Below are 118369 nucleotides of genomic sequence, written 5' to 3' on the forward strand. Positions count from 1 at the left end.
CACAGAAGCATACACATACACACTCACAAGAAGAGACAAAGTGAAATATATTTTATATATATATATATATATATATATATATATATATATATATGAAAAAGTCTCTTGCCTCTTCGGCTGCTCCAGACCTTTTCCCAGACTCCCTCCTGGCTAGCTGTGGAACTCTATCCCGCTTCAGGCTGTGTTCACACAGCTAACCCTATACTCTCCCTGGGATCTGACCTCCGAAGCCTGAGCCTCAGCTCCCAGCTCCTGCCTGTCCAGGTGGGTGAGCAGACAAGCGTCTCGGGCTGGTGAGTGCTGGTCGGCACCAATCTTCTGTGCGGGAGTCTCTCCACTTTGCCCTCTGCACCCCTGTTGTTGCACTCTCCTCCATGGCTATGAAGCTCCCGCCCTCCGCCACCCACAGTCTCCGCATGGGACGGGGCTTCCTAGTGCGTGGAAACCTTTCCTCTTTCACAGCTCCCTCCCACTGGTACAGGTCCCATCCCTCTTCTTTGGTCTCTGTTTTTCCTTTTATCTTTTGCCCTACTTAGGTATGTGGGGAGTTTCCTTCCTTTTGGGAAGTCTGAGTTCTTCTGCCAGCGTTCAGTAGGTGTTCTGTAGGAGTTGTTCCACATGTAGATGTATTTCTGATGTATTTGTGGAGAGGAAGATGATCTCTGCATCTTACCCTTCCGCCATCTTGAAGATCCGTTTGTAGATTTTTTGATGATGGCCATTCTGACTGGTGTGAGGTGATACCTCATAGCAGTTTTAATTTGTATTTCTGTAAAATTAGTGATACTGATCATCTTTTCATGTGCTTCTTGGCCATATGTATGCCTTCTTTGGAGAAATGTCTATTTAGGTCTTCCACACATTTTTTGATTGGGTTGTTTGTTTTTTGGATATTGACCTATATGAGCTGTTTGTATATTTTGAAGTTTAATACTTTGTCAGTTGCTTCATTTGCAAATATTTTCTCCCATTCTAAGGGTTGTCTTTTCATCTTATTTATGGTTTCCTTTGCTGTGCAAAAGCTTTGAAGTTTCCTTAGGTCCCATTTGTTTATTTTTGTTTTAATTTTTGTTACTCTAGGAGGTGGGTCAAAAACATGTTGCTGTGATTTATGTCATAGAGTGATCTGCCTATGTTTTCCTTTAAGAGTTTTATAGTGTCTGGCCTTATATTGGGGTCTTTAACCCATTTTGAGTTTTTTTGTGTATGGTGTTAGGGAGTGTTCTAATTTCCTTCTTTTACATGTAGCTGTCCAGTTTTCCCAGCACCGCTTATTGAAGAGACTGCCTTTTCTCCATTGTATATTCTTGCCTCCTTTATCAAAGATAAGGTGACCATACGTGTGTGGGTTTATCTCTGGGATTTCTATCCTTTTGCATTGATCTACATTTCTGTTTTTGTGCCAATACCATGTGGTCTTAATTACTGTAGCTTTCTAGTATAGTCTGAAGTCAGGTAGCCTGGTCCCTTCAGCTCCGTTTTTCTTTCTCAAGATTGCTTTGGCTATTCGGGGTCTTTTGTGTTTCCATACAAATTGCAAAAAATTTTTTCTAGTTCTGTGAAAAGTGCCACTGGAAACTTGATAGGAATGACATTGAATGTGTAGATTGCTTTGGGTAGTAGAGTCATTTTTACAGTATTGATTCTTTCCAGTCCAAGAACATGGTATACCTCTCCATCTGATTATGTCATCTTTGATTTCTTTCATCAGTGTTTTATAGTTTTCTGGGTACAGGTCTTTTGCCTGCTTAGGTAGCTTTATTCCTAAGTATTTTATTCTTTTGCTTGCAATGGTAAGTGGGACTGTTTCCTTAATTTTTCTTTCTGACATTTCATTGTTAGCATATAGGAATGCAAGAGATTTCCAGGCATTAATTTTGTATCCTGCAACATTACCAAATTAACTGATTAGCTCTAGTACTTTTCTGCTGGCATCTTTAGGATTTTCTATATATAGTATCATGTCATCTGCAAACAGTGACAGATTTACTTCGTCTTTTCCAAATTGGATTATTTTACTTTTTTTTTCTTCTCTGATTGACATGGCTAGGATGTCCAAAACTATGTTAAATAATAGTGGTGATACTGGACCTCCTTGTTCTTTTCCTGATCTTAGAGGAAATACTTTCAATTTTTCACCATTGAGAATAATGTTTCTTGTGGGTTTGTCATACATGACCTTTTTTATGTTGAGATAGATTGCCTCTATGCCCACTTTCTGGAGAATTTTTATCATAAATGGTGTTGAATTTTGTCATAAATTCTTTCTGCACTTATATGGTGTATCACATTGATTGATTTGAATATATTGAAGAATCCTTGCATCCCTGGGATAAATCCCACTTGATCATGGTGTATCATCCTTTTAATGTGTGCTAGTATTCTGTTGAGGATTTTTACATCTATGTCCATCAGTGATAATGGCCTGTAGTTTTCTTCTTCTGTCATATCTTTGCCTGATTTGGTATCAGGGTGATGGTAACCTCCTATAATGAGTTTGGGAGTGTTCCTTCGTCTGCAATTTTTTGGAAGAGTTTGAGAAATATAGTTGTTAGCTCTTCTCTAAATCTTTGATAGAATTCACCTGTGAAGCCATCTGGTCCTGGACTTTTGTTTGTTGGAAGATTTTAAATCACAGTTTCAATTTCATTACTTGTGATTGATCTGTTCATATTTTCTATTTCTTCTTGGTTCAGTCTTGGAGGGTTGTAGTTTTCTAATAATTTGTCCATTTCATCCTGGTTGCCCATTTTATTGGCCTATGGTTGCTTGTAGTACTCTCTTATGATCCTTTGTATTTTTATGGTGTCAGTTGTAACTTCTCCTTTTTCATTTCTAATTTTACTGCTTTGAGTCCTCTCCTTTTTTTTTCTTGATGAGTCTAGCTAGAGGTATATGAATATTGTTTACCTTCTCAATGAACAAACTTTTAGGTTTATTGATCTTTGCTATCATTTTCTGTTTCAATTATTTCTGCTCTGATCTTTATGATTTCTTTCCTTCTACTAATAAATTAGTGAAGTTACAACACACCCTCACACTATGCACAAAAATAAACTCAAAACGGCTTAGGCAAAACATTCTCTGACATAAATTGTAGCACTGTTTTCTTCAGTCTCCCAAGACAATAGAAATAAAAACAAAGATAAACAAATGGGACCTAATCAAACTTAAGAGCTTTTACACAGCAAAGGAAATCATTAAAAAAAATAGAAGACAAGAGACCTTCAAGATGGCAGAGGAGCAAGATGTGGATATCACCTTTCTCCCCCCAAATACATCAAGAATACATCTATATGTGGAACAACTCTTACAGAACACCTCTGGAAAGCTGGCAAGAGACCTCAGACTTCCCTAAACGCAAGACAATTGCCAGGTAACTGAGTAGGGTAAAAGAAAAGAGAAAAAGAAAGAGACAAAGGAATTGGGACAGACCTGCCCCTCTCAGAGGGAGCTGTGAAAGTGGAAAAGTTTTCACACATTAGGAAGCCCACTCACTGGTGGGGATGTGGGGGCAGTTTCAGAGTCTTCAAGGAGAGGGCAGCAACAGGGGGTGCAGAGGACACAATGGAGAGATTCTGGCATGAAGGACCAGTGCTGAACAACACTCACTAGCCTGAGAAACTTGTCTGCTCGCCTGCTGGGGAAGGTGGGTGCTGAGCGCTGAAGCTCAGGCTTCAGAAGTCAGACCCCAGGGAGATGGCTGGGGTTGGTTCCATAAGGACAGCCTGGAGGGAGCTAGTATGCCAAAGCTAGCCAGGAGGGAGTCCAGGAAAAATCCTGGGCATCCCAGAGAGGCGGGAGCCTTTTGTTGCAGGGTTAAAGAAGAGAGGGGCAGCCTACCATAGGAACTTCCTACTCCATGGGCTCACCGATGCCAGGGAACCATCTATGTGAGCGTGAGAATGAGCTGTTATCTCAGACGCCAGAGGCTGCTGCCACTGCCACCAAGGGTCTTGTGTGCAAGTGCAGGTCAGTACCCACACCTTCCCGGGAGCTTGTGCAGCCTGCCTCTGCTGAGGGTCCTGTGATCCAGAACCAACTTCTCAAAGGTAATGCACATTGCACCTCAGGCTCCTTCAACTTCAGGCTGGCCTCTGCCATCACAGGTACTCCCTGCACAACCCAAGTGTAACTAACATATCCCTCCCTCTCTCTGGCCTGAGTGAGTGAGCCCTAATCAGCCGATTTTTTAGCCCCCTCTTGCCTGGAGGGGTGGGGAACAAACACCTGAGGGTGGCCCACAGAAGCAGGGCCAAAACCAAAGCTAAAACCCAGGAGCTGTGCAACCAAAGAAAACAAATGGCAATATCCCCATGCAGCTGCAGGAGAAGTGGATTAAAACTTGAAATCCACTGGGTAAACCCTGAATCTATGGAATATCTAAATAGATAATGATTGTTCCCACAATTGAGGCTGTGGACTTTGGGGGCATCTGTGGACTTTGCAGGAGTACACATAGGGGTAAAGCCAGATCAGAGCCTGAGCAGGCCCCACAGTGCCCACAGCAAGTCCAGAGATCTAGCAACAAGTATTGGAGGACTTCCTGGGTAGGCAGGGATTAGCTGTGGATCACTGTTGGGACAAACACACTGACAGCTAATGTCCCAGGAAAATATTATTACTAATTTTTTTATTTTTTTCTTTTGTTCTGTTATTCTTGTTTTATTATTATTTTAATTTTAATTTTTCATTTACTTTTTCTTTTCTTTTGTTTTTTCATGTATCTATTTTTAATATATTTTTATTTCATTTACATTTTTTTCTATTTCTACTGTAATTTTTCATTATATTGTTATATCCTTGTTTTTGTTTTTTTCTTTGTTTTGCTTTGTTTTTACTTTATTATTATTATTATTTATTATTTTTTTGTGTGTGTGGTACACATGCCTCTCACTGCTGTGGCCTCTCCCACTGTGGAGCACAGGCTCTGGACGTGCAGGCTCAGCAGCCATGACTCATGGGCACAGTCGCTCCATGGTATGTGGGATCTTCCCGGATCAGGGTACAAACCCATGTCCCCTGCATCGGCAGGCAGACTCTCAAACACTGCACCACCAGGGAAGCCCTTGCCTTATTTTTAAATACATTTTATATATTTTTTTCTATTATTTCTTCACTTCTTTGTGTTTTGTATTTTTTCCTTTTGTTTTCATCTTTCTTTTCTATTTACATTTTTTATCGTTTTTGTGTGTTTCTTTTATGCTTTGCCTTTTTTAAGTTTGCTTTCTGCATTTGATTTGTTTTTTGATTTAATTTTTCTTAGTTTAGTTTTTAGTGTTTAATTTCATTTTTGGGTTTCTTTGTTGGTTTGGTTGCCCTCTTCTTTTTAGTTTTCTCTTTTTTTTCTTTTTCTTCTTTTTTTTCTTTTCTTTTCTTTTAGTGAGTGTATGTGTGTATGTTTCTTTTGTAATTTTGTCCGTTTAGGCTCCCCCACCAGGAAGCCTACAAAAAGCCAGTGGACCAACCTCAACCACTGGAGGCAGACACCAGAAATAAGAGGAACTATGACCCTGCAGCTTGTGGAAAGGAGACCCCCAAAACATTTTGTTTGTAAGTTTACAAACACATTTTGTTTGTAAGTTAAACAAAATGAGAAGACAGAGAAATATGTTGCAGATGAAGGAACAAGATGAAAACCGACAAGACCAAATAAATGAAGAGGAAATAGGCAGTCTGCCTGAAAAAGAATTCAGAAAAATGATAGTAAAGATAATCCAAAATCTCAGAAATAGAATGGAGAAAATACAAGAAACATTTAACAAAGACTTAGAAGAAACAAAGAGCAAACAGTGATGAATAACAAAATAACTGAAATTAAAAATACCCTAGAAGGAATCAATAGCAGAATAACTGAGGTAGAAAGACAGATAAGTGAGCTGGAAGATAGAATGGTCGAGTAGTAACTCCACAGAAGTAATTGCCACAGAGCAGAATAAAGGAAAAAGAATGAAAAGAATTGAGGACAGTTTCAGGGACCTCTGGGATGGCATTAAACACACAAACATTTGAATTATAAGGGTCCCAGAAGAAGAGAAAAAGAAAGTGTCTGAGAATATTTGAAGAGATTATAGTTGAAAACTTCCCTAACATGGGAAAGGAACACAGTCAGTCAAGTCCAGGAAGTGCAGAGAGTCCCATACAGGATAAACCCAAGGAGAAGCATGCTGACACAAATATTAATCAAACTATCAAAAACTTAATACAAAGAAAAAATATTAAAAGCAGCAAGAGAAAAGCAACATATAATATACAAGGGAATCCCCATAAGGTTATCAGCTGAATTTTCATCAGAAACTGTGCAAGCCAGAAGGGAGTGTCAGGGTATATGTTAAATGATGAAAGGAAAAAAAAAAACTACAACCAAGATTACTCTACCCAGCAAGGACCTCATTCAGATTTGACAGAGGAATCAAAAGCTTTACAGAGAAGCAAAAGGAAGATAATACAGCACCACCAAATCAGCCCTACAACAAATGCTTAAGGAACTTCTCTACGTAGGAAACAAAAGAAAAAAAAAAGGACCTACAAAAACAAATTGAAAACAATTAACAAAGTGGTAATAGAAACATACATATCAATAATTGCCTTAAATGAGAATGGAATAGATGCTCCAACCAAAAGACACAGATTGGCTAAATGGATACAGAAACAAGACCTGTACATATGCTGTCTACAAGAGACCCACTTCAAACTGACATACAGACTGAAAGTGAAAAGATGGAAAAAGCTAGTCTGTGCAAAATGGAAATCAAAAGAAAGCTGGAGTATCAATACTCATATAAGATAAAACACACTTTAAAATAAAGAATGTTACAAGAGACAAGGCAGGACACTACATAATGGGCAAGGGATTGGTCCAAGAACAAAATATAACAATTATAAATATATATGAACCCAAAATAGGAGCACCTCAATACATAATGCAAATGTTAACAGCTATAAAAGAGGAAATCGATAGTAACACAATAATAGTGGGGGACCTTAACACTCCACTTGCACCAATGGACAGATCATCCTGACAGAAAATTAATAAGGAAATACAAGCTTTAAATGACACAATAAGCTAGACAGATTTAATTGATATTTATAGGACATTGAATCCAAAACAGCGGAGTACACTTTCTTCTCAAGTGGTCACAGAACATTCTCCAGCAGAGATCATATCTTGGATCAGCAATGAAGCCTCAGTAAATTTAGGAAAATTGAAATCATATCAGCATCTTTCCTAACCACAACACTATGAGATTAGAAATCAATTACATGAAAAAAACTGTAAAAAAACACACACGAACACATGGAAGGTAAACAGTATGCTACTAATTAACCAAGAGATCACTGAAGAAATCAAAGAGGAAATCAAAAAATACCTAGAGACAAACAGCAACAAAAACACAATGACCCAAAACCTGTGGGATGCAGCAAAAGCAGTTCTAAGAGGGAAATTTAAGCAATACAATCCTACCTCAAGAAACAAGAAAAATCTCAAATAAACAATCTAACTTTACACCTAAAGACACTAAAGAAAGAAAAACAGAAAAGAAAAAAACACCCAAATTGGTAGAAGGAAAGAAACCATAAAAATCAGAGCAGAAATAAATGAAGTAGAAAAAAAGAAAATGATAGCAAAGATCAATAAAACTAAAAGCTGGTTCTTTGAGAAGATAAACAAAATAAGCAAACCTCTAGCCAGACTCATCAAGAAAAGAGGTAGAGGACTCAAATCGGTAAAATTAGAAATGAAAAAGGAGAAGTTACAACTGACACCATAGAAATACAAAGGATCATAAGAGAGTACTATGAGCAACTACATGTGAATAAAATGGACAACCTGGATGAAATTGATAAATTCTTAGAAAGGTAAAACCTTCCAAGACTGAACCAGGAAGAAATAGAAAATATGAACAGACCAATCAAAAGTACTGAAATTGAAACTGTGCTTTTATATTTTCCAACAAACAGAAGTCCAGGACCAGATGGCTTCACAGGTGAATTCTATCAAACATTTGGAGAAGAGCTAACACCTATACTTCTCAAACTCTTCCAAAAATTGCAGAGGAAGAAACTCTTCCAAACTCACTCTAGGAGGCCATCACCTCCCTATTCCAAAACCAGACAAAGATAACGAAAAAAGGAAATTACAGACCAATATCACTGATGCATATAGATGCAAAACTTCTCAACAAAGTACTAGCAAACAGAATCCAACAAAACATTAAAAGAATCCTACAACATAATGAAGTGGGATTTATTCCAGGGATGCAAGGATTCTTCAATATATGCAAATCAATAAATGTGATACACCATATTCACAAATTGAAGAATAAAAACCATATGATCATTTCAATAGATGCAGAAAAAGATTTTGACAAAATTCAACACCCATTCATGATAAAAATTTTCCAGAAATGGGCCTAGAGGAAACTACCTCAACATAACAAAGGCCATATATGACAAACCCACAGCAAACATCATTTTCTATTGTGAAAAACTAAAAGAATTTCCTCAAGATCAGGAACATGACAAGGATGTCCACTCTTGCCACTACTATTCAACATAGATTTGGAAGTCCTAGCCATGGCAATCAGAGAAGAAAAAGAAAAAAAAGAATACAAATTGGGCTTCCCTGGTAGTGCAGTGGTTGAGAGTCCACCTGCCGATGCAGGGGCCACGGGTTCGTGCCCCAGTACAGGAAGATCCCACATGCTGCAGAGCTACAGGGCCCATGAGCCATGGCCGCTGAGCCTGCACGTCCAGAGCCTGTGCTCCGCAACAGGAGAGGCCACAACAGTGAGAGACCCTTGTACCGCAAAAAACGACAACAAAAAAAAAGAATACAAATTGGAAAAGAAGAAGTAAAATTGTCATGTTTACAGATGACATGATACTTTATGTAGAAGATCCTAAAGATGCCAGCAGAAAACTACTAGAACTAATCAATGAATTTGGCAATGTTGCAGGATACAAAATTTATGCACAGAAATCTCTTGCATTCCTATACACTAACAATAAAAGATCAGAAAGAGAAATTAAGGAAACAATGCCATTCACTTCTGCAACCAAAAGCATAAAATACCTAGGAATAAACCTACATAAGAAGAGAAAAGACCTGTACTCAGAAAACTATAAGACACTGATGAAAGAAATCAATGATGACATAAACAGATGGAGAGATATACCATGTTCTTGGATTGGAAGAATCAATCTTGTCAAAATGACTATACTACCCAAAGCAATCTACAGATTTAGTGCCATCCCTATCAAGTTACCAATGGCATTTTTCACAGAAATAGAACAAAAATCTTAAAATTTTTATAGAGAGACAAAAGAGCCCAAATTGCCAAAGCAATCTTGAAAAAAAACAAAAAATGGAGCTGGAGGAATCAGACTCCCTGACTTCAGACTATACTATAAAGCTACAGTAATCAAGACAATATTGTACTAGCACAATATCAGAAATATAGATCAATGGAACAGGATAGAAAACCCAGAGATAGACGCACACACCTATAGTCAACTAAACTATGACAAAGGAGGCAAGGATATAGAGTGGAGAAAAAACAGTCTCTTCAATAAATGGTGCTGGGCAACCTGGACAGCTACATGTAAAAGAATGAAATCAGAACACTTCCTAACACCATACACAAAAATAAGCTCAAAATGGACTAAAGACCTAAATGTAAAGCAGGACACTGTAATACTCTTAAAGGAAAACATAGGAAGAACACTCTTTGACATAAATCACAGCAAGATCTTTTTTGACCCACCTCCTAGAGTAATGGAAATAAAGACAAAAATAAACAAATGGGACCTAATGAAACTTCAAAGCTTTTGCAGAACAAAGAAACAATAAGCAAGATGAAAAGATGACCCTCAGAATGGGAGAAATATTTGCAAACTAAGCAATAGATAAAAGCTTAATCTCCAAAATATATAAACAGCTCATGCAGCTCAATATCAAAAAACAAAAACCCAATAAAAAAATGGGCAGAAGACTTAAATAGATATTTCTCCAAAGAAGATATACAGATGGCCAAGAGGCACATGAAAAGCTGCTCAACACCACTAATTATTAGAGAAATGCAAATCAAAACTACAATGAGGTATCACCTCACACTGGTTAGAATGTCCATCATCAAAAAATCTACAAACAATAAATGCTGGAGAGGGTGTGGAGAAAAGGGAGCCCTCTTGCACTTTTGGTGGGAACATAAATTGATACGTTCACTATGGAGAACAGTAAGGAGGTTCTTCAAAAAACTAAAAATAAAATTACAGTATAACCCAGAAATCCCACTCCTGGACATATACTCAGAGAAAACCATAATTTAAAAAGACACATGCACACCAATGTTCATAGCAGCACTATTTACAATAGCCAGGTCACAGAAGCAACCTAAGTATCCATTGACAGATGAATGGATAAAGAAGATGTTGTACATACATATAATGGAATATGGCTCAGCCATAAAAAGGAATGAAATTGGGTTATTTTTAGAGACCAGGATGGACCTAGAGACTGTCATACAGAGTGAAGTAAGTCAGAAAGAGAAAAACAAATATATATCAATGCATATATGTGGAATCTAGAAAAATATTACAGGTTAACTGGTTTGCAAGGCAGAAATAAAGACACAGATATAGAGAACAAACGTGTGGACACCAAAATGGGGAAGGGGAGGTGGGATGAAATGGGAGATTGGAATTGACATATATACACTAATAAGTATAAAATAGATAACTAATTAGAACCTGCTATATAACACAGGGAACTCCACTTTGCTGTACAGTAGGAACTAACACAACATTGTAAAACAACTATACCTCAATTTAAAAATTTTTTTAATTAAAAAATAAATAAATAAATAAATTGAGGACAGGGTAAGTGGAGTGTTCATGTTTAAGAGGTACAGAATTTCAGTTTGGGAAGAAGAAAAATGTTTAGAGGTGAATCATGGTAATAGTTGTATAACAACAATATTAATATATTTAATACCACAGAACTGTACACTTAAAGTGATTGAAATGGTAAGCTTTGTGGTATGTACAATTTACCAAAATAAAAATAATAATAACAATTAAATACCTTAAAAAAATTGAAAAGACAACCTATGAAATGGGAGAAAATATTTTCAAATGATGCAACAGACAAAGGCTTAATCTCCAAAATATACAAATAGCTCTACAGCTCAAAACAAAAAAAACAAACAATCCAATCCAAAAATGGGCACATGACCTTAATAGATATTTCTCCAAAGAAGAAATACAGATGGCCAGTAGGCACATTAAAAGGTGCTCAAGTCACTAATTATTAGAGAAATACAAATCAAAACTACTATGTGGTACCACCTCACACCAGTTTACAATGGCCATCATTAAAAAGTCTACAAATAACAAATGCTGGATAGTGTGTGAGGAAAAGGGAACATTCCTACATGTTGGTGGGAATGTAAGTTGGTATGGCCATCATGGAAAACAGTATAGAGGTTCCTCAGAAAACTAAAATAGAATTACCATATGACCCTACAATTTCATTCCTGCAAATGTACCCAGGCAAAACTATAACTCAAAAAGATACATGCACCCCTATGTTCATAGAAGCACTATTCACAATAGCCAAAACTTGGAAACAACCTAAACAAGCAACAAACAATCCATTGACAGATGAATGGATAAAGAAGATGTGGTACATATATACAATGGCATACTACTCAGCCATTAAAAAAAATGAAATAATGCCATTTGCAGCAACGTGGATGCAACTAGAGACTATAACACTAAGTGAATTAAGTCAGAAAAAGAAAGACAAATACCACATGATATTACTCATAGTGGAATGTAAAATATGGAAAAAATGAACCTATCTACAAAAGAGAAACAGACTCATAGGCATAGAGAACAGACTTGTGGTTGCCAAGGGGGAGGGGGGCAGAGAGAAGCATAGACTGGGAGTTTGGGGTTTGTAGATGCAAACCATTACATTTAGAATGGATAAACAACAAGCTTCTACCGTGTAGTACAGGGAACTATAATCAGTAACCTGTGATAAACCATAATGGAAAAGAAAAAATAAATAAACTAGAATTTGTTTTTGAACTTCAAAAAAAAGGAAAGAAAGAAATTGACAATAATATAATAATAGTAGGGGACTTTAACACCCCATTTACATCAACAGGGAAATCATCCAGGCAGAAAATCAATAAGGAAACAGTACTCTTAAGTGAAATATTAAACCAGTTGAACTTAATAGATAATTACAGTACATTCCATCCAAAAAAATAGAACACACATTCTTTTCATGTGATGGAACATTCTCCAGCATAGACCACAGCACTAGTGTCATCAAGTTTAAGAGGCTAGAAATTATACCAAGCATTTTTTTTTTTTCAGTACGCAGGCCTCTCCCTGTTGTGGCCTCTCCCGTTGCAGAGCACAGGCTCTGGACGTGCAGGCTCAGCGGCCATGGCTCACGGGCCCAGCCGCTCCACGGCATGTGGGATCTTCCTGGACCGGGGCACAAACCCACGTCCCCTGCATCGGCAGGCGGACTCTCAACCACTGCGCCACCAGGGAAGCCCCGAGCATTTTTTTCTGACCACAATGATGTGAAACTAGAAATCATTTACAGGAAGAAAAATGGAAAAACACAAGCACATGGAGACTAAACAACATGCTGCTAAAAAAGCAATTAGTTAATTAAGAAATCAAAGTGGAAATCAGAAAATACTTTGAGACAAATGAAACAAAACTTTCCAAAGTCTAGGGGACACAGCAAAAGAAGTTCTAGGAGGGAAGATTTTAGAGATACAAGCCTACTTCAAGAAACAAGAAAAATCTCAAATAAACAGCCTAACATACCATCTAACAGAATTAGAAAAAGTCCAAACAGAGCCCAAAGTCAGAAGAAGGAAGGAAGTAATAAAAACCAAGGAGGAAATAAAATAGAGACTAAAAAAGAATAGAAGAGATCAATCACAAAGACCAACTAAAAAAAAAGTTTTAAAAATTGATAAGCCTTTAACCAGGCTCATTAATAAAAAAGAGAGAAGACCAAAATAAACAAAGTAAGAAATGAAGAAGAGAAATTAAAACCAATATCACAGAGATACTAAAAATCATAAGAGAATACTACTTATAGCTATATGTCAACAAATTAGGTGACCTAGAAGAAATGGATAAATTTCTAGAAACGTACTATCCTCTAAGACTGAATCAGGAAGAAAACAATCTGAACAGACCAATCACTAATTATGAAATTGAATTAGTAATCAAAAAACTCACAGCAAACAAATTCCAAGACTGGAAGGCTTCACAGGGGAATTCTACCAAATGTATGAGGAAGATTTAATGCCAATCTTTCCCAAACTATTCTCAAAGAATTGAAGAGGAGGGAACACTCCCAAATTCATTATACAAGGCCACATTACCCTGATACTAAAACCAGACAAAGACACTACAAAGAAAAGAAAATTGCAGGTAAATATCTCTGATGAATACAGGTACAAAAAAATATGTTCTGCCTATACCAACTTTTTTTTTTTTTTTTTTTTTTTTTTGCGGTATGTGGGCCTCTCACTGTTGTGGCTTCTCCCATTGCGGAGCACAGGCTCCAGACGTGCAGGCTCAGCAGCCATGGCCCACGGGCCCAGCCGCTCCGTGGCATACGGGATCCTCCTGGACTGGGGCACGAACCCGTGTGCCCTGCATCGGCAGGTGGACTCTCAACCACTGCGCCACCAGGGAAACCCTGCCTATACCAACTTTGATAAGAGTTTTAATCATGAATGGATGTTGATTTTTTTTGCATCTGTTGAGTTGGTCATGTGATTTTTATCCTTTGTTTTGTTAACACGGTGTATCACATTGATTGCTTTGCAGATACTGAAACATCTTTGCATCCCTGGTATAAATCCCTCTTGATCATGGTGTATGATCTAAATATATTGCTGAATTCAGTTTGCTAATATTTTATTGAGCATTTCATGACATTAGTATTTTTTTATTGTCCCTTAATTTGAATTTCTCTGAAGTTTCTTTGTGGTTAAATTCAGTTCATGCATTTTGGCAGGAATAACAACTAGTTGCCCATTGTTCCATTACTGGTTAGGTTAGCTTTGAAAACTTGGCTAAGATGGAATTCTTCCATTTTCTCCAATGTGGCTACTATTTTTTCCTTTGATATTAGTAGATAATTTCTAGGAAAAACTATTTAAATATTTTATCAAATTTTCACTCAAATTTTAACAGGCATTGAGCATTCTTGTATGAATCAATTATGATGATTGCAGCAAAATGATTTTTTAACTTCATTATTTCTTCTGGTTTTACTAATTGACATTCTACTGTGCAGAGTTTTAAAATCTCTAGCACAGTACTGCATCCTCACCATCAAACCTCTCTCTGAAATATGAAAGAAAACAAAAATATGTCATTATGTGACCTGAAATCTGATTTTTATGGTATTTTCTTTTAAAATATAAAAAGTTCTTCCAATGTAAGGGTAAAGTCTGCTAAGCATAATGTTGGTAAAGTATAAATCCAATATGTGTTTAATGTTAAACATTAAATACCAGCATGGTCCATTTTTTTTTTTTTTTTTGCTGTACGCGGGCCTCTCACTGCTGTGGCCTCTCCCGTTGCGGAGCACAGGCTCCGGACACACAGGCTCCGCGGCCATGGCTCGCGGGCCCAGCCGCTCCGCGGCATGTGGGATCTTCCGGGATCGGGGCACGAACCCGTGTCCCCTGCATCGGCAGGCGGACTCTCAACCACTGCGCCACCAGGGAAGCCCAGCATGGTCCATTTTTAACTCAGTTGTATTTCTTGTGCTCACTGATTAACATGACCTACAATTTTTAAAACACGATAATCACAGTATTTCTGAAAAACAGAAAAACCTGAGTAAAATTATATTCTGTAAGATGAGTGCTTGTTAAAGCCCAGAGGGACTTACAGCTGTCTAATTCCCACATTTTACAGTTGAGGAAACAAAATCCCCAAGTGGACAAGTTATTTATACAAGATCACATCAATAATTAATTTTTTTAAAAAAGGCCCAGAGCAGAGATCTCCTGTTTTTTATATGTTACATTATCTAAAAGGCATGTTAATTAAAAAAATAAAATTTTATAACACAAAATGGTTAAAAAACCACTTATTTCTCTTCAGATAGTTATGTTAAATCTTTTGAGAGTCAAAGAGGAAAAATTATCATGACTAATGACTTTTTGAAAACTGTTAAAATTGCAAAAAGGAAAACACCAAGCTCCCAAAAGCAATGGGTTTTTTTCCCAGGAAGAAAGGCTTTCAGAAAAATAGGTGTGGGGACTTTCCTGTCTCCCAAAGAGGTACTGAAATACTCCTCATTCAGCAAGAGAATCATCCCTGCTGTTGGGGCTGTGTGTTCAGTGGTGTCTATGCCATGTGCTCTTAGTCATGTAGAGACAAGAATAGCTTTCCTGGAAGTGGAGCACAGTACTTTGTTCTCTATCTTCTGATCCACCTACTGTCTCAGCAGCATGAGATGCCTGAAGAACTTTACTGCCAGCAGAGTTTATAACCCAGCCTTTCTATCCCTAGTATTCTAAAGTAGACCTCCTAAGAAAGGATTTTGTTTGATGATTTTGCAGTCTTGAGAAATTTTGATTTTTTGAGGTTTCAGGACATGGTTTCAGTGTATATTAGAATAACAGTCATTCACTTTATTTCCTTAACTGGAATTGTGCTTAGTTACAGGAAGAAAGGGGTTTGGAGCAGACTTGTGAATACTCTCAGTGATAGCCTTCTGGAGACACTGATGAAGAAAATTGAAGAAGGCACAAGTAAATGGAAATATATTCCATGTTCATGGCTTGGAAAAATTAATATTGTTAAAATGTCCATTCTACCCAAAACAATCTACAGATTCAATGCAATCCCTATCAAAATTCCAATGGCATTTCACAGAAATAGAACAAACTCCTAAAATTTGCATGGAACCACAAAAGACCCTGAATAGCCAAAGCAATCTTGAGAAAGAAAAACAAAGCTGGAGTCATCATGCTTCCTGTGCAGTATCATATTGGCATAAAAACAGACATATAGATCAATGGAACAGAATAGAGAGTTCAGAAGTAAACCCACACATATATGGAGAATTAATTTATATATTAAGATATCATTCAGCCATAAAAAAGCATGAAATATTCCCATTTGCCATGACATGGATGGACCTTGAGGACATAATGCTAAGTGAAATGTCAGACAGAGAAAGACAAATACCATATGGTGTCACTTATATGTGGAATCTAAAACTGAATAAACAAACTCATAAATACAGAGATCAAATTGGCGGTTGCCAGAGAATAGATTGGTGGGAGCTGAGTGAAATAGATGAAGGTGGTCAAAAGGTACAAACTTCCACCTATAAGTAAGTCATGGGGACAGACTGTAGTTAACAACAATGTATTGTATATTTGAACGTTGCTAAGAGAATAGATCTCAAAAGTTCTCATCACAAGAAAAATATTGGTAACTATGTGTGGTGATGGATGTGAACTAGACTTACTGTGGTGATCATTTCACAACAAAATTGCCATACACCTGAAACTGATATAATGTTGTGTTTCAATTACATGTCAATTAAAAGAAGAAGAACAGAAAGCTTTGGCATATTTTTTACTGGTTACTTTTCCCCTCCCCCTGCTGGAAGCATAAGGGGATTTTTCTTTGATACTCATTGTGGGGACCTAGTAAAGTTCTTGAAAGTAAAACTCACAAAAATGCGATGGCCCTCCTATGACTGGACTCCCTGAATTTTCTCTCTCAAACTTGTCCACATGAAACTTATAGCAATTTGTCGACTACATTTTAGGTTTTCCTACCCTAATACTGGTCCTTGCAGAGGTTTCTGCTGGTGAATTTCTGCTCATGTAATTTGTGATTCTCTGTATCTTCCCGTCTCTCATATTTTGGGCTCAACAGTTTTCCCGGTGACCTCACTTCTCTGAGAGATCTAAAAAGAGTTGTTAATTTTTCAGTTTGTTCTGTTGTAAAGAGCTATTGTTAGGACAAACCGAAGACTTCTGTGCTCTTTAGATGCCACACTAGAAACCAGAGCTCTTGAGGTAATATTTTAATTACCTTCCTGAGCTCCTTCGTCTGGGTGTTAATTTATAGTCCAGAGTCTCTTTCTGCTCTATTGAACTGTTCAAATAGCTCAAGATCACCATCCTCTGTCTCCTGCTAGCAGCAATGATTTACATAGATTTCCTGTACAAATCTATTCCCTGACAGGATAAGGGCACATAGGAACCTTCAGCCCAAGCTCACTGCTTCCCTTTTGCCCCCAAATCTTCCAAGCCCTGAGACCAGAATGTATATCATCCAGATCCTAATAAACTGGATAGTATGCTTCCTGGCTCTCCTAAGAGACCCACACATATCCTTGTCCAGACTCCTCTATTCTCTATTTTTTAATTACCATATCTGGTTTTGGTACCAACAATTCAGAGAAAATAGAAAAAGGGTCCACATTTCACTCCCACCCCCATCTCCAGCCATAGATGCTTTCACATGCAACTTTTATTATGAAAACAAAATGATTTAGAAAAAGGAGAAGGATAGGGTCTGTGTAACTCTAAAATTTGTTCTATTTCTACCATCCCATGCTTTAGGAAGGAAATATATCGACAGACCAGACCAAGAATAAGGGCCTCAAAACACATGCCTTCCAAAAGTTCAGTATGTATTCCTCATCTGACTATGAAATAACATTAACAGAATTTACTTTTGTGTCATCAACTGTGCCATCCTCTTTCTCACAGATGGGATATAGGTACTGGCACAAAAGCCACAGACATAGGCACTCTGTTAGAACAGTGTGCATTTTTTCTGCATGAACTGATCCCAAATGAGGATAAAAATTTCCTGACCGGGCTTCCCTGGCGGCGCAGTGGTTGAGAGTCCGCCTGCCAATGCAGGGGACACGGGTTCGTGCCCCAGTCCGGGAGGATACCACTTGCTGCGGAGCGGCTAGGCCCGTGAGCCATGGACACTGAGCCTGCACTTCCGGAGTCTGTGCTCAGCAACGGGAGAGGTCACAACAGTGAGAGGCCTGCGCACTGCAAAAGAAAAAGAAAATTTCCTGACCATCTTCCCCAATCTCAAGCCATGGATTTTAAACAATGCCAAAAGAATTGAAGTTCTACTGTGTCTAGAATCTTTGTCTATTTTGTATACTGATATGTACAGAGCACCTAAAACAGTGTACATTTTAAGCACTTCACAAATATTTGTAGAATGGCAGAGAAGGCATTGGTTTAATATACCAAAACTTGGAGGCAGGGTTCTGGAGCTATAGCTCAAAGAAGCACTCTAATAATGTAAAAAATCCATATTAATAAAAAGTCTGATTCCATTTTGATGTTTGACTGTTGACAGCTTTTAAGTCCCACTACTCCCCTTTCCTTTTCTGCCCTACATCTGGACAAGCTGATAAGAAAGCCTGCTGTTTCCTCCATTGGCACCAATAGGAACTTAAAATCACACGAGCGCCATCCCATTCAAATGGGAACTCTCACCTCAGCCGTACTTCCTCACCACCATAGAACACCAAGCTAGTAGCTCCTGTCTGCCCTTTCAAAACATTTTTGGACCTGCTTGGGATCCTACCCTGCCTCCTCATGAGAGTCTCATTATGAGAATAATGAAACCTTCCATATCTTCTTAGTGCATGTATGTCATCATTAGTTTTGATATCTGAACCAAATCTTGGATGGCAGGGGTAGTGTGTGCATCCCATCTCAGTGGGGTAACTACATCTTTTAAGATTAGTTTTTTATCTTAAAAAAGCATGTTAATTTTATATTCTATTCCATAATATTTGCATGTTTAAAATAAATGCTTCAAAATAAATTTTGAATGTTTAAATAAATGCTTCAAAAGTTTTCCCCAAAAAAAGTACTTTGAGTGAAATTGACACCTCACGGAGATGAATAATATTTATCCCATTGCTTCACCTATTCCCTGGCATACAGTTATTTGAGCAATGGGTATTTCAGTTGGAGAGGTATAGATACAGTCCTATTCCATTAATTTATAAATGACAGAAAATAATTCCAAGAAAACAAAAGAAATTTCTAAGGTTACGCAGTCAGCCTGAACAAAGATCTTTTGACTCCTATATGTCAAATATTTCCAAAATCTAGTTTATTGTTTTATTTTGTTTTTATTTTATATCTAACATTCACCTAATGCAATCAGAGACTTTGTATAAGTTATTCAGAAGCACAGTCAAGCATAAACACCGATTACAAATTACTACTTTAGGAGTTAAAAGTATCCAGACAAAGGGTGAGTTACAAGTAAATGGCTACAAAAAAGCAATCACCATCTTTTCATATACTTGTTAGCCATTTGTATGACTTCACTGGGAAAATGTTTATTCAAGTTGTCTGCCCATTTTCAATTGGATTCTTTGATTTTTTGCTATTGAGTTGTATGAGTTCCTTATATATTTTGGATATTAACCCTTATTAGATAGATGGTTTGCAAATATTTTCTCCCATTCCATAAATTGCCTTCTCATTTTGCTAGGTGTTTCTCTTGCTGTGCAGAAAGTTTTTAGTATGATGTAGTCCCACTTGTTTATTTTTTTTTAACATGTGAAGAATATTTATTTCTCTTCCACTTATTCTTGTTTTAATTGATACATTTCATGGTAAACCATACATAACATAAAATTTACCGTCTTAGCCATAGTCAAGTGTACTGTTCAGTAGTGTTAAATACATTTACATTTTGGGGCATACAATCTCCAAAACTTGTTTCACCTTGAAAAACTGAAACTGCAAACCCATGAAAGAGCAACTAACTCCCCATTCCTCCCTCCCTCAGCCCCAGGGAACCACCATTCTACCTTCTGTCTCTATGAAGTTGGCTACCCTGGGTTCCTGACATCATACAGTATTATTAATTTTTGTGACTGGGCTTATTTAACTTAGCACAGTGTCCTCAAGTTTCTTCTATTTATTTTTTATAAGTTCTCTCAAGTTAGGTACTTTTATAATTTGGATTGTAGCTTTGCAGACTTTTAATGCATGCTCAGTCATTATATCTATCTATATCTATCCATCTATCTTCCTATCTACATAATATATATGCTGCTCTGTAATTTGCTCTTTGAAACAACATACTTTCAAATAAAACAGTCATACATTCCATAAGAAAATTGAGGATTACACAGACTGACAATCACTTGTTTATTTTTGCTTTTGTTCCTTGCCCTTTTGGTTTGAGAGCCAAAAAATCATTGGTAAGACCAATTCAAAGAGTTATTTTCTGTTTTCTTTTAGTTTTACAATATCAGGTCTTATGTTTAAGTCTTTGATCCCTTTTCAAGTTAATTTTTGTGAGTGGTGTAAGATAGGGGTCTAATTTTGCATGTGAATATCCTATTTTTCCCAGCACCATTTATTGAAGAGACTGTCCTTTCCCCATTGAGTATTCTTGGCTTCTTTGTCAAATGCTAGCTGGCTGTACATGCATGCATTTATTTCTGAGCTCTCAATTCTTTTCCATTGGTCTATGTGTCAGTTTTTACACTAGAAAAAGAAGTACAGACTATTCCCAAAGAGTTTTGCTCTGTAGTAATATGTCTAGAGATCTTCAGAATACTGTTCTCACAGCCAAGACTTGAATTAAAGTCTGTTTATTGAGTTGCAATAACCTGTGCTCACAGGCCATTGTTATTGTGCCACTTGTGAGAGAGAGGAGAGTGAAGCTAATGCCACACTCATGGCTGTGAGTCAGACTTGAGTACTCCATCAGTCCTAATCCTGTCCCTGCACAAGGGGAGGCATCGCTGAGATTGGATAAACACAAGACCCATGAAAAAGTCACCAAGAAAAAAACAAGCCAATTCTTATGGTCTATATTGTTGTTTCTTGGTTTCTTGTGGATTATGGATTTATTTATTTGTAAGTAAAATCATAAATATATATAAAAACATATATGTAAAATACATTAAAATTAGTTAATTTAAGTGAATAGCTGGGTGAACTTGACAAATTAATTTCTTCTTTCTTAATTTCCTCATCTATTGGTACTGTATCACAGGTGGTTGATTTGATTTAAAGAGTTAATATAGGGCTTCCATGGTGGCGCAGTGGTTGAGAGTCCGCCTGCCGATGCAGGGGACACGGGTTCGTGCCCCGATCCCGGAAGATCCCACATGCCGCGGAGCGGCTGGGCCCGCGAGCCATGGCCGCGGAGCCTGTGTGTCCGGAGCCTGTGCTCCGCAACGGGAGAGGCCACAGCAGTGAGAGGCCCGCGTACAGCAAAAAAAAATAAATAAATAAATAAAAATAAATAAAAATAAAGAGTTAATATAAGTGTTAAACACAGTTCCCAGCACATAGTAGGTGCCATGTAAATATTAGCTATTATTAGTATTGCCATGTTGAAGCTCATAACCAGTATATAAAAAGTCTTGGTTTATATACGTCTTCTTCTCTAAACAGGAGTTCCTGGAGGATAAAGATCATTAATTCAACAGATTTACTGAGACATACTGTGTTGCCCCAAGCTGGACCAGATGCCAGGGTAAAATGGTGAACAATATGCAGACCTTGTCTTAGTCATTCCTGCACATGCACTGATTCACACTGTACCAGGCAAAAAGCAGATGCTCAAAAGAGTGTGCCCTAAGTCAATAAGTAGCTGAAAATATAGAAAAAAATAAAGAATTCTGAAAAGATGAATCATGCCCCTACTAGATAATTAACCAGGGAAATGTAAAACCCTACATATATGTACTAACTGACCTGTTTGTCAAAAACTGAGTCTAATTTGCAACTAATTACAAAATGTTTTTAAAGGACCTTAGAGAAGCTGAAGCACTCTGTATATAATGCAGATAGTGAAAATTAAAATAACCAAATTATGAAACTAACATTTATGAATCCCTAAGGTATGTCAGGTATACTACCAGGAGTTTTGTATTAGTATTTGCTTCATCAATAAATTACCTTATTTAATTCTATTAAAGAAAAAAGGATTATCAGTCCCATTTTTCAAAATAACAAAATCGAAAGTCATTGAGTGACATAGATGTGCTAGTAAGTGGCAGATGTGTGTGTGATTCAAACCAAGATCTGCTAACAAGTGGCAAACATGTGATTCAAACCTTGGATTTTTTGTCATTCTTTAACTTCCTTATGGTACAAACTTTAAAAATTACTTGTTTAAGGATCAAAATTAATGAGATTACATATCCATAGAAGAAACCTGACTTGGAATTTTTCATCTCATTCCCAATTAGCTGTGTCTAAAATCTTTAATTGTGCATAACTTTTTAAATGCTTAACGCGTAAAACATAACTCTAATATTATCTCAGACAGTTTAGTTCAATTTACTCACAAGTTAATTTTTTTATTATGTTAAGGGCTGTGAGAAAATCTATTTGAGTAAGAGAGGAAGAGGAAAGTAAAGCACTTAGCTATAAGAAGATTGGCTGAAGCCTTTCACAAGTATGCACAGGGTAAAAACTGTGAATTTATGTTAGCTTTTAAATTTAAGTTTCAGACTTAAGAAAACGAAGATGGGAGAAAGTACTCAGTTTCAACGGGTGATAAGGTATTTCCATGGAAAGATTTTTTTTTTCCGTATCATAATGGGTGCAGGAAGATCTGTTGCTCCTAAAGGGGTGTTAACATACTCTTCACTCAATGCGGGCGTCTCGCTAATTATTTGGGCTGCTTGCGCCATAGTGTCTATGATGGCTGCCCTTAATCACGCAGAGCTGGGGACCACATTCCCTAGAAGTGGAGCACAGTATTATTTCCTCAAGAGATCTCTTGGACCCTTTATTGCTTTCTTCTCTCTCTGGATCAGTCTATTTAGTACCCTAGCAGGAACCACTGCACGTGGCTTTTTACTAGCAGGGTATATAATGCAGCCTTTCTATCCTGGATGTTTTGTTCCTGAGATGCCAAAGAAATGTTTAGCATTGGCCATTTTATGGTGCTTGGGAATTCTGAATGATCGAGGAGTGAAGGAGATGACTTGGTTTCAGACTGTCAGTACGGTTGTGAAAATGACAGTACTCTGCTTCATATCTCTAACTGGAATCGTGTTATTGGTGAGAGGAAGAAAAGAGAACCTAGCCAGGTTTGAGAAAGCTTTCGATTCTGAAGTTTCAGATGCCTCACAGATTGCTGAAGCGTTCTTACAAGGATTATATGCATATTATGGCTGGGGAGTCCTTGTTCGAATAGCAGGTAAAGTCATTATTTTTAAATTATAAAAAACACCACCACGCTATAAACATACAGTGGTTAATCAGCTTAATTCTAAGAAAGAAATATTACATTGCTTTAATATAATGTGTTTTTCTCTTGCTTTTATCAAGTGGGTGGGTGGAAATGCATTAAACTCTCTACAAATGTGTCTTTCCAGCTTTGGAAAGTGAAATATTTTCCAGGTGTTTACAAATGTAAACATAGAAGTGACACAGCTTAAGGACTCCAAGACAATTGCATTTTTTTACTGAACAAATATTTTAATAGTCTACACTTCGTAGTTATAACAACCCTCATCAGAGAAAAATTTTAAATACAGAAGATATAAATTAAAATAAAGATTACCTGTAACCAATTATCTTGTATTTACACACATGTGGGGGTCACACTTCACATATACCCTTATAACTTTATTTTACCTAAAGCACATAGTGAGAATTCAAAATATTATTAAATATAAATGCTTTCAAACGAATACACAGTATTCTATAATATGTAATTTGACCATTTTTCAAACTTTTTCCCATTGTTGGATCCCAGAGTTGTTTCTAGTTTTTCACTTTAAAATTTTATACTTATTGTTCCAATCAGCATCCTTTTATGTAAATCTTTGTGGGTTTCTCATTGCTTTATTAGAAAAAATCTTGAAGTAAAATTACTAAGTGAAACCTACAAATATTTAGAAATGTCTTGAGAAATATTGCCAAATTACCTTCCAGAAAGGCTTTACAAATATATCTATTAGTTGAATTAAAATGACTAGACTTGGCTTTATCAAACCTTGTTCATTCTTTAGTCACCTAAAGTTGTGAAAATCAAATTTCAGTGTTATAACTCATTTTTCTTCAATTTCTAATGGGTGGGAAGAGTTTTGCAAATGTTCATGACCAGTTATGTTTCTTCCTTGTAAGACAGGTAAATGGTTTTCCCAGTTTCTTTGTTTTTTATTTTGTTCATAAGATTTTAAAAATTTCAGTTTTAAAGACTAGAATTTATTTATGTTTATTTAGTTATTTATATAATACTTATGAGTATCAAACTATCCATCTTTTAATTTTTCATTGTTTTCATACTTGAAAAGTCATTCCCCATCTCAAGGTTTAGATAAATATGTATCTGCGCTTCTTTCTCTAAATCTTTATGGTCTTATTTTGCATTTTACCTTTTAATACATATGAATTATTTTGAGGGAGTTGCATACTGTGAGTTAATAATATAATTTTGTATTTTCCAAGTAAATATATATGTCAATTTTGGTGTTGGCAATATACACTCAAGTTTAATTTAAGGTTTAACTAGTCTAGAATCTTAATCCAAGGAGTAAAAAGAGCAGGAGAGTCTACCCTAAAGTCCTAGAATATTGTGACCAGATTAACAGATGAGCTATTCCAGCCCTTCATTAACACGTACTTGTAGTTCTATTGAATACAATGATGGCCGTAAGGTAAGGGAAGATTTGCTCCAGTCCTCCTGGCCTAGAATCCAGGTTTTCGGAGTTATTTTCTTGTCCAAAAATGCTCATGTTGGGCTTCCCTGGTGGCCCAGTGGTTGAGAGTCCGCCTGCCGATGCAGGGGACACGGGTTTGTGCCCCAGTCTGGGAAGATCCCAGATGCCGTGGAGCGGCTGGGCCCGTGAGCCATGGCTGCTGAACCTGCGCGTCCGGAGCCTGTGCCCCGCAACGGGAGAGACCACAACAGTGAGAGACCTGCGTACCGCAAAAAAAAAAAAAAAAAAAAATTATTAAGTAAAAGCCCTCAGTTCTGCTATTTCATACGCCAAGGAGATTCTCAGCAGATTATTTTCTCTTATATAAAAAGGAGGAAGACCTGGTAATTTTTTTTTATCAATAAAACCAACTTCCTCAGTAACAAACAAATGTCTGTGGATAAAATGTTTTATGTTATTATTTGTAATAACCTCCGAGGCCACTCTAATACAAATTTATGTTTGTTCTCAGGTATGTTTGCCATTTGTATTTGGAACCATGGCCATGTCTTTGTTCTTGGTTTTGACACCCATTATCAAGTCTCCTAAGATGCACCATATCTATGTTCTTCTTTTTATCCTCAGCGGACTTTTGCCTTTTGTTCACTTTTTGCCTATTTGCCTTTTGTTCACTTTAATTTGGGTTCTACATGTTTCAACAAGGTAACTTGCTTTTTACAGTTACTATTAAACGTTTTGCCTGCTGATGACGTTGATGAATATATTTCAACAGAAGGAAATTTACAGAAAAATCCACCTACAACTGCAACCAAAAAAGAATAAATTATGCATATCTGACAAATGATTGATTTATTAAAAGCATCTTTCTCTTTCTTCTTTTTATGTATCAATTTCATACAATTTATTTTTCTGTCTTTTACACAAAATCTTTTAATTATGTGTTATCATCAAGATTTTGATTAAAATTGTGTTCTATGACAGTCATGATCTAAAGGATTACAAAGATAAAATAAAATTATATTTGATCATACAAAATGAAATCGATGTCAAAAATGGGAATATTTGCTTCCCAACAAATCCTTCCCTAAAATGGACCTCTAGAGTGACAGGGCCTATGGACCGTGAACATCATGACATACACAGGCTGGATATTGTACTGTTGCCTTTCCACCCAGGCTGTCTGAGGCCCTCCAGAACCCAATGATGTGGACTGGAGACTTCCCTACTTAGTTTACATCAGCTGTCTTTGAAATGTTTCTCACCAGCCCAAGAAAAGCAGGAAATCAGTTTAGCAGAGGGAAATAAACAGATGGACAGAGACATTTATTTTGAGGGGAACTCTGTGCTGTTTGAATTAAAATAATGAGCACTTTATGATGCAGTGAAGCTGTTTTTGCATTTCATTTGAGTAATTCAAGATGTGAACAGAGCCCCATGGCAGATGAGCAGTACCAAACTTCCTCAGCTTCTGGATATTCTAATAAAAGATTAGGGAAGGGAACATCCTCCCTCTTACAGAAGTTAATAAAATAATAGTAGTAATGATGGTGATGCTCTCAATAATAGCATCTTCTTATCAAGCATTATTATGTACAGGCCCCATGTAAGATACTTCTGTATACGGTATCTTTAATCCTCATCATACCTCTGCATGTTCCTACTTAAAGATGACAAAACTGAGTCCCAGAAACTGGGAACTTTGTTATGTTTCAGAGCTGGTAAGCAGGGGAGCTAGGATCTGAACCCACTTCCCTATTATTCTAAAACTCTTAACTCTTTCTGCTGCACCACAGACTGAGGAGGTTCTTCTGTCACCCATTCCTCCACTTTAGCATGTTTGCTTTGTTTTTATTTGAACTTAATTGGAAAGCATTTTTCTCTTTCAACCGGAATAATACTCCTTATGTATATGTATGTACATGGTACATATGTAAAACACAACCAGCACAAGATACCTAATGCCCAGAACTTTCATGCTTTAACTCTCCTTATCTGTAACTAAAGCCTTACTTCCCCAATAATGCATGCAGATCTCAGTCTCCCAAGACTGAAGTAGATGTCCCTCTTTGTGCACTGATGCTTCTGAGCTTATTATGTCATAGTCCACACTCTCTTTTAATTGTCTACCTACTTTTTTCCCTAAAGACAGTGAGCTCCTCTAAGGGAGGGATTGTTCCTTAGTCTTTTTTCTTTATTTCATTCATTTATTTAAATTTGTATGCTCACCCCCTCAGACAGTGTGTGGATAAGAATAGACATCTTATAAAATAAGTGTCTGAATGCACAGACAAATGAGTGAATAAGTGAATGGACTGTAGGTGTACATCCCTATAGGGGGCATCTCCCCTGATATTCTGCTTCAGCTTGGGTTCTTGGCAATACCTCAGAAGTATTCCATTATTGATTTTAGCTCTACTTTTTTGCGTGACTGAGGCTGGAATGCCATATAGAGATAGTACCAGAGAAGAGTCTACACTAGTTCTTACCAAATATTTATTTTCTTTCACCCCTTGACTGACTTCTCTGAAACTGCTTTTGTCAATATGACCCTACCAGTGTCAACATAAATGTTCCCATTTGTATTTATCACGATGCTCACTGGTGACCTGACACCACTATTCTAAACATAATTGCAAACCACTTTTAGTGATCACATTGAAATGATTAATACAAAATGAAAATTAAATCCTAGAGAAGGCAAATAGGTATCAGAGAACCTAGGTTGAGGAAAAAAATGGGCAGTTAAGGATAAAATTGGATCTAGCATATATACTTGGACTAGCTTACTACAGGAATAATACATGGAGAGTCTTGTGATGACCTAGTGAATGATTAATAAATCACAGCCCAACTCTTCTTTTCAAATTTTGTCTCAGTGAGGTTTTCGATAAAATGTGTCTGGCAAAGAAATTCACAAATAGCAGGTGTCTGAAGGGCATGTAGTCTATATTCTGTTTGAAAGTTGATTCAAATACTCTAGGATACAGGTCTCTGAGTTTAAAAGTTGATGTTTTATAATGATAACAAAGGAGTCTGGTCTGTAAAACACAATTCAAAGGAAAACACCACATATGACACTTTCTGCACACTCTAAATAGTTTACAGGCACAAGGCTGGTAGACTACAGGTCGTCTTTCAGATTCTGGACAGCCCAGGAAGGTATGTTTGGCTATGCAGAGGACAAGTGGGCTGGTGCACCAAGGGTGCCACTCTAGGAGAGAGACCTGATGGCCTGCCACCTCACATTTCTACAGAGAGGTTGGAAAAGGGTAGAGATCATTCAACTGTGTAGAAAGACTCTGAGCTTGGCAGTTAAGGTGTCAATCCAGCAGACATGAACAAATACAAATTAGTCCCAGGACTTCCCTGGTGGCGCAGTGGTTAAGAATCTGCCTGCCAATGCAGGTGACACGGGTCCGAGCCCTGGTCTGGGAAGATCCCACATGCCGTGGAGCAGCTGAGCCCCTGCGCCACAACTACTGAGCCCGTGTTCTAGAGCCCATGAGCCACAACTACTGAGCCTGTGTTCCACAACTACTGAGCCTGTGCTCTAGAGCCCACAAGCCACAACTACTGAAGCCCACGCGTCTGGAGCCCGTGCTCTGCAACAAGAGAAGTCACCACAACGAGAAGCCCACATACCACAGCGAAGAGCAGCCCCCACTCACCACAACTAGAGAAAGCCGGCGTGCGACAACAAAGACCCAATGCAGCCAAAAGTAAAATATAAATAAGTAAATAAATTTATTTAAAAAACTTAGTCCCAAATACAGCTAGTTTATTGCTCCTCACCCCCATATCTCATTTTTTATTAAAAAGAAAAAGATGTTTAGGGTTGATATAGAATTAAATGTTCAAAAAAAAAGGATTTTCCCTTTAAATTTTCCTTTAAACTGCCTTTAAGGAGGCACTTCCCAATTTTGTGAAATGTCCTTCTCTGATCAAAATCTTTCATCCCACCTGCTAAGAGCCAGCCCATCCATTCCATAGAGTAGTATCCACAGTCATCTTCAATCAGGGCAAGTTAAAGCCCCCAGCCAAAGGGTAGGTATGAAAACAATGCGAAAACAGTAATCATGACCTCAATCTCCCATTCATAAGTAACATTTGTAGTCCCACAGCACAAATGAGGAATTCACTTACTGTGGTCTTTCTAGAATTTCTGGATATCTATTTCTAGGTATAATAGTCACTAAGGATTCCATCCTCACTAACATTTATTATTTCTTGTCTTTTTGATCATAGCCATTCTGATAGGTGTGAGGTGATACCTCATTGTGGTTTTGATTTTAAAACAAACCATTTTTGAGTGCAGGAGCCCAGCAGTAATGAACTGCTCTGGATGCTCCACATACTACAAGCAGCCTCATAATTCCCAGGTTTCCATTGCATGGAAGACTTGCTGTTCCAGAGCTTCAGTTCTAAAGTTCTAAAACCACCATGTAACTGGCCAACCTTATTTGTCAAGTGTCCTGTCCTGGACTCCAAAAGGAATGCCTCTCAAACCCTGTATATCACATTTGGCCATTTTACCGGGAAAATTGGTCCACATTTATGCACCTCAAGGTGCACAAGTCAAAGCTACTAATAACACAAGCTACAGTGCAGGGTCAAAGGAGTTTACAGATACAGTGCTGTGGGTACACGAGGGTCCCCAGACTCTTACATCCTATGAATAGATGTCCTTATACCAGATATGGTACCAGGATTCTAATCCAGAGAAGGGCCCTCAATACTCTGAATACGTATACATTTATAGAAGAAAAAGTGGGAGCAGGGACCAGATAAATAAGTCCAAAGCCTCTGAGGATTCTAGTATTCCCTTCACAATCATCCATATTGAAGCAAATACAAAATATGTTCAGCAGAAATTTAAAGCCAGTCCCTTTATCTCTACTTCCAACCAACAATCAAGGCACAGACAAACAAAAGGAATGAGTACTACTGCCACTTTTAGCGTTCAATCACCTCAAGTTATTATGCTATGTAACTATTATGCTGATTATTAACCAGAGACTCTCAAGATGAAATCAGGCATCTAAAAAGTCTATGTAAAACTTAGTAAGGACATTATAAACATGAACACTTAGAAGGTTAATTTTTCTGAAATACTAAATAAAGATCAAGAGAAAAAATGTTCTATATACAGGAGAGATGATTCAAAAATTATCCATCTGGCTTTAGCTGAGATGTCTATGACCATTTGACCCATATTTCTAACATGTAGGGAGAAAATAAAGTAGCCTAATGGTTTGGACAGAACGGAAATCATTTTGCAAAAATTCATTTGTACACAAAATAATTTTAAAATATGAAAGAAAATCAGGTAAAATGATGTATATTAACTTTTCATCTTGCCACTTCCAGGGAAAAGGTATTTAGTTACTATGGGAATGCAGTGAAGAGCAGTGGTTTAGAGCATGAAATTTAGAATCAAAAGACCTAGTTTCAAATCTTGACTCTAACTTGGCATGTGGATATTTGACAAGTTATTAAAGTTCTCTGAGCCTATTTACTCATCTCTACAATGAGGATAGGGAACTCCCTGGTGGTCCAGTGGTTAGGACTCCATGCTTCCACTGCAGGGGACACTGGTTCAATCCCTGTTGTGGAACTAAGATCCCACAAGCCATAGGGTGTAGCCAAAAAAAATAAATAGATAAAATAAGGATAACCATAGATCAATTTGAGTACAGATTAAATGAAATAATTCCTGGAAACTTCTTAGCATAGAGACGCATGAAATATTAATATATGCCTTAATTTCTTTTTGGAGAATCCACAGAATAAGGAAAAATGCATGGAGATTAGTATTATATTAATTCTGTAACTTCAAGTGGACACGAACACCAGAGTTGGACAAAACTAATTTACTTGAGCATAATACAGCATGGCCCATCATTTCCCTGGTCAGGTTCCAAGCATAGTCATCTTAAGTTAAAAGAGGCTTGACAGGGAGTCACTAACTGCTGAGAATGACAACACTTTGTCCTGCCCAGTTCCTGAGGCATTAGAAATAAGAAGAGGAATGTGTTCACTAGTATCTTCAATTCACCAGCTAGGAGGAACTAAACTAAATCCTCCTGTTGAGTCCAGAGATACTTCCTGGACACCAATGAGATCTCTAATTTATGCCTTCCCTTACCCACTACTACATTGCACTCACCAGATCCCATCCCCTTTGCACTGGCTTTATTGAGGTTGCTAGTGTAACAATGCTAGGTATATTACTTATTTATTACTGTATAATAAACTACCCTCAAAATTTAGTGATTTAAAATTTAGTGATTAAAAGCAAGGCTTTATTATCTCATATTTTCTGTCAGCTAGAAATTTGAAAGAGCATTAGCTGGGAGAGTCTGAATCTGAATATATCATGATTTCAATCAATATATGGACCAGGAGGACTACAACCATCTGAAGCTTGACTGAGGCTGAAAGATCCTCTTCCAAGATGGCTCACTCACACGCTTTTGATGAGAGGCTTCAGTTCCTCACCAGGTGGGTCTCCCCATAAATTCCTCTCATGACATGGCCAATGGCCTTCCCCAGAGCAAGTAATCTGAGAGAGAGAGAGAGAGAGAGAGAGAGAGAGAGAGAGAGAGGTTGAGAGAAGGAGAGGGGAGGGGGAACAGAATTTCACTGCCTTTTGTAACATAATCTTATAATTGACATACCATCTCTTCTGTATTCTATTGTCACACAGACCACAAGTAGTGGTAGCACAGTATGGGAGGGAAATACACAAGAGTGTATGGATCATCTCAGATGTTGGCTACCCCAAAGAAGACCTACCTGAGTTACAGTACAAATACAACACCCATTATTACACAACTTTGTAAGGTAAAAACTAAAAGACCCTCCTTGATCATTCTTCGGTCACTTGCCCCTTCACTCACTATACTCCAGACACAATACCTATCTTTCAACTCCTGAGTAAATCAAGTTGCTTTTCACCTACGAGGCTTTGCATATCTCTTCCTTCTTCCTGAAATTCTCCTCCCTCCCAGTCTCTGCATCTTAAGTTCTCAGTTTAAATACTGCTTCCCCTGAGAGGTCTTTCATGATCAAATTATGTCATCAGTGACGTTAATACTAACAATGATAATTGTTAATATTTACTGCATGTTTACTATATGCCAGGTACCATTCCAAGAACTTTTTATGTTCTAACACATTTAATTCTCACAATAACCCAATGAATTATGTACTTTTATTATCCACATTTTACAAATGAGCAAACAGACCCAAAGAAGGAGCTTTCTTAAGGCAAGAAAACTAGGAACTGGTGAAGGATTTGAGGAATAGTGTGACTCACGTGTCCTGAACAAGAAGAGAGGGGAATGAGAGGAGATTGGAAAAAATAGTCAGGAAACTGATCTTGTAGAGCCTCATAGACCATATTATGTTGATATTTTATTCTAAGGGCAATAGTAAGCCATTGGAGAGTTGTAAGCAGTACATATAATCTGATAAAGTAATACTTAGACACTTTTTTTAAATATAAAGAATAATAAACACTCAACCTAAGAAATGAAACACTACAAATATTGTTAAAGAGTGCTAGGCAACTCTCCTTTCCCCACTTACCCTTAGAAGTAGCCCCTATCTTGGGACTCCCCTGGCAGTCCAGTGGTTAAGACTCCACACTTCCACTGCAGGGGGCACAGGTTCGATCCCTGCTGGGGGAGCTCAGATCCCACATGCTGCGTGACGTGGCCAAAGAGAAAAAAAAGAAGTAGCCCCTATCTTGAATACCATTATATTTTTATCACATGTGTATGTATCATAAATAATAGATGACATTCTTTTTTAATATTAACACTATATAGCCACATACTATGTATATTATATATATATATACAGTGCAACTTGCTCTTTTGTTCAATTTTGTGCTTTTAAATATATATACATTAACACTATTATCTTTAGTTCATTCATATTGACAGCTTTGTGATATTGCATTGCGTAAGTGTAGTAAAATATATATTTTCATTCTCCCGTTTGACAGACATTTATATGGCTTTAAAATTTTTACAAAGAGAAACAATACTGCTGTGATCATTCTTGTATGTTTATCTCTCTAAAGTATGTCCTAGATATCAAAAGATTTTAAAACAATAGAAAGGAAAACAAAAAGGAAAAAACACCAAAACTGTCATTATCTACAGACTAAATGATTATCAATATATTAGAATTAATAAGAAAATAATTATTAAGCAATTAATCTGAGTCTAAGGTCAATTATGAATTACACACCAGCATCAAATAGTATGAAAATGTTCAAAAGATAGAATTTACAAGTGAAAATAAACACAATGTACCTAATTCTAAATTTAATCAAAAAATGAAAGAACATTAAATTTACTTTTAGAGTAGTCTATCTTTTTCTATGGAGAATGAATTGGAAAAGACAGGAGCTAAAGCAGAAAGATGAGTTCAGAGTTTTTCACCATTACCTAAAAGAAAAACGATAGTGACTAAGATCAAGTTATTTGTAGTAGAATTGGAGACACATGGTCAAATAAAGATATGATTTGGAAATAGAACCAAGAGGACTTGGTAATGGATTGGATGTGGGGGATGAAGGAAAGTATCAAAGATATTTAAATATAGTTTTGATCAATTGAGTGGTAATGAAATCTACTGAGGCTTGAGACAAATTAGAATGTTAACAAGAGTTCCAACTTAACATATCAGTATTGAAGTTGCCTGTTATGTACAAGTAGATATAAGTAGAGGTTTCTGTTTCCAAGTGAGTGAACTAGCTTATACCAAAACAACCCTTCCACCAAAAATAATTAAAAATGTATAAAATATTAAAATGTCTATTTGAAAAAATAAGAAATATAGCAAAGCAGTAAGAGTTTAAGCAGTCAAAATCCTGAAGAAAAAAGAAAACTGGAGAAGTGAGCCTGACATTCAGCATCACTTCTCCCCTAGAAGCATTTGACAATATGTAACTGGTGAATCAGAAGGTACATCAAAATAAAATACCTAGACAGAAACATGGAGAAAGAAGTAAAAGATGGAAATACAGAAAGCAGAGTAAACATGTATAATATGGGCACAAGTCTAATATACTTCTGGGATATATTTTCACATCCATCCGATCAGCAAAAACTTTAAGTCTGACAATACTAAATGTTGACAAAGCTGTGAAATTTGGAATCATCTAATAAAACAGCAGAACCCTGTGAACTAACCATTCCATTTCTATGAATATCCTAAACTCAAATATGGATTAAAGAAGAAATTGTAAAGAATATTCATGCAACATTGAATTTAATAGTGAAAAAAGGTCATCAAAAGGCAGATAGATACATTCATAAATAGAAACTGTAAAGACACCTTCATTCTTCCAGTTGCCAGGCCCACATACCTTGGTCAATCTTATTCCTTTCAATCTCTCATAACCCCACATCTAAATCATCAGCAAATTCTATAGGGTCTACTTTAAAAATATATCAAGAGTCCAATCACTTCAAACCTCCAATGGCAGCATTCTTGTCCCTAAGCTTAAATACTTGCTAGTTCTATGTACTTGGAGTGGTCCATCCCCAGCTCCTTCCTTTTTTTTTTTTTTTCTTTTTTCTTTTTTCCCCAGCTCCTTTTCTTGTGTGCAGCTCTAATTCCAGAACTACAAGTAATACCATAAATAATCCAGACCGCCATCTACTGCATGCTTAGGAACATCCTTGGATCAGGAATCAGTAAATAGAAACCCCAGCAACCTCATCTATCTCCAATAGCAGTAAGTTCAATTCAGGGTAAAATTTCCCTCAAGAGTACCTGTGGTTGAGATATAATTCCTATACCATACGACTCTCCCGTTTAGAGACTTTTTTGTATATTACAACTTTTTAAAACTTGTGGCAAAATACATTTAACACTAAATTTGTCACTTTGACCTTTTTAGGCTCCGGACACGCAGGCTCAGCGGCCATGGCTCACGGGCCCAGCCGCTCCGCGGCACGTGGGATCCTCCCAGACTGGGGCACGAACCCACGTCCCCTGCATCAGCAGGCGGACTCTCAACCACTGCGCCACCAGGGAAGCCCACTTTGACCATTTTTAAGCGTACAAATCAGTGGTATTAGTCATAATCACAATGTTGTGTAGCCATCACCAGGCATATTTGAATTTTTAAATAATTAACATGAGAAACATTTTAACTCTGGCCTTAAAAGAGTTCACAAAATCTTAGAACAATTCACAAGTTAATTATTTTCAAAACCAAGTTAACGGCAGTCATAAAATGCTCATGTAAGAACAATGTTTAAATCAAGAAAGCACTTTGCAGAAGAATCATGGGGGGAAATGTATAAGAGTTAGCGATCCCCATGAAATTTTAAAATTATTTTTCAGGATTAAAAAAGAACAGGAAAAAGGCAAAAGCATGCAACTCCTGAGGGCAATAGGATTCTTCCGTGGAAACATTTTAATATTTAGTGCCACAATAGGGGCAGGAATCTTTGTGTCTCCTAAAGGGGTATTAAAATATTCCTCCCTGAATGTAGCTGTCTCCCTGAGTATTTGGGCTGCTTGTGCTGTGCTGACTTTGATCTCCGCTCTCAGTCACGCAGAGCTGGGCACAACATTCCCTAGAAGCGGAGCACAGTATTATTTCCTCAAAAGATCTCTTGGATCCTCTGTTGCTTTCCTCAGTCTTTGGATCAAACTTTTTACTCATCCCTTAAGACTAGCTACTGAAACCTTGTTATTATCTACCTATACAATTCAGCCTTTCTATGCCAGGTGCCCAGCTCCAGAGCTACCAAAGAAGTGTCTAGCTTTGGCTATTCTGTGGTCTTTGGGACTTCTAAATACTCGACGGGTGCAAACAGTGGCTTTGTTTCAAACTATCAGTACTGTGGCAAAGATGACTGTCCTCTGCTTTATTTCCCTCACTGGGATTGTGCTGTTAGGGATTGGGAAAAAAGAGAACATGGCCAGGTTTGAGAACGCTTTCGATGCTGAACTTCCTAAAGTTTCACAGATTGCAGAAGCCTTCCTACAAGGATTGTTTGCATATTCTGGCACGTCAATCCTGAACAGCATAGCAGGTAAATCGTTTTCTGAAATATTTTTGTCGCAAGCATAAAGTTTTGTCTACCAGTCTGTGGAGAAAGATATATCTGATTTGTTTATTTGTGGGGAATTGAATTAAATCTGTTCTGCATGCTCTACATGTATGTAGTTTAATCATCATTAAGACTTGGTAGATACTTATCTATATAATATACACAGAATTTAGTGTTTTTCAGGTCATTCCCTTATCATAAACTTGGGAATTTTATAAAGTTTTTCAAGAGAAAATTAAGACCACTCTCAGATTTTACCGTACTTTATTCTAACAATTTTTCAAAACATTTTGAGTTAAATATCAATTATATAAGAAATATATTAACATAATCCATTTGTAAAAATATAAAACTATCACAGATTTTATATATCCCCTACCAAATTGGTAAAATGTCACATCCTAATTTTTTTTTTTTTTTTTTTCCGGTATGCGGGCCTCTCACTGCTGTGGCCTCCCCCGTTGCGGAGCACAGGCTCCGGACGCGCAGGCTCCGGACGCGCAGGCTCAGCGGCCATGGCTCACGGGCCAAGCCGCTCCGCGGCAATGGGATCCTCCCAGACCGGGGCACGAACCCGTATCCCCCGCATCGGCAGGCGGACTCCCAACCACTTGCGCCACCAGGGAGGCCCTCACATCCTAATTTTGATTCCACAATATGTCTTAGAGAAATTTCCATATTAGTTCTTAGTCATCTAACACATTCTTTTAACTGCTGCATAATATTCCTTAGAATGGCTTTACCGCACTTTCACATTAGTGGTATTTAAAATGCTTCCGGGCCTCCCTGGTGGCGCAAGTGGTTGAGAGTCCGCCTGCCGATGCAGGGGATACGGGTTCGTGCCCCGGTGTGGGAGGATCCCATATGCCGCGGAGCGGCTGGGCCCGTGAGCCATGGCCGCTGAGCCTGCGCGTCCGGAGCCTGCGCATCCGGAGCCTGTGCTCCGCAACGGGGGAGGCCACAACAGTGAGAGGCCCGCATACCGCAAAAAAAAAAAAAAAAAAAAATGCTTCCCATTTTTTACAGTTTCAAGGACTGGTGTAATATCCATGCTTCCCTGCTTATATGCACTGTTGTTTCTGCAGGGCAATGCTACCCCCTCTGACATCATGGTACCAAATGAATTTGGTAATAGTTTCATAGCTCTCTAGAGTAAACAAAAGAAATATATAGAAAACAATTCACTATATTTCTTTTTCATTTTAAAATTATAAGAATATTAAAATTTAAGGAATATATTAAATATTGAAGTTATATAAAACTTCCAAATAAAATTTTTGCAAAAATTTTAATAAGAAACTGGAGTTTGTTCCTCTAAATATAACATTGCTATAGATTTTATGTTTGAAATGTCCTTAATACTTTATCAAAACTTTTAGTGATGATTTCTTCAAATTCTAAATTCTTGAATTATTGAATTTTTTTTATGTTCCCCAGTCAATGAGACACTTTGCTCACTCATGTAGATTACTAAAAATTTAACAGTTGATATGATTTTTAAGTACTTTAGCATTTTCCTTTTTTAATTGACAAATTAAAATTTCACAGAGAAATTTAGAGAAGAGAAGAGAAGTGTAACTTCAGATCAATATGGTTGTATTTGAAATATCTAGTGAAATTTTCTGGATCTGCAGACTATTAGAGCAGAAGGTCGAATGCGATGAGTACAGTAACATGGCCAGGACTTGTGGCTAATTGAATGGGGCTGGCTATCAGAACCAGCACTTCATTAACTTACCAGATTTAGAGATCTGGCTTCTTCCGTCTCAAAATAAGGTGATTCTCGCTAGAAAGAACTATCTCCCTCAAGTTTGGTTCTCCGAGTTCCTGAGCTGTCATATTCCTAACTAATCATAAACAGAATAGATAGCTTGTGTCTAGATTCTTATACCAGGGCCTCCCAAAGGGATAACACTGCATCCCAAGCACCACTGTACATCCTTTATATTTACCTCTGAAATAAGGAATTATATTAGGTCTCAAAGCCATCAGTGCATCCATCTCAGTAGCAGGTCTGACAATATTCAAAGGAGTCTCTAGTGACATAGAGAACTGTTGGGACTTGAGTTCTATCCACTCAGTTACAAAAGGACAAAAGGCCACTGCTTCCATAACATGACTTTTGCAAGGAACAATCAGACAAGATACCATGGTATGCTGTTTAGAAAATCAGCATCACACAAAGCACATTAATATTGTGAGCAGTTTAAAGAGAGCCTCAGATTTAATAATCTGCCTAGAATTCCCATTGTTAGTGAAGGGAATTTAGGAGGAGAAATAGAGATATACAGTATTGGCTGACCCTTAAAGGAAGTTGCATTAATAATGGCCCCACCCACTTGGATTTGCAACCACTCCTCTGCCAAAGCCTCAGGGCTTTCAAGCAGACTTGAAAACGGTAGTTCCCCAGGTCTATGCACAAGTGGCCCGGAACAAGTGGTGACTTCTGGTCTCATCAATACCCTGATTAGCTTCCTATTAGAGGAACTTTTCAGGGACAGAATATACATGAATACTTGGAAACCCTCCTGACACTTAGCATGTTGCAATATAGTCCCCCCTTATCCACAGGGGATACATTCCAAGACACCCAATGGATGCCTGAAACCATGGATAGGACTGAACCCTATATATACGATTTTTTTCCTATATTAAGGGATCAGGAAGGTAGCATATACAGCGTGGATCCTAGAAAAAGGGATGATTCTCGTCCTGGGCAGGACAAGCAGGATGGCATGAGATTTCATCACAATATTCAGAACAGCATGCAATTTAAACTTTATGAATTGTTTACTTCTAGAATGTTCTATTTAATATTTTCAGACCACGGTTAATGGCAGGTAAATGAAACCATGGAAAGTGAAACTGCAGATGTGGGGGGGAGGGGTACTTTATCTCAGTTTCAGGGGGAAAAAAAGGACTTCTTGAGGACTGGTGAGCCTGAAGCACGCATTCTCTTAAGTTGCTGCAAGATGGAAATCTATGACAGACTTCATTCACCCTCAAGAAATCCAGCTTAGTCCTCCAGAAACTAAAGTTGTGCACACATGAGCGCGAAGAAAAGGCTCATTAGACAAAACTTTCCCCTCCCTTTATGGGAGACCAAGCAGGAGAGTCTAAGCAGATAGAGCCCCCACCATAACCTGCTCCTCTCCTATGGTTGGAGATCAGAGGCCCTGGTCTTAGTTTACACTGAAGACAGGAATACCACAGGAAACACAAGCCACTGTTTTCCTAGACACACTTAAAATTTGGTAATACTCCCAGGTCCTAAGGATTTGACCAAAGTTGGGATCTGTTAGAGAGGATAAGGAAATTTCCACATTAAAAACAGCCAGGCTGGGCTTCCCTGGTGGCGCAGTGGTTGAGAGTTCGCCTGCCGATGCAGGGGACACGGGTTCGTGCCCCGGTCCAGGAAGATCCCACATGCCGCGGAGCAGCTAGGCCTGTGAGCCATGGCCACTGAGCCTGCGCGTCCGGAGCCTGTGCTCCGCAGTGGGAGAGGCCACAACAGTGAGAGGCCCACGTACCGCAAAAAAAAAACAAAAAAAAACAAAAAAAAAAACAAAAAAAAACGGCCAGGCTGAGCCAAGAGGCAATATTCTCAAAGGACTCTTTACAAAGGATACTGTTTTTTTGAACAGTGGTGGGAAAAGAGTAGGATAAGGAAGAAAGCGTTAAGCTGGCACAGGTTAAATTTTTCTTATCTTTTACTCTTCTCTTCTTAAAGAAAAAAAAAATCCATGTTAGATGTTAATGTGAGTTTTATAACTTTCCAAAGTTGGAGTTAAAATTATTAGTCAATTTTCTTATGGTATAAATTAAAAATCATAACTTTCCATAAACCATTAATTTTAACTTATAAATAATGATATACATATATAAAACTAAAAATTTTACATAAAATTCACTTTTTCTTGTTTTTTAATAAGTGGTTGATTACTAAATTGAACATATTAAATGTCACTAAAGAATATAACCTCATTCACAATTTATAAACTGTTTTAATTGCATGTTAAAATGTATTTAATTTTTAAACACTTTAAATGTCTGACTTGCAAAGCCTTTCTAATCACTTATGTCCTGTAACACTAAAATATTATCTTAAATATGATGAATTTTAAGTTTTCTTGTATACTTAAATACTGTTTATAAACAATGTCTCCTATACTTGCAACTTAAAATCGCACATCTGAAAATTCATTTACATTTAAAATTTAAGTAGCAAGGCTGTTCTTTCAGGTTATCTAACATGACAGATTCTCATAAAAATTAAGACACTGGCACAAATTGTGTAATTTAGCAGAAAATAAATGGTATCAAAGGTTTTCATTTACCTGATCATTGTTGTATTTAAATTGAAACATTGTGGCTTCTCTTGTTGCGGTTTCCTAGAAGCAGAGCCTGAGATGGGGATCCTTGTGCAAGCACTTTATTGAGGGCCTACTTCCAAGAGACAGCTGTGAGGAGTGAAGGAAACAGGACAGGGTGGGGAGGTGGAGCTGAACAAACATGTGGTTTCAGCTGAAGTCTAGCCTCTGCCAGATCCTACAGTGCCACACTGTCCAACCTGGTAACCACCAGCCACATGTGGCTAGTAAGCATCTAAAATGTAGTTAGTCAAAATGAGGTGCTCCATAGGTGTAAAATACACACCAGAAATCAAAATCTTGAATGAGCAAAACAATGTCCAATAGCTCATTAATACTTTTTTTTATAAATGTTACATACTGCAATGATAACATTTTGGATATCTGGGGATAAATATATATTAATAATTCCATTTCATTGGTTTTTCTTTTATGTAGCTACTAGAAAATTTAAAATTACATAAATGGCTCACAGTATATTTTTATTAGACAGTACTGCTAGAATAAGAATAATACAAAATGTTCCCAACTTGAGGCATTAGGGATGGGCTTTTGTACCTTTTACCAGTTCATAAATGAATGTGGGCCACCTCTGAGGGGAGAATGTAAACTTCTAGATTTTTCTAAGCAAGACAACTTCCTCCCCTCCCTACCAAATCACCCAAGGACTAAGGGCAATTCTCAGGAGAAGGATTCAACTATGGGGAATTAGCAGCCATTATTCACAGAAGCTGCAGGAGAGGAGAACCTGCCAGTCAAGTTGTAAAGTCATTTACCCACACAGGGGATCAGGGTGACTATCTCAGGTGATTGAAGCTGCTGGGTGGGCCATCCCAGCTTACACAGTTACTTACACTTCCCAGATTCAAGATAAGACATGTGATCTGAGCACTTGATGCTTCAAGTCACATATGCACAGGCTGGTTCTGTCACACCGTTGCTATAGTAATAGGGGACCCCAAGACCTCACAATTCAGCTGACACTGATTTTATATCAATATCGCCTGATTTCTTTCCAATCGGAAATTGGATGGACAGACTGTCTCGTTTCTACATGGCTTACGACAAATTTCCTTCACTGCTTGGGTAGATTCAAACAATCTCTTGACTGCCTGATGGACTCTAAATTGTTTTTCTCTTATTATTTTATTCATAGCCCATAAGATCCTGAATTCCATTCACACCTTTCTTACTTATGATGACTCAGTAGTCATTTTAATACAGTAAATTTGCCTAGGTAGGAAAAGTTTGCTTGGGAGAGTAAGGATGAGAAAGGAACTTCCTCAGAGGTCAATTTGCTTGAGGGAAAGAGATGATGAGAGAACCGTTACTTCTGAAAAAAGGAAGAAATTACATATCTCAGATGGGATGAAGAGACATGCTACAAACCAAACAGTCTTTTTTTTAAACAATTGTACATTTTTTTATTTGTACAAATCTGTGGGCTGGCAATCTCTGTTGCCAACTGCAAAACCTGTTTCCCAAAGTGCAACAGCTAGTAAGGGTCACAGCCAGGTTAGAACCCCAGACCATTTAGGTCCAGGCCTGTGCTCTTAACCACTCCCCTGAACTTCCTTTTTAAGAAAAACAGTATGATGTTTAGGAATTTTGAGATAATATGTCAATTTTAGGAATTCACTGTTGATGCAATGTCTCCTCCCCTGAGGTAAGGCCCCTACAATTGGCAGAAACTGACCCAAATATTGTTAGGTGCCTTGAGCTCATCCCTGATTTTGGTTTAAAAACTTTATTATGTATTGGAGCTCAAAGATTTTCCCAACTGAGGACGTCTATCCGAGAGGGTGGGAGTAAGTGTCAAAAAGAACTCGGCACCTTCTGCCCAAGAAATCCATGACCTCAAGGTCCAAGAGATCTAGCTACATGAAGGCTGAAGGGTGCAGTGGTTACTGTCTGGTGTCAGACCAAACATGGTTAAAATCCTGCCCTCACCACGTATTTGCTGTGTGACCTTGGGCAAGTCTCTTAACCTCTCTGAGTCCCTGCAGTTTCCTCTGTATTTGAAATGTAGACAAAGCACAGTATGTCCTTGATGCTATCATGGATATTCAATATTACACTTTGGAAACCTCTGTGACAGAGCAAGACATAGATGTGCTCATGAAAGGCTGCCATGGCATGGGGGAGGGGGTTCTGTTTTTGCACCAACTGATCCCTTTGCATAGACAGCTACCTACTGAGTCCTTCACATAGTTCCCTCCCTCACTTCCTTTAGGTCTTCCCTCAAATGTCATTTCTCGGCTAACTTATTTAATGCAAACTTCCTCCCCCCACTCTGCTCTCATCCCTGTTTCATTTCTTTCTCTTTTTTTTATTGAGGTATAGTTGATTTACAACATTATATAAGTTTCATGTGTACAACATAGTGATTCACAGGTTTTAAATAGTTTTATAGTTATAAAATATTGGCTATATACTATGCACTGTACAATATACCCTTGTAGCTTACCATTTTATACATAGTAGCGTACATTAAATATTCTTTTCCATCACAGTAAATCCATAATCATGAAATAGTTGGAATAATTGGATTCTTAGTATAAGATGGTGAGAAATCCAAGTTTTCAGGCAAAACTTTCAAAGGAGTAGAATCAGTCAAGCAAATGAGGAAACAACAGACACATGAATAATACTTTCTCATCCTTTTCAGTACAATGAAGTCTTCAAAAGTCTCATAATAATATGACCTTTTCTGATGAGTTTATTTGTGTTTTTTAGGAGAGATAAAAAATCCTGGTGAAAATATTCCCAAATCTCTGATTACTGTCCTTCCCATGGTGGCTGTGATTTACTTACTGGCTAATGTATCCTACCTGGCAGTTTTGACTCCCAGGGAAATCATCTCTGCAGGTATGAATGTGTCTAGACAAAGAGGAAATAGTCACTACTACCTCCTCTGAATAAACAGGGACTCCTATATGCTGCTAATTTTTCGATACACCCATAAGAGTGTAAATGTGATGTGGTCCTGCTTTGGTTTTCACAAGAAAGGAAAAATAATCATCTAAACAATCTATTTAAAAAAAGAGCACATGCTAAAGACTAAGGTCGGAGGGTAGAAGAATGTGAAGAAGCAAGAGCTGAAAAGAGAATGAGGAGGAGGATGAAGAGGAGGAAGAGAGACATGGAGGAGAAAGAGGAAAGAGATGAGGAGAAACAGGAGCAAGCAAGGCAAGAAGGCAAAGAAGAAACACTTTGTTAGATGTTCCACCCTTTAAGGTGCACCCAGATACCTGCCCTCAAAATAGCTGTTTGGAAAAGCAGTACCATCTTCATTGTCTCCATTTTTCAGATGAGGAAACTGTAGCAAGGGGAGTTAGATAATGAACAGCATTGATAAGATTCAAAAATAGGTCTCAGTCATGCTCTTCTAATGATAAAAGATTACTTCTTGTTCAGGTTATTGTTAGTAATGGATTGTAAATGTGGACAGCAGTTTGAGAGATCTGACCTTCAAAAATATATTCTTCCCAATTCCATCAAGCATGGTGCTCAAAGCTACACAGCTAGTAATTGAAAAAGACAGACTCAAATCCAGGTTGTTTGACTCCAAGACCTGTGTTCTCAACCACCATACTAAAATGCCTCAACACAAGCAAACCAAATCAAAGCATAACCACCACTAATAGGGCCTATTAGCAAAGCAAGCAATAGTATGAATATTTATTAATATATATCACATGATGAATTTTATTAATACATATAATCATATAACATACACATGACTAAATGGAGATACAACAAAAAGTTAATAGTAAGTGGCGCCATCTGAATGATAATATTGCAAGATATCTTTTATTTCCTTTTTTATACCATTCATATTTTCCACAATTAGCATGTTGTACTTATGATCAGATAAAAAAAATTTTAATACCAAATAATTATATTTCCACAGAATCAAGTGATGAATTTTTATGACACCACTGGGTCTTTTTTAAAAAATGTTAAATTATGTTCACTTTACTTTAAAAAGGCAGGGTAGTATTTGAAATATATTAGAAAAATTCTACAAAATTTTAATTTTTAAAAAATAGTTTCTCCTGAAAGAAGAGAAGTTTGGTTATCTAGAAAATTCATTTATTGAGAACAACTAACTCTTCAAATATTCTGGATAGAGGTCAAATAATACATCAACAAAAACATAGACTCCAAAAATATTGTATATACAGATAGGCACAGGGGTCTATGTACACGCATACGGTGTGTGGTTTTGGAGGGGCTGACTGTGTCACTCCAGTAACTAGAATTCCCCTGTAATGGATGTGTTTTCAAGGCCAGAGGTCACAAAGAGGATCAGTCTAGTGAGCCACATCACTGAAGTGGAGTTCTGCTCTATCATCTGCATTCAAAGCCTTTACAAAAATAAGAAGCTTTGAAGTTCATTTTTTAAAAAAACAATATTTTACATGGTCCCAAAAGTCAAAAGTTGTATTTATGCATCTTCTCTGAGACTAGTATAAAAATGTTATGTTGATTCTAAAAGAAAAAGAGGAATATAAATTTCTAAAAGTAAAAAGAAACATGTTGCTTCCCACAGTTTGGTCTCACAGGAATACAGTAACACACTAAAGGAGATTTTTTTAACTATGAAAATGAGGGGGAGAACTATAATTTGCCTTTCACCCTACATCCAAACCAGGCAGCAAGTTCTGTAAAGACCCACGTCACTAACATCTCTCTCTTTGGGTGTTCCCTCCTCTTCTTTCCCCCACTCAGTGCCCAGGCCCTCATTTTTCTTACTTCTTTTACAGCAATAACCTCCTAATGTATACGCTCACCTCTAACTTCCTCCTTCCAATCCAGCCTCCACTCAGTCTCTAGAGATGACTCTATAAAACACAAATCTAATCCTGTCATCTCCCTGCTTAAATATTCCACCATCTTGTTTTCTTGCATCTCCTCCCAGTCTCACTCTCACAGCTGCTGCAACCACCACCCCATCACTCCATCATCACCTTCCTTCAGACCAACTCTCAACTCCTAACCTGACCATGGCAGGTTCTCCAAGATCTGACTCAAGCCTAACTTTCTATCCTCATCTCCTGCCTTCTCTTGCACACATACACCCTCACCACATGTCAGACTTTCTAAACAATTTACTGTGTTTCCAGAATAAATACTATCTCTCTACCTCCCTCACAATGCCATCTCACCACCCCCCGCCTGATTTAGATGCCTTTCTCATGCTTAATGTCCCACTTATAAGATTTATTCTAAGTTTAATACTCTTCGAATCTTGAAAAGTGCCTCCTAAATCCCATGCACAAGCTAGTCTTAGAAAGTTTGAAATGCAGTGGCAAATCACCCCTTCCAATGCATTCTACTGACCAACACAGACCACAAGGCCAGACTGTATTCAAGAATAAGTAAAGAGACTCCCTTTCTTGGAAGGAGCTGCAACATCATATTACAAAGGGTATGGTTGCAGAGAAAGTGAAGAATTATTGCCATAGTTTCAATCAAGCAAAGAGACTGACTTTTTTGAAATTTTTCTAAAATTTTCATAGATGCTGTTGCTGTCACCTGGACGGACAAAATAATCCCTTCCATGCAATGGGTCATTTCTTTTGGAATTTCAACTTCAATATTTAGCAGCATGTGTTGTACAGTGCTTTCAGCATCAAGGATGATCTACACAGCAAGCCAAGAAGGACAACTGCCTTTGGTCTTCTCGATGCTCAATAACCACTCGTGTCCAACCATGGCTGTCAGCCAGATAATCATCTTAACTTCAGTTGTTATTATAACCTCAGATTTGATCAATTTAATAAAATATTCAGGATTAGCAACATGGTTTTTAAGAGGGTTACATATGATAGGTTTACTTAAACTAAGGTACCAGGAACCCAATCTACCTAGACCTTACAAGGTAAATCAAAATTAAAATGTTAATATTAAACTTCTATTCTCTGTCTAGGAATATAATTTCTTATTCTATATGGGATGCTTCTAACCAGTCATGAGTCAAATTTATGAAACATCTGAACCAGACCTCCATTTCCCAGCTTACTGATGTGTAATTGACTGTATGGGCTGCATTTGGTCTGATGTTTCTAGAGTAAAATATCAAAACTGATTCTCCTCAATGAAGACAGATGTTATCCTTTTTGTCATCTTTCAGGAGCTAGGCAATAACACTTCTGAGGGGAGGGTTTTTTGCCCAGCTCAAAAGCATCTCCTCAGTCCGTGAACAAATGAGGGTGATGTGGCATACTCTTCTTGTGTATGGCCTTGATAGGGTCTTTATTTTATACAAAAAGATGTTAATCTAAACCTCAGTTTAGGTGATTACAAAAATTTTGAACCTGAACTTAACTAGCAAGATAGAATCATTATCCTCTAGGTAATGTCAGCAGGGCTACTGTAGTTTCCTAGAGTGTCTTTGTGCAAAATATAACAAAGCACCACTCTCTCTAGGCAGCCCCAGCCCCGTGCCCAGGCACAGAGCCTGGTGAGCTAGATATCAGCCCCCTTTTGCCCCCTCAGATGGGTATGCTTGTATGAGTGTGAACTGCCTAAGTAACCATATGCAAAAGAAATAAAATCAGACTCTCATTTGAAAAGACCATTCTGACAATAGTGTAGAAAGTGAATTAGAAGGAGGGGTGAGCAGATTCAGGTCAAACAGCTGGCATAGATTTTCTTAGCTTTACCCCCATTTAACTCAGGAGAATCCTAGATCTCAGAGATTAAGTAAATTACTCTAGATAAAAGGATCAGGGCTGGGATTTAAACCACACATCCTGATTTCAGAGACCAAATTTTTGTTATATTTACTGAAAAGATAGTGATGAAATTTTTTATTCTATAAAGGATCCACTGAGGAAATTTTCTCTGATCTTAGCATCAGAAATACTTGGGCCTCTTCTAAACAACTGATTTGCTTATGCCTTTTGGTGGCCTGCTTTCAGAATCTATATGGGGCTTTGTGGCATGCATTTTGTGAGCCAAATTTATTGTTTATCCATGTTTCTTTCTTTTTTTTTTTTTTTTTTGTGGTACGCGGGCCTCTCACTGTTGTGGCCTCTCCCGTTGCGGAGCACAGGCTCCGGATGCGCAGGCTCAGCGGCCATGGCTCACGGGCCTAGCCGCTCCGCGGCATATGGGATCCTTCCGGACCGGGGCACGAACCCGTATCCCCTGCATCGGCAGGCGGACTCTAAACCACTGCGCCACCAGGGAGGCCCCCATGTTTCTTTATTTCCCTCATTTCTTTTTTTAATTTTCATTTATTTTGCCTTGGTATAAAATAAGCCATATCTTGCTATAATGTAAATCCTAAAAGTTTCCAAACAGTCTTTGTTTTATTCTTTAATCATGTTGTAAATATAATCTGGGGGCCCATATAATTAAGATACTTCCTGGTTGTAGAGATTGTATAGAAAATAAAATGATAGTCCCATATTTCATGCCAGCGACCATAAAGCCACTTGAGTGTGCTTGTTAAAAATCTGAATTCCAGTCTCACCCCTGGAGGTTCTAATTTATTAGGTCTTAGCTGGGCCTTAGGAATCTGGATATTTATCAATTATCTTGGGGATTCTTATGCAGAGAGGTCGATTGACCATATTTTAAGAAACACTAGCTTAGACAGTTTTGACTTTCTTCCCCCCCAAAAAATGGCCATGTCCCAAGTTGAAAAAAGAAAACAATAATATCTTGAATTTCAGTCATCCATTTATTCAACAAATATGCAGTGACTATCTGCTATGTTTCAGGCACTCTGCTAGGCAGTTCATAGAAACAAAGATGAATTTTTCCATCAAGAATCTTCTTAGCCTCATAGAAGAGTAAGAAATGTATACAAATCACTGTTATAAAGTTAATTAAGAAATGCCATTTGTTGAACACATTCTACTGAAGTACACTGTATGCAATTCTGACAAAGATTTTAGGAGACCAGCATTAGATAAAAAACTCATTTTGCAAATGAGTCTAAGAGGACCCTATTTTTTTCGACACTCAAGACTTTATATTTAAACTGTAATAACACACAACACACACATATTTCAGGAATATTTGATTAAAAACCTCTGAACATTAATGATCCATTAGTACCCGCCAACCCACCGTGTCCTTCCTTCAGTTGTGGTAGGGGTGCGGGGCCCTGAGGGTCTCACTGTGCCGTGTTTGGGGTCCCTGTGGAACAGGCACTTGGGGAACCACCTTCTGGTTCTCTGCAAATGGATCTGAAGATAAGATTAATTAGGTAGACCAAAGTTATACTGCTAGTCAGTGTCACAAACTCCCTGGAGAAGAACCTTCTTTATCTGTCCTAAATACCTCTGTATCCTTAGCATAGCACATGCCACCAAGCAATTCAGTGAATATTTCTTGAAAGAATGAGCAATTAAAATAACAGAGATTGCATTTCTAACCAGACTTTTCTTATTCCAGTATTGCTGTTGTTTCTATTACTTGATGGTGCTGCCCTAAGAAAGACTGACACGTGCTCCCTTAAAGAAGCATTATAAACAAATCTTTCAGTTATGACATTACTGGATTTTCAAATTACCAAAACTAAGAATGTTTCAATGATTAATACTAGAATGACATAGTTAATTTTTGATGATGTTTAAATGTATTTTTTTCTATGCCTAAAAATGAATAACTAATTTTAGTAAATAAATGACAATATCTGATGAATTGAGTAGGCATTCATGAAAACTATAGAATGAATAAAATACAGTTCCACTTTTTTACAATCAATCAGTCTGCCATTGATTTACTTTCTGTAATGTAATAGTTTGGAAACATTTGTTCCATAAGAAAGAGAATGTTCTTATGTTGTTTATAGAAATCTGAGGACAACGTCATCCCTAATCTTAATCTTTTTTTTTTTTTACTTTCAGGTGCCTTTGCCATTTATATTTGGATGCATAGCTATATCTTTGTTTCTGATTTTGACGCCATTGATTCAGGCTCCTAAAATAGAGCATGTCTATGGGCTTATCTTTATGTTCAGTGGACTCCTGTGTTACTGGATTCATGTTCACCTTAATCAACATTCTGTCTGTTTTGTCAAAATCACTTGTTATTTACAATTACTGTTTAATGTTTCACCATCTGAAGACCATGATGAAGGTACTTCAACAGGAAAAAAAGACCTTAAAGAAATCTTTGTAAATAAGAAACTTTAAAATGTAAAATGTTTAATGAATGAATACATTCTTAAAGGTAACCTTTGCTTTAAAATATATACACACAAACACAAAGCCTCTACCTCTTGCACAACCCCCAGCTACACATATCAAAGCCACCCCCCTAGATACATATTCAAGCTCCTTACAATTCAAATTATTCTCCTTGTAACTGAAGACTTAGTTCCATAGTGCCCAACATGTTTCTCACCACTTTCTTCTTGGTCAAAAATTTTAAATGTGTGCGCGCACACACACACACACACACACACACACACAAAGTTTAAAAGACATAATATGCCTTAGTCACTTAATTACTGCCTACTTCCATGTGTAAAAAATATTATAATGTTGTAAACCAGAAACTAATATAATGTATGTCAATTATATATCAATAAAATAAACAAGTAAATAAAAAAACAAAAAGTCATTGTCAGGAAGATAAATTCATAGGTGCTTAGTGTATAGCAGATACTTAATATTTGTTGAATGAATGAATATAGTTGCATCAGCAAAAATAAAGAAAATATTGTAAATCTGTAATTGATATTAATAAATACTATGCATTACTTTCTACTCACTGGTTTAAGCTCTTCGCAGTGATACCAATTAAAAGAACATGTTTTACTTTCAAGTCTCTGTGTTTAGCCTATATAAAGTGTGATACGTTAAATCATGGCCCTCAAAAAATACGTCCATGTCAATTAAGTTCATATCTAGTAAGAGAAGTTCATCAAAATGTTTCCCAAATTTTGTGGAACCCTAAAATCAATACATTAACTGGCATTAAAAAGGAAATAAAGACACTAAAGTTTCTAAAATCCAGTAATAATAATAATGACTTTATTTTGTCCCTGTAAAAATAAAAATAAACAAGGCATTATTTAAAAAAAAAAAAAGAAGAGAGAGAATGTCATGATAACTTGTTTAAAGACTTTGAAATCGGGGTGGGGAACTTATTGGATGTCCTGTCTAGTATACCTTTCTTAGTTATTTGCGCTTTTTAATGTCTTTAAGCTACGTTACAATTCTAAGTTGCAGAATACTCATAATAATGCAAATGATTTTTGACAATAGAGATATAAGTGAATTTTGTCTAGTGGATGCAGTGATTACCATGGATACTGGCCACTTTTACTTCTACTTGTAAATTTATTTCGACATTCTTGACTGCCTATGTGTGCACATTGTTTGAATTCTCTTTTAAACTGGTTATAACATCTCACTGGTTCCCTCATTAAATAATGAGTTAAATATTTTTTTAATATATATATATATATAAGGTTATATATATTTTTTAAATATTTAACTCATTTTATAGATATAGATGATAGATATAGATATAGATATTGATATTGATATTGATATAGATAGATATAGATCACCAGGTCCTAATCCCTGGAACCTATGAATCTTACTTTATATGGAAAAGAGTTTTTACCAATGTGATTAAGGATCTTGAGATGAGGAGCATTTTACTGGATTATCTATGTAGGCCCTAAATGTAATCACAGATGTATTTATAAAAGAGAGATAGAGGGAGATTAGATACAGACAAAAGAGAAGGCAGGGGGAGACCTTCAAGATGGCGGGGGAGTAAGATGTGGAGATCACCTTCTTCCCCACAAATACATCAAAAATACATGTACATGTGGAACAACTCCTACAGAACACCTACTGAATGCTGGCAGAAGACCTCAGACCTCCCAAAAGGCAAGAAACTCCCCCACGTACCTGGGTACGGCAAAAGCAAAAAAGAAAAAACAGAGACAAAAGAATAGGGACAGGACCTGCACCTCTGGTAGGGAACTATGAAGGAGAAAAAGTTTCCACACACTAAGAAGCCCCTTCACTGGCGTAGACGGGGGTGGGAGGGGGTGGGAGGGTGTGGGCGGGGGAGGGAAGCTTCGGAGCCATGGAGGAGAGCGCAGCAACAGGGGTGCAGAGGGCAAAGCGGAGAGATTCCCACACAGAGGATGGGTGCCAACCAGCACTCACCAGCCCGAGAGGCTTGTCTGCTCACCAGCCGACAAGGCGGGGGCTGGGAGCTGAGGCTTGGGCTTCGGAGGTCGGATCCCAGGGAGAGGACTGGGGTTGGCTGCGTGAACACAGCCTGGGGGTTAGTGCGCCACAGCTAGCCGGGAGGGAGTCCGGGAAAAAGTCTGGAACTGCTGAAGAGGCAAGAGACCATTGTTTCAGGGTGCATGAGGAGAGGGGATTCCTTTCCCATGTGCCCACAGGAGGCAGAGCGCCACCTAAACGAGCTCTAGAGATGGGTGAGAGCTGCGGCTATCAGCTCGGAACCAGAGACGGGCGTGAAACGTTAATGCTGCTGCTGTAGCCACCAAGAATCCTGTGTACAAGCACAGGTCACTGTCCACACCACCCCGGCAGCCACCCGGAGCCTGTGCAGCCCGCCACTGCCAGGGACCCATGATCTAGGGACAACTTCCCTGGGAGAACACATTGCTCCCTGCAGGCTGTTGCAACGTCATGTTGGCCTCTGCCACTGCAGGCTCCCCCCGCATTCCAATTTTAACTATGTACCCCACCCTCCCCCCAAACCTGAGTTAGCCAGAGCCCCTAATCAGCCGCTGCTTTAACCCCATCCTGTCTGGGTGGGGAACAGATGTCTGAGGGTGACCTACATGCAGAGGTGGGGCCAAAACCAAAGCTGAACCCCAGGAGCTGTGCAAACAAAGAAGAGAAAGGGAAATCTCTCCCAGAAGCCTCAGGAGCAGGGGATTAAATCCCCACAGTCAACTTGGTGTACCCTGCATCTGTGGAACACCTGAATAGACAACGAATCATCCCAAAATTGAGGCAGTGGACTTTGGGAGCAACTGTAGACTTGGGGTTTGCTGTCTGCCAATGACTTGTTTCTGATTTTTATGTTTACCTTAGTATAGATTTTAGCACTTATTATCATTGGTGGATTTGTTTACTGGTTTTGTTGCTCTCTTCTTTTTTTAATTATTATTACTTTTTTTTTTTTTTTTTTTTCGGTACGCGGGCCTCTAACTGTTGTGGCCTCTCCTGTTGCGGAGCACAGGCTCCGGATGTGCAGGCTCAGTGGCCATGGCTCACGGGCCCAGCCACTCCGCGGCATGTGGGATCCTCCCGGACCAGGGCACGAACCCGTTTCCCCTGCATTGGCAGGCGGACTCTCAACCACTGCGCCACCAGGGAAGCCCTTTATTTTTTTATTTTAATAATTTTTTAAACTTTCTTTTTCCTTCTTTTTTCCTCTGTTTTCTTCTGAGCTGTGTGGCTAACAGGGTTTTGGTGCTCTGGCTGGGTGTCAGGCCTGAGCCTCTGAGGTGGGAGAGCTGAGATCAGGATATTGGACCACCAGGGACCTCCCAGTCCCGTGTAATATCAATTGGCGAGAGCTCTCCCAGAGATCTCTGTCTCAACGCTAAGACCCAGCTCCACCCAACAGCCAGCAAGCTCCAGTGCAGGACGCCCCATGCTAAACAACTAGCAAGATAGGAACACAACACCACCCATTAGCAGAAGATTTCTAAAATCATGCTAAGTTCACAGACACCCCAAAACAGACCACCAGCCATGGTCCTGCCCACCAGAAAGACAAGATCCAGACCCAACCACCAGAACACAGGCACCAGTCTTGTGTTCCAACGGTCACTGAACCAACCTTACCCATGGGGGGCAGACACACAAAAAATGAGAACTACGAACCTGCAGCCTGCAAAAAGGAGACCCCAAACACAGTAGGTTAAACAAAATGAGAAGACAGAGAAACACACAGCAGATGAAGGAGCAAGGTAAAAACCCATCAGACCAAACAAATGAAGAGGAAATAGGCAGTCCACCTGCAAAACAATTCAGAGCAATGAGAGTACAGATGATCCAAAATCTTGGAAATAAAATGGAGAAAATACAAGAAACATTTAACAAGGACCCAGACGAACTAAAGAGCAAACAATGATGAGCAATACAATAAATGAAATTAAAAATTCTCTAGATAGAATCAATAGCAGAATAACTGAGGTAGAGGAGTGGATAAGTGACCTGAAAGATTAAATAGTGGAAATAACTACCACAGAGCAGAAAAAAGAACGAAAAGAATTGAGGACATTCTCAGAGACATCTGGGACCACATTAAATGCACCAACATTTGAATTATAGGGGTCCCAGAAGAAGAAGAGAAAAAGAAAGGGACTGAGAAAATATTTGAAGAGATTAAAGTTGAAAACTTCCCTAATACGGGAAAGGAAATAGTTAATCAAGTCCAGGAAGCACAGAGAGTCCCATAGAGGATAAATCCAAGGAGAAACAGGCCAAGACATATATTAATCAAACTATCAAAAATTAAATACAAAGAAAAAATATTAAAGCAACAAGGGAAAAACAACAAATAACACACAAGGGAATCCCCATAATGTTAACAGCTGATCTTTCAGCAGAAACACTGAATGATGGAATGTTATATATATATGTCTAGATATGTTAGGTCCATTTGGTCGAAAGTATAGTTCAAGTCCAACATTTCCCTAATGATTTTCTGTCTGGATGATCTATCTATTGTTGAAAGTGGGATATCAAAGTGCCCCACTATTATTTTTGTTATCTATTTCTCCCTTCAAATCTGCTAGTATTTGCTTAATTACAGTCAGATGCTCTGATGTTGGGTGCACATATTTATAATTGTTATAAACTCTTGATAAACTGACACCTTCTTCGTTATATACTGACCTTTTTTGTCCCTTGTTACAGTTTTAAGTTAAAGTCTATTTTGTATGATATAAGTATAGCTACTCCTACTTACTTTTGGTTCCCATTTATATGGAATATCTTATTCTATCTCTTTACTTTCAGTCTTTGTGTATTCTTAAAGCCATGGTGAGTCTCTTTTAGGCAGAAAACAGTTGGGTCTTGACTTTTTTTATCCATTCAGCCCCTCTATGCCTTTTGATTGGAGGATTTAATCCATCTACATTTAAAGTAATTATGAAAGGTAAGGATTATCTGGCTGTTTTGTAGTTCCCTTGTTCCTTTCTTTCTCTTATGCCGTCTTTGTTACAATTTTCCATAATGGTATACTTTGATTCCCTTCTCTTTATCTTTTGTGTATCAACTGTAGGTTTTTGCTTTGTGGTTAGCATGCAGCTTACATAAAACATCTTATAGATATAAAAGTCTAATCTGATAACAACTTTTTTTCTGAGTAATGATATTATGCCTTAACTTTGTTTTCTGTTATCTACATTTACACACACATAAAGTACTTTCTTCTTTCCTTTTTTTATTGAGATATAGTTGACTTACAATATGTATGTCAGAAGTGTACAACATAGTGATTCACAATTTTTAAAAGTTATACTCCATTTGTAGTTATTATATTGGCTATATCCCTGTGCTGTACCATATATCCTTGTAGCTTATTTATTTGGTAGATAGTAGTTTGTATCTCTTAACCCCCTACCCCATCTTGTCCCTTCCACTTTCTCTGTCCCCACTGGTAACCACTAGTTTGTTTTCTATAATTTTGAGTCATTTCTATTATATTTGATTCATTTTATTTTTTAGATTCCACATGTAAGCAATATCATACAGTATTTGTCTTTCTCTGTCTGACTTATTTCCCTAAGCATAATACCCTCCAAGTCCAGCCATGTTGTTGCAAATGGCAAATTTTCATTCTTTTCTATGGCTGAGTAGTATTCCATTGTATATATATACCACTTGTTCTTTATCCATTCATCTGGTGATGGATACATAAGATGCTTCCATATCTTGGCTATTGTAAATAATGTTGCTATGGACACTGGGATACATGTATCTTTGTTAACTAGTGTTTTCATTTTCTTCAGATATATACCCAAGAGTGGAATAGCTGTATCATATAGTAGTTCTAGTTTTAGTTTCTTGAGGAGCCTCCATACCGTTTTCCATAGTAGCTGCATAAATTTACATTCCCACCAACAGTGTACTAGGGTTCCCTTTTCTCTACATCCTCTCCAACATCTGTTATTTGTGCTCTTTTTGATGATAGCCAGTCTGACAGGTGAAATGTGACATGTATTTTGGTTTTGATTTGCATTTCTCTGATGATTAGTAATGTTGATCATCTTTTCAGGTGCCTGTTGGCCCTCTCTGTGTCTTCCTTAGAAAAATGTCTATTCAAGTTTTCTGCATGATTTCTAATGTTGTACCAGATGTCTCTTAAACTGTCCTCATTTCTTTTTATTCTTTTTTTTCTTTTTTCTGTTCATCTTCAGTAATTTCCACTATCCTGTCTTCCAGCTCACTGACCCATTCCTCTGTATCATTCAGTCTATGGTTGATTCATTCTAATGTATTTTTCATTTCAGTTATTGTATTATTAATCTCTGTTTGGTTGTTCTTTATATTTTCCACATCTTTGTTAAAAACTTCTATCTTCACACTCTTGTGTATTAATTTTTCTCCTGAGTTCTTTGATCCTCTTTACAATCATTTCCCCAAACTGTTTCTCAGATAGGTTGCCTATCTCTACTTCACTTAGTTCTTCTTCTGGGGTTTTATCTTGTTCCTTCATTTGGGACATGTTCTTCTGTTGCCTCATTTTGCCTAACTTGCTGTATTTATTACTGTGTACATGATAGGTTGTTTACATTTCATGACATTTGCCAGCACCAGTGTCCATGTGGTAGAAAGAACTTTCAAAAATGGCTGTCACTACTGTCTATGTCCCCAGGGTGAGCTGCAGTTGCATCCTGCTTCTCCAGTAGATTCCCCCAGTAGGTCTGACCCAGACGCCTTTCAAATTACTGCTTCTGCCCTGGGTCACTGGGCATGCACCCTTTAAGATTGGAGTCTCTTTCTCCCCCAGCCTCCTGGGACTCTGGAACTCCCCAAAGTAAGCCCACTGGTTTTTCAAGCCAAATGTTCTGGCAGCTTGTCTTCCCAGGGCAGGACCTCTGGGCTAAGAAGCCCAATGTGGAGCTCAGACCCTCACTCTTTGGGGAGAACATCTGCATTTATAATTATTCTCCTGTGTATGGGTTGCCCAGCTCGGGGTATGGGTCTTGTCTATACCATGACTCCATCTTTCTTACCCATCCCATTGTGGTTCTTTATATCTTTAGTTGCAGAACATCTTTTCTGGTAGATTCTGGTCATTTTCATCAATAGTTGTCCCGTAATAGTTGTAATTTTGGTGTGCCCCAGAGAGGATGTAAGCTCAGGCTCTTTCTACTCTTGGCTGTCTATCATCTTGGCTGATATCTCAATAACAACTTAACTTTGATTGCATACAAAAACCCCAACCTTTTACTCCCTGCTTCCAACCTTTCATTTTGATGTCACAATTTACTTCTTTTTATATTTTCTAGCCATTAACAAATTATTGTAGCTATAGAAATTTTTAATATTTTTGTCCTTTAACCTTTACACTAGAGGTAAGTAGTTAGCACGCCACATTAAAATATCAGACTATTCTGAATTTGACTATATACTTACCTTTACCAGGGTGTTGTATGTTTTCATGTTACTAATTAGTGTCCTTTCTTTTCTGCTTGAAGAATTCCTTTCAGCATTTCTTGTAAGGCAGTTCTAGTGGTGATAAACTCCCTCAGCTTTTGTTTGAGAAAGTCTTTATCCCGCCTTCATTTCTGGGAGACAACTTTGCCAGGTAAAGTATTTTTGGTTTGCACTTTTTTACTTTCAGCACTTTCAATATGTTATCCCATTCTTTCCTGGCCCAGAAGGTTTCTGCTGAGAAATCTACTGATAGATTGATGGGAGTTCCCTTGTATGAGAGATTTTTCTTCTCTCTTGTTGCTTTAAAAAGTCTTTGTCTTTAATTTTAGACAGTTTTATTATAGTGTGTCTTGGAGAAGAGTATTTTGGATTGAAATGTTCGAGTACTTACTAGCATTGTGAACTTGGATGTTTAAATATCTCTCCAGATTTAAGAAGTTCTCAGCCATTATTTCTATAAATAAGATTTCTGTTCCCCTTCTCCATCTCTTGTCTTTCTTGGACTCTAATAATTCATAGATTATTTCTCTAATGGTATCCTATAGTTCACGTAGGTTTTCTTCACTCTTTTGCATCCTCCATTCTATGTTCTCCTCTAAGTGGATAACTTCAAAGGACCTGCCTTCTAATTCACAGATTCTTTCTTCTGATTGATCCTTTTTGTGGTTGATACTCTCTACTGCATGTTTCTATTCATTCACTGTATTCTTCAGCTCCAGAATTTCTGTTTGGTTCTTCTTATTATTATTTCTATCAGTGTGTTAAACTTTTTATTTTATTCATTTATTGTTTTACTGTTTTATTGCTTTCCTGATTTCACTGACTTGTCTTTCTGTGTTTTCTTGTAGCTCACTGAGCTTCCTTAGAACAGCTATTCTGAATTCTATATCTGGTAAGTCACAGACCTCCATATCTTTGGGTTACTGGGAGAGTATTGTATTCCTTTGGTGCTGTCATGTTTCCTTGATTTTTGATGTTCCCTTAAATCTTGTATTGCTATCTTTGCAGTTGAAGAAGCAGTCACTGTCTCCAGTCTTTAATGACTTGCTGTGAGATAAAAATCCCTTCTGTCAGACCTTGTAGAGATTCTGAATGCATGGTAAGCATTCAACAAAAATGATCAAGTAAGCTCATACTATTTGCAAAGTCACTTTCTTTTATACTATATATTACAATGAAGCCACTTTCAAAGATTATATAAGAAGTTATTTTTTATAAATGGCCTCATTTTTTTTACAGGAGAGCTGAAATACCTGGTAAAAATATCTTGTAGTTGAGGAAATATTTATCTGCCAACTATTAACCCTTTCCTTCCACACAGACACCAACATCACTACCTCTCCTGCCTCCACACAGTCACCATCCATCACTCATCACCACCTGACATATTATACATGTGTGTTTGTTTGCTTACCTCTCCTCTGACTAGAATATAGAAGGTTTGACTGTTTTGATCCTTCATATAGTGGGTACTAGATAAATATTTGTTGCATTTTAGGGGGGTCTAGAGATTTTGAGGCTGATAAAGGGAAAGGATAAGATCAGCTTGTGAGAGCACATACACGACTTACTTGGGCAGCACTCTTACTGGTTTGCAAGTGAGAGAAGTCACTCACATATGAGACTTCCCAGAGGCCATGGCAGGCCACTGGAAGGGAGGAAGGCAAGAAAATTCCTGGGGAAAGGAGAATCAGACAGAGGCTTGTGCATCTAGAAGATGTCACTCAGCAGCACAGCATGCAGTCTCTGGATCAGAGAGTTTCCAAGGGCAGCAGTGATGTAGAGTCTTTATTGCCCTGAGCTTACCTTACTTGTGCTAACAGATGTTGTGTGCAGTTTCGCAGGGCATGCAAAGCAGGCAAGTTCTAAATGGCTAAAATATGCTTATTTGGACTATATTTAAAACAATGGAATGTTTAAAAACTTGCTTGCTGGCTTAAGAGCTAATGGGTTTCAGCCTGCTGTGAGGAAGCAGACAACCTAGAGTCCAGTATACAGAGGTCATCTTTGGCTCCTTCACATACCATGTGTGAAATGAACAAAACATCATCACAAGTTAATTTCTCTATAGCTGATCCTGCTACAAAATTAGTGGAGGAATAAATGTTTGAATTGATGAATAAATATACATTGGGTAAATTAATACCTATAAACTTGTGGAAGAGCAGTAGCCTTACATAAATTTAATACTAGACTGGTTTGCATATATACTCAGGCCCAATATAGATATACTAATTAATCCTGATTGTGGTGTAATTAATCCTAATATGTGAGGTAATCCAACAGGTGTTTCACATATATTATCTCATTCAATACTATGGAGCTTATACTACAATATTAAATTGTTATCCTCATTTCACAGATAAGGAAATGTAGATTCTAAAAAAATAACACAACTTGCTAAAAACCATGCTGCAAGTAAGTGGAAGGGGGGATCCAAACCTTTGCTCACTTGAATGCAAAGTTTACATTCTTTCCATTAAACTACGACTTCTTCCTTAGATACTCATCTACAAAGTATTATTTGAGTTAAATAATATCATTGTTATACCTCCAGTGGAGACTTCTCCACCCAGAACCTTTGAAATCGTCCTTTCTTAATTAGCTGTGACTAACTTGTTCAGTGGCATAGACAATTTTTAAAAAATAATTAACGTGTGAAACATTTTAACTCTGGCTTTCAAAGAGGTCACAACATTGCATAACAATTCACAAGTAAATCATTTTTAAAACCAAATTAGGTTTAATAATAAAACGCTTGTGGAAGGATGAGATGGCTAAATTAAGGCCATGTCACTGTTTGGGGAGGCTTTCAGGAATATGGAAGGAAAGTATAAAGACACAGCAATCCCCATGAAATTTTAAAATTATTTTTCAGGATTTAAAAAAAAAAAAAAAAAAGGCCAAGCATGCAACTCCTGAAGGCAATAGGATTCTTCTTTGTAAACGTTTTAATGTTTAGTGCCACAATAGGGGCAGGAATCTTTGTCTCCTAAAGGGGTATTGAAATATTCCTCACTGAATGTAGCTGTCTCCCTGAGAATTTGGGCTGCTTGTGCTGTGCTGACTTTGATCTCCACTCTCAGTCACACAGAGCTGGGGATGACCTTTCTTAGAAGTGGAGCACAGTATTATTTCCTCAAAAGACTTCTTGGATCCTCTGTTACTTTCCTCAGTCTTTGGATCAAACTTTTTGTTTATCCCTTAAGAATGGCTGCTCAAATCTTATTACCATCTGGCTATATATTTCAGCCTTTCTTTGCCAGGTTCTAGGTGTCCATGGAGCGTAGGTGGGGAAACAGTGAGGTTAGACAGGAAAAGACTGTGAAAAAAATAATTTTATAAATTTGTTTTACTTTTTACTTGAGTGAGCAAAGTTTCTCATCGATGGTGACCATCAAGAACTTGAAGAAAAAAAAAAGGTCATGAAGAACCTAGGGGTAAGACGGGAATAAAGACACAGACCTACTAGAGAATGAACTTGAGGATGTGGGGGAGGGGGAAGGGTAGGCTGTGACAAAGTGAGAGAGTGGCATGAACATATATACACTACCAAACGTAGAATAGGTAGCTAGTGGGAAGCAGCCGCATAGCACAGGGAGATCAGCTCAGTTCTCTGTGACCACCTAGAGGGGTGGGATAGGGAGGGTGGGAGGGAGGGAGACGCAAGAGGGAAGAGATATGGGAACATGTGTATATGTATAACTGATTCACTTTGTTATAAAGCAGAAACTAACACACCATTGTAAAGCAATTATACTCCAATAAAGATGTTAAAATAAATAAATAAATAAATAAAAGAACTTTCTGCAAAAAAAGAACTTGAAGAGATCGTCATTAAAACTTTTTGCATTAAAATTTTATAGTCATTTCAAATATAAAACCTTTTTCATCTTCAAAATTAATTTTTGAAACCATATACATTTTAGAATAATTTTGTCAAGTTCTATAAAAGATTCAGTGGGGATTCTCATGATGGAATTTTATTTGAAGTGTATTTGGGGAAAATTGACATCTTCATAATAATGATTAAAGGTTTCTCTTGATTAAACTTTTTGATAAACTTCAGTTTCTTACACAAAATTTTGCATACTTCCTGCTAGACTTATTCCACAGCTTACAATTTTTGTTGCTATGTTGATTTAGAAAATCCAAGAGAATCTATGAAGAAAATTATATCTTATGCAAATAAAAGCAGTTTAATCTCTTCTTTTTAAATTCTTAAAACATATTTTTCTTTCTTACAGCATTGGTTCTAGTTCATTTTAAAAATAGAGCAGGAATCCTTGATTTGCTCATGACTTTAATGAGAATACTTCTAATGTTTCATATTAAGTATGATGTTTGCTGTAGGTGTTTAGAAAACGCTGTTTAGTTACAGCACCATCGTCTACCCTTCACTTGCTAAGATTTAAATTATGAAAGAAAGAATATTGAATCTACTAAATGACCCTTGCTTCATTAAGATAATTATGCTTTCTTAATCAACTAATGTAGGGCATCTTTTTTAGCTTAATGAGTCTTCCCTCTTTTTTTCTGTTAGTCTAACAGTTTCTCCATTTTATCTTTTTGAAAAACGAACTCTGTTTTGTAGATTTTTCCTAGTGTTTTTCTAGTCTCTAGTTCTCTTTCTGCAGGAGCCCGTAGTCTTATACTCCCTCTGGTGGCCGACTGATGTACTAACTAGGGGCCAGGATGGAAGACAGTTCCACTGCTCTCCCGCTTTCCTGTGGAGAAGCCTCAAGCCCTAAGCCTTCTCCCAACCTAGCAGAGCTGTGCCTGGGTGCACAGCAAGGCTCTCATCCCTTTTCCTTTGTACTTAGCTGCCCCAGCAAACTATGCCAAAATCAGCCCCACTGCCAGTGCCATGAAAGGCTAGGACGTTCTGGCATGCTCTACCCAGTGTTTAGAGGGGGTGGTGCATACAACTAAGTAACTAGAATTCATGAGTGATGCAAATTTTTTCAAAGCCAGAAATCACAAAGGGGACTGATCTTATGCTCCCATGCCATTGACCTGATGTTCTGCACTGGTATCTGAATGTATCAAGTCATCATAAAATTTTTAAAGCTTTGGGTTTTATTTTGAAAAAAGCTTATATATTTTTAGATGGTTAAAAAGCCACATGATGCCTTTGTGTATCTTGTCTGAGAAATTAGCATAAAAGTGCTAGTTGATTCTAACAGAAAAAGACAAACGTAAATAACAGGATTAATATCACCATTACATTTTGGTCTCACAGGAATGCGGTAAAACACAAAAGGATATTCAAAAAATATCAATGAAGAAAAAGTTAACAACTATAGTTGCCTTCTACCCTGCATCCAAATCAGTCAACAAAGTTTATGAAATCTATGCTATTAACTTCTCCTCAGGTATTTTTCTCTCCCATCAGTCCCACCCCTAGGGCCTTTGTCCAGGCCTTCATTTTTCTCAGCTGGTTTACTGCAACTGTCTCTTAACGCCTGCTGCCAATCTTTTCCCTCCAATCCAGCCTCCATTCAGTTTCTAGACATGTTATAAAACACAAATCTAATCCTGTCATTTTCCTGCCTAAATACTCATCTTGTTTTCTTGCATATCCTCTCAATCTCACTCTCACAGCTGCTGCAACCACCACCCCATCACTCCATCATCACCTTCCTTCAGACCAACTATCAACTAACCTGACCATGGCAGGTTCTTCAAGATCTGACCCAAGCCTAACTTACTATCCTCATCTCCTGCCTTCTCTTGCACACATACACCCTCACCACACGTCAGCCTTTCTAAACAACTTGTCATTTACAGAATAGATACTATTCTGTCTACCTCCCCAGCAATGCCATCTCACCAGCCCCAGCCTGACTGCCTGTCTCATACTTGATGTCACACTGATAAGATTGATTCCAGATATATTGCCCATTTTGCACCCATGAATACACCATAGATATCATGTAAAGCAAGTCCAAGGCAGATTGAAGTACAGTTTAAAAATATAAAATAAAACTGCAGAATGTAGTTATTGAAAAGAGTTGATGACAGATTATTCACAGTTACAATTATTTACAATTACAACCTATTAATGATAGGTTTTTTGAATTTTAGAACTGAGATCTATAGAAACTACTTTAATAATTTTTGTCTTGCAGATAAAGAATCAGAAGCAGAACTGCAGGTTTCTAAGCACTTGTGATTTTAACAGGCAAATAATAGAAATACAAATTCATCAAATTATCATTCTGAAAAAAAACAATCAACCTTTAAGTGCTGAGGTAACCCAGATACAATCTATATTTTTAAACTCTACTAACTATAATAAATATCTTGATTAATTAATTTAATTAATTATAATTAATTACATAATTTTGGAGGAAATATCCAGTACATTTAATATCATTGCAGAATGACTTGTTTCTTATATCAGTTGTTTGTTTTAGGTTAGACTATAGTACTTATCTTCATTGAAAAACATCTCTATTTTAATTGATATTCAGTTATCATATTAATGACTTATCTGTCATCTAATCCCATCTCCTCCAGAACAAAACAAAACCCTTTATTTAGCTCCTATTTCTGTTATTTGGCAATTTGCACTGGTTCAGCTAGCTGCTTCCGGGCTCATGCATGCATCTGTGTGTCCTTAGCTGGGGTGACTTGTTTCTGCTACATGTAGCTTGCTCAAATGGCAGCTCAGGCAGTCTTCCAAGAGAGGGAGCAGAAGCGTGCAAGACGTCCTGAGGCCTAGCACTAGATGTCTTGGGACTAGCACTAGAATTCCAATGAATTCTATTGACCAAAACAAAAACTAACATGTAAGCCCAGAATCAAGGATCCAGTAAAGAGTTCATACCTCCACCTCTTGTTAAAAGGAGCTGCAGACACATGGTAAAGCATGCAGCTATAGGAAATAGTGAATTGTGGCTACAAGTTTTAGAATATATTAGGTACAGCTAAACAATAGGAGACTAATGACAGTTAAGTCTGGATATATCTTCAACATTAGAAAGTTAGGCCTTTATTTGATGGCCAACGTTGACACAAATAATCAATAAATGATCTATAATAAAAATAGGAAAGAGTTTTATTCCAGCCAAACTAAGAACTATAGCCCAGGGGACACAGATTCAAGAAGTACTTGAATTATGTTCTGCTGGGCAACAAAACGGGAAAAGCAAAAAACAGCAAAATTATATAAATTGTCAAGAATTGGGCTTGGAGCTGGTAAGAAGTAAGGGTGTTTGTTAAGCAAGGTTAGGTTGGGGTCTGAAATGGTTGCATAGTTACAAGTGGAGACTTTGAGACCATAATGTTGCAGCTGGCAGATGCTAGCAGATATTGTTTTGAAAACAGCTGGTGGTGTCCTTGAGTTTGATGTAGTTCAGAAAATTCAAGTTCTGGAAGATGCAGGAATGTGTTTGAAACCACATCTACAAGGCCTCTCAGCTACATTTTGAATGCCTGAATCAGTTAATCCATTTTGATTTTTAAACGCATTCTTTCCTTTAATGGTTAAAGCAGATGTACAATGCATGTTTGATGTAAGGTAGGCTGTTCCAGTTAGCATAAAGCCAAATCATCTATAAGCCAGAATGACTTCCCCATGCCTCAGTACGTGAAAATTTCTTCCGTCACTAGTGAGGAACCATGGAAGATTTTAGTTTAGGATAGTGACTGGTCCAGGGTTGAGATAAACATTTTGTCTCCATTTAAAAATATTCCCTTGACTCAGAAAGCAATGTAACCAGGAGGGTTCTTGGACCTTATTTGGGTATTGTTCTCCTACCTGGAATGCCATTCTGTCCAGAACACACTGTGAGCTAGCAAGACTCTGCTCAGTGATCTATTGATGACTTCCTTTTATAAAACATTCCCACTACCCACAGGAATATACAGTTGGCTTACATGCTTCTGTGCTATTCCTAGCACTGGCCCTGCTGCACAGCAATTCTGTTTCCTGCACTGAACTGTGAATGCTTCCAGGAACGAGAATGGGCTTCATCTTATTCCTCACTGCATAGGGAGGTGCCTGGCACAAGTAAGGCATCCAGTAGACGCAATAACCTGGGGGAACAACTTATAGGTCTGTAAGTCTACAGGTCTGTAAAAACAAACTGTTGTGAAATCGCCTTCAGAAGTCAGTCGCCTACAACGCAAAAATCATACAGAAGAGCCACAAAGGAAAGACGCATTCCTTCCCCAACCACCACAGGCCAGGCAAAATGTTTCGCTTTACGGCAAGTCTCAGGAGTCGCGCTGTAGATACCGTAAAAGGGAGGGAAGGCCTCGTTGGGGAAGCTCAGGCTTCTGGCTTTGCGACACCGTCGGGGCGGGAAAGTGCCGGCTGTCGGTTGGAGCAAGGGTCCTCGGCCCGCCCCCTAGGGCCGGACTTCCGCGCACCCGGGAGGCGTGCCCCGGTCTATCAGACCCAGCGCTGGGCGCCGGTTAAGACCCACCTCTGCGTCGCCGGTGCCATGGAGGCGCCGGTGGAGCCGGAAGTCGAGAATGAGGACGACGAGAGCAGCTTCGGGGATCTGTGTTTCATGGACAAAGGCCTGCGGAGGTAAAGGGCAGCTTTACCGGAGACCGCACGGCAGGGGCCGTGGGCAGCAGGCGGCCTCGGTGGAGCGGAGGCGCGGGGCAGCTTTACCGAGACCGCACACAAAGGCGTCTGGCTGTCGCCCGCCGTTCTCCGCCACAACTGCGCTGCTGAAGTGCCAGATCGAAATCCAATGCGCCCCCTTTCCTTTCCTCCAGGGACTAATGAGCACCCTGGAAACTGCCCCACGTCCCGGTTCCCTGCCGGCGTTTGACCATCCTCCCTTCTTCTCTGGTTCTCCTTTCTTTGCTGGCAGTTATTTCTTTGCTTGCCCTGTAATTGTTGGTCTTCGCGGGTTCTGTCCTCTCTCCTTTGCTCTTTCTCTGTGACAGAAAGTGGCAAAGTAGTATCTCTGGCAGCTGTAAAGCAAGAGTTTGCTGCTCTTCATTGGTTTTGCCTTGATTGTCTTAGCTCCTGGTCTAATTACTTTGCAGAGCCCTGTGATACATATACTGTTATTATACTTCTTGAAAATACTAAACATAACATTTAGTTCACTGCTTTCCTCTTTAATGCAGCCCAAATTTGTTCACGAAGAACAAATTTGTTCTTACCCTGTGATTAGCCACACTAAGCTACAAGCGGGCAGTTCCATAGTAGGCTTCTCTGTGCCATTCCACACACTGTTCCTTTGTCACCTGCCCTCTCTGTGCACCTTGCTGATAATTAAAACAACTTGTTCTGGATCCTCATCTAAAATTTGCCAGAAAGCCCCAGGAAGGTGTCTTTCAAAAGAATATTTATATTTATATTTAATAATAGCTGCCATTTACTGAATGCCATTTATGTGTGCATGTTACATATATTATCACAAATCCTCACAACAATTCTGCAAGGTAGTAATTTTACGAGGGACAGATCTGAGATTCAGAGGATCTTTATAACTTTCCCAACATCATGCAGCTGGTGGATTAAGTTTGAATTCAAAAGCATTTCTATCTAATTTCACTGTCTGCTTTTTCGGATATACTACATTATACGCACAATACTAATTTCCAGAAACTGAAATGCTTCAGAAAATAGATGGCTGCCATTAAGAGCATGTGTTAATAGCATAAGGTCTGGCAGTAAATAATAGCCCAGTAAATGACAGAAGCAAGATAATTGGAAAGTATTTGAAACAGTCACATTTAGAGATTGCTAGTTTGAAATTTAGAAATGCTTTATCTTTTTCTGCCAGGGGTTCTTATGTGCTTCTGTCTGAAGACTAAAGGATAAGTTGAATGACCTTGTGACTTATTCATACTTTTCATGTTTTAATTTTAAATTTGAGATTCTTAATGCAAATTTGGAAGCAAACTTGAATTCCTTGTTTTCCCTTTACTCCCTGACTGCTAAACTTCTCATTTTCCTACTACTAGATTTCCTACAGCTTTACTATAGCTGCTGTAGAACATAGAACAGATGCCAATGACATTGTGTGTCCCAGTTCAAGCATCTCTGAATTATGTGCACTGTAGTTTATATTCCTGGAACTCCTATCTTCAGAAGAGGTTCCAGTTAAAAATAGCAGTAATTGACAGAATGAAGAGATGAGTTCCATTTAGTGGAGATGCTTTCCAACTTTCAGCAAGGGAGGACAGGGACTGTTTCACTACGAATAGCAATAACTAATGGTTTATTTTGAAATCAACTACATTCTGGGTAAACAGACATAGCAGACAGTGAAGAGAATAAGATTGTAAGCTCCAGTGCCAGATCTGTATTTATACTGGCTCAATTTGGTAATAGCTACAAGAATTTGGACAAGTTATTTAATTTCTGTAAACCATGGCATCCTTAGATACCTACTGCTTGGAGTTGTTGTGAGGATTAAATGGGCAGAGGAAACAGGTTTAGAGAGGTTAATTCATTTACTCAAGTAACAGAGCAAAAGTGGTAGAGTGCAGATTTGAACTTGGGGTGTTATGATTCCAGGAACTGACTTTACAAATAACTGCTTTCACTCAGTGCTGATGACTTTGTTTGCATATAAAAGCTAAAAATGCCTGGTGTCCCTTGCCTCTCTTGATAATGGTCCAAAATACTGGTTAGTTGTAAGAAGCACTGTACCTTATGAGACATTTCAAGGCTACCACAAGTAGGAAGGATTTTATTATAGAATGAAGAGAGCACATACTTACTATCTACATGCTGTTTGGTTAATTTTAGTTATTTGGTCATGGATTTTAAATCCATTTTTTACTTGTTTTCGATAATACATATTTTCCTTTGTAGCATATCAGAGTTATCTTTAGATTCAGCCCTTCGTGCTATCAATCTTCATTGCAATAACATCTCGAAGATCAAAGCCATGGATCACATTTGGAATTTACAGCATCTAGATCTGTCATCTAATCAAATAAGTCAAATTGAAGGACTAACAACACTGACAAAACTACGTACTTTAAACTTGTCCTGCAATTTGATCACAAGAATAGAAGGTTTGTGATTTTCATCTAATACTTGGCATAAGGGAGCTGATTTAAGTCCATATTTCATCTTCTTCCCAAAAGAGTGGGATAAGTATTATCATAAACTTTTCAAAACTGACCCTAAAACTCTATATAAAAAGTTTTCTTCTAGAAAAGTTACAATTTAAAAAAAATTATTTTGTAAAATACCAACAGAATTGATTTCACTGTTATCAGACTGTAGATTTGCTTCAGAGCAATCTGAAATAGTATTGTAATACTATATAACTCTAATTAATTGATTATTTGAATCTTATAATGGCTTTATTTTGTTTTAGGACTTAAAACACTAACTAATCTGACTAGACTGAATTTATCTTATAACCACATAAATGATCTTAGTGGTAAGTAGATATGCTTATGTTTTCTATAATGCTGAGTATTTGCCATGTATAATGAGTTAGACTGAGCTATGCATGTTGAAGAACTGAATAATCCAATTTTTGACCACAAATCTTATCTAGAGGGTGTTTCTCAGTCATATTTGTTTTTTGTTGTTGCTAAAGCTACAGCTGAATAAAAAACTAGGAATAAAAACCAGAGTAATCAGTAACAGAAAAAACTTGGTTAGAAAGAACCTACTTCGGGAGAATAATGTTTTAATCTTAGATAACTAATATACTATTATGTAGAGAGGAATAGTTCCAGCAGAACTTTTTACAGTGATGAAAATATCCTGTATCTGTGCTATCTTGGATGGCAATCAGTAGACAGATATGGCCTTTGAGCACTTGAAATGTGGCTAGTACACTGAGGAACTGAATTTGTAATTTTATTTAATTTTAATTAAATTTTTATTTAAATTTAAAAAGTCACATGTGGCTAGTGCTACCATATTGGACAGTGTAGGTATATAGCATTCCAAAGGCTATAGCAAATTAACAATCAAGGTTTTTTTTCTTTCGAAGATTTATTATTATTTATTTATTTAATTTATTTTTTTGGCTGTGTCAGGTCTTAGTTGAGGCATGTGGGGTCTTTTGTTGTGGTGTGTGGGCTTCTCTCTAGCTGTGGCGTGCAGGTTTTTCTTCTCTAGCTGTGGAACGTGAGCTCCATAGTTGTGGCACGCGGGTTTCAGAGCACATGGGCTCTGCAGTTTGTGGCATGTGGGGTCTCTAGTTGAGGCGTGCGAGCTCAATAGTGGCACGCGGGCTTAGTTGCCCCGCAGCATGTGAGATCTTAGTTCCCTGACCAGGGATCGAACCCGTGTGCCCTGCATTGGAAGGTGGACTCTTTACCACTGGACCACCAGGAAAGTCCCAGGATTTTTTTTTTTTTTCTTTTTGACTTTACCGTATAGAAGAAGGTTAAAACTTGTTAATCTTTTAATTGATTAAAGTGATACACTGATAAAATGAATGGAGTTTTATGATAATTCTTAAAATTATCTGTCAGAACTAGCAGAATTCCTCTAATTATCTTCATAATCCTTATCAATATTTGAAACAGTCTTATTATTTGTTTGTTTTTCTTCCCTGCTAGAAAAATACAACCCTATGCCAGGTATTTTAGTACACAAAAGAATAAAATACAATGACCTAGTCCCTACCCTTAACCAAAGTAGCAACAGTATTTTAATTTTTAAAAACCTTTTTCCCCCAAAATGTGAAAGTATTAGAATTGAGTATTAACTGTAGCTCTGTCTCTGCTGTGTGATGCTGAGCAACGTATATTGTTCTTTGGATGCAATTTCCTTAACTGAAAAGTGTGAATTTTGGATAATATAGTTCATTCAATTTACTTCTGTAGTGATGAAAAAATAACAACAAGAAATAGATAAAGTTCTTATCACAGGGCTTACATTGTAATGGGGAAGTAAAACAAATAAATGAGATCATGTCAACCTCCCCCCAAAAATAAGCAAAAGATTTGAGCAGACCCCCTTCCCCAAGAGGATATCCAAGTTGCAAACAAGCCCATGATTTAAAAAAATGTTTAGCATCCTTAGTAATTAAGGAAATGCAAATTAAAATCATAATGAGATTCCACTTCATACCCACTGGAATAGATACACTTTTAAAAACTTAAAATACAAAACGCTGGTGAGATAGTGGAGCAACTAGAACTTGCATACATCGCTGGTAGAATTCAAAATGGTAAAACTACTTTGGAAAACAGTTTGAAGGTTTCTTATAATGTTAAACAAATACTTAGCATATATCATGCATTTCTACTTCTAGTTGTTTACCTAAGAAAAATGAAAACATGTCTAATCAAAGACCTGTACATGAATATTAACATGATTATATCACTTTTTAATATAATCATGTTTACATGATTATTCATAATCTCCAAAAACTAGAAACCACCCATTTGTCTATGACCTGGTAAATGGATAAACAAATTGTGATACATCCACAGGATGGAATACTACTTGGCAATAAAAAGGAATGAACTATTGATATATGCAACAACATAGATAAATCTAAAAAGAATTATGCTAAGTGAAAGGAGCCAGACACAAAAGATTACACTGTATGATTCCATGTATATGATATTCTGACAAAGCCAAAGATACAGGGGCAGAAAAGAGATCATTAGTTACCAGGGGTTGAAGATGAGGAGAGAAGATTGATTTACATAGGGACACAGTGATTTGGGTGATGAAAATGTTCTGTGTCTCCATTGTAGGGGTTACATAACCGTGTATGTTTGTTAAAACACATCAAACTCTACTGTACATATTTTCTGCAAAACTATAAGTTCTAATAGATAATTCTTAGAATGATAATATTTTATATGTTCAGAAACACTTCAGTAAGTAAATAATGACAGTTCATACGATTAAGAGCATGCAGAAACACTAAGGTGTGATCAAACTTGCCATGATAAAGGCAGAAAGAAGGCTACTGTGGCTAGAGAATAGCAAATGAGTGATTAATGTGCTTAAAAAGGAGATAACAAAACAGGCAAAAGTCAGATCACATACAGCTTCATAAGCAGGGTAAAAAGTTTGCATATTATTCTAAGTACAATAGGAAACCATTGGAAGGCTTTAAACAAGTAAGTGACTCAATACATCTGTTTAAAGGATCACTTTGGCTGCTGAGTGGGTGAAGAATGGACTTCAGTAGGACAGGGGTGAAAGTCAGATGACAAGAAGCTATGCCAGTGGTCTGGATGAGAGAAGATGGAGACTTGGACTAAGATGGAAACAATGTAGAGGAGTAAATACCTTATGTTTTGCATGTGGAGTTCATAGAACTTGCTGATGGATTGAGATGAGGAGATGAAGGGAAAAGGAATCAAAGATAATTAAGAGTTTTCTTTGTAGTAACAGGTGGATGATGGTACTATTTCCTGACATGGGGAAGGTTGGAGGAGGAACAGGTTTAGAGATGAAGGGATAAGAATGAAGGATTGGGCCTCCCTGGTGGCGCAAGTGGTTGAGAGTCCGCCTGCCGATGCAGGGGATACGGGTTCGTGCCCCGGTCTGGGAGGATCCCATATGCCGCGGAGCGGCTGGGCCCGTGAGCCATGGCCGCTGAGCCTGCTCGTCCGGAGCCTGCGCGTCCGGAGCCTGTGCTCCGCAACGGGGGAGGCCACAACAGTGAGAGGCCCGCATACCGCAAAAAAAAAAAAAAAAAAAAAAAAAGAATGAAGGATCCTATCTTAAATTCGAGAACCCTATTAGATATATGTGTGTGTATGTGTATGACCTGCGGTTTGGGGATAGGGCATCAGGGTTGGTATTGTAGATTTGGCACATCAGTGTTGATTGTTACCGTGACACTATAGGAGATTCTGGAGAGTGTATGAATAGGGAAGGGGGCGACCAGGAATGCACCCTGGGGCACTTTAAAATCAAAACATAAAAGGGACATGAAGTTACAACATAAAAGAAAGAACCAGTAACATGGAACAGGAACTTAGAAATGTGATGGTAAATTAAGAAGAAATGCTGAGTACTCATAAGAATGCTTGATAGGAAATCTGATCCTGTAGTGAGTGGTCAAAGATTTTTCTGAGGGTGTGACAGATGAACAGAAGTTAGTGATGAGGACTATGAAGAAAATAAGAGACAACCCTGTAAAAAAGATGAGTAGAAGTTAGCCAGATATGATAAAGATCATTGAGGAGAGAAGAGTATTCCAGTCAGGTTGAAGAAATTGAAGGGGGGCGGGGAGGTGAGTAAAGTTGAATTTATACATGGAGAGTACTAAACTAGGCAAAATTGAAAAATAAGACCTTCATCGGAACAGTGTAGAGTGTATCTCAGAATGGTCCTTCCAGAAGAAGGAAGGCTAGGGCATTCAGCCATGGACGATTCTCCTTTTGTTGAGGGGTTCCTGGAGGTGTTAACTCCTTCACACTTCTGAGCTAAACTCTTGCTCAACAAGCTCCATTTTGAAGAAAATTCTGAGGCATGGCCCCTGTCCACCACAGCTGCAGCTGAAGTCAGGCTGACCAGGGAGATGTGCCAGGAACCAGTAGCCTCTGCTACAAACCTAGTTTCTAACATTACCATGCTCTAGATAATCTCATGCAAGAAATGTTACCAGGGAGCTAAGTCAAATGGGTGCTATTTATATTTATTTTATGCTCAAACCAATGAAATTGGAGTGTTAGCTTATGTCTCCTAATTAAAAATAATGTGTTGATTGAGAGCCTGAAGCCATTGCTTTATTCTTATTCTCATAAAAGTACATGGGCCTGGGGAGGCCCATTTGTTTTGTTTAAACAGCCCAGGTTCCCCTGGGCTAAGGCCTCAGAGATGCCAAACCTTTGTTTCTTCAAAACAACAATTGACTTTGCTGATATCCTGTTCATTAGATATAGCTGTTTACAGAAGGGTCTTATTAATGCTACTCCTTTGCCTCTTGAAATACAACCTATATAAAAATTATTTTTAGTTAGCTGTTAGAAAAATTACTGTTGTGACATCAAAAAATTTTTTTCCTGTTGCAGGTTTGATGCCCCTTCATGGAATTAAACATAAACTTAGATATATTGACCTACATAGTAATTGTATAGATAGTATCCATCACCTACTTCAGTGTACGGTAGGATTGCACTTCTTGAGTAATCTTATTTTGGAGAAAAATGGAGAAGATAATCCTGTCTGTCATTTACCAGGTATGATCGATTAATTTAATACTTTTTGTAACAGTTGATTTTCAGAGCTCCTTTATTTCCTGCAACTTGTATTTATGACCTCCTTGAATTTGTCTTAAGCTTTGCAACTTTTTATTATGCATTTGGAAAAGTATAATTGCAAATAAATTATTAAGACAAACTAAATTGCTGTTGAAAGAGGAACACAAGCTGAAGAGATAAGTAATTCTCTTTAGACAGTTTTATATTTGATAAATGAATGCCTCAAAATTAAATTGTGCTTATGATATATTCTTATAGTATAATACTAAGCAGCCATAAAAAAGAATATAGAATCTCTTTAGCTACTGATAAGCAGTTATCTCCAAGATACACTACTGTTAAAGAAAAGCAAGTTGCGAAACATTGTGTATAATGCGCTCCCATTTGTGTGCAAAGGATAACACGTGTGTGTGTGTGTGTGTTTGCTGAGTATATATATATAAAATACCAAGAAGGTTATACAAAAATCTGATAATAGTGGCTAACTTCAGTATTAGGTAGGTAGGGATCAGGAAATGAGAAAAGGGCATCTGGGAATCAGGAAATGTTAGGAAAACTTTTTACTGAATACCTTTTGAATTTTACACCATGTGAATATGTTAAATTATTAACAAGTAAATGACTTTTTTAAGAAGAAAGCTTAAACTTAATATAAGCTTAAACTTATTAAGATACAAGATATATAGAAGATGCTGCTGAAATGCCATCTGATCTAATTCAAAATCATTGAGGTTGGCAAAGATAAAGCAGACCAGGCTGCCATTTCTAGAACTCACTTATCTCAAATTGCTTAACCCAACAATAAGATACAAACGTAGAATATGAATATACATTCTAAAGATGTGTTTGGGTAGAAGTTGGCTGCAGAGGCTGTGTTATCATTAATATGCAGCTATGAGAAGGCTTTTCCCAGAATGGAAACCTATTTTGATAATTTTACTTTGCAAAAGAATATATTAGATTTGAGATCAACTATTTTCCTAAGCCCGTATAATGATAGAGTCTCCCTAAAAATCAGAGCAGATTTCCATTTTGGGGGGAAACCCTTTTCTTGGAAAAAAAATCTTATTCCTAAGACAACTTTAATTTACTGACCCACAAGGTGGATTTTTTGCCTAATAATCTCATCTCAAGAACCTCTAGTTCCTATAGTTTGAACCTTTGTTTTTCATTTTCTTTCCTAGATGAGGTATTTCTCTGAACACAGTTGCCCTCTCCCCAGAATTATTACTGAAATTACTTTTCTTTCCTCAAAATTTCTAACATGAATTTTCCAGACTTCTTTCTTTTATAGTTCTTCCAACCACTTTATTTTACTTGGTTTTAAAATTTATCAAAATTGAAGTGTTTCTATTAGCCTAAACACCAAATTAATGTTAATTTGCCAGACTTCTCATATGTAATTAGGGAAAATAAACATATTCTTAAATACTTGATAGATTGTCTGTTTTAATCCTAGTTATATGGAATTTAAGAGGAGAAAGTAGGAATGTTTAAGTTTGTTAATGCTTATGGCCTCACTAGCAAAATTCTTGCTTCTCTGATTGTTATTCTCATCATCCTGATTTACATCTATACTAATCATATTACAGATAAACAAGAGATATGTTTGGTTTTCTGTCTGGAATGAATTGCTACTGGTTTCATGCATTTATAGCTTTACAGCAATTTTATGAAAGATAGATCCAGAAATGATGATTTTTTAACTTTCTGACTTTCATCAGGAGGGTTGTTTGGGAGGGATTGGGGGGTAGTGTTTTGTTTGTTTTGTATTTAATGATTATGTACTGGAGAAGAACTAAGTAGTTTTTTATTACACGTTTATTAGTTGCATTCCAGGACTAATTTTATCATTCAGGTGATATATCTGGTAGCTGATAAATTTACTTCATTCTAGAAATAATTAACCTTTCTTTTTATGCTTGAGTTTTCATTTTGAATGATTTGTTTCCAAGGGTACAGAGCAGTTATGCTCCAGACTTTGCCACAGCTTAGACTCCTAGATTGTAAGAACATATTTGGTGAACCAGTAAATATGGCAGAAATAAGCTCATCACGCCTACAGTGCTTTGAAGGTCTTTTGGATAATTTAGTTTCTTCTGACTCTCCCCTAAATATAAGTGAAGATGAGGTATAGTACGTTTTTTTTTCTAATATAAAAGATATCTTCAAATTTTAATTAATAAATAAATGTAAATTTAAAGGATTTTGGTTTGTTTCTGTGTCATAGATCTTTGATGGTATGCCAGTGGTAACACCACCTATCGATGAGGTAGCTCCCTTGGATCACTTTGCAAGTATACCAGCAGATACTGGTTTGACATCCTCTATATCTGTGTGTCCTTCGTCTGAGCCAGAGAAAGTTAATAATGAAAATGATTATCAGAATGAGATGAAACTTCAGAAATTAGATGACCAAATTTTACAGCGTCTCAATGAAGTAAATATTTTTCCTACTTTTCTAAGCAGTGTGTTTGTTGAAGAAAAAAATAGTAAGAAAATGTGCAATAAAATTGCATACAAGCTGACCCACCAGAAACAATCTATATTTATTGCATTGGTGTGCATGTTTTTTTTTTCTTTCTTTAAAATAGGATTCTATTGTAGTAGTAGTGGTAGAAAAAACATTTTTCACTCATTTTCCTTAATGTCCTCCTTCAAATCTTCATTATATAATTCCTTTGTTGTTCTGCACCAAAGGAATTATTTGTTATTATTTCCACCCACCCACCTTTTATTTCAAATAAATAGAACTCTTTGGATTCAGTGCTTATTAACATAGAGGATATGTGAGCTATTTTTGGCTTCTACTTTCTCTTCAGTTGTTTCATGGTCAAAACCACTTCTATAATCTATAGCTAAATAGCAAGTTATTTTATATAATTCCTGTTTACAGCAGACCCTTACCAAATAACCTCTGCTTTCTTGAAATACTAATCCTTTTTTATCCCTGCTACTGGGTCTCTGGTTTTTAGAAATCTTTGAACTATGTGGATGATCCATAATTCCTAGAATTTACTACTATTTGAGTCTCCAACCTTCTCTCTAGCATTCTTGCTCTGATCTATACTGACAGTTGTTTCCTTGAACACTACACCTCCCAGAATGAAATGGATTTTTCCTTTATCCCCTACCTGGACATGGGGGAGAAAGACTGTGGGATAGGCCCAAAAGGCTATTAGTCAAAAGTCAGTTTGACCTAGAAATTTGTAGTTGAATTTTAATATTTAAATGTTTTCTCAAAATGGGGGTGGGTAGTAGAAAATGCTTATGGAATGATTATGGTTCGATGGGTTTTTAATAATCCTGAACTATTGTCTTAGCTATAACATTAGCAATGCTTGATAAACATGAGGTCTACCTTAGGTGGGTACGTGAATAAGACTATAAGGATTCTGTGTGCCAAAAATCCCTAGAGATTTCAATTTGGGCCACAGAGGTAGATTGTAGTAGATCTGGGACAAGAATGCTGGCAGATGCATTCTTTGACATCATTGATAACATATTACTGAGATACTAGGCTCTTCATCTCTTCAGGTTTCATCTTCCATCTTAGAATGGCTGGCTCTTCTTTCTCAATGTCAGAACTTAGATTTAAGCTTAATAACCTAAATTTGAAGTGAATTTATCAGCTTCTCTTATGCCATCCTCATTTCATTCTCACAATAACTCAATCAAGAATCAGTAGATAGAGATTAATATATTGTTGTTCTTGTTATATAGAAAAGAAACGCAGTGTATTTAAGAGTCCTTTATTTTAGTGAGGCAGAGTTGAACTTCAAAGGCAAATGTCCTGATGTCCAACCTGGTATTCTTTCCATTGTCATGCTTCTTATTCAATTAGTGATAATTCTTCCTACTTTATAACTAAGAATAGGAGTCTAGCTCTCTGGGGGAAAAAGGATGATTTGTTGCTATGCATGTAAAAAATGTTTAGAAGGACTTCTTGTTTACTAACTTACTTGGTATAAAGGGTAAACATACAATTTGAATTTCAGTTGATATATACAATTAAATTATAAGTGAAGTCATAAAGTTACTGAAAATGTGCTGTAATATATTGATGATTATTCTTCTTACTTAATTACTGGACTTATAGTTGTTACACTAATTTGAGAATTCTCTCTGTGAAAGGCTGTTTTGTCTTTAAGTTTTCATTTTCCCCCACCATTTTATTATGAACATTTTAAAACTTAGAGCAAATTTAAGAGAATTTCTTAGTGAATTAGCAGTATACCCACCAACTAGTTTCCACCATCAACATTTTACTATACTTATTTCATCATATGTCTATCCATCTACTCATTTATCAAACTGTCTTATTTTATGACACATTTTAAAGTGAATCACACATATCAGTATACTTCCCCCTAAATACTTAAGCCTGCGTATCATATCATTATAGTTCAGTATATTTTTACAGTTTTCTTTACTTTTACTTTTTTTTTTTTTTTTTTTTTACTTTTGATGTAAAATAAAGATGTGTGTATTCCCTCAATTGACAGTACATAGGCCTGTTACCCAAACGTTTAGGAAGGTAAGCATTACTGTCAAACGTTCCCTCGTGCTGCTGCTCACAGGCGTTCCTCTCCTGCACTCCCCACCCTCGCCATCACTTTTCTCATTTTCTTTGACCATAGACTATTTAATACTCCTTCCAGAACCTAATATAAGTGGAATCATACAGCATATATACTCTTTTGTGTAAGGCCTCTTTCACTCGGAATAACCTTGAAATCAGTCCATTATTATGTGTATCAGTAGTTTATTTTTATTGCTGCGTGGTATTCTGTTGTATGAGTATACCACAGTTTATTTTTCCATTCCCTTGATATACCACTGGGTTCTTTCCAGGTTTGTGGATAAAACTGCTATGAACATTACAGTACAAGTCTTTTTGTGAACTTAGGTCTTCATTTCTCTTCAGTAAATAGCTAGAGCTAGAATTTCTAGATTATCGGGTAGGTGTTTGTTTAGTTATATAAGAAAGTGCCAGAGCTTTCCCAAGGTGATTGTTCCATTTTATTCCCACCAACAATGTAAAGTGACTGTTCCAGTCGTTCCATATCCTCACCAATGTTTGGTGTTAGCATTGATTTTATTTTAGCCATTCTAGTGGGTGTATACTGATATTCATTGTGACTTTAATTTGCATTTCACTAATGATCAGTGATGTTAAGCACTTTTTCATGTACTTATTGAATCTTTTGTGCAGTGTTCAAAAATGTTGCCCATATTTTTATTGAGTGATTAGTCTATCACTGAGTTATAGGAATTCATTTAATATCTTGAATACTAATATTTTATCAAATATATTTTCTCCCAGTCTGTGGGTTGCATATTCATTTCCTTAAGGGTCTTTTGATAAGCAGCAGTTTTAATTTTACTGATTTTTATTGTCTAGTTCTATCAATTGCATGTGAGATGTTAGATTCTTCAGCTATGATTGTGGATTTGTGTATTTCTTCCTTTAATTCTCTCAACATTTGCTTGTCATATTTTAAAGCTCTCTTACTAAGCACATACACATTTATGACTACTTTTTCTTCCTATTTAACTGACTCTTTTACCATTATGCAATGTAAATTTATGTTTTTACTCAATTTCAGAATTTGTGGACATCATTGCTTCAAATATTTCTCTGTCCCATTCCCTCTTTCCTCTTTTTTCAAATTCCATTTAGACCTTTTGATGTGTCCCACAATCCCCTGATGCTCTGTCCGTTTTATCAACTTTTTTTCTCTGTATTCTTCATATTGAATAAGTCCACTGAACTATCTTCAAGTTTACATAGTCTTTCTTTTATCACCTCATTCTGTATTAGTCCAGCCAGTCAATTTTTACTTTAGACATTGTATTTTTCAGTTGTAAAATTTCCATTTTTTAAAATAATTTTTACTTCTCTGCTGAATTTCCTTTTCATTCATGATAAGCACTTTTTATATCATTGAGCATAATTATGATCACTGTTGTAAAGTTCTTCTCTGCTTATTTGAACATTTAGGTCCTCTCAGGTCTCCATTGATTGTCATTTCTCTTGAGAATAGGTCATATTTTTCTGGTTCTTCCTACTGTGAGTAATTTTGGATTTTGTCCTGGACAGTGTGAATGTTACTTTGTGGAGAATCGAGATGCTGCTATAGGCCTCCAAAGAATGTTAATAGTTTTGTTATAGCAAGCATTTAACTTGCTTTGACTAACTGCTGCTTTTTTTTAATCCTTTGCTGGGCTTCTTGCAGTCTATTCCATACTATCCTCAGATTCTTCAGACCCAAAAGTTTGTGGGTTTTCCACCAGAGTTTTAAGACTCCCTACATAGTGCCAATTGTGCTGTTTTCTTAGGATAAAAGCCATAAAGCAGAAACAATCTATTCTGGTCATATTTCCAGATGTCAACTCTCCTCTAGAATAAGACTACTTTTGTTCACTTTCCAGGATTCCAAGTAGTGTTTGTTTGTTGTTGTTTTGTTTTTATTTTTCCCCAGTTTGTAATTGTTATCTTGAGAGCGTCAACCTCATAGGAGCTTACTTGTCCATACCAGAAGTTGAATCCCTTGTCTTTAATTCCAAACATACCTAGTTTATAAATCTTTAATCTTGTAAAAAGTTATAACATTTTAGAAAATGTCAAACTATGTTCTTTTATACCGAATTGAACTTTTTAAAAACTTTGCTTTTTTTATTCTAGACTTCCAATTCTTTAATAGATAATGTTCCTGAGAAAGATCTCAGACCAAAAAGAGACACGGATGTGACTTTTGAAAGTGACTATGGAAACAGAAAAGAAAGCAATAGAAAAATTCCTCGAAGATCAAAAATCCCATATTATTCCAAAACTATTCAAACTGTTAAGCACCACAGTAAAAACAACAATGCTTTTATAAGGTACTTCTTTTAGTTCCAGAAATGCAGATAAGGCACACAGAAGTTACTATTGCTGGCTTCTTTCTTAAAGCTATCTCATGGTCATATTTTTTTACTATTCTAATGTCAAAAGATTTGACTTTTCAGCCTTGCAGCCTCAAATTTAGTCAGTACTTTCATATAAATTTATATAAAAGTCTCTCTTTATGCTGGATTGTCATTACCTAAGTTGTGAAAAATAGTTATAAGTATTATACATTTCTTTGAGTTATTTTTTGTGGTTTTTTCTTTGCAGTTGTAATCGTAAAATAAAACAACCTTTCTTTAAAGAAACATCATCTTTAGTGAACAATAATATATTAGAAGAATCAGAAAATCAGAAGACTGAAATAATTAAAGTAAACAACGGTAGCTCAGAAAATGCCACTTACCGGGTATGATTTAAGAGATTAAGAAAAACTGGATATGAATAATCTTAGTTTTAAATTCAAAGTTAGTCCCAGAAAAACTATGCATGTTTTTATGAGCAAAAAAATATTTCATGTAATTTTATTGGGGGTTGCGGTTGGGTTATTTTCCCCTTCCTGATTTCCAGATTTTGTGTAATGTTACTATTTTTGTAATTTTTAAAGGAATGGAAATTACACATTTATTTAAGATCAGATTTCAGTGAAATCATTTTGTTGTATGCTTGTGGAGGAGAAAACATGTCTGAATTTTTGAATTCTTCCTAAAGCAGTGGTTCCTAACTTATGAGTCTCAGACTCCTTTAAATATCTAAGGAAATCTATGGGTTTTTGCAGAAAAACTTCCTTAGAGAAACTCACAAAATGTTGTATATAATTTCAGGGTATTCATGGGCTCTCTTGAAACCCAGTTTTGGACCCATGGATTCCAGATTAAGAGGCATTCAAGAATTTTTAAATTCTTCAATATTTTCCTTAATCATTCACATGTTGTTAAGAATTTTTAGCACACATTGATTTATTTTATCTTTTTTATTAACTTACCCTTATTTTACTGTGAACAACTGGTTATACTTAGGATTGTAATGTGCACTATTCTTCCAATAGTATGATTACTTTTTGAAACATTTCACACCTTTCATGCTATTGGTTTTGTAGCCTTATTCTCAGGTATAAAGGCCTTAATATTTAGAAAATAATAAAAATCATTATGACAATATTAATAGCAGCTAACATTTATTGAGTGGCTATTTTGTGCCAGACACTGTTCTACATGCTTTACTTCCATTCTTTTGGTTAATTCTCACCACAGCCCTTTGAATTAGATGCTCTTATTCCCACATTATAAATGAGAAAATTGAGGCAGTGAGAGGTTAGGTAACTTTTCCAAGTTCACATAACAATATTGTTTTCTTTCAGGCACTTGTTGAGGAACTAGACCAAGAGAGAGAGAAGAGATGGAAAGCTGAACAAACTGAAAAGAAACTTATGGATTATATTGATGAACTGCATAAACATGCAAATGAAAAAAAAGATATTCATAGCCTGGCTCTTCTTACTACAGATAGGTAAGGGGAAAGTCTGTAAACCTTAAGTTATCTCATAGCACAAAGAATGCTGAACTTGGAACTGGAATGCCTTAGTTTAAACTAGCTGTAGTATGATAAAAAAAAAACTATGCATGTGGTTTTAGTTTGAACTAATTTTATTTAAAGGTTTAGGGCTTTGTCAGTTTTTTACATTAACAAAGGATTCAGGATATTAATTTGAGCCCTAAAGCTGGGAGATGTCAGATCAATAAAAAAAGTATTATAAGTGAAAAACATGAAGAGTGTAGAGCTGGGATTGGCAGACTTTTTCTGTAAAGGACGGGGCTTGGCACACTTTTTCTTTAGGCATTCTGGGTCATAATCAGTCTCTGTTGCATATTCTTCTCAACAATGGGCTTCAGTACCAGATAACCCAAGTTTCTTAATTCTAATGTTTTTATTCCATCTTATTCCATTTCCCGTTTTATCTCTTTTTTTTTCTGTAGTAAATTATGTAATACAGGATTGTCTTATTCCAAGATGTGTGAATACCAAACGGTTTTCTGAAATAACAATAACTTTTCTCTTCTGTTTCCTATAGGCAATTATTTTGAAAGTTATGCTTTTCCTTAAAGGTCATAAGATTTTTTCCATGGGGCTTCTTTCAATTTTTATCTCTTCTTCTTCTTGAATGAGCACTTATAGTAGTACAATTATAGTAGGCAATTATAGTAGGTACACATTGGAGTGGCTGCCTAGCTCAGAAATTCCTTCATGAGGCTATGTCTTTGCTATTCGTTGTCCCCTTTTCAAACACTTGACTTCTGTTCTGTCATGAACTGCCTCTCTGCCTATAATATTGGTTAAGAGGTGAGCCCCTGGCCTTAGCCCACATGGCCACAGTGACCGCTGCATGGAGTGGGCATATGAACCAAATTGGACTAACCAGAGCCTTTCCCAGAGCTCAGTTCTCAGTTGAACTAGAGAAAGATAACCTTTTCTGTTTGGTTCTCACTGCTGTCAGAGATGCTTATAGTCTTCCCCATCTCCCTGGCATGTTACAAAGAAGGCTGCCATAGGAAAAACTGAAACCAGCCTATAGGGAACCAGAGAGACCTGATGGTATTCATATCCTCGGTTTCAGCTGTCCCTCAGAATAGTGCCACCCCAGCCTCTGAATTGGTTATGTGGGTCAATAAATTCTCCTTTCTTACTGAAACTAGTTAAGAGTTTTTAGTCAAAAGGCTCTAAGTAACACAGAGGTAGTATAGTACTAGGATATAGTACTTAGTGTCTGGGGAAGATACAGGGAAGTCAGAATTGACTTCCATGTATCTGTTCAGATATTGCTCCTCTCCTGTAGCTTTCTTTATAAATGCATCTGTGTCCCCTCTGCTAGATATTAAGCTCCTTGAAGACCAGGCTGTATCTTATTCATCTTGCTGGCTTTTAAGCTGACATCTAGCACAATGCCTGAAAAAATGTGTTTTGTAGTTTTGCTGTTGAATAGTAAAGTTCACAAAAGATAAAGTTTCATTAATTTATTTTTTTTCTCAAACTCAATATTTTATTTTTCAGCTTTGTTGAGGTATAATTGACAAATAAAAATTGTATATATTTAAGATGTACAATGTGATGTTTTGTTATACATTGTGAAATCATTACCACAGTCAAGCGAATTAATATATCCTTCACCTCATATAGTTGTTTTCTTGTGTGTTGAGAATACTTAATATCTACTTGCTTAAAAAATTTCAAGTATACAATGCACTACTTTTAACTTTAGTCACCATGTTGTACATTAGGTCTCTGGAACTTACTCATAATTGAAAGCTTGTACCCTTTGGCCAACATTCCCCCCACTCCTGACCCTTGGTCACCACCATTCTACTCTCTGTTTCTATGAGTTCAACTTTTTTTTTTTTAATATTTATTTATTTATTTTGGCTGTGCCAGGTCTTAGTTGTGGCACACGGGATCTTTAGTTGCGTCATGCAGACTCTTAGTTGCAGCATGCATGCAGGATCTAGTTCCCCAATCAGGGATCAAACCTGGGCCTTCTGCATTAGGAGTGTGGAGTTTTACCCACTAGACCATCGGGGAAGTCCCATGAGTTCAACTTTTTTTAGATCCCACTTATAAGTGATATCACCATTTATTTCACTTAGCATAATCTCCTCCACGTTCATCCGTTTTGTCACAAATGGCCAGATTTCATTCTTTATTAGGCTGACTAATATGGCATTTATTTGTTTGTTTGTTTATTTATTTATTTATTTATAACCTTTTAATCCATTCATCCATTAATAGACATTTAGGTTGATTCCATATCTCGATACTGCAAATAATGCCACAGTGTAGATGGGAATGCAGGTATCTCTTTGAGATACTGCTTTCATTTCCTTTGGATATATACCCAGAATTGGGATTGGTGGATCCCACTTTTATGGTAGTTCTGTTTTTAATTTTTTGAAGAACCTCCATGCTATTTTCCATAATGGCTGCACCAGTTTAAATTCTCACCAACAGTGTATAAGGCCTCCCTTTTCTCCATATCCTCACTAAGACTTGTTATCTTCTGGCTTTTGGATAATAGCCATCCTAACAGGTGTGAGGTGATACCTCACTGTGGTTTTGATTTGCATTTTCTTGATGAATAGTGGCATTGAACATGTTTTTGTATACTTTTTGGCCATTTGCATATTTTTGGAGAAATGTCTATTTGAAGGTTTTGCCCATTTTAAAATTGGTTTTTTTGTGGTTTCTCTGCTTTTGAGTTATATGAATTCTTTACATATTTTGGATATTATCCCATTATCATATATATGGTTTGCAAATATTTTTTCCCATTTGTCAGGTTGCCTTTTTAGTTTCTTGATTGTTTCCTTTGCTGTGCAGAAACTTTTTATTTTGATGTAGTCCTACTTGTTTATTTTTGCTTTTCTCGTTCATGCTTTTGGTGTCCCCATGGAAAAATCATTGCCAAGATCATTATCATGGAGTTTCCTTCTATGTTTTCTTCCAGGAGTTTTATGGTCTCAGGTCTTATGTCTATGTTCTTAACCCAGTTCATGTTGATTTTTGTGTATGGTGTAAGATAAGACCCAATTTCATTTTTTTTCATGTAGATATCCAGTTTTCCCCATACCATTTGTTGAAGAGACTGTCCTTTCTCCACTATGTATTCTTAGGGGCTTTGTTGAAAATTAGTTGACCATATATGTGTGGGTTTATTTCTAGGTTTTCTATTCTGTTCCATTGGTCAATGTGTCTGTTTTTGTGCCAGTGCCATACCGTTTTAAGTTACTACAGCTTTGTAATTTTTTTTAATTTTTATTGGAGTATAGTTGCTTTACAATGTTGTGTTAGTTTCTGCTGTGCAGCAAAGTGAATCACTTATACATATACATATATCCACTCTTTTTTAGGTTTTCTTCCCATTTAGGTCACCATAGAACACCGAGTAGAGTTCCCTGTGCTAAACAGTAGGTTCTCATTAGTTATCTATTTTATACATAGTAGTATATATATGTAAATCCCAGTCTCCCAATTTGTCCCACCCCACCCCGCTTGGTAACCATAAGTTTGTTCTCTACATCTGTGACTATTTCTGCTTTGCCAGTAAGTTCATCTGTACCATTTTTCTAGATTCCACATATAAGCAATATTATACGATATTTGTTTTTCTCTTTCTGACTTAAGTTCACTCTGTGTGACAATCTCTGGGTCTGTCCATGTTTCTGTAAATGGCACTATTTCATTCCTTTTTATGGCTGAGTAATATTCCACTGTATATATGTACCACATCTTCTTAGATAAAGTTTCATTAATTTATGTAAAATGTCTTCCCTCTTGGCCCAATGCTAGTTTCAGGGATGGGCGAAAGGCATACTGTTTTTCAACATTTTTTATCTAAGGAGAATTTGGAACATACTTCAAATCTTCCTCTCTACTGTAACTTTTAATGTTTAGTACAGTTTTTATCCTTCTATATGTCTAATATACTTAAAGCAACATTTGATTTATGCTTTAGGCTAAAGGAAATTATTTTTAAAGAGAGAAATTCCAAACTACAACTCGAAATTATGGTTCACAGACTTCAAAATGAAATTAAAAAACTAACTATTGAATTAATTAAAGCAAGAGATCAACAAGAGGATCACGTTAGACACTTAAGAACCCTGGAAAAAGCATTAGAAAAAAAGGAGAGACAAAAAGGGCAACAGCAAGCAGCACAGGTATTTCTCTATTTTACTCTATCAGTCCCATGAATTAACACATTCATAGCTTCTGTCCTGAAACAAATTATGTCATTATATAGTAAACATAAAGGATGTTAGGCCGAATCCAAAAATTAGTTTAAATGTGCCAGTAATTTAACCTATGGAATCATTTCTTCAATTAGGGCTGCCAGCATTCACAAAGCAGAGTTGGTGGAAATGCTGCAGGTTGTTAGGCTTGTGTTTAAGAGCCAGTTTTTAAATGTCTCCTTGGGGTGCTTGGAGGCTTTTAATTTTCATGCCTTCTGAATGGGAATTTTCTATAAAGTCTGTGGTGAAATAAGAGGTAATGCTAATAATGCTAATGTGTTTGATGCTTCTAAGACTACACTTTATGTGACCATAGAATTATTTAATAAATTTTGAAAATCAGCTTAGTCACTAGGTCCTATTATTTAGAAGGCACTTAGTCACTAGGTCCTATTATTTAGAAGGCACTTGTCTTTGGGGAACTGACATTAAAATAGAAGCAGAGGAGGTTATTATCTAAATACTGTAATGGTGTGTATTTTATTCAGATGCAACTTATCCAAGAGGTGGAACTCAAAGCCGCAGCCGCTGATAGAGAAATAAACTTACTTAGAACTTCTCTTCATCAAGAAAAGGAACAGGTGCAACAACTGCATGAACTTCTTGCACTGAAAGAACAAGAACACAGGTAAATGAAATATGTATATTTTAGGAAAATATGGACATTTAAAAATTGGAAAAAGTTATTTGGTTTTCCCCCCTGCCCCTGCCAAGACTAGACAGTGATTGAGCAGTGGTGAAGTCTGGCACAGTTAGCTCATGGAGAATGACATTTTTATGTATGCTTTAGAATCAGTCTTAGAGTTAGAACTCGTAGCTTAAAGACAAATCAGTAACTTTATTGAGGTTGAGGTATGGGCTTATAGCAATGAAGCTCATTTTCCATTTCTCTAAGCCCAACTAAAAGTTGATCATTGTAATACAGAGAAAGCTGTTTTAATTGACTTCCAAGTAACTACTTGTTAAATTATCAGTATTCTTTGTCCCTTTGAAGCAGGGTTCAACAAACTTTCTCTGTGAAGGTCCAGATAGAAAATATCAATATTTTAGGCTTTTCAGGTCATGCCTAGCTATCTCTTTGTACCACAGAAGTAACCACAGACAGCACATAAATGAATGCGCGTGGATGTGTTTCAGTCAAAGTTTACTTCCCCACAAGAAGGGCAGCAGGCCAGATTTGGTCCAACACCTGCTTTTTAGAGTCCACAGTAATTTAAGCACATTCAGCTAGTTATCTGCTTACTACCAGTTGAATTGTATGATTGCCATGAGTTAATTGTGTTTGTTCTCAGGCCTGTTTTGGTTTTGTCCTTGTGTAAATCAAACTTTAATATATAAATTTTGATGCTCTGGGGAAAATTGTCATCATATGTGTGGTCAAGACAACTATAAAAGATTGGGGGGCAAATAATCACAAAAATCTAAAAATTGGCACTTAATTTTCTTTGCAGATATCTTTTAACTTGTTCTAGTTTAAAGAAACCAAAACCAGAAATAATGGGTTTTGTGTGATGAGTTTGATTTATTCAAGAAAAATAATGGAGAACTCTGAAGAATGAATTCACATTTAAATTAAAAAACTGGCCCTATATTAAAAGATTGGTGAAGTTTCATACATAACTGTTGTTTTCAATTAACCAGCCACCAGGACCAGTCAGACTGTATTTATTGTATGTCAAAGACTCAACCAAAGTAAAAGATGCAGTGAGACAGAACCTGACTTCTGTGAATGCACCCAAAGAATTTTAGAAACCATAAAATGATTCTGAACTATCTCAGTGAAGTTAAGATTTGGCATACTCCTCTTATCCCTGTCACCACTGAATACGCAGTCAAAACTCATATTCTTTCTGTATCTACCACCCTTTCCCTAGTTTTCTGTGTGTGAAAGTGAGGAGCTGATCTTTAACAATAGGGAATATAGAACATTTAATAACTATTTAAAGACCTTTAAAGTTTTTCTTTCCAGATAAACAGCATCCTGAGATTTTTATTTGTTTTTCATTCCAGGAAAGACCTTGAAACAAGGGAGTTTCTTAGTGAAGCTGAGTTCCAGGAAGCCTTAGCTAAAGAAATTGCTAAAGAAGAGAGAAAACATGAACAAGTTATAAAAGAATACCAAGACAAAATTGATGCATTAAACCAACAGTATATGGATTTAGAAAATGAATTCCGAATTGCTTTAACTGTTGAAGCCAGAAGATTTAAAGATGTAAGAATTGGCATCTAGCTTTTTATTGAAAACAGAATCAACAAGATATGGTTTGATAAGAGGACTATCTTTTAGAATTCTAGCTCTATTTGCATGTTGGCTATATGATCTTAACCAAATTACTTAAATTCTTAGAGCCTTATTGCTTCACATAAATAATAGCTAATCTTCATTGCTATTGCCAGAGCTAAGTGAGGTTATAAATGGTCAAGTAAAGAGGGCATGAATAGGAATTAGGAAACCTGAATTCTCTATTACTATAGAGCAGGGATTGGCAAACTAAAGTCTCCGGGCTCTATAAATAGTTTTATTAGAACAGAGTCATGCTCACTTGTTTACATAGTATCTGTGGCTGCTTTTATGTTATAATAGCAGGGTTGAGGACTTACAACACAAACACATACAGCCTGGCTAGCCTGCAAAGCCAATTATATGTGAATTTTATTCACATTCTAAAAATGAAAGAAGTAAGCTGTTTCCAGAAACAGGTATTTTCTAAATATTTGCAGAACTGCTATTTACAATGCAATTTTGAAATATAGGTTAAAGATGGTTTTGAAAATGTCACAGCTGAATTAGCAAAGAGCAAGCATGCTCTTGTTTGGGCTCAACGAAAAGAAAATGAATCTTCCTCTTTAATTAAAGATCTAACCAGTATGGTGAAGGAACAAAAAACAAAACTGGCCGAAGTTTCTAAATTGAAACAGGAAACAGCAACAAATTTACAGGTAAGACATTGTAACATCATATTTCCTTTTTAATTTTTTATGTCATTTTCTCAAAAATATTGTGATGATTTTAGGAAGTACACAATTATGAACTAGATAACACTACTTATATATTCTTACGTGTGTGAAAATTAATATAATTAGGAGATAAACCATGATTGCACAGATTGTATTACTTACACTAAAATAGTATTTAAGTAAAATAAGTGAATTAATTTTAAGAAGCATACTAAGTAAATGTACCAGTTTTACAGTGATAGAGGTGGTTGAAGTTTGGGAAATACATGAATTGTTGATGTATTAATTTTGTGGTAGTGGTTGTTTTTACATATACCTAACTATAATAAATTTTTAACTACTTTATTTCTGTTGTCTCAATTTTAAATATTAGTGGTATTTTGCCCAAAAGGACTCACTTTCTATAAGTAACCTTTAGACTATTGATATAAATATTCAATATTTCATGAGAAATTTTGAGCATTACATGTATAGTTGCTCTTTTAAGATATTAAATAAAATTCAGAGCATTTAAAGGAGTAGGCTCTTAAAATTTGACTTTTTATTTCATGACCTACATTTATCTTTAGTTAATAAAATTTAAACATTTTCTGATGTAAAATTTAGGAACATTTAATTTGTATTTGCTTAAATAACATTTTTTCTCATAAAATGCAAAAAAAATAAAGAAGCCCTTAAATATAATAATTACTTTGCATTTTTTTCAATGTGTTTTGGTGGTGTACAGAATCAAGTCAACACACTTGAAATTTTAATTGAAGATGACAAGCAGAAGAGTATTCAAATAGAACTTCTCAAGCATGAAAAAATGCAGCTTATTTCCGAACTAGCAGCCAAGGAATCGCTAATTTATGGTTTAAGGACAGAAAGAAAAGTATGGGGACATGAGTTGGCACAACAGGGTAAAATTCTCAATTTTCAAAGGGAAAAAATAGCCCATTCTGCTAATCCAACAAATCTGGGTATTAGAAAAGGAAGGGCTTAACTCTGCCTATACATACCAAGAAAGAAGGTGACACTGTATATGAAAGGAGAAGTAGTCATTTGCCAGTCAAACAGGAATGAAATTATACTTAGGGATTGGGAAGTAGTTTATTACACCTGTTATGAAGTTATAGCTCTGATTTTTTGCTGTTGGTTTTCTTCCCCACTATAATTTGGTTACGTTTCTGAACAGGTATATATTTACAATGCTACAACTGAATAGGTTGTTGAAAACAATTCTTCCTTATCTAGTGATTTTAAATTATTTGTACATATGCAGCATTCTTTTTTTTTTTTTAGCTAAAAATGTTGGTAACATTTATGTTGTTATATGTGGAGAAATGTGAAATCGTTTATGAATGAAAACCACTTTAGGTTCAGGTAAACTTACCCTCAGTCTCATTCCCTTTCCAGTCACCATAAGGCAAGAGATATACACCATTTTAAGGCATTCTTAGAGACTTCACAAATTATGAATAGTAGGTGTTGGCCTAAATGGAACATTGTTCATTTGTCCATTCCATATAGAAATCTATTATATGATTTTGTTTGGACAGCATAACATGACCCATTAAATATTTCATGTCTGAGTTACTTGTTCATGATTTGTGGTTTTAGGTTCTCAAATAGCCACAGTTGTTTATTAGAAGGCCTTTTTGTTCTTTTCCCCTTTCTTCTTCATATTGTGCTATTATATATTTTGTTTCTTTATTCAGCTTTTCTTTTTATTTACTATATTATACATTGTAAAATTAGATGTTCATAAAATATAAATTCTCCAGGTCTTTTTAAGTTTTTTACTGATGATGTTTGTTTCTTAGGATCTTCTCTAGCCCAAGATCATGGGAGACTAGAGGCTCAAATCGAAAGTTTGTGTAGGGAGAATGAATCTCTGCGAAAGGCAAATGAACGTGATAATGACACATTAAGAATTAAGTGCAAAATCGTAGAAGACCAAACTGAAACCATTGGAAAATTAAAAGAAGTAAGTTTGACATTTTATTATAGGAAAAGAACATGTGGAAAGTTTGAAAAATCTGTGGATCAAAGTATAATAATAAATATTTGTCTCAATGCATCCCAACTGTTATGGAATTTAAGACATATTATCCTGTTTTTTCTTTTATGTTTGCCTCTTTGCTTTTAAAAGTTATATATGACATTTATTTATTAACTTATTAACTTGAAATTACTTTTACCTCAAAATTTTATGGAAAATGTTATTATGGCCCTTTGAAATAATTGGAAGTAGTGTCCATAAAGGGTTAGGAACCACAAAAACAAATATTTTATTTAAACTTTTCCTTGTTTAGTATCTTCCAGTATTGCTAATTCACGTTTCGAAATTATGACGGAACCTACTGTCCTGTATTTTAAAGTATCTGAATAGAAAGAATGTAAAAGATTCATGCTTGTTCCCAAGGGAAACCGTTTTTACCCTCTTCTTCAATATGGCCTATCTTAAGAGAGAATACTAACAGGATCACTTGTTTCAAAGTATCTTATATGAAAATTTCCAGAGAAATATTCTGAAAGTTAGCTTGAACAGTGAATCAAATTTGAACTCCAAAATTTTCTTCTAGAGATTATCTTTAAGGTATAAAAATAGCTGAGAAAAGGTTTTTAAGAAACTTGTAAGTAAGATTATCACCCAAAAAGTTAGGAACTCATTCTTTAGAGTAATTATAACTACCTAAGATTTGGGTTTTTTTTCCCTTAGTCATTTTTAAGAAACTCCTTGAGAACTTAACTTCGTCAAGTACAGAAAATAAAGAAACATATTTATCACCATGTTGCTATATCCATAGCTAGATTTAGGCTGTGAATGCTTGAACTGTATAACCCTAAACAATTACACTGGTTTTTTGGTTTTGCATGAAACCATAATTTCAATTATATCTGTCATACATGCCAAGCTACACTGAAAATTATTTAAATTTTTTAGCAGTGAGCATTTTTTCTTGTTTTAAAAATCTATACTTGGTATAATACTTGTGGTTGACATAACTACTTCCACAGTAAGACTACTGCTTATTAATCTCTGAGCAGAGTTTTGGGAGGAAATGACTAGAAATGAATAAATAGTGGAGCCAAAAAACAGATGACTTTTAGTTTCAGATTTTGGGTTAAAAAAAAAGTTTTCAGATTTTCAACTCATCATTTTTCTTTTCACAACTTAGTACATTTACTTTAAAGAACACTGTATCAGTCTCAAAGATATGAGCATTAATGGTGCATTCCATCTAATCACAGAACATACAGAGATAGCTAGGCATAATTTCTTTTAGCAGTAAATTCATCATAGCTAATAACTTAAAGGGATAATGACCTAATCTGCAAAATTTGGAGTTCAATGTTTTCAATTAAGTAGATTCTGTAGTTAGCTTCTGACTGGAAATCAGAAACAAATCTTCTGAGATTTGGTCTCCTCCTGTGTATTATTTTGGTACTTTTAAGTACGGATCACAAAATTCTCTGATGCTACAATGTTATTCTTTTTATTAATGGGGTTTTTCATAAGAATCTTCTATAGCTTCTGTGGATTCCTAATATAATATGTGTCAAGACTGCTCTCCTCTAAGTACTTAAGTATTACTCTTAAGTACGAGAGTTGTGAGGAGAGAATAAACAATTCATTCCTTTTATGCAAATGTTGGTCAAGACTAGAAGACTACCTGATACCTTTGCTTAGAATTTTTAGATATATAACACACTGAGGAATTGAACCACATTTTTTAAAATACTGATGAATTCATGCCTAAATTAGCTTTGTTCAGCATTTGTTTGTTTGCCTATATCTTCTTCCCAAAAGGGAAAAAAAGGCAAGGTGGGACAGGGGAAACAGGGTAAAAACAAAAACTGCCAATTTCATCTTTTCTCACTTTCAGAGACTAATATCAGTAGTTGGTGTTATAGCAGGGCTGTTCCAGCCATCCAGGCATACCCCCTAAAAGCAAACATGTTCGTTGAAGTAAATAACCCATATAAGGCCTAATACCTGCAAACGCTTAACAGTGCCTAAGGTGGTGTTGGGCTTTCATTATCCTCTGATTTGTAATATGCAAATAGAGGATAAAGTATGACTCACAGTATAGAAGATATAATAAAAGGAAGTTTTGGGGGATGTAGAGCCTATTTTCATGTGACATTGTAATAGTGATGAAATCATACTTTATTTTAAAGTATTTGATCATCCTCATGCAGAAGACGCTTGTTAGCATACTAGAAATAACATTTTAATTTGTGTCATACATGCACAGTGAACATAAGTCTTTGCTGTATTCCATGTTAACTGAAATTTTCATTGTACAGTTTTCTTTTCCTTCTACTCCCTCTGTGTGGTTAGTAGTTACTAACTTAATGAAATAAAAAGTGTAAATAGTGCATCTTTCTTAGTGGCAGTTAAAACATAGTAGTAGTGCTATTCCTTATTGATTGTGATTTTTTAAATGTTCTGTAAATCTTTTCTAAAACATTCTTTGAATGTTCAATTTATTTTTTAATCTATAGTTTTTATAATAATTTTAAATCATACTGAATTAATTAGGAAATGAGACATTCAAGATTAATAAAAATTGGGCTTCCCTGGTGGCGCAGTGGTTGAGAGTCTGCCTGCCAATGCAGGGGACATGGGTTTGAGCCCTGGTCCGGGAAGATCCCACATGCCGCAGAGCAACTGGGCCCGTGAGCCGCGGCTACTGAGCCTGCGCGTCTGGAGCCTGTGCTCCGCAACAAGACAGGCCACGACAGTGAGAGGCCCGCGCACCGTGATGAAGAGTGGTCCCCGCTTGCCACAACTAGAGAAAGCCCTCGCACAGAAACGAAGACCCAACACAGCCATAAATAAATAAATAAATAAAGCAAAAACTGTCAAAAAAAAGAAAAGAAAAAAGAAAATATAAGATTAATAAAAATAATTATTTTTTTAAATAATGATTTTTTTCCTGTAAAAATGAAGTGTTTACAGGAAAGAGAGGAACAAATCAAAATTTTACACGAAAAGATCACTGAAATACAAAAATGTACCCAAGAACAACTTGATGAAAAATCTTCACAACTGGATGAAATAATTGAGAAACTAGAAAGATACAATGAAAGAAAAGAAAAACTAAAACAGCAGTTGAAAGTAAAGGAATTAGAACTTGAAGAAATTAGAAGAGCTTACAGGTATTATACGAATTTCCTGTTGAGAAATAACATGTGGCTTAATAATTTCATATAACCAATTTTATTTTTTAAATTATTTCTTCTCATATTAGTACACTTAATCAGAAGTGGCATGGCAAAGGAGAGCTTCTGTGTCATCTTGAAATGCAAGTAAAAGAAGTGAAAGAAAACTTTGAAAACAAAGAAAGGAAACTTAAAGCAGAAAGAGACAAAAGTATTGAACTGCAAAAGTAAGGACTAAGTCCTAAAGTATGTGGGATATCTTTAAACATAAAACTGAATTGGGATGGGTGGGTTGTGTAGAACGGGACAGGGGATGGGGGTGAGGAGGGTAAAAACATGCTGGACATAGGTATTTGCCAAGTACTTTATTTCCATTCTATCTATAAAATGAAGATTATAATACTTCCTACATTAATGTTTGATGTGAGGTTTAAACTTTATATATATGTGTATTTATGTGTGTATATATATATATATATATATATATATATATATATATATATATATGGCTTGTATGGGTTATTTAGCATTTAAATAGTGCCTGACACATAGTAATTGCTGTATAAATATTTCATTCTTATTACTGTGATTATTGTTTTCAAACTCTGTTTGAATGAAAACAGCAAGTGATATTTTTGGCTGTTGTATGTGGAGTTTAGAGGAGGAAATCACTGACTACCAGGAACAGTGAGCTCCTGAAGAAGCTAAAACAGATTTAAGTAGCAGTTGGCCTGCACCAGCTGAGGATAAGAGTTGATTTTAAAGAAGGGGAAGAAAATGTATACATATATGCCATTGTTTTATGGATTTTATAAAATACTCTAGAGGAAATGAGGGTTTTACCTTGTAAGCTGTATAACTAGACTTTTTAAAATAATTTACAAAGTTGACTGCCTTAAAAATTAGGTAGCATGGTTTAGTGACCAGTGCTCATGTCAAGATACAGAATGGCATAGATAACATGGCATATAGGTAGCCCAAAAATCTCATATAGAGGTAGGTTCCCATTATATCAAGTCTAATAGAACCTGGAAATTTGATTTCTCATATTTTAATTCTTTGAAAAGGTGTTATTATACTCCCCAGAAAGTTTTGATTGATAATACAGTCATTTGTTTATTTGCTAATGGACCCTGTTCCACTTTGCTTTACAACCAAGCACGAATACAGAGACCTTGACTTGGAACCTATTGCAGTTTTCTCTCCTGCTGGTCACAGCTTTGCAATTTGGAGTCCTTTTGATCCTAAAAGAAACAATCATTTCATATAACTAGCAGTTCCTAAACTTAATAAGAATCATAAAGCCTGACAATTTTTAGAATCTCTTATATTGCATTGTTCATCATGTCTTTAAGAGCAAAACAATAAAGGCCTGATTTTATACATTAATGCTTTTATGACTAAGATTGGTAATATGATTTTTAATTTAATGGAATTTTAATAAAATAAGTAAATTATTGTTCATAAGAATATATTTTATTTGCATAGCTTCTTATAATGTATAAATTGTTTTTTTTTCTTATATCTTATTTTGAACCCAGCAATAATTCTGTGAGGTTGGCTGAACAGGCAGGATTATTGTGTTTTATAGTTGACAAACTTTAAACACAGAGTTTGTGACTCGCCCTTAGTCACATAGCTACCAACTGTTGCAACTGGGAATAAAAAAAAAAGACTTGATTCATTGTCCTGATGCTAAAAACTCATCCTCTGTACACTGGTGCTGAATCAAGTCTCAGAGACAGAGTTTCGGGTGAAATAGAGAAGAATGGCTTTATTGCTTTGCTGGGCAAAGGGGGACACAACAGGCTCGTGCCTCAAAAAACTGTGTCCCAACCTGGGAAGTGAGGAGTTTTATAGCAATGGTTCAAGGGCGGAACGGCTAATAAGGATCAGGGTGTATGCAGTGCCTGCACTCCTTTAATCTGGCCTCAGGTGGTCTCCTGATGAGCTTCTCTGGTTCCTTTAATCTGGTGTCAGGTGGTCTTCTCCCTAGTCTCTGCATCCCCTCCCTTCCCTCATTAGCAACTGTTTGAATCTGCCCTTTGGAACTCAGGGAAGGTCATGGAGGCTGGAGTCTATTCCCTACAAACAAGAAATGGGGACACAGAAAGGCTTCCATGCCCAGGAGCCCCACGGGGTCCTACTCAGTTTCAGTCCCAGTGTTCAGTCCACTATTACAATGGGCTGTGCCAAAACCAGGAAGTTTGTTCATTATGGACTTAACGTTTTTAATAAAAGTATTCATACTTAATATAAAGGAATGGGTATTTGGCCTATAAGAAACTTTTAGCACTAAAATTTTGTGAATACTGCTTATAATTTATTAACATAGGGTTTTATCCATTAAGCATTAACATAGGGAAGTCAGACATACATGCTTACAAACTTGAACCTTCCTATAGTGTATATACCTCAAATTATTATCACACTGCTAATACATGAAGGAAAAAAAGATTGATAGTACCATCTATGAAGGTGCTTATAAACCACATTCTTAGACTCAAAATAAATGAGAACCAATGTACTCTAACTTTCATAGGGTAATAGTGTAACAAACTTCCATTGATGTTACCTTACTCTCTTCTGTTACTAAGATTCTGTTGGATGGTGAACTACTTATATCTTTAGTTACCCAAGATAGCCCTTTGCTATTTAATGGAGTTATGCTTCCATTAAAATATGAATGCAAGAGCTTCCATCTAAAAAGACAAAAAGCAGCCTAATTTTTATATGTACCAGTAGATATGTGGGTTTGTTTTGTTTTTAAGGGATGCAATAGAAAAGCTTCACAGTATGGATGATGCCTTTAAAAAACAAGTTGTTGCAATTGTTGAAGCTCATCAAGCTGAAATAATCCAGCTGGCAAGTGAAAAGCAGAAATGTATTGATTCTGCAAATTTAAAGGTACTGTAAGTAAAATTCACTGATAATCAGTATTAAATTGTTATAGCTAAGTAAATTGGATCTTTGACAATGATAAAAGAGAAAAGGAAGCATGATTTAATAACCAAATAGATATGAAGAAAATTGCCAGTACAGTTATGAAGCTAGACCAAAATGTCGGTAATACTTAGATTAGTTGTAGAATATAATTTTAATGAAACCAAGATTATAAGTTTGATTCTGATGTGCACCTACTCCATGAACTCTGCATAAAAATTTCTGTATCCCTAGCCAATTTCAGCTGGAAGCCCTTTTGGTTACACATAGGCAAGATGAGAATGTGAATATATTAAATACAATCCATCACTACCTAGGACAAGTTCTCAAGGAGTGTTTTATTATCAATTAGGGTTCAAAACTGTCAAGTTTCTCATTTTAATATCATTGACAAAGGAATGGGTTAGGATGATAATAAATCAGAGGCAAACATCAGAATTACCTGCAGAGCTTTTTAATAATACATATGCATGTGCTTCCCCCTCAGACTTTCATTCACTAAGACTGGGATCAGACCCAGGTATTTTTCTCAACAGGTGCTTCTGATATGACCCCTCTGTTAAAATCCACTGGATGAGCAGACAGTTATGAATTTCCATTTTTCCCTGATTTTGAAGTAATAATAAGAAACAGATATCTTTAAGACTGGAGATTCAGAAGTCAGCAACTGGAAAAGGAAAAGAGTTAATAGAAAAGGAAAGTAATACTTCATATATTATAATCAAGGTTGTATAATTAAATGACATTAGCATCAGGAGTCTATGTAACCAGAAAGAGGGATTTAGGTCTTTGGAAATAATCACAATGAATAAGGAAATATAACTTGTTCAAAATTTAGTTCTTTATTTCATTTCAAGTTAACAGATGTTTCAGATATTTTATTTAAAATCTACTGATTGTTGAACAAGAGTACATTAGGTATTACTAAATAAAGTATAAAATTAGGCCTTTAGCTAAAAGGAAAATACTGTGTTTGATTATGGACATCTTGCCAATATGATGTAATATCAAAGGGAGGTGTTTGTTAGAGAATAGAAAAATTTCACCAAAGCTTAAATGTGGTAATCATGAAAAAAAAAATTGTAATAGAGTAAAATTGTAATGATCATAGAGGTGATCATTTAAATTAGGAAAAATGTTAGTTTTCAAAGGGAAAAAAATTAGGAAGTCTGTATTAGAGATTAGGAAGAGGGGAGTAAACAGAAAGGGATGGTGATATTGGTAGTACTCTCAGGAATGTTGTATGATAGGAGAGAGAGTTTCAAGCAGAAATCAGTAGCATCAAATACATTGAATCCTAGGAGAATGTAGGTTAATAAAGTCATAAGATGATCTCTCAAAAAGATGGTAATTTATAACCACCACCAGCAATTTTAGAAATGCAGTATTTAAATTAAAGAGTTTCTTTGGAAACGGAGGTTGTTTCAGTTTTTAAAGTCTATAAGGGTAAGTCAAATTCATGATTCAGCATTCCTAATCAGCACAGGACAGTGGAAAGATTAAGTCAGAAGACTGGGTATCATCCAAATATGCTACTGAGAAGCTACACAACTTGAACAAGTTTTCTAAATTATAAAATAGAGGTAAATATAAAATAAATATAAAATAAATTACCGTGTATTATTCATCACAAGAACCTATGAGAAATAAATGGAAAATACACATGTAAGTACTGTGTATAAAGTATAACATTTTCCCTATTAGTATTTGAACAAGTTAACATTTTATTAACCTCTGTGCTTTAAGTGAACATCACAAAATACAAAATGTATAAGAATAAATTTTTCACTTTTTGCATTTTTTAAAATACATTTTCATTAAGAAATGTAAATGTTATAAAATTTATATGTTGATTTAGGTTCATCAAGTTGAAGAAGAAATGCGTGGACTTCTGGAAGAAACATGCAAGAACAAAAAAGCAATGGAAATAAAAATTAAGCAACTTGCTTTTGCTCTAAATCAAATTCAGCAAGAAATGTAATGGTTCTGAGAATGGATTGAATTGAAATGAACCAGCAGACCTATTGTAAAAATGATTAAATATTGTGATAGTAGTAACTGCTATGACTTTGAAATGTCTCTTTCTACACATTTCATTCTGATTATATTTTAAAAGACTTGATCAAGTATTTATTAATTGTATATGTAGGTTTTTTATAATAAATTGTTGACAATATGTGTATTAGAAAAACCTATCAAAATAACTAAACTTAAAACACTTTTTCTCATTTCTGTGCTATACATTGTTTGTTAATTACACATTTGCCTACAAATATGTTAATGAAAATTAAGATTAGTATTTTGACTATATGAGGGAAAGTATTTTAATATTGTTGTTAACCTTACTGTGTTGATGAAGAACTAATTATATTTATTGGTTGTTCTTTAGTTGACATAGCGCCATTCTTTTGAAATGCTCATAAATGTAGCTAAAAAATATTTTAAATCTGTATAAAGGATGTGGTATTTTTAAGAATGCATATGTATCTCCACATCACTCATAATGACCCCTTTTTATATAATGCATATGACTTTTTCATTAAAGATTATATTAAGGCTTTATAAACATTGTCTCAAGAGGAACACTACTGTTCCACTGTCACTCTCTCATTTTCCCTTTTTAGTTATTATTTATGAAGAGAATTCTTATTTTGTAACTGGAAACAGTTTTCTTCCATTTCTTATCAGTTCACTTATTACTATTTCACTTTTGTCATCTCTTATGTTCCTCTGTATTCAGAACAAAGATTTAAATACTATTCTCCTTAGTATATAGAATATATACTTATACTTAATATATACCTTAGAATATAATACCTAATTCTTAACTAATAGCCAGTAAACTAAGTTTTTAAAATTAAATGGAATCAGAAAAAATGTAAATGTAAAGAGAGGGCCCCATTTTGTTATAGGCAAGATTTATACTGAAATCCGTGGGACATCAAGCATGTCAATATATGTAATGGGAGTCTGTGGAGGAGGGGAGGACATAAGAAATATTGGGGGAAATAATAGCTGAAAACTTCCTAAATTTGATGAAAAAGATTAACCTACAGATTCAAGAACTTCAGTAAAACCCAGGATAAGCACAAAGAGAACCACACCTAGACACTTTACAGTCAAACTGTTGGGAAAATCTTGAAAGCAGTAAGAAAATACGATTTATTTCATATAAAGCAACAATATAACTAACAGTTGACCTCTCCATCAGAAATAATGGAGACCAGAAGGCAGTGAAAGACATATTTTAGGTACAGGAAGAAAAGGAACAGTAAATCAAGAATTCTACATCCAACAAAATTATCCCTCAGAATAAATGCAAAACAAAGGAGACTAGAAGCAGTGGGCTGACAGAGTACTCAAAGAAAAAAAAATAGCTAAGAATCTTATATCCCACAAAACTATCTTTTAAACATGAAACCAAAATCAAGTCATTCCCAGGTAACTGAGAAAATGTGTTCCTACCAGACCCACCTTACAACAAAGGCTGAAGGAAATTCTTAAGGCTTCAGGTCCTTTCAGAAGGTGACCCTAGAGAGTAATTTGAATACACATGAGAAGAAGAAAACACCGGTAATTATAAAAGAATGTAAATACATATTTCTTTTCCTTTCATCCCTTAGCTGATTAAAAAAGCAAATATATAAAACAATGTGTATAATTGTATTATTGGGAGTAAACCATAAAATGTAATATTTCTCAATATCAGCACAAAGGTGGGTGAAAGCAAAGCTGTATGGAAGCAAGGTAATAACAGGAGACAGTAACTTGAAATCAGGAACAAGTGACAACAATAATGAAAATAAATATGAAAATGTAACTATTTGCTCTCCTTAGACTTTAAGTTATATAAAACAACTATAAAAACATAGTTGCAATTATAAAATAGATGTAACATATATAACAAAGCACAAAAAGAGGAAGAGAATAGAGCTATATAGGAGAAGATACTACATTTCATTGAAACTGGGTTAGTATAAATCTTGTATATTCTGATAAGGTATATATAAGCCCTTGTGAAGTCATTAAGGAAGTAACTCAAGTAAAAAATAGAAGGAATTAAAATGTTATACTAGAAAATATTTGTGTAATACAAAAGAAGCAGAAGTAGAGCAATAAAGTATAAAGCAATTATTAAATGCAATAAAAAAGACAAGATATTTAGAAAACAAAAAATGGCAGAAATAAGTTCAACTCGTATAATTCAACTACATCAATAATTATGTTAAGTGTGACTGGATTAAATAATCCAAAAGACAAAAATAGACAAGAAAACAAGATCCAACTGTGTGTTGCCTACAAGACACTCTCATTCAAATATGCAAATAGGTTGAAAGTAAAAGGACAGAAAAAGATGTAAATAGCAACCATAAGAAACATGGAGTGGCTATACTAATATCAGACAAAATAGACTTTAAAACAAAAAAAAATGTATTAGTAGGAAAGATGATAAAATGTCAATTTATCAGGAGTGTATAATAATTATTAACATGGATGTACCTACTGGCATATTCCCAAAATTCATGAAGCAAAACTGACAGGCTTGAAGGGAAAAAAAGGTAATTCAACAGTAACAAAATTCAATGCTTCACTTTCAATAATGGATAGAACAATGAGGCATAAGATCAACAAGAGAACAGAAGACTTCAATGACATGGTAAACCAATTAGGCCTAACAGACATCTGCAGGACACTTTCAACAACAGCAGAATCTTTACATTCTTCTGAAGTGCACATGGAACATTCTGCAGTATAGATTAGATGGAAGGTCAAAAAGCAAGACTCAATGGGTTTAGAAGTATTGAAATCACACAAAGTATGCTCTGTGACCACAGCGAACTGAAATTAGGAAGGAATAACAAATTTGGGGAATTTACAATTATGTGGAAATTAAACTCCTAAATAAGTACTGGATCAAAGAATAAATCACAAGGGAAATTAGAAAAATTCTTTGAGGTGAATGGAAATGAGAAGAATGTAACAAAATTTATGAGATGTAACAAGTCATCAGAATGAAATTTTTATCTGCAAGCAACTACATTAAAAAAGAAAAACCTGAAATTAATATCCTAACCTTCCACCTATAAATACTGGGAAAAGTGGAGCAAACTAAAGCCAAAGCAGACAGATTGAAGGAAATAAAAATTAGAGCAGAAATTAATGAAAATAGAAAAACAACACAATTAATGCACCTAAAATTTTGACTTTGAAAAATCTACAAAATTAACAAAGTTTGAGCTAAATTAATTCAGGACAAAAGGGCTCAAATTACTAGAATCAGGAATAAGCACAAGAAAATAATAATAAGGGTGAGAGGAAACTTTGGAAGTTGAATATGTTTATGGCCTTAATGATGGTGATAGTTTCATGAGTTTATACTTATTCCCACTCATCAAATTGTACAGACTATGTACAGCTTTTGCATGTCAATCATACCTTAATACAGTGGTTTAAAATAAAAAACGAACTCCATAGGCAGTAGAATCAAAAAGAATAAAATTCTTAGGTATAAATTTAACAAAAGAAGTGAAAATCTCATGCTCTGAAAAGTACAAAACATGGTTGAAAGGAAACAAAGAAGACAATATTCATGGATTGGAAGACTTAAGGTGGTAATTCTCCCCAAATTCATCTACAGATTAAATGCAATCCCTACCAAAATCTCAGCTAGCTTATTTGCATAAATTGACAACATGGTCTCTAAAATTCATACAGAAATTCAAGGGACCTAGACTATCAATCTTGAAAAGGTTGGAAAACTCACACTTCCTCATTTAAAAGCTTACTAGAAAGGTACAGAGGGACAGCAGCCAAGATGGCAGAGTAAAAGGACCCTAAACTCACCTCCTCTCAGGAGCACACAAAAATAACAAAAATCTGCAGAACAACCATCATTTTAAAAGACTGAAACCTACCAGAAAGTATCATTTAAAAAGACCGAAACCTACCAGAAAATATCCTCTACAGCTAAAGACATAAAGAAGGAACCACAATGAGACTGGTAGGAGGGGCAGACTCATGATATAATCAAATCTCATCCCCACAGGGTGGGTGATCCACAAACTGGAGAATAATTATATTACAGAGGTTCTCCCACAGGAGTGAGAGTTCTGAGCCCCAGCCTGGGGTTCCAGCACTGTGAAGAGGAGTTCCCAGAGCATTCAGTTTTGAAGGCCAGCAGGGCTTAATTGCAGGAGCTCCACAGGATTGGGGGAAATAGAGACTTCACTCCTAAAGGGCACACACAAAATCTCATGCATATCAGGACCAAGGGCAAAAGCAGTAATTTGATAGGTGCCTGGGCCAGACCTACTTGCCGGTCTTGAAGCATCTCCTGGAGAGGTGGGGGGCAGCTGTTGCCCACCATGGGGACATAGACACTGATGGCAGAGATATGGGGGAGTGTTCATCTATATGAACTCTCACTAGAGGGAGACATCTTGCTTGGGTCATTAGCACCAAGACTTGGCCCCACCCAACAACCTGTATGCTCTAGTGCTGGAATGCCTCAGGCCAAACAACAAACTGAGTGGGGACACAGCCCCAATCATCAGCAGACAGGCTCCTAAAGACTTCCTGAGCCCACAGACACCTCTAGATACGCCCCGTAGACATGGCCCTGCCCACCAGAAGACCAAGACCAACTCCAGCCCCTTGGGGGCAGGCACCAGCCCCTCCTGCTTAGAAGCCTGCACAAGTCTCTAGACCAGACCAGCCTCAACCACCAGGGGGCAGACACCAGAAGCAAGAAAACTAAAGTCCTACAGGCTGCAGACAGAGTCCACAAATGCAGGCCAGACACTATCCTGGGACCAGCTGGTCCCTAGCCATTGGGTGACAAGAGGGGAGTACACTGCTGGAATGCATAGGATATCTCCTACAGAGGGCCACTTCTCCAAGGTTGAGAAACATAAAAAGACTGCACTTTTAAAGGGCATGCACAAAATCTCACACACTCTGGGACCCAGTGCAGAAGCAGTGGTTTGAAAGGAGCCTGGGTGAGACCTAACCGGCTTATCTTAGAGAGTTTACTAGAAAGGCAGGAGGCAACTGAACTCACCCTAGGGACATAGACATTGGGGCAGCCATTTGAGGGAGCTCATTCTACCACGTGGACACTGGTGCTGGCAAGCGCCAACTTGGAATCTTCCCTCTAGCTCATAAGCCTCAGGACCCAGCCCTGCCCCCACACACCAGTCTATAGTCACCAACACTGGGACAACTCAGTAAGCAGGTACAAAGCCCCCTGCACACACACACCAGCATAGAAGCTGCCTTAAGACTCACTGAGCCCACAGCCTCCCCTGAACATGACCCTGCCACCAGAGGGCCGAGGAACTTGTCCCCACACACCAGTGTGCAGGCCTAGACCTGGAACCCCAGGGCCCTGCAACCAGAGACACTAGTATCCAAATCCACGTACCAGTGGGCAAGCACCAACCACAGAATCCCTGGCCTTGCTCACCAATGAGCCTGCTCTAGCCTTGGGATCAGACTCACAGACCAGAGGGCAGACACCAGCCCCAGGACAACTGCAGCCCCACAGCCTGTGGACCCAGCCTACCCACCAACAGTCCAGCCCCAGCCCTGGGACTGGCTGGGCCCTGGCTCTGCCCACCAGCAGGCCAACACAAGCTTCAGAACACCCCAGACCCCACAACCAGGGGTGTCAGGAGCCAGTCCCATCCAATAACAGCTCTGGGACACCCTGGGCCCTGCAGGAAGAACTCAGGACATCGCTCTGCCTATGGGTGGGTCATCACCAGCTCCAGGACATGGCTTCACCCACCACTGGGCAGGAACTAACCCTGGGATCTCCTGGAAGCTGACAGCCCATCAGCGAGCGAGTACTAGCCTTCTGGGGTCCCACCACCAGCTACCTCATGACACAGCCTCAACAACCAATGGCCAGCAGCCTCCAAACAAGGCAGGGCCTGGCAACCAACTGGACCAGGGACCAGCCAAGCCTACTAGACTTCCCACAGTAGTCAGCCCACCACAACAGAAGGACCCAAGCAGCCCACATAAGGGGCACCCCTAGAGCATATAGCTCTTGTGACAAGAGTGGAGTGCACTGCTGGGGCGCATAGCTACATCTCCTACAAAAGGCTACTGCTGCAAGGCTGGAAAATGTAACCAACCTACCAAATACATAGAAATAAAAACAACAAGTTAGGCAAAATAAAGTGACAGAGGAACACGTTCCAAAAGAAGGAACAAGATAAAACCCCAGAAAAAGAAGTAAGTGAAATAGAGATAGGCAATCTACTTGGGAAAGAGTTCAGGGTAAAAATTGTAAAGATGATCAAAGAAATCAGTAGAAGAGTGGATGCATAGATTGAGAAGTTAGAAGTATTTAACAACATAATGTTAGAAAATACAAATAACAACCAAACAAAGACCAAGACTACAATAACTGAAATGAAAAATACACTAGAAGAAATCAACAGTAGACTAAATTATACAGAGGAAAGGATCAGCAAGCTGGAAGACAAGGTAATGGAAATCACTGATGCCAAACAGAAAAAAGAATGAGAAGAAATGAAGACAGTTTAAGAGACCTTTGGGACGACATCAAGTCTACTAACATTTGCATTATTGGGGTCCCAGAAGGAGAAGAGAGAGAGAAAGGGACTGAGAACATATATGTAGACATAATAGCTAAAAAATGTCCTAACCTAGGAAAGGAAATAGACATCAAAGTCTAGGAAGCATGGAGAGTCCCAAACAATATTAACCCAAAGAGGAACAACACCAAGACATATTGTAATTAAAATGAAAAAACTAAAGATAAAGAGAGAATATTAAAAGCAGCAAGGAAAACAAAAAATCTATAATAGATACACACACACACAAAAGAAAGAAATCCAAGTATAACACTCAAGATAGACACCAAATCACAAGAGAATAGAACAAAAGAAGATGAAAGGAACAACAACAAAAACCCCACAAAAATAATCCCACAACAATTCACCAAATGGCAATAAGAACATACATATCAATAGTTACTTAAAGTAAATGGACTAAATGCTCCAATCAAAAGACATAGAGTGGTTGAATGAATACAAAATGAGACCCATATATAAGTTGCTTACCAGAGACTCACTTCAGATCTAAAGACACACAGACCGAAAGTGAGGGCATGGAAGAAATTATTCCATGCAAATGGGAATCAAAAGAAAGCTGGAGTAGCAATACAAATATCAGAGAAAATGGACTTTAAAACAGACTGTTATAAGAAACAAAGAAGAACATTACCTAATGATGAAGGGATCAATCCAAGAAGAAGATATAACAACTGTAAATACATATGCACCCAACATAGGAGAACTTAAATACATAAGGCAAGCATTAACTAACATAAAGGGAGAAATTGACAGTAACACTATAATAGTAGGGGACTTAAAACTCTGCTTACATCGATGGACAGATCACCCAGAGAGAAAATCAATCAGGCAACACTGGTCTTAGAGGACACATTAGATCAGAAGAACTTAATAGATATACATGGAACATTCCATCTAAAAGCAGCAGAATACACATTCTTTTCAAAGGCACATAGAACATTCTCCAGGATGGACCACATGCTAGACCACAAAACAAGCCTTGGTAAATTTAAGAAAACTGAAACCATATCAAGCACATTTTCCAACCAAAATGCTATGAGACTGGGAATTAAGTACAAGAAAAAAAAACTGCAAAAAACACAAACATGTGGAGGCTAAATAATATGCTATCAAACAACCAATATATCACTGAAGGCATCAAAGAGGAAATCAAAAAAATGTCTGAAGAGAGATGAAAATGAAAACACAATGATCCAAAATCTATGGGTTGCAGTAAGAGCAGATCTAAGAGACAAGTGTATAGTGACACAAGCTTACCCAAGGAAACAAGAAAAATCTCAAATAAACAACCTAACCTTACACTTAAAGGATCTAGAAATAGAAGAACAAACAAAATCCAAAGTTAGTAGAAGGAAAGAATGCATAAAGATTAGAACAGAACTAAATGAAACAGAGACTAAAAAAAATAGAGAAGATAATGAAACTAAAAGCTGATTCTTTGAAGATATAAACAAAATTGATAAACTTTTAGCCATCATGAAAAAAAGAGAGAGGGCCCAAATCAATAAAATCAGAAATGAAAAAGGAGAAGTTACAACCAACACCACAGAAATACAAAGGATCATAAGAGACTATTATTAACAATAATATGCCAACAAAATGGACAACTAGAGGAAGTGGACAAATTCTTAGAAGTATACAATCTCCCAAGACTGAACCAAGAAGATTTAGAAAATAGGAACAGACCAATTACCAGTAATTTAATTGAATCAGGAATTTAAAAACTCCCAACAAACAGAAGTCCAAGACCAGATGGCTTCACAGGTGACTTCTACCAAACATTTAGAGAAGAGCTAACACCTATCCTTCTCAAACTATTCAAAAAGATTACAGAGGAACAAATGCTTCCAAACGCATTCTATGAGACCAGTGTCACACTGATACCAAAACCAGACAAAGATATCACAAAAAAGAAAATTACAGCCCGATATCCCTGATGAACATAGATGTAAAAATACTCAAGAAAATATTAGCAAAGTAAATCCAACAATATTTTGAAAGGATCATACACCATGATCAAGTGGAATTTATCTCAGGGATGCAAGGATGATCAATATCCACAAATCAATCAATGGGATAAACCACAATAACAAACTCTAGAATAAAAACCATATGATGATTTAAGAGATGCAGAAAAAGCTTTTGATAAAATTCAACATTTTTATAACAAAAACTCTCCAGAAATTGGGCATAGAAGGAACATACCTCAGTATAATTAATAAAGGCTATATATGATAAGCTCACAGCTAACATCATACTCAACAGTGAAAAACTGAAAGCATTTCCTCTAAGGTCAGGAACAAGACAAGGATTCTCACTTTCACCACTTTTATTCAACATAGTATTGAAGTCCTAGCCACGGAAGTCAGACAAGAAAAAGAAATAAAGGGAGTCCAAATTGGAGAGGAAGAAGTAAAACTGTCACTTTGTGCAGACATGATGTTAAGATGCCTCCAAAAAACTACTAGAGCTCCGCAATGAATTTGTTAAAGTTGCAGGACACAAAATTAATATACAGAAATTGGTTCCATTTCTATACACTAACAGCAAGCTATCAGTAGGAGAAATTAAGGAAGCAATATTTACCATTGCTTCAAAAAGAGTAAAATACCTACAAATAAACTTACCTAGAAAGGTAAAAAGAACTGTACTCAGAAAATTATAAGACACTAATGAAGGAAACTGAAAACAACAAAAACAGATAAGCCATGTTCATGGATTGGAAGAATTAATATTGTTAAAATGACCATACTGCCCAAGGCAATCTACGGATTCAATGCAATGCCTATCAAAATACCAACAGCATTTTTCATAGAACTAGAACAAATAATCTAAAATTTTGTATGAAAACACAAAAGCCCCTGAATAGGCAAAACAATCTTAAGAAATAAGTACAGAGCTGGAGGAATCATGCTCCCTGACTTCAGACTATACTACAAAGCTACAATAATCGAAACAGTATGGCACTGGCCCCAAAAATAGACACATAGACTATGGAACAGATTAGAGAACCCAGAAATAAACTCACACACTTATGGTCAATTTATCTACAACAAAGGAGGCAAGAACATACAATGGAGAAAAGACAATCTCTTCAGTCAGTGGTGCTGGGAAAACTTGACAGCTACATGTAAAAGAATGAAATTAGAACATTTTCTCATACAAAAATGAACTCAAAATGGATTAAAGACCTAAATGTAAGACCAGATACCATAAAACTCCTAGAGGAAAACATAGGAAGAACACTCTTTGACATATATCATAGCAATATTTTTGTTTTGACTGTTTCCTAAGGTAAAGTAAACAAAAGCAAAATTTAATGAATAGAACCTAGATAAATGTAAAAGGTTTTGCACAGCAAAGGAAACCATCGACAAAATGAAAAGACAACCTACTGAATGGGAGAAAATATTTGTAAGTGATATGACCAATAAGGGGTTAATATCCAAAATATATAAACAGCTCATACAACTTGATATCAAACAAACAACCAAACCATTGATTAGAAAATGGGCAGAGGATTTGAATAGACATTTTTCCAAAGAAGACATACAGTTGGCCAACAGGTACATGAAAAGATGCTCAACATCAATAATCATCAGAGAAATGCAAATCAAAACTACAATGAGATATCACCTCACACCTGCCAGAATAGCTAGCATCAAAAAGATCACAAATAATAAATATTGGCAAGGATGTAGCAAAAAGGGAACCCATGTACACTGTTTATGGAATGTAAATTAGTGCAGCCACTGTGGAAATCAGTTTGGAGGTTTCTCAAAAAACTAAAAATAGGGACTTCCCTGGTGGGCCAGTGGGTAAGACTCTGCGCTCTCAATGCAGGGTGCCCAAGTTCAGTCCCTGGTTGGGGAACTAGATCCCACATGCATCCTGCAACTAAGAGTCCACATGCTGCAACTAAGAAATCCACATGCTGCAACTAAGACCTAGAGTGGCCAAAATAAATAAATAAAAAATAAATACATACTTTAAAAAAACTAAAAATAAAACTACCATATGATCCAGCAATTCCACTCCTGGGTATATATCCAAAGAAAATGAAAACACTAATTTAAAAGATACATGCACTCCAATGTTGATAGCAGCATTATTTACAATAGTCAAAATAGGGGAGCAACTTAAGTGTCCATCACTAGATGAATGGATAAAGACAATGTGGAATGTATTTACTATGGAATACTACTCAGCCATAAAAAAGAATGAAATTTTTCCATTTTTAATAACATGAATGGACCTGATGAGTATTAGGCTTAGTGAAATAAGTTAGACAGAGGAAGCCAAATATTGCTATGGTATCACTTATATGTGGAATCTAAAAATAAAGCAAACTAGGGAATATAACATAATAGAAACAGACTCACAGTTATAGAAAATAAACTAGTGGTAATCAATGGGGAGAGGAAGGAGGGGTAGATAAGATAAGAGTAGAGGATTAGAGATACAAACTACTATATATAAAATAAACTATAAGAATATATTATACAACATAGGGAATATAGCCAATATTTTATAATAACTATAAATGGAATATAATACCTTTTTAAAAATTGTTAATTACTATGTTGTACACCTGAAACATATAATATTGTAAATCAAGTATATCTCAATAAAAAAATCACAAAGTGTAGAAAATATTTTGAATTGAATGAAAATGGAAATAGAACATGGAAAAAATTATGGGATGCAGCAAAACAATGTTTAGAGAGAAATTTATAGATTTAAATGCCTATGTTAGAAAGAAGGAAAGGTTTCAAATCAGTAATTTAAGTTTCCTTTTTAAGAAATCAGAAAGGGACTTCCCTGGTGGCATAATGTTTAAGAATCCACCTGCCAGTGCAGGGGACACAGGTTTGATCCCTGGTCCGGGAAGATTCCCACATGCTGTGGAGCAACTAAACCCGTGTGCCACGACTATTGAGCCTGCGTTCTAGAGCCCATGAGCCACAACTACTGAGCCCGCACGCCACAGCTACTGAAGCCTGCATGCCCTAGAGCCCGCACACCGCAACTACTGAAGCCCCTGTGCCTAGAGCCTGTACTCTGCAACAAGCCATCACAATAAGAAGCCCACACACTGCAACGAAGAGTAGCCCCTGCTCGCCACAGCTAGAGAAAGCCTGCATGCAGCAACGAAGACTCAATGCAGCCAAAAGAAAAAAAGAAAAAAAGAAAAGAAACCAGAAAAAGAAGATCCACTTAACCCCAAGGATAAAAATAGTAAATCTCAGAGCAGAAATCAATCAAATAGAAAAGAAACAAAAAAAGCAATAGAGAAACTAGCAATCAAACCAAAAGTTGGTTCTTTGAAAATATTTTCAAAAATGATGCACTTTTAACAACTCTGGGCAATAAAGAAGAGAGAATAAAATTTTCTAAAATCAAGAATGAAGAGGGGCAGCATTATTGACTCTATAGATGTTAAAAAGGATTATAAGTAATATGATTAACAACTTTATGCTGACAACTTAGATGACTTAGTTGAACAAATTTTTGAAAAGATACAAATTACCAAAACTGACTCAAGAAAAAATAGAATATCTGAATAAACCTATAATAAGTAAACTGAATTCCTATAAAGAAAAGCTCAGGTTCAGACAGTTTTGCCAGTGAATTCTGTAAAATATTTTAAAAAGAAATAAAATCAGTCCATAGCCATACTCTTTCAGAAAAGAGAGAAGGAAGGAATAGTTCTCAACTCATTCAATATGGTGAGTAATAAGTTGATAATTTCTGGTGGCCATTAATTATAAATAATATTTATAAACTCACTTATAGTAAGTCTCTACTAATCTGTACCCCCTATGATGTGTGTGTCAATGTTAAAGAATGGCTTTGATGGCCACACCAGCCTGGATTTCTTCTCTGAACGATTAGATACTTGATATTTCACCTCTGACCATACTGTTGGTGGTAGATGGCCATGTGCACTTCTTTCCCATTAAAAGTCCCCTGTTGGGCTTCCCTGGTGGTGCAGTGGTTGAGAATCTGCCTGCTAATGCAGGAGATACGGGTTCGAGCCCTGGTCTGGGAGGATCCCACACGTCGCGGAGCAACTAGGCCCGTGAGCCACAACTACTGAGCCTGTGCATCTGGAGCCTGTGCTCCTCAACAAGAGAGTCCGCGATAGTGAGAGGCCCGTGCACCGCGATTAAGAGTGGCCCCCGCTTGCCACAACTAGTGAAAGCCTTCGCACAGAAACGAAGACCCAACACAGCAAAAATAAATAAATTAATTAATAAACACGTACCCACAACATCTTCTTTTAAAACAAAAAAAGTCTCCTGTCCACAGTAGTCACTGTCAAGCTAATTATCAAGGAGACTTTTGTCTACTTCAACCTCCTGGAGGAAAGAGTAGTTCCTTAATATTGCGTGGATAGGTAAAAGTGAGGATACAAATCCACTGTGATCCATAGATATTGTTCAGCCAAATACCAGTCAGCCCCATTCATAAATCATCAAGTTTTTTGCCTGATGATGAGCTCAGCATGTGGTTGATCCCAATTTGTTAAAATAGATGATATAATATGAAGGGACACTTCAGGAAGATTCTGGAATCCTTAGTGTGCACTAAGGTAGCACATGCTCCATCAAGCTTGTCTAGTTATTACCATTTATCTAATCTTGATTATACCATTTCTACTAGCTGCTAGAGTACTAGGCTTACTTATCTGTGAGAGGGAAGAGCTGAGAGCCCTCAATTCATAACAGGTAGTTCAGGCCGTTGTGTGATACAGAAATGAGCTCTGTATTGACACATGCTGTGTGTGTGTGTGTGTGTGTGTGTGTGTGTGTGTGTGTGTGCCTTTTGCCTAAAGATGATTGAAAAGATGTTAGAGGTTTAAAAAATTCTTTGACTTTCTGGGTCATGGGACCTAAGAAGGGTTGATTACAACTGAAGCTTATCCCTGGATCCAAAATCTTGATTTAAAAGTACTTCAACTCGGGCTTCCCTGGTGGCGCAGTGGTTGAGAGTCCGCCTGCCGATGCAGGGTACACGGGTTCATGCCCCGGTCCGGGAAGATCCCACATGCCATGGAGCAGCTGGGCCCATGAGCCATGGCCGCTGAGCCTGTGTGTCTGGAGCCTGTGCTCCGCAACGGGAGAGGCCACAACAGTGAGAGGCCCACGTACCGCAAAAAAAAAAAAAAAAAAGTACCTCAACTCAAATTTACTAGACTTCCAGCTTAACTAGTACATACAGCACATCAAATTCCCAAAGCCAAAATATGCTATCTCAAGACTGCTGGCTCCGTCAAGGTTGGGATGTTAGGTATAGAGGTTTCAGTTTAATATTCCGGAGGATAGTTAGAAAAGATATTCTACCTTCTCTCATCCATTGGAATCCTCGTATGTTCACTTACATGGCAAGACCCTAAGTTTTTTGGAGGGATAACAATTTATCCCTTCTCCTTTTTGTTGAGATATTAGTGAATAAGAAGTTGATACCTTGCTTCATTAAATCCTACTAACATTTAAATATCATCAATGCAGTTGATGACAGTAATGTCCTTAGGTTGATCTCATCATTGCAAGTCCCAGTTCATAAATCTGTGACAAATAGTAGGTGAATCCAGACTTTATATGGGTGGGAGAGCAACTTTGCCAAAGTTGTGATTGCTTAATTCAATTGGTAGACTTTTATCAAGAAATCTTGATATTCCATCTGATTTATGATTTATCAGCTGGCCATACTAGAGGACTGAAAGGAGATAGAGTGGAAATACCAAAGGTGGTCCCCAGTTATCTCATCTATTTTTTTACTTCCTCTGGAGAGATGGTATTGCTGCTCACACCTAATGTACATGGCTTGAATCACAGTGATCAAAGGAGATATGACCAGCTAAACACATTTTATTAATATAATTGACTCAATTATGTTAAGTGAATGTAACCACTGCTTTTGTCCAAGTGTCTCCTTGGGAGTACATAAATTTAAGACAGTTGTTTTAGGGTGCCTAGATTCTGATTGAGTTCTTTCATTACAGCTCAGTCATGCTCTTATTCCCAACATTAGTGGCACAGCTTGGGTCTAAGTCAACAGTCTGACCCAATTGCTTCCAATCAGATAGCTCAAACCTTGTCCTTTCTAGAGCTCCCTACCAAATCTCTTACCCCATTATCACTCTTTGAAAGGTCTATTGAATCAGGTATACAGATAGCCACCTACAAAGCAAAAGAAACAAACATCTATTTATTAGAACTTACGAAACAAAAGCTAGAACCAATCCCCACCCTCAACCCTTACCTCAGGACCTAGCTGAGGATATGTTCAGGCTTTAAAGAAAGGGTAAGCATCTTTCCCATGTGGTCACTCTCTTTGGTTTGATATACATACTTAGACGAAATTATATAGGGTGATTAGTCTGTGGGTCTTAACCTGAGTCTCACCAAATCAAAACACTAATTTCCAGGGGCTGCTGTACAGTTTTCCACCATGACTCCTACCAGGTTTTGGAAAGGAATTTAGAAGTATAGTTGTTACATCTGTAAGTAAACTGAATTTTTCCTTATACTTCCCTCAAGAAGTATATAAGCTGTAGTCTGCTGAGATACACATGGATCTAAGTAAGGATGTGATTTATAATTGAGGTTGGATTTTTATTTTCCACTTTATCAAATTTTTGGAATACCTTTTACTTAAACCTAAGGAAATGGTTGTTCTTATAATCTTGAGAATTTGGAGTCTAGTTCAATATCATAAGAATTTTCAATATCTTTCTAGGATTTTGACTACTGTCTGGCAGTACTGCCCACAGTAGATAATTACTCTTGACCCACTTCATGGTTATATGCTTCCCAACCACCTCCCACCTTGCCGTAGGCTGTTCTCATAGCTGCCACAACTTTCAATGGATTATCTTATTTTTGTTCGCCAGTTTTTCACTTCCATATACATACTGCTATATTTGTTGGTAATGTACCTGTCTTGATTTTAGAGTCTGTTTTCTTAGGATGTGGTCCCCTGAGAGTAAGGACACAGTGGGAGACTTTGAAGGTTGGTTTATACCACTTCTTTCCATTATCCTTAAACCTTTGTGGGGAGGGGCTTCTTGACTGGTAGATATTTTCTTCTGGACAGTGGTGAAGAGAACACTAGTTTGTACTTTCAAATCCTGGACTGCATTTCCTATTCAGTGTTAACAATGCTGGCAGGTATCACCTACGATTTTGTAAACATTACTGATCTTATGAAATCTGTGTACTTGCTATCTTTACTGATAAAACCCACATAACAATTCTGAACTTTGAGAGGAAATTCTTTGCGATGCATAATTGGCTAAAAACTACAAGAGTAGTTTAAGTTTTCTAAATGGTTTTCTTCCTGTCAGTTAAAAGATAAGTGTTTACCAAAGTTCAACTGATTATGATCATTGAATAAACTGACCATATAAAAATTGGCATAACATCGTTAAGTTCACCTTCATGACTTTTGGGTTTCACACTACCCAAACTATTAGTTTCTTATCACTTTTCCAAAAATGGACTTACTTTTAAAAATTAAATATCTCTTTTAGCCACAACTTAAATAACATAAATGAAATCACTAGTTTAATGTTCTGGTCATGTTTATTTTTAATTTTTGCCTAATCCACATTAAATTAATCATGAAAGTATTAAAATAACAAAAGATTTACCATGTATCAGCTACATTCATTCTGTTAACACTAGTAATATGTATATCACACAATTACAAAAGACAGATAAATTGTTGGATGATCTACTGACTGAGGAAAGATCCCAAGGTAATTTTTTTTTCCAGTTTACAAAGGATTTTTTTTTCAGAGATTCTAAAAGCATGTATTATTTCATTTTGTGATGTATATGGCTAATATGACTTAGTTGGGAGATATCCACTGAGGGTCTGAATTTAATTTTTGCTGAATAAATTCCTTAATTTTTATAAATGGCACACATATAATTAAATAAATAGGTATTTTTATAAATAAAATAGTCAATTACAGTAGGGCAAGATAGGATGGTACATTTGTTAACATTAGGTAATTCTAGGGTACCTATAATCATTATCTTGAGGGACTTATTTATTTAGAGTGTTTTATTTTTTCATTCTAGGAAATAGATATGACACTACACAAGGAATTGAATGATGTGGGGACCATTCACTGGTGAGAAATTCTTTTGATAAAACCACTTTTGACTTAGAATTACTCTCTCGGTGATAAATTCAAAAATTTTCAACACTATGTTGACACAGCATCTTAGTTACCAAAGGGTTTGTATCAGAGTGTATGATTTTTAAGTTTGTGTCTTAATTGGGGCAATGTATTGTGAACAGGAGGTCTTTATGCTATGGCTTATTATTTGCACGGGCAGTAATCTTATGCTTTGGTAGTTTAGTGATAAACACTTTTACCTTACTGAAATTTCAAAAAAAATAGTGTTATCAACAGTGTTTCCAGTGGGACAGTTGCTGAGCAACTTGATTTTTCAGGAAGGTCTAAGTGACATACAGTTTCTGTAAATGTTTGACCATATTTACCTTCCCTTTTTATCCACAAGAGCAGTCAGAGGACTGTTCAGGTGTTAGTAAATAGAAGCTTCTAGTGTATATTAGTTCAGTTTATTTTTGTTAAAACAAACTTGGATCTCTTGTTCTTACATTTGAATATGTGTGGTTGAAGTTCAAACCCCAACATCAAATCGTAAGTTTTAACTTAATGAAGATGAGAATTCGAATTTTCAATATGACTCTTAAAGAAGATTTAGAAGCAACTATTTCTTTGTTTCTTTTAATATCATGCCATATTTTTTAATGTAAGCTGCCTTTGGAATGTAAGCTTCCCTCTTTCCATAAGCTGCCTTGATAGGGCAATAAGGTAGAGTATAAGTCACTAAATAAAATTTAAAATCTCTTTAATGTGTGTGAATTATATTTCTATAGGTGTTTGAATGTAATCTTCATTTCCCGTTTCTGCTTACAGGGTACACACTTCTGAAGTCCAGGTCTTTGGGTTATCTATCATATTACTATACCATGCAGGTTATAGGTAGGTAAAAAATAATGTTGTTTGTCATAATGTGAGGATTAATAATCCTTGAAACATATATGTTTACCTAATTTTTTTAAATCTTGAAAATGCATAATAAGATAGATGTTTGTGTGTTGTAAGATTTGGAAGGAAAAACAGAAAGCCAAATTTTATCTTCATTAACTTAGAACAGATTAAACAAGGGAGTAATAAAGCTGATGTAAGCAGCATTTTGATGGAAGTTTCTTAGCTCAAAGGAGACCTGAGAGTTGGAAGTTCCAACCTATCACTTCCAACAGATAGGCCCATGCATTTGAAAATCAGTACGCCACCATCAGTGAACAAAATAAAATTTGGTTGAATTTTCTTGAATATTTAACTACTATATTATGACACAACTGCACATATATTCAACTGATCCTGGACTTCTATGAAAATAACATATGTGAAATTCCACAAATGTGACACTCTTAGTCCAGTGAGCTATGGGCTAATAAGTCATTCTGTCGAATTCAAAACACTGAAGTCCTCCCTTCTACTCCTGAATTGGCTAAGCAGCTGCACTTCCAAAATGCATAAAAATAATGAAAATATAATCAGGAGCATATAAACAATATTATAATAGATCATAATATCTGCCCAGTTAATCCGGTGTAATTAGTCTGAATTTAACAAAGGATTACTGTCATGCATTTAGTACTACATAGGTCAATGCAATGCAATAGTTTAACTGGATTATTCTAGTGCATAAAAATCTTACCTACTTCTTGATAATATGCTATGACTCCTAACTTTTGATGGAAAGAATTATTAGGCTTTTGTCAGAATTGGTACAAAGAACTAGTGTAGCAATTGATAGCCATTTAGAGTTGTCTCCTTTATAGCCAAAAGGATACAGAAATCAAATTCAGAGTAATATACTTCAAACAGTGACCAATATCAGTTTCTTAAAGATTATTTATATTCTGATTTTTAAAAATCACGTCTTTAAATAATTCATTAGCAGAAATTCCAAAAAGTTTCAAAATATTAAAAAGACTTTTGCATTATCAGGCTCTGATCTTTAGCAGTTTTAGGAAAAATGATATATTTTATTATTTTTCATTGTGTTATTCAGTGTTTCTCAAAGGGGTGACTGTGTGCATGAGAATTACCTGAAACTATCTGTGAAGAAATGCAGATTCCCAGGTCAAATTCTCATATCAAATGCTGATTTAATCTATGAAATTTGGAAAAAAAGAATCACATTTTTAACAAACACCATAGATGATTTTTCTCCTTAAAGTTTGGAAGCCACTGGTGTAAGTAATTTGTAGTTTCTCTGACAGACATAGGATTTTGAAGTCTAACTGACATAGCTTCTAACTTGTGAATGTGTTTTAGTTGAATCCTACTGAGTTTAAAAAAATGAAAAATTAATTGTGAAAAACACAAAAATATTGCAAAATAAATTTAAAATGACCTATTAGCATCATTAATAATAACTGCTTTGTAGAAAAACTTAAAAAACAAATTAAAAAGAACAATTAAAAAATTACCAAAATAGTTATTATGATTTAATACTACATGCTATGGAATGACTTGTGTCTCCCCCAATTTCATATGTTAAAGCCCTAACCACATTTGGAGAGAGAGCCTTCAAGAGGTATAGGTTTAGACGAGGTCACAGAGTGGGGCCCTCATGATGGGATTAGCGCCCTTCTAAGAAAAGACATCAGAGAACTTGTTTGCTCTCTCTCTCTGCTATGTGAGGACACAGAGAGAAGGTAGCTGTCTGCAAGCCAGGAAGAGAGACCTCACCAGAACCTGACCATGCTGGCACCCGAACTTCCAGACTCCAGAACTGTGAGAAAATAAATTTCTGTTGTTTAAGTCATCTTGTCTATGGTATTTTTGTTATGGCAGACCAAGCTAAGACACATATAAAAAAGTTTTTAAAAATAACAACTTTATTTTTATCAATTCCTGTCCCTGCATCTATAGCAGAATGTTACCACTTCAAATTAAAACTAAAACCTCCTTAAGAAACACTATTGTATTTATTAATTCTAT

The 118369-nt window shown here is 36.6% G+C and overlaps 3 protein-coding genes across 3 annotated transcripts; all 3 read left to right on the forward strand.

Moving 5' to 3' along the window:
* Window positions 1-22652: 22652 nt before the first annotated feature.
* On the forward strand, window positions 22653-23285 carry LOC132500598 (solute carrier family 7 member 13-like). Its single transcript, XM_060115715.1, has one exon. It carries the CDS (start codon window positions 22653-22655, stop codon window positions 23283-23285), a length of 633 nt encoding a protein of 210 aa, XP_059971698.1.
* An 11841-nt stretch (window positions 23286-35126) lies between these two features.
* On the forward strand, window positions 35127-65255 carry LOC132500599 (solute carrier family 7 member 13-like). The gene is made up of 5 exons (XM_060115716.1): window positions 35127-35793; window positions 42918-43049; window positions 45707-46068; window positions 49052-49283; window positions 64942-65255. Exons 1-5 carry the CDS (start codon window positions 35127-35129, stop codon window positions 65253-65255), a joined length of 1707 nt encoding a protein of 568 aa, XP_059971699.1.
* Window positions 65213-98823, forward strand: LRRCC1 (leucine rich repeat and coiled-coil centrosomal protein 1). Its single transcript, XM_060116295.1, has 19 exons — window positions 65213-65369; window positions 67623-67828; window positions 68137-68202; window positions 72767-72934; window positions 74911-75086; window positions 75186-75395; window positions 79644-79840; window positions 80115-80253; window positions 81205-81353; window positions 85348-85552; window positions 86113-86252; window positions 87635-87836; window positions 88379-88564; window positions 89310-89484; window positions 90388-90551; window positions 93525-93733; window positions 93826-93963; window positions 96508-96643; window positions 98538-98823. Exons 1-19 carry the CDS (start codon window positions 65281-65283, stop codon window positions 98658-98660), a joined length of 3078 nt encoding a protein of 1025 aa, XP_059972278.1. The 5' UTR covers window positions 65213-65280; the 3' UTR covers window positions 98661-98823.
* Window positions 98824-118369: the final 19546 nt, after the last annotated feature.

Source organism: Mesoplodon densirostris, chromosome 13 (genome assembly GCF_025265405.1).
Source record: "Mesoplodon densirostris isolate mMesDen1 chromosome 13, mMesDen1 primary haplotype, whole genome shotgun sequence".
NCBI lineage: Eukaryota > Metazoa > Chordata > Mammalia > Artiodactyla > Ziphiidae > Mesoplodon > Mesoplodon densirostris.

Bases quoted from the DNA above. Each gene is read 5' to 3' on its own strand.
- LOC132500598 (XM_060115715.1), top strand. From the start codon at position 22,653: ATGGGTGCAGGAAGATCTGTTGCTCCTAAAGGGGTGTTAACATACTCT.
- LOC132500599 (XM_060115716.1), top strand. From the start codon at position 35,127: ATGCAACTCCTGAGGGCAATAGGATTCTTCCGTGGAAACATTTTAATA. The intron at 43,050-45,706 runs GTATGAATGTGT...AAATTTTCATAG, and splicing joins CAGGGAAATCATCTCTGCAG to ATGCTGTTGCTGTCACCTGG. The intron at 49,284-64,941 runs GTACTTCAACAG...AATCGCCTTCAG, and splicing joins ATCTGAAGACCATGATGAAG to AAGTCAGTCGCCTACAACGC.
- LRRCC1 (XM_060116295.1), top strand. From the start codon at position 65,281: ATGGAGGCGCCGGTGGAGCCGGAAGTCGAGAATGAGGACGACGAGAGC. The intron at 75,087-75,185 runs GTATAGTACGTT...TCTGTGTCATAG, and splicing joins TAAATATAAGTGAAGATGAG to ATCTTTGATGGTATGCCAGT. The intron at 75,396-79,643 runs GTAAATATTTTT...TTTTTATTCTAG, and splicing joins TTTTACAGCGTCTCAATGAA to ACTTCCAATTCTTTAATAGA.